At 23.8% G+C, this 121,896-nt stretch overlaps 3 protein-coding genes across 3 annotated transcripts; all 3 read left to right on the top strand.

Annotated features, from left to right (window-relative positions):
• The first annotated feature begins 23,906 nt into the window (after positions 1 to 23,906).
• LOC129610134 (protein anon-37Cs) lies at positions 23,907 to 25,533 on the top strand. Its single transcript, XM_055522521.1, has 2 exons — positions 23,907 to 24,000; positions 24,064 to 25,533. Exons 1-2 carry the CDS (start codon positions 23,963 to 23,965, stop codon positions 25,496 to 25,498), a joined length of 1,473 nt encoding a protein of 490 aa, XP_055378496.1. The 5' UTR covers positions 23,907 to 23,962; the 3' UTR covers positions 25,499 to 25,533.
• A 7,034-nt stretch (positions 25,534 to 32,567) lies between these two features.
• Positions 32,568 to 109,461, top strand: LOC129610135 (neuronal calcium sensor 2). Its single transcript, XM_055522522.1, has 4 exons — positions 32,568 to 32,681; positions 67,037 to 67,180; positions 100,237 to 100,365; positions 108,339 to 109,461. Exons 1-4 carry the CDS (start codon positions 32,571 to 32,573, stop codon positions 108,513 to 108,515), a joined length of 561 nt encoding a protein of 186 aa, XP_055378497.1. The 5' UTR covers positions 32,568 to 32,570; the 3' UTR covers positions 108,516 to 109,461.
• Positions 109,462 to 117,570: 8,109 nt separating this feature from the next.
• Positions 117,571 to 121,270, top strand: LOC129610107 (neurocalcin homolog). Its single transcript, XM_055522472.1, has 4 exons — positions 117,571 to 118,941; positions 119,037 to 119,155; positions 119,323 to 119,511; positions 119,590 to 121,270. The coding sequence occupies exons 1-4, from the start codon at positions 118,872 to 118,874 to the stop codon at positions 119,782 to 119,784; spliced, it is 573 nt and encodes a 190-aa protein (XP_055378447.1). The 5' UTR covers positions 117,571 to 118,871; the 3' UTR covers positions 119,785 to 121,270.
• Positions 121,271 to 121,896: the final 626 nt, after the last annotated feature.

Below are 121,896 nucleotides of genomic sequence, written 5' to 3' on the forward strand. Positions count from 1 at the left end.
TTTCTCCAAAAATTGTTGAGACGGGCTTGATTCTGTTTAAAAAAATATTATAAACCTTAATTTTTCTGAAAATGCCGCATAGCTTATCAAAATAATCAGTATATTCCTGTTTTGTATAGACAATAATTTGATAGAATATTAAGATTTTCAGAATATTAGACTTTTTGTTGTACCAATTAATAATATTTTCCAAAATATCCTCTTTTGTACCGATTTATTAATGCTTATTTTACGAAAATTAGTAGTTGCTATATTAAAATAATTTTAAGCTAAAAATTTACCAATTCAAAAAAAAACATAACAAATCATAGTGAACGAATAACGTGTTTCCATTAAATATAATAAAAATTATTCATTGCTTTATAATCTAGTTTGACCCCTTCAATAAAATTCAATAAAAATTTATTTGTATAAAAACTTGCGCATAAATTGTAAAAATTTTGCATAATTTCCAATTTTGAATACCTTTGAGAATTAAAAAATTTTTTTCTGAATTTTTTTCAACTGATCTTTCAGTTTGTTTTTCTCTTAGATTTTCTGATTTTGATTAAAAACTTTGATTAAGTTTTCCCTCTTTTTTTTTTTGTTTTTTTAATATCCTTGAAATTATTTTTTTATTATTTTCATATTTGTCCTAAAACACAATTTCTTGAGTTCAAGATGTAAACATGTTATTCTCGATTTGTTACACTTCTTTTTGGAAAAATATTTATGATTTTTTTTTTTATTTTTACAATAAACTTTTTTTAAATTTTTAATATTTTCTAACTACATAATTTGAATATTTTGAACGAAAATAACTTATTTTTGTTGTTTTTAGCAAGTTTTTAGCAAAATTTCGAAAAAAAATTCTTTTTGTTTGTCAGCACAACCGTCATAAATTTTCTGTGCTCTTTAAAATAAAAACTTATATGCTTGCAAATCATCTAAACGTTTAATTCAAGCACTACGTTAGTAATACTTGTTCGTCCCCTAGAGATATGCAATACACGAATAATTTCAATTAAAAACTATTTTTGAAGAAATTAAATTATTTAGGAGATATTCCCAACTGTACACACAATTGACTTGACCCAAGTTTACATTTTTGACTTCAATTACATATTCAATTTTATTTTTAGCTCCACTTTAAATTGAAATTTAATAAATACCTTAGAGCTATAAATGTCTTATGCATACATTGAAATCACCAGTCACCGGAAAATTAAATTTTCTTTTTTTTCCTTTTTGTTTTGGAACAAAAGGAATAATACACGGGGATAAACATATTAAAATGAAAGTTTCGAATAACAAATTTATCCGACTCATTGTAAGGTATTGTAAAAAATGAAATTTCATAAAAATTTGTTTATCTCAGATTTTGTGAAAAAATTGAATATTTATGAGAATTAATTATTAAACCTCATTTTATTTTCATCTTATACAGGTATAATGATTAAAAAAATTTATTCTCAAATATTCGCAACTTATAAAAATTGTAAATGATTTCGTTCCTTGCTTAACGTGGCCGTAAATTGATCGAAAAATATGAGTGACCGCGAATGCCTTATGTTTTATTCACCAATAGAAATTGTAACACATTCCACCGACTCATCTGTTCGTTGTCACCATTCTTGTTATTCAAATTCATAATATTTTATTTCTGATGCAATGCAAGTTTAAAGGACGCCACCGTATTAAGAACAAAAAAGAAATGCTGAATCTCACCACATGGCTTAGGTATTCTTGCTGTTTGCGCGGAATATAATCGATTTCAGTAAATTTTCCTTATAACGCACAACATTTATTAGATTTTGATCCGGCATTATAAATGGAATATTTTTATTTATTTTTCTTTTTTCATTTAATTTTTTAACTAATGGAAAAAAGCAGTAGTTTTTATTTAATAAAGTTTATAACAAGGAAAGCCATTTTTAAATACTTTTATATTTTATTTTACTGTTTTCAATAAAAAAAAAATAATTTTCCTAAAGATGGGACAATTTTATGTATCATGTTAAAAATAAATGTATATATAAATGTATGTATTTACAAGACATGACATAATATAATAACATTAAAGCATATATTAAGGATTTTGTAATGGAAATGCGATTTAGAAAAAACAACGACAGTTCTATTTTAAGAAAAAATTAAAAGTGGAGGGAATAAGAAGAAAATTTTTTATAACATTTTCCATACCAGATGTAATTTTTAATAATAATGATACTTCAATATACAAATATACGCATGTAGAATCGTTTCTCTTCGAATTCATTTTAAAACGGATGTGACCTGAATTGTTTGTGAGTTGATAATTTTCAATTTGAAAATAAAGGATATCGTTTCGTTAAAAAATCAAAATTATATTTTTTTCTTTCATTTACCGCTATTTTATATTTTATAACCGTATATATCTTGCCTGCAAGTGACTAATAATTTTAGTAGAAAATAATATGACGTCCTTCCAATACGTTACTCTCTGATATTCTGTATGGAATTTATTCAACAAAAGTTTTTTAATTTTCATTAGAAAATTTGAAATATTTTTAATATTTTTCGGTTTTTCAATTTTCAAAATATATCATTCAATTCCTTTAAATTACATCTGATCATAGACCGAAATAAAACCTAGTTAAAAATAGACTCTTACCTAATTAAAAATAAATTATTTAAAAATTTCTAAATTAACACTTATTTCTTTGGAATTTCCATACAAATGTGTATAAAGGGATTGCAATAAGTGAAAATATTGCATTTTTTAGTCCATTGAAGTTATTTTTAAAGGAATTTCCCCTAGAAATATGCAATATTTTAAAAAAACTGTTTTTATTTTTATATAATCGAAAAATGTTTCAAAAAATCAATTCGGATTAAACCAATGCTTTGTAAATTAGCACATTTCATTTCTAAAATCTAAAATAAGTTTTCATGAGAAAAAAAAATACGCACTATCTAGTTATCTTTTAATTTAATAAAATGCATTTATTTGCATATATTTAGGGGCAAAATACAAAAAAAGAATTAAGATAACTATAATCAAATTTTGTTCAATTTTAATATAGCAAATTTTAATATGCACTAAAAACAGCTTACCAAATAAGCATTTCAATTTGATTTTTTCATCTTATTTTTCTTTTTTGCAAGAGATTTAAACTTAACCTGTTCATTAAATACATAATTTTAGATTTTCTAAAATTTTTCCGGATTTCTGAACTCTTTTTTTTCATTGTATTCAAAATTTAATTATTTAAAACTCTAAAAACTACTTGAAAACGAAACATACAATATTTCTTTTGAAAAAGTTATGAGTACATGATTATTAAAACTGCTCAGCTACCTACCATACTTTATCTAAATTAAAAGGATGAAGTGGTTAAGGTCAATTATCTAGAAATATTAATTTCTTCTTAATATGCTTGAATGTGCACTATTTTACATAATTGTCCAAACAAATCTCTCTCCAGTACTTTTACAGTATAACAGTATAAAATAAATAAAACCATTTTAAACCAAACATTTTAATTGCTAAACCATAAAACTTTAAAAACCTTTAAAAAGAAAAAATTTTTTTTTTCTTTTTTGGCTTTTATTATTAAATTTATGGTCATATAATCTAAAGTCTCAATGGCACGAGTCTAAGTGTCTGCCATTTCCATTAAGTATAACAGTGGTATATAAAGAGAGAAAAGTATTCACATGTTATGTATGGCGTAAAGAGTGTAATCCCAACTGAGAGAATGTTGTAATCATACAATAAAAAAAAAAATTTTTTTTCCATTTAAGTTCCGGGAGGAAAATTTGGTTTGTCCTTTCTGTGTTAAACGAAATTTTTTTTTTTTTTAAATATAAAATTGAACAGATAAGGACATTTTATTTATTTATTTTTTTTATTTTCGTCTATTTTACCCTTTTGTTAACTTTTGGTCGGTATACAAGGTTCTTATATTGGTTCTAAAAAGTATTTTTAAGGTTTTGTTCAAGGACTTGCAATTTTAAATGGATTCCAATGTTGGCTGAAATTTTTTTTTAATGTTTTTGCATTGAATTTGTTTTTTTTGCCAAAAAAAAAATTTCTTTTAATTTTTGGTATTTGTAAAATAATTACAAAGTCAAATGGAAAAAAAGAAATTTCAGAGTAGATAAACGATTTTTAATGTTCAAAAAATTAATTATTGATTCATACATACCAACTGTGCGATATACCAGTGTACATATGTGTATATATATATCTATACATATATATTGTCTTACAACAGAAATATCCCATATCTCACTATGAACTTATTTTCTTGGCTTAACTCCAAAATATAAAATTAAGAAACTAAAAATAGTTGGAAAATACTTGACTTTTTTTTTGCTTTTACAAAGGATTTTTAATATAAGGATGTAATTCTCATAGGAATAAGAAACTCTAATGACGTCTACTTAAGATAAGTCTATATAAAAATATTCTCAATGCCTTTTTAGGATGAGAAAAAACTATTTTTTGTTAATTTGTTGTTCTTGACTTTTGTAGACTCTAAAGAAGTAGATTCTTCAATTATTTATAAAAATAAAACACAAAAAAAAAATAAATATGAAAATACAACTCGGAAACTTTTTGAAATAACAAAAAAAAGAAACATTGAGAACTCAAGTTTCTTATCTATTCAAAGAAATTTAAAAATTTACAGGTCAATAGTTGCCATATGCATTACTCTTTATCTGTAATGTTTTTTTAATGATAATTTGAGTTTTTAATATTCAAAGTGTCTCTATTAAATTTATGAACTCCATTTCTTTAGGAAATATTAAGTAACCATCGGTTTAGCAGTTTAATTTTAACAACATCTTGTTCTTGTTATTGTGTGAACACGATTACTATTAATTTAAATTTCTTATACCCTATTCAGATTAAAGGAAAATAACATTTTTTACTCTTCGATTAAAATGTTATAGAAAATTGGATTCACACTACATAAGCTGTTTTGTTGTTAATAAATAAGTTAAGTCAACACATAAGTGTTGACAGTCTACTTGTTTTGGTTGACATTTTGTTTATTTAATAATTTTGAAAAAATATTTTTGTTTTATCCATTTTAACAATGGATTTCAATTTAATTACTAAAAATTATTAGGAAAAATTAAATTTTCATTAAAAATTTCCTTTGATTTGAGAAAAAAAATCCCAAAAATCCATTCACAATATGAACATGTTTTGAGTAATGTGCAATTCTAGAAATCATGTTTTATTTTGACAGATTTTTTCCATATAAAATTGGTAGTACAACACTATGCATATTCGAGAAACATGTTATTCGTTGTAATGTGAACAGAATATTAGAATACCGGAAAAAAATACATTTCAAAATTTATACATACCCGCAATGTATTACGTCTGCAATAAAATAAATTTTAACGAAATTCGCATTGCTTCATTGTATTTCATTTTTGTAGCCATATTTTCGTAATATGCAAATTATTGTTTTGCACAGTGACTTTTTCTTTACAAACACAATTTAAAATTTTTTAAAAAAATTCGATGAAAATTCGTTAAAAAAATATTGAAATTAACTTAAAATTTTGGTAAAAATTCGATGAAATATTCTAAAATTAATTAAAAATTTCGATAAAATTTGCTCTGTTAAAAGTTTCGGTAAAAAAATTATTGAAAAATACTAATGTACTCAAGAAGTTTCGATAAAAATTCGCAAAAGAATACTAAGCTTAACTAAAAGATTCGATAAAAAATGCCAAATTCAACTAAACGGTCTCTAATCAAAGGTTATATTTGAAAAAAATTTAGTTGAATTATTCAGTAAAGTCTCATGGCAGTTTCTAAAATTTATTTCATAGCAATTTTAACCCAATTGTGCAATTCGTGTTATCTAGAAAAAAATTGTGACAAACCTTACCTAGTTAGTTCACGAATCTTTCGCAATGAAACTTCATGAAAATGTAGAAAATATAAAAGAAATTTAATCAACTAAAGATAAATTCCAATTGTTTCTTATCAAACTATGCAAGTACGTCTTAAAATTTCTTTAGGCTCAAAAAAACAATATTCAAATTTTCCTTTCTTCTTAAATACGAGATGATAAAAAAATCTCTTAAAAATTATTATAAAACAGCCTTTATCTACTGCAATTTTTTTTTAATATTTAAATATAAAGATTTAGTCCTATATTTTATTATAAAGAAAAAAAAAAAAAAATAATAAAGCAGAAATTTTTTTTAAGGATAAAAATATCCTTGAAAATATTTGTGTGTGTATCTTTACATAGAATGAAAATCTTAACTAAAATAATAATCTTTATTCATTCTTATTTTTTTTTTTGTGTAGCTCTTTACGAATGAAATTATTATAATTCATACATGCTTAAAAAAATATAATAAAGCCATCACTTAACAATATCAAGGACTATTCAGGGAATGTTCATAATCTATAATATAGAAAAACATATATAGAGGAGAGGAACAAAGAATGTAAGAAAAAAATTCAAGTAATATTATGAAAGCCTTCGATAAAAGTCTTAAAATTACTTAAGACATTTTTTTTTTGTTTTCTTTCTGCTCTTCACATTTAAAAGTCTTAGGGTGCCATTATTTGGGGTTTTTTTCTTTTCTTTTCTTCATTTACTATATAGTTCCATTATTTTGGTTTTGGCCTTTCATTATATATTTAATATAACATGTGTTGTATATTCCAACAAGATCCGACTTTATCTACTGTAGTCATTTATAATCCATGAAAAGAATGAGTCAAGAACAAAAAAAAAACGAGAAGCATTTATTTATTTTTATTATTTTTGTTTTTATTTTTCAATTTTTATATCTTTATAGCAGCAATATATCAACGTCACACCATGTTCTGTCAGTTTGAAATGACCTCTGAAATAATATAGACCAAAACCTATACAATATACGAACGGAAACCAAAATAATTTGGTTTTTTTTATTTTTTAATTTTCTGATTTTTCTTTTTATTTGTAGTTCTGTTAAATAAAGATGAGTGTATGTTGGAAATTTGAATTACAATGATTTGTGTATATGTACACAATGTTGACCATGCCATTTGAATTTTATTTAACATTTACCTTAATATTGTATTTTATGGGCTTGTTTCATTTTTATTTGAAAAAATATACAGGTGGATTGTTAAACAACGGAACACAACCCTAAAAAATCGTAGTAGATGTAACAATCGAACCAATAGTTGTGACCAATTGATAACGCGTGGAAAACTGAAATTTTTTTTAAGACTCCTTGCGTTGAATCGACAGGAATACGTGTAATTTAATAAAATCGTTTGAACTCAAAAAAAAGTTGTACATATTTTCAAATATTTTAGTAAAATTTGAATTTTTCCCTTACTTTAATGACAAGATACAATTTCTCAATTATTTAATTAGATTGTATTTGTCATACCTTATTGAAGTTGAAGCGCCAAACTTACACTTCCAACAAATCTTGTACAACTGTTACAAATGTTGTCAATTTCTCAAATTGAACAAATAATTTTGTGTTATTAAAATTTTTCATACAATAAAATTATTGAACTATTTCTAGCATGTAATAAATGAAGTAGAATTTTTTTTTATATTCACCCGGAAATAAAATGACATTGCTATAATTTATTTTCAACTTTTACTTCAATCATTCAATGTCACTCTATGCCATTTAAAAGTATATAAAGGGCAACGTTACAAATTAAACTTTTAAAGTATAATATTGTAGAAATACTCAGTGGTGGTTTTAAATATTAACTGCAATATATGAAATTTTAATCTTTAACATTGAAAAGAACCATGTTAGAAAGCAACATGCAGCGTTCAAAATAGTAGCTCCTCTATTGAAAATATTTTGATTTTTGATTTTAGTTCTTTTTGATTTTCTTCTTGTATTTCAAACCAAGTACACATAGTTTTTATTAAGAATTTAAATCATTAAGAAAATTTACATGCTGAGATTATTCCAAGATTACAGGATCTAAAAATAGAATAAACGATTACATTGTTTTTATGTAATTATAAAAAAAAATTATAGCTTAAGGATCTTTTTGGACGTAAATTACAACTCTAATTGGAAAAGCAATTAATAAATTTAAATATTCACTAAATGGCTTTGGTAATTTTAAATTTTTACTCGGGTGGTCTTAAATATTGGTATTTAAAGCAATTCTTTTTTTCTAATCAGTTGAATAAAATTAGTGCTTCTTTCGTTATTTGCTAATTTCATTGCATATTTTCTGGCTGATATGAAACAAATTTTTACAAATTTTCACAAATTTTTTTTCTGTGTTATGAGATGCAAGAAATTTGATAAGATGAAAGATTAATGTTAAACAAAATATCAAAGGAAAATTAGAAATTCATCTGGATTATGTAAAGGAAAAATAAATGTTTAATAAATAATGAAAATAGCGTGGAAAATTATGCGTAACAAAGAATTTAACAAATTCTTAAAGGTTAAAGATGGAAAACTTCATTTTGCATTATATTGAGATTTTATTGAAATTTTTATAATGCCCGTGGGAAATAGTATTTTGACTTATTCTTTGTTTGTGCGAAAAATTGTTCTTGACCAAATATATTGCATAATGTATGTTACGAGTAAGAATATTTTAAGGAAAATTTTACCTCTATACTCTAAGTAATAAGAAAATTTGAAAAATAATTTGTTGTTCAAGAAGTACACCTCTTAGTTTTCGGAAATGTTTTTGCTAGCATAGGTTAGCTCTAATTATATTATAAGCAAGATGCAAGGCAATTATTTCATAAAGTGCTATTAATTTAGCTATAATCAATATTTAAATGCTTACATTATATAAGAGAACCAAAACATAACTATCAAACAAAAAAATTAAGATAGATAAGAAAAATTTCTACTTAATTAATTTCAAATGAAGTGTAACGAATTTTTTTTTTAACAACTTTTCTGTATGCAATAAACTGAAAAGGAACTGAAATCATCATCCAATTTTCTTTTATTTTTTTTTTTATTTATTTATATTTACCTTCATTTTTTCTTTTCTTTGTATTTTTTTTTTTTTACTTGGGTTCATGATTCATGCCTTTTTTTTCCATTGCTTAATCTATTCCTCAAAGTAATTTGTGTGGCAAAATCATATTATTCAATTTTTTGCGTTAATTACATGGTCATTGCCTATTATTTACATTACGTAAAAAATTGGAAAAAAAAGCCATAATCACAAATCATTTTATGCTATGCAAACATCTAGCCTGTTATTTATTAGGGTATATATATGTATGTGTTTATTTTATAATAAAATTTACTGATTTGCTACACCTAGATTTATACAATATTAAGGACATTTTTGTGGTCATCAATCAATTAATGGTTTATTAGTCCCGTTTTATTATTTTCAAAAAAAATTTAATAGGAAAATTTTTTTGCTTTTATTGTCATTTAGGCAGCATGATGATAATTTATTGACTACAACAGAGTTTCTTATTTGCTAGTGGTTGGACATTTAAAAGTACTCATTTGAGAATTTTAAAAATTTTGCACTTTTTATATTATTATTGAGCAGGTGAGTCTCAGTATTTAATCCACTTACAATAAATTCTTGGGAATACCTCCATTGTGTTTTTGAAATTTTTATATTTCAAGTAAATCTAGAAATAAAATACAATTAGAATGGTAACTTTTCAGCAGCAAAGCAAGTTCTTTATACACAAGAAAATGAATTTCCACTCCTTTAATTTTATTTTATTATATTAAAAATAGTAAAAATTTTTGCTATTTTGAAAATTTTTCTGCAATTATTAAATTTAAATATTAAAAATTTGCATTCTAATTCGTGAATTCTTAAGTTATTTTTAAAAAATTGAATTATGCGGAAAGTAGCTACAAAAGTACGAACACAATTAAATAGCTACAACCAGCAACTACATATAAATTACGAGAATATTTTGTGTTGCTTAATTAAATCTCTTTTGTGAAAAGCTGAGAGGATATAAAATTAAAATGGTACTTATGTATTTTCTCTTCCGTTGTTTTTATATTTTTCGAACTTTCACTCTCTCTAATCTAATTGAACATACATTTTTGAGAAGTAAGTAAATTATATAAGTATAAAATAAAGTTGATAAATCATTTGCACAAACACTTGTTATAATAATATAGTGTTGCCGGTTTTTTTTTTATATTATTTTATTTTTTAATTTAATTTTATTTTGTATTTGTTTCTTTTTATTGTACTTTTTTTTCCGCTAATTTAATTAAGCCTTTGTAATGTTAGAAAATAATTTGTCGGGTATAAAACGAGAGTAAGATAACATGATTTCAAACATTACTGTAAAAATTTAGCATTTTATACAGAAATAAGTACTTAAAAAAATTTTTCTTTGCGCAGAAACATCAGCTCTCTAAAATAGTGCTAGAACTAGAAGAACATATTAACACAAAAGTTTTAAAATTAAATTTCCACAAATGTGCAAATTTTGAGTTATATCAGGGTTGTAATAAACGAACGATATGTACATATAACGAACTCGGCACATACTTGTGTTAGAAGGTATACCTTAAACTAATTAGTTATGCTTTTAAGTAAACATATAACAAAGTAGAAGCATTCCAAGTAATTTTTCACTTTGATATGATTAAGGAGATAACGGGAAAAACATATAAAAAGAAAATAAATAAACAAAAAGTCATTAAGATGAAAGCAGAAAAATTTTCTCTTTTACTCTCACTTATTCTTCTCTTCAAAATTTTGTTTCTTTATTTTGTTGTTTAAAATAAAAACAAATATATAATTAAAAAATAATAAAGATATTTCGGAATAATGTGTATGTATGTTGATGTGTATGTATGTATTAATTAATTCGAATACTTAATCCTAATCTACTAAGGGTTGCTCAATATAGATTTAAAAAATTCGTAAATAAATAATATTTGTGCACATGCTTACACATAAAGTTTATTACATAATTAGAATTCGTGTAATTCATCTAAAGTGTGCATATAAGAATGTGTTGTAGATTTTGTTAGCTTGAACAAAAATTCATTGCAACATTTTTAAATTTGAAAGAAATACGTTTTATAATTTAATTAAGAACGAGAAAATAAGTATAGAGTTGACTCTGTCAACTCTATGATAGCCGTGCGAATGAAGAAACAGTGAAGAGCCCTAATAATATATATTCTAGCTCCAATATTTTCTGTGATAATGTTAAATAATTTTTGAAGTTGTATAACAGTCATCTTAAGTGCCCTTGATATTTCAGCAGCTTTTATCGAAAATAGTGGCAATATTACTATACATACAGCCCCGGATTTATCATACATGCAAAGTATGCATTTGCAATGGGCGATAAAAAATAGGGGCGCCATTGAAAACTTAAAAAACCCCTAAATTTAAAAAAAAAAAATTTTCACCCAAAAAAAAGGATTCCAAGTTTTTTTTTATACATCAATTTATAGCGAAATTAACTTAATAAAATCTACCTACATGCAAACATAATATTTTGTTCCTACACATATTTTCTATTTGCACCATATAACAAAAAATGTTCATAGAATTAAAATTACTCATACATTTCTTTACTCTACACTACTCTTTCATTCTTATTTTTTATGTACTGTATATGCCTATAAACACAGAATATTATTTCACACAGCTGTATACATTCAATTGTTCATATATATAAGTGAAATCGTCTCATATAATATACATACATATATAGAAGCAATGTACGCAACAAATAAAAATATTCAAAAATACACATGTACACATAATTTATATTGTCTAATATGAATAAGATCAACCCTCATGCGTACACATATAATTATCTCATAAAGCAAAATTTTTATTTTGCTGAGATTGCTCCCTATCAACACTCGCTCGTACACATATAATTATATCACAAAGCTATGTTTTTATTATGCTTAGTGGCTACACTCGTTCGTACACATTATATTTAAATTGTTTCATACATGCAAAATTTTATTTTTGCTTAGTTGGCGCCCACTCACCAAACAAACAAACACATTATTATAATGTATTACTTTTCTGTATACTATTGCACTAGTAAACAACAAGAACAAAACAAAAAAAACACAAATTAAGAATGAGAATAGAAAGAAATTAGAAAAAGAGAATGAGAGCAATATTCTTAAATGATGGAAAGCATAGCTTGATATTGAGATTGTGTATACCAATATTTTGTTTTTGTTTAACAACAAAAAATTTTGAATGAATTTTAAAATTACATGATCGTTATGAATTTCTACTAATATGTTCTGCTTTCGTTTTTGAAAAAACTGTTATCAATCACAGAATTAAATTTTATTTGATAAAATCTACTACTTATATTGAATTGAAAAAATGTTGTTTAATAATCAAGTGAATGTTAAAATTTTTATGCTGAATTGATGTAGTGTAAGTCATCCAAAAAATAAGAGTAAAATGAAATGGCGCATAATTTGCTTCACACATTTATCTCCAAAATTAAAACAGTTAAGCAAAACGACATTCTGAAATTTCAAAACCACGAGCCTATAAATACCAGTAAATGCATTTATTTTAATAAAATCTAAAAAATATAATGAACAGTATAAAAGCTTATAGCTATGTACATGAAAAGCTTAGTTTTTAAGTCACAAATTTTAGAACGAAACTTTGATTTTCCTTAAATTTTTGAATGCAAGTCGAAACTTTTTTTATACGCTGCTTCATTTCTCAGGCGATTTGTGAAATAAAAAGCCAAATTTTACGAATAAAAATAAAAATAATTATAAAAATAAAAATAAAATTACGAATAAAAATAAAAATAATTTTTTACTTTTTTTCATATTCAAATAAGCTGTGAAAAAGTTCATTTGATATAATTTTCATAGAACCTTTTACAATAAGTTTCACTTACGTCAAAAAGTAAATTTTTTGGTTGTTAAAATCAAAAAATCAAGTTTAAGTGATTGATATAAATCTGATCATAACTTCATAAAAAAACGTACAGTTAAATAAATTACCTTGTTTTTGAATTTATAAAACAAAAAATTGAAAGTTTAGTTCCAGACTTTAATTCTATAATTCAGCACAATAAGGTTACAAGAAACTGCTTTATGATGCACAATGTGCAATGCCTATTAAATTTTGTTCACAGTAATAAAATAGGTGAAAAGGTTGAAGGGGGGGGGGGCGCACTTTTTAGGAACCGCTTAGGGCGACGAATACATCAGAACCGCGCCTGTATACATATATGGTTATACAAAATTTCAGTATTGTATCTTAAGTAGTTTCTAAGACATGACCAAATAACTATTGAAATTATATGGCAGCTACAATAAGGAGTCAAGAAATTTCAACGATTTTTATATCTTATGTCAGTCCTAAAAATATATTTGCTTGTGCGAAGTTTCGGTATTAAAGCTGCAATAATTTTTGAGATATAGCCAATTAACTTTTAAAGTTGTGTAGCATCTATCTGAACCATTACCGCGATCGTATTTAATTTAAATAAGATTTCGGCTTTAATTAGTATAAATCATTTGTGAAAATTAAGTGAGTTCAATTAGTTTTTGATCGTTGGGACGACAGACATGGTTAAATCGATTCAGACTTCAATGCCAATCAAAAATGTACATGTACGGCTATATCTCAGAGCACTTCTTTTTAATGTTACAAATGGTTAGCAAAATATATTATAATACCATTCGAATTCATCTGTACGGGTCACAAATTTGAGTTGTTTGCCAATAGCAAGTTACCGTAATTAAAACATACTATAGCACACCATTAGACCATGTTTCCAAGAGCTATTATTAACCGAAACGTTGAAAGAAATTGAAAGCGATCCATTTTTCCTGTAAGAAAATTTGCTGTTAACAAAAGTAAAAGGGGGGTGATCAAAAAATTAAAATTTAAATTATTTATACACCAAAATAGAAAAGTACTTAAAATTGTAATCCTTATTAATATTAGAAATAAAATTCTTATAATTTATAAAGTATTATAAATTCCAGACTAGCTTAAATTTCATTTTGTGCATTTACTGACAAAATGGAACAAAATACATTAAAGAAAATTAACAGAAGGAAAACTAAAATAAAATGGGGTTTTTGTAAAATGTTAATAATAAAGTGACATTCATTTTACTTTTTCTATTTTCTCTACCGTCATCCGTAAATTTTTTTGTATTAACCCTCATTCCTTTTTCTTGCTCTCTAATGGGAACTCCTTTTTATATTGGAACTTGTGACATCACAAAACAAAACCCACCTACTGTAAAATTAAAATTAACCCAAAAATTTTTAACATGATACTTAATTTACCAAATAAACCTTACTAATGTATTTTATATACCATATACCTTTTGAATACGACATTGTAGAATAATAAGAACGCGCTATAAAATAATAGAAAAGGCATTGTGATTTTGTATATTACTCACCATCATTGGCCCTGAAAATTAAAACAAACAAAAAAATGAAATAAAAAATAATGAAAAAATAAAAATTAAAATCATTGAAATGGGTCGATAACACCAGGCGATTGTGTACAATACACATTTGAAAGTTGTACTCCTAACTCAGTATAAACACAAACAAGTAAACAACAAATAAACAGCACGATAAATTCAAAATGTTAAAAAAACAAAACCATAGCTATTTTGTGTTCGTGTTTTTTGTTTTGTTCTTTTCTTCCTTTCTGTTTTTTGCAGGTACTTTTTTATTCTCCTCTTTTGTTTTTGTTGTTGTTGTGGAAGGCGTTAGCAAGCAATAATTAATTAACATTGTTAGGATATTGGATTATGGTCATAAGGGGTGGTTATTCTAATATCATGAACGTCATGCAGAGACATTTATAATAAAATTAAAAATATATATACATATATATAATAATTATACATATACGAGTACAATGTTGAAAAATTTTATTTTGGTTTGTTTGAACAGCAACTTATGTAACTAAAAAAAAAGTCCTTTTCTCTGTAAGAATTCGAAATTTTTAAACGGAAATCATAAATAAATTTTCAACTAAAAATATTTTTTAAATTTTTTTTAACGAGTCCATTTTATTTAAAAGCAATCAGGACACGAATCAGGACACGAATCCTGTATAATTTTATGATTTAATTTGTTTATTTTATGATAGGTGGCGGCGTAGTACCTATACTTATTTAATTTTCTTGAAAAATATTTATTTGACTAAATTTGTTTAATTTTAAAATTAATTTTAAATTGAAATTTTTTATTAAAAAACAATTTATTTCCAATAAACTTCTAAAAATTTATTTAAATTAAAATTTATATGGCAGCTTCCCATTTTTGCATGAAAGTTGGTTCGGATTTTTGGAATATAAATAACACACACTTGCACGAATAGTTTTAGTTTGATTTTATTGAAAATTTTAGTAATTTTCTCAATTTACTATTTCTTTCTCCGTCATTTCATGCATCCTGTGATTGCATGACCAAGAGATAAACATTTTATTAGATTCCATGTTTTTAAGACGAAGTATGTAAGATTTACATAATATATACCATAATAAAACTACTCATAATGCATAAGAACCTAGAGTATAACACGCCCAAACTACACCAACCTCTATAAGAAAATAACTGAAAGAAGTAGTTACACATATTTATTCCGATAGATGGCTTAACATAAATAAATGTTAAAAATTATAATTTAATAATTAAATTTTTAAGTTAATTTTTACTCTTTTATAAAAGAATTTTCAAACAAATTACTGGATTTTATTGGAAAATTGAACGTTTTTAAAAGGAACGCAGCCATTGAATACTGATCAAAATTTGACTTCTAAAATTAAAATAGGAATTAAATAAGAAGTAAAATAGTAGAAAAAAAGGGATTGATCTGGTGGAATAAGATTGAAGGCGAAACAAGAGAATAATTAAATGAACTGCCATTTCTTTTTTTTAAATAATTACCGTTTGGGTGTTTCATTCAGGTTTCTCTTTTTGTTTTTTTTTTCGGCTGTGAACTTTTTCTTTTTGTCATTTTGTTTTCCTCATTTCCGTAATTGTGATTTGATCATTTTTGTTTTCGTTGAAAAAAAAAAAGTAAATTTTGTCCTTTTTTGCTAAGGTTTTAAAAAAATGCGTTTTTTGTTTTGTACAGCTCGTTCGTTCTTTTGTCTTTTGATTCAATTGTATTTGATTGTTGTACAAGCTTTTGAAAGAAAAATCGAAAGAGCATTGTTGTAGTTGTTTTTGTCTTTGTTGTTATGCTATTGTAGAGTTGATTTTATGTTCTACCTACAGTATTATTATTGGTTTTTTTCTTTAATTTTCTTTTATATTTTAATTTATTTCGGATGCCTAATGGGCTGTAAGTTGATTGCTTTTAAGGATAATTTAAATGACAAGTAAGTTAAAAAAAAAAAGAGATTTAACAACCCTAATAAAGTGGGAATAGGAAATGTTAAAAAATTAAAAAAAAAATCAAGAAAATTTGAGGAATTTTTTTTTTGTTTTATTTTGTGTTTTGAATTTTCTTTTTTGATTTTTTTTTATGGGTTACCTTTATTTCGGATTTATCCATTTATATAGTTAAAAGTCTAATAATAAGAAATTTGGATTAACACTTTCAACAACAATATTACAGTGGACAACAAAATTGTAGTCTGGAGATTTATGTTACATTGTATACTAGTAGAAAATTTAATGCAAAATTTTAGGTCTTCGGAAAATAAATTAAGAATTATTGCCGATTGTCTGATAAAAAAGAAATATGGAATACCAGCAACTTTGGTCAAGATGGTGGAAAAGAAATTGATAAAATTTTTATTTTTAATTATTTACCATCATAATGTGAAAAGAGAGTACGAAGAGAAAACACATGACACTTACATCTCTTATACACTTTATTGATTTCAATTTGTTTCATGTGAAATTATTTGTGCACAAGCTGCTCAATGTTGTTCTTTCTCATATTGATTTTCTGAACATAATCGCATGTAAACGCTCTCTCTCTCTTTCTTTAATATGTATTAAGATTGTATTCTCTATTTTTGTCATTATAAACTGAGAAACAAAATGTACAAAAAATGATGAGAGCATTCATTTTTAACTAAGGGAACGACAACAGTTTTAGATAACTTTATTTCTCATTTATTCTAATTACATATTGGCATTCTGAAAAAAGTTGAAGGTTAAACCGTATTTTTTTTTAAGTCTTTAATATAAAGTTCTTTTACCCGTGGCTCCCTCTGGCCAAACAGAATGAAGAAAATTGATTTACTTGTTTATTCCTTTCTTATTTTGCTTCTCATGTTTTTTTTTGGTTTTATGTCAATTAAGTAATGTTTTTGCGGTATAACAAAATAATAAAATCATAAAAAACAACAAACATACCATAAAATAAAAAATAGAAACATTAAGGAATGTTCGTGATTCTTTTTGTCTCTTTTCTTTCTATTTGTATACAATATGAATAATTTTCTCGATCAATATAAAAGAATCACAAAAAAAAAGAAAAACAAAAAAAAAAACTGATATGGGCCATTTAACATAAAAAAGTATACTTTTTGCTTTCTTTTATACTCAATTTTAATGGGGTTTGTATAAAATACCAAAAGTAATGTATAAGGATATTAAATGAGATGTTAATTGAATTGTCAAGCTGCTATTTAAAAAGGAGTTGTAAGAATATTAGGCGTTGATTAGTTTTTAGAAATCTTTATTATTTTTTGATTTTCTTTGTATATATATATACATATATTTATATTAAAAATTTGTTTTTTTTTAGTATGCATGATGAAATTCATAATTTCTTTTTATAAAAATTAAAAAGAAAAAAAAATATGGTTTAAATTGTTTTTCTTGAAGAAAAGGTTTTACATACCTACTGTTATACATTTTTTTCTTATATTTGTATAGCATACAGTTTATACTGTTATAAAATTTAATTTAATGTTAAGGAAAAATTAAATGACTTTGAAAAACGTTAACAGTTTTACAAGTTCGTCGTCATTTTGTACACAATGATTGGAACGTTTAACTGATTATCATCCTAAGATTATGTTATTATGTAAAAAATCGGAACATATTGAATTTTTTAAATTATGCAATTAAAGTTCAGATTAAAAATTTTCAGTTGCTATGTACTTAAAATAAAAATATAAATAATATAATTGTACACGCAACTTGCACTGTACACGCAATTTTTGCACTGCTCTTCACAATTCTTATACAAAATGTATTATGCAAGAATTGTGAAAAAAATTTAAAATATAATTGAAAATATATTGGAGAAAGTACATACATAATATATACCTAATACATATATTCATATAGAAAACTAATACATACGCATACATAAATTATTAGTGTTTTTCATTTAATCAGACACGCGTCATTTAACACTTTTCAAAATATAAATTTTAATTTAATTATGTTTCCTTCATTTAAATAAAATTTTAATTCTCCATTTTCATTTATGAATATTTAATATTAAAAAATAAGAACACAAAACAAGTTAAAATCACAAATCTATTACTGTTATCAACATTATTATTATTATTATTATTATTATTATTATTATTATTATTATACTGATTATTATTAAGAGTTAAGAGTAATTTTAATTTCGTAATAGTACAGAAACTGGAACAACTCAATTTATATATGAGAACAATATAAATTGAGATAGAATAATGAGATGCAAATCACCTTGAACTATTCAAGGGATGGCAAATATAAAAGAAATTAATATTTGCTAGAAAAACTGATATATTTTCCTAAATATTGCAGAACAGTTTGAGTCCTCAAAAATTTTAACATATTTACGTTTTATTGAGTTTTATCTATATATTAGGAAAATTCAAAAACGCTGTGATGTGGGCGTCGTATCAGTTTAAAATTTAATAATATTTTAATTCATAATTTTGCTGTATTTAATGCGCAAATTTAAGCAAACTACGCATCAAGCAAAATTATGATATTTTCTAGCATCAGTCAAAATATACGGTTTAGCACATACCTACATACCAAATTTTCATCTTATTTCAATCAAAAACGAATAAAAACTGAAAATGTCAAATAAAAATTCAAAAATTGAATTAAAAAATTAATTATGATTTTTTTTTTACTCTGATTAAAATTGAATGACAAATTCAATTGCACAAAATATTTAATATTTTTTTTAAAGAATTAAAGAATAAAATTAATTTTTAAAATGGCTGAAATAAAAACACTTAATTTTTATTCACAATTTCTCTTCTGCATATTTGAAAATTTTTTTTTAAATATTTTAATATTCATTAAAAAGTTTCGTTTTTTTTCTTTATTTTTAATTAAAAAGTTATTTAACTTCGACATTTTTGTTTACATACATTTTCATTTCTATAAATTCATATACATAAATACATGTATACAAAGTTGTGAGTGAGGGTTCAAATGACAGAACTGTTAAAAATGAGAATTGAAATTATGACATAATATGATGACAGTGAAATCCCGCAATTCTTTTGGTATATGTAGCAAAATTAATTAATTTCCTTTTTATGTTTTTGTTTTCTTTGTTTTGGTATTTTTATTACATTATGTAGATTTACCTTATATACAATGTAAAAATAATAAGCAAAGCAGGGAAAAAATGAAAATTAATTTTAGAAATGTTTTATTTTTTATTATTAAATTATTAAATTTTAAAGAAATTGTTGTAATTAATTTATTAATTAATTTTCATAATATTTAAAGAGTCTTCCACATATCACACAAATTTTGCATACTTATAGGGATGAATTAAAAATAAAGCTATAGGCTTGATATCAAAAGTCAACCAAATTTAAAAAATTTTCATTTTAATTGAAATAAAATTTGGGTTATGATGAAAAATGTAATCATATTGAGGCAGTTGTACTTAAGTTCGAAAATATTCGAATAATTTCAAAAAATTTTCAAAGGACATGAACAAGAATAAGAATTTCATTAAACTGGCTATTTTTAGCTCAAGTCTTTTTAACTATTTTTCTATTGTTATATTCTTAAGTATAAATAAGAATTCATCGGGGCATGAAGCTCATCCGTAAAACAAATAAATAAATTACTGTGTGTTTTTCCTCCAAAACGTAAATTTTTAATAAAAGTTGTGCTATTAAAAGATTTTATTCTTTTATTGACATTATCCGTGATGACTATACACAATATGTCTAAATATTAAATGTAAAAATAAAAGAAAAATTTATGTTTGATTTGTTCTATTTTTAAAATATTACCCAACGATATTTTTTGGTTTTATGAATGAATTGAGTTAAACACATTGAGTTTTTTGATCGTTAAATTTACGAGTGGTCTGTGTTATGAGACTAATATCTTTATAACTATTTTAGTATACACTAGCTTTTAACTACATTTTCATTAATCATAAATGAAATTTTTACAAAATTTGGAAATAAATTCTTTATTTACCCTTAAAACTTGAAATTTTTTCATATTTATTTGTTTAAGAAATTTATATTTTTTTTTAGAGTAATTATTTAATATTTTATTAGCTATTAAAAATGATACAAAAAAAATATATATATATGTTAATTTGGAGTGAAAGAAATTAATAAATTTTCAAAAAATTTTTATTATTTTCGAATTTTCGTGCTAAAATTTACACACAGTAAACTTTTACTAATCAATTTTTTTATTACATTTAAGATAATTAAAAAATCTTAAAATAAAATTTAGTTGAAAATTTTATTTATAGAAATAATATTAATAAAATCATTTGGAAAAACAAAAGAAACGGAAACGCAAATTTTAGTTTTATCCATAAAAATGTTTCTATATTAATTTGATTCTCCATAAATACAATTTATGTGTGGTGTGTGTATATTTAATCAGCATAACCAAAAATATTTCGTTAATTTTGTGTAGTATCGATATTCCTCCAAATTATCTTCCAACAAACGTAATTACATTTATAGTAGAATAGGTTTCAAAAATGTTTGTTTTATAAAATCGAAAGAAAAGCCGGTGGAAAAATAAGAAATTTAATTGTAAATTGGATCGATAAATCAATCGCTCTACCATTTTACTTTTTAAATATATATTACAGGTTTATAATTATTAACTACGATAAAGTTTTAGACAGCCCATCGATTGCATTATCATATGTTGCTACTACACGTTTACCATTTTCTTTTTTTCAAAACTGCCATCTAGATAATAGATAATAAACGAGAAATTTTATAAAAGAACAAAAAGCAAGTAATCTGAAAGTTTAAAATGGCAAAATCTCGACGGATTATTCCATGGTCCAATATATGAAATTCATTCCTGCATACGTTCTTAATTAATAATTTTTAAATAATAAAAATTCTTAAAAAGTTGTTCGTCACTTGTCATTTTCACCACAATTTCTCGGACAAATGAAATGAAATCAATTTGAAGTTGATGGCAAATGCAATAATCAATCAGGCGCGTAATAACACAAAATAAAACAACAAACACTTGTAGATTTCATAAATATTTATAATTGCATATTAATTACAATAATCTCTTCAATCATTTCTGATAAATTCCAAAATTTATTAAATAAAATTTTAATTGTTCATACTTTTTACACTAATTATATTGTTTCATACATACATATGTATATGTAATGTACGTAAATGTTCTTATGTATATGTGATTTAATTAATTTTATTAATTCCAGGAAATTAAAATTGTAATTTCTTCAAAATAATAAAATATAAAATTTAATATGATTAAAAATTTTATGAAATTTATTCAGACACTATTTTAATGATACTTATGTGACATTGATATATATAAAGGGTGATTCAGTAAAGAGTACAATATTATGTACAATTGTTTAGTGCATCAAAAATGGGTAAAAGTGGAACTAGTCGTCAAACATCAACGGTTTCCGAGATACAGGGATTTTAACAAATTTTCACGAAATTTTTATTTGCCCAAGCTTTTTTGCTTATAATTTCCCTTCTGAAAGAGGAAGAAGCCTCAAGTTAACAGTTTCTGAAAGACCAACTAAAGGGCTTGAAAAAAGCATATTTTTTATTTTACATACTTTCGGAATACCAAGCATTTGAACTTTGGAAAAACACCAATTTTTTTCCATTTTTTTCATCCCCACAATTTTGTATGAAAGTTTCAGAAACTTTAAATTTTTTGTTACAGAATTTCGGCCCAGGAGATGTAGCATAAAAACCATTTCTATGTCAAGATTTTATGGACCCTAATAAAAAATAAAGTAAAAATTCAAAAAATGCTCGCTATTTTTTATTTTTATTGATTTTAAGTGCTGTAATAATCAACTATTAGTAATTTTTGATAACAGTAGTCACTCTGAAAAACAGCTGACGTTTTTATAAACCATTATTCTGGGAAATAAATAAAATTTGTACTTATAGTTACAAATTATCACCTGTGTATGTTAATTAAAATTACAATATTTTTATGGAATTTGTAAAACAAATTTTTATAAAATTCCATGTCGGGGTTTTAACAAAATTAATTGTTAATTGCTTGAAAATTGTTCATTTTATAATTTAAGGAGAAAAACGAACCATTTTGCCATGCAAATCTTGATAATACTTTTCTCATTGAATTCCAGAGATAGACCATAGAAGCTCAGTAAAATGAAGACTCAATATTGTCATGAAAAAAAATTTAGATTGTCTCGCTATTTAATAACTGAAGTGAAGTAAAAATTCACCACCATTCAATGTAGATTTTTGTTGCCAAGCTTTAATATTGCCAATAAATTAAAATACTGTAGAATTTCTCTTTTGTATTATGACATGTATAGAAAATATAACATTTAATTCTAAAATACCAAAATTTTTAAAAACTAATTAATTATGAATAGTTTAAAACTAATTGTGTTCATATTAGTGAAAACTAAATGTATTTGCAATTTAAAACAAAAATAAATCAGATTGTTTAATTCTTAAGTATGCCTGATTGAACTTAACTTCCTAAAGAACGATAGATATCCGGTTATGGCATTATATTCTTACATATATATACACAAAGTTCATATTTACTGATATATACTCTTTTGAGTTTGCATTTTATTTATAAAAGTGAAAAATTTTTAATTGAGTTTTCGCTTTAATTATTATTAAATTATCTTTTATTCAATAAAACAAGAAAAAATAATGGAATTATTTTAACGATTGCGGGTACAATTATATATATATATACCTGACCAATGATTAAACACGATTTTTGATAGAAGTTTCATAAATGATTAACGTGAAAAATTAAATTGTCGGTCGATAGCTTCATTACATTCATCAATATTACACCCTTTCAGATGGAAAACCGAATAAATAGATTTTTACTAAAATTGATTTATGTTAAAGAAAAGTCTTACCTATTTCTTCTTTTCCTCACTTCTTTCAGCTTCCAAATAAACGTCTTTCAAAACTCGTAATATTTGAATTTTCAGTGCATTATATTGCCGAAACTGCAAGCTTCGCTAAATTTCTAAAATTAAAAAGTAAACGATAAATGCCAGCCTTACAAAACACAGGAAGCACTACGGGAATGAACGAGAGATAGGCACTTAAATATTACATTGTCTATGCAAAGGATTTTTTCGAAATTATTCATTCGAATTTATATTTCAGTTAAAATTACAAACTTATTCAATATTAATTTGTGCACATGTTCAAAAGAACATTGCATATCATACATATGTGCACATGTATGTATATATGCAAAATAGTTTTATTCTTTCTTCATGAAAAATCACAACTAAAAATAACTAAACTAAAACATGAAAAGTGTTTCGTTCATTTAATGAACATTTGCCAATAATTTTCTTTGTTCAAAAATTCAGACACACGTTTTTGATCATTGTATTTTTAGATTTTTTATCAGAGACAGCAAATTTGTCAAAATTATTGAAATTATTCATTTAAAATACTTTTAATTGTTTATTTAAATTCAAAAAATTTCTAAAAAATATTTCAAAATTATTTACATTAATTTTTCAAAATTTTTAATATGTTTTTGTAAAAAATAAAAAATAACAAGAAAAAAACAAAAAATGTTTTACAACTTTCCACACCTGATGAAGCACTTACGGTAAGAAATTTTCACAAAATTCGTAATTACGTAATTTTAAATATAATTTTTGATTATGTGTAGCTCATCAAACCTAAGAGTTACATATTGGACAGCAAAAGCATATCGAACATCACTGCCGGGATCGAATTCCAATGAAGCAAATATTTTCATAATTGGAGCCGGTTTAGCTGGTTTAACTGCAGCCAAATATTTAAGAAAGAATAATTTTAAAAATATAAGAATTTTAGAAGCATCTAATCGTTATGGTGGACGTATAAGAACTACAAAATTTGGTGAAATATCAGTTGAATTGGGTAATAATAGAATTTCAATAACCCGTGAAACACTTTCGTTCTTAGACGAAATTTTAAATATTGATTCACTTAAAAGACTAGATATTGAACCAATATTCATTAAAAGTGATGGAGAATTTATTCCATTTGATTTGAAACAAAATGTGATCAAAACCTTCAATTACATTCTTAATGAAATTGAAGAGAAATTCAATTCAGTAAATAGTAAAAAAATTAAAAATGGAAAACAATATTTAGAAAATAAAATTAAAGAAAAATCAAAAATTCTCTATGGCAATGACAGTCAAATTGCAAGTTTAGTTTATCAGGCTTTAATGAGTGATTTACAATCGTTCTATGGATGTGATATGTCTTATGTTCATATTGAAAATTTAAGAAATTTATTGAACATATATACAAATTCAAGTTTATTAGGTCACGAAATGATAGCTACTTTACAACCATTAATTAAAGACCTTCAGGATATTATTCATTATAATAAACCAGTGGTGAAAATTAATTCATATACGGGTGAAATAAATTGTATTGATGGTACAAAATATATTGCCGATCATATTATTTCAACAATACCATTGGGACACTTGAAAGCCTATCAATCATTTCTATTTGAACCAGAATTATCAGATATGAAATTGAAATCAATTAATAAATTGGGTATTGGTACACCTGAAAATGTTTTCATTAAATATAATGGAAATTTAGATGATTTATTACCAGATAAACATATTATTTATCCAGTTTGGAATTCAAATGAAAATTTATATTCTAATGATATTTATAAGAATATTACAGCAATATATCGTTTGCCAGAAAGTCGAAATATTTTACAAATACATTGTAAAGACAATGAATTTCATCGGAATGAAGAAATCATATTACATAATCTTGATAAATTTTTAAAATGTTTCACTAGAAAATCATTACAATTAAATTTAATTGAAATTTTAAAATCTGATTGGTCAACTGATCCAAAATTTCTTGGTGGTATACCATATTTAATGGATGCTAATAGTAAACGTTATGTTAATGCTTTAGCTTCACCAATTTATTGGAGAATGCCAGATAATGAAATAATACCGGTATTAATGTTTGCTGGTGATGCAACTGTTTTAAATGGTTTTGGTACATTAGAAGGTGCTGCAAAAAGTGGTTTACGTGAAGGAAAAAGATTAGTAGAATATTATTTACAGAAACACAATTAATATAATTAAGTAAAAATTCTGATAATAAAGTGTGATACCATTAGAATTTTGATTTTAATTTTATTGTTTGGTAGGAAAAATAAAAATTTTGTTTAATTTTAAATGGTGTTATTCAGCAAATTTTTTCTATTACATTTGTTACGGAGTTTGGAGTTACCCTCTAGAACAAATGTTCTTAGCTTCTTTTGAATTCGGTTCCATCTCCTGCTTGTATTTTCTTATTGAATGTCTTGTTCCTCTTAATTTTATGCAATAAGAGAAAAATTCAAATAAATTCAAAAATTGTAGCAACTTAAATTGTAAAGGGAAATCCATTCCTTTAACCTCAATCAAGATCCGTTTCAATAAATTCAATTATTATCAACATGCTTTCTTTTATTTGAAAATATAATTACATGAAAAATAAACAAATTCCCATAATTTTCATCTTATCAAAAGCAAAAATCAAAAAAATATAACCGCCTTAACGACCTTCAAATATACTATTATTAATCTACAACCTTCAGATATTTTTCAAATAACATTTTAATGTTTTGTGTAATAAAAAACACACACTATACACTCTTATCTGTGAATATTCTTTTAATCTGGATCTACAATTTTTTTTCAACATAATATCTTAATTATTTCATGAGCACTACAAATAACAAAAGTAACAAAAAAAAAAGTGATTATTAACACGTCCTCACTTAAAAGGAAACAAAAAAAAAATAGCACATGTGTCAGTCAAACAGTTAAATAATAATAACCATTGAAATCTTATAAATATTTGCGATAGGCATATGCTGATTGAAATCTATAAGAAAGAAAGGATTAAAATAGCAAAATTCACATTGTATACATTATTTATTTTGCTTTTTGAACACGAAAACCATGTAAACTTGTTGTTGTGATCGAGTATTGAAAAAAATGAGAAAATTAAATGAAGAACAGGATCCAAAATCAATCAAAAAATTCAGAATAACAAACCAGAATATTCCTTAAACAGTACATAACCGACTGAATTATACTTTTTCCAAATTGTATTTTGAATAATATTTTGAGGGTAACACTCCATATAACTATAAAATTGCAACAATTTACCTTCATACGTGCTCCCTAAAAGGTCCATAAAAAATATGATCTAGTTCGGTGTTTTTTTGTGCTCTCCCTAAACAAAACTGATCTACGTAACTTCAAGTAAATTTAAACTGTCTTTAAGAAGCGGCTAGACACGTAGACATAGTTTATTTAAATTTTTTCAATTAAATCAATATTTTGTCGTATTCGTATATCAATTGAAGATTGCGCTTATGTTTGTTTGTTAGTGATTGTCGTATGTCAATTAACGAGACACAATTGCTCTAGATTTTATCCAGTTTTATTATTATGGAGTAACTAACCTTATTAGTTAATTGAAAATTTATCGCAGATTTAACAATGGCAATTAATACTTTGTCGTAAGGTGATATAATTTTGTCGTAAGTCCATAAACACGAATTCGTACTTTTTAAAAACAAACTCGTGAATCGAAACAAATATGTATTATATATGGCATATCAATTTTAAAAATTGTCGGTAGAGAAGAAATATTGCCAACTTTATAGTTTTGAACTGCATATTTCCTTACAAATGCGAATATAACATGTAGACGAAAGGAAAAATCAGTTAAGAACTTTTTACCATAGAGTAATTACTTTTCATTTGAAAGCACAACATATAAATTTGGAAACTATCACAACACCTTTCATATTATATGCACACTGTGGTCTATAAAAAAATAGAGAAGAAAAGGAAAACGTTTATGAATGACATGATTATTATTTGAAATGTCTAACATTTGGCAGGAGTCTATTATGGATATGCAATAAAAGAGAAAAAGTATACGTCACAAAGGCTTTCACTTATGCTTTCCTTAGCTTACTCTTCTTTCTTTACTTTTCTATGTAATAAAGATGAGATAAACTAAAGTTCATAATATAAATATTAATATGTATGTATATTATATATTAATTATATATATTGTATATATAGAAATATGAGTATATGTGTATGTATTTTCACAACTAAATAAATTTATTCTTGATTTTTTATTTTTTTCTTATCTCTTTTATTCAACCTATTCAATGGATTATATATGATAATAACGCTTAAGTTTCTTATATAATATGAAAATGTTACTCATACAATATGACACTTTCAAATATCCTTTAACATTTCTGACATTTAATACATGAACATATATACATACATACAACCTATATGTGTAAGATAACGCATTATTTTCTGTGAATAACAATAACGTACATATTATCATTTTTATCCTTATATATCGTAGACATTATTGTCTATTATATTTTCCCTTTATATATTATCTACAACATCTGATAGTCCTCCAAAATTAAATAAATACAAACATGTTCTCATTATAGATACAAACATATTTACTATAGCATTATTTTTATGATGGGTAGATTGAAAAAGATTTATTATCTGAGTTGCATAAAAATATAATAATAAACTATATATATATACATTGATCCGTCTTATATTTACGTGTATGTATATGTACTTACTTTCTACACACAAATATATGAATCAGGGATAAAGATAAATGAAATTTTCATATTATATTTTTCGAGTAATTCTTAAAAATTAATTTATAAGACGAGTAATGACGACGTTTTTGATGACATTTTCAATTTTTTCCGATGACATTTTAAAATTTTTATGAGTTTTAAATCGCATTTTAGCACATCAAAATTTAATATATACTCGTACGTAGTTCAAAAATTATGTGATAATTTTTGAATAATTGTTAAGTAAATTTTTCGGTAATTTTTGGAAAATATGTGGTATCTTGATATTAACAGTGTTCATGCTAATTGCCCTATTCCGGAATTACAAACTCTCCTGAACTAAAAAAACAATGAATGCGAAACAATTAAAGTAAAATACTATAAAATTGTAAAAAATACCAATTATCTTATATACACCTTGATTAAAATATATCAATGTACTACTGACAAATCCCTACTCTCACTTAGAAGGATAAGAGGTGTATAAAGAAGAATTTATTTTAAATTATGTATTCTGTAATATGTATATGAAGCCATAGACTCTCTGGAAACATGAAATAGCCAACTGCTAACACGAAGAATGAAAATGGAAGAACTTTAATGTACTTGGAAGATGAACTTGGAAGAATACAAAAGAACCATCCGATCGGTCACGCGATTGTTCACAAATTTAATTATATAACTCAGTGCTATGTCATACATATACCGTTCCTAAACTAAACGTTATCGTATCTACCTACTAATCCATTCTACAAATACTAATTTACAAAATTTTTCAAACACACTTATTTCCATGAATTTTCAATTTCAATTCAAATTGAAATTTAATAATTTAAACAAACAATAATTTTTTCGGATGTGTTATAAAATTTTAATTATTAGAAAAAAATTTCATTATAGTTGGGATGTAAGCTCCTTATTATTTTTAAAATCTTTAAAATCTTTAAAAAATCTTTAAAAAAAAAAAATAACATCTATTTTTAACATAATGATTTCTGCAAACTTGATCGAAATCGGAAAAACCTCATATTGTTTTCAAATTATTCATAAAAACAAAGCTAGTCTTCCTGAAGCTCTCATAAATAAATTTCATATAAAATTCCATATTTTATTTATTCATTTTTATTATATTTTTTCATTTTTCCCACATACATACTTAATATTGTATTGATTTATTATATAACATTCAACTTTTAAAAGCATACATGTATTACACATATTTTAAGTACAATATAACACTTACTAACTTATTGTAAATAGAGCTACAGAAAAAAGATATCTGGGAAATATATTTGGTGCCAATTTGATAAATGATATTCAAATTAGCTTATATTTCCCTTATACTAGTCATAAAGCAAACATACGTTGTGTGTTTGTATTTTATTATTACATGTACAGTATTAAAAAGGATCATAAAAAAATTCCAATGCTCACAATTTTGTTTCCTGTAAGTTTACTTCATATATATAAAAAAGCATATGGTATACCGTATGCATAATGTATACATATAGTTTTTATATGAATAAATTATTTATGTATATTATAGAAAATATGAAAGTGCCTTAGAGAAAAATTTAAATTATGCATAATGACTAGCTTATGTAAAGTCACATATACATATGTACATATGTACAATATATGTTAATTTCTTATATTTCAAATAAATATTATATATTTATGAAATTTTATTGTTATGAATTGTTGAAATTTTGTGATTAAATAAATTTTAATATTTGATAAATTTATGAACAATAATATTGTACATAAATATGTGTACATGTATGTAGGTTTACCATATTATAAACATATTGTATGTAAATAAATATTTAAATTATACTTTTATTTAAGGCAGAAAGATCGTATATAGTAAAATAAATGATTAAAATTTTATATAGAATGAAATAATTTGAAAAAGTTGTCGAATTTTATCCGAAAATTTTGTACTTTATAAAATATTTATAGAATTTCCTATAATAAATTTTACTAAATGAAAAAATCGGAATAGTTTAATCAACAAATCAATTCTAATATCAACGTGGGTGTCAATGTGAATGACTGGCAATATTGCATAAGAGTACTGTTGTGCAAATACCCACATTAAATTAAAATTTCGATATATTTCTTAACATTCTCAATTCATTGCACCAGATTTCGAATGTTCTGTAATGGGAATTCTTTATTGCTTAAATATAAAACTGACTGCATATTTTGTAATAAATTTTAAAGACATTATTAAAGTTTGGGGGTTTTCATTTATGTACGCTGCACTGAAAGTTCTATATTAGAACTAAAATTTCTAAGCCGCAGCGTTACGCAGTATGCGAAAACTTCAGCTAAGTTTTTTTAGTTTACGCAGTCTACAAATTCTGAAACTTTTAAATAATCAGTCCGTTCGAAAATAACAGAAATGACATTGTTTATGAATTAGTTTCGCAATACTTTTTGCCCTTCAATTCACTGCAAAATATGGAAATTTTAATAAGATTTGAAGACTTAAAGAAAACTTACTTTAATAATCCTTCAATATCTGAATCTGCAATTTTGAAATTTAAAATTTTTAAATTTGAAAAAGAAAGTTTCAGGAGGCAGCGACAAAATTTAAACTAGAAGTCTGCGCTACATTTCTTTATTACAGATTGAATTTTCGAACGCACTTTATTGCAGCGAGTAATTTTCGAACGTGCTACAAACTAGAACTATTCTAGAACTGAATAAACGGAAACCCCCTTTTTTGCTATCAGTTTTAAAGCACAAACGCAATATTTTCTTCTATATTGTTAAATTTTCAATGAAATATTTAGATTTAAAATTTTGAAATTCTCTTTTATTAAATTTTTACTATTCCACTTCATGTTACACATCTGTAAAATGGTTTAAAATCAAATAGAATGAAGCCATAAATTATGTTTTTTTCCAAAAATATTCTGTCCAAGAATACAAAAAAAACTGTTTATGTATTTTTAAAATCCTTCCATTTTTTTATTAGCCTCATATAAATCATCTAGAATTTGTTCCTTTTCTTTCTTCTTTTATCCTTCAATTGCACATAAATTTTATGTTTGTTTTTCTGTTATACGTTTATAAAATTTATTCAATTTAATTATTATGCGATTGCGATCATTTTATTTCTGCACAATAACAATATCAAATTCAAATCTCATCAATTTATTTTTTTTCTTTTTTTCTCATCAATTTATTTTCATTAATTAGAATTAAGTCAATCAAAGTAATTATGATTTTCTATAAAAATCTAATTTATATTTCATGGCCTCCTGCTCTCATAAACAATATGTATAAGATATATATACAACAGATAGTTAACTGAGAACAATATTTTCGTATTCAATTTTAATTTGGAATGTGGTTTCAAATCCATGTAACACTAACGCCACGTTCGTTTATTGCGACTTTTGCATCACCTATGTCCTTAAGTTTTTGAGAGATACTTTTCAATTGACAGATGAAATTTTACAAAAATCTCAACTATTTTTAATAAACATTTTTGAAATTTTGTTATTTGCTTAAAATTTTTTATATAACAGTTTTTAAAATCTAAGGTTAGATTTCAAATTTACATGAAAATTTTTGATATTTTCTTTCAAATTCGACTTTTATTACAAAAATACGAGATATGCATTTTTAATTGGGTAATTTATATTTAGGTATTTATAAATTCAAGTACCCACGTATGTTTTAATATCCGATTAGAGTACCCACGGAACGTTTTAAATATTTTGCAGAAATTACATACTAAAATGCTTAATTTTGCTGTATAAATTCTGGCTTTGTAACGTTACATGGCAGTGTTCCTAAATATTAAAACAACTTTACACAAATTAATATTTCCGATAACTGTCACATTTACCCCAGCAACCTATAATTTCCTATCTTGTAATTAACGATATGAACAATGTTGTTCATATCAACATTACACAGATAGCATAATCTATTCAAATCCCATAATTATATTATGCTATAAAACTGATTGATAGTTTTCGATTTTCTAAATAGATTACATAATTTTACGATTTCATTTATAATGAAAAACGAGATAAGTAATAAATTTCCTTTGTTAAATGTTTTATGAAATATAATAGCCAAGGGTATGAAAATAACGGATGAAATTATTTAGAGATTTTATAAATTATAATGTAATAGAAAAATTATTTTTATAATAATTGAACAATAATCTATAGAATATACAAATATTGTAATAATAATTGATGGTATGTCAGATATACAATATACTAAATAAGCTGTAGAAATTGGGATTATTGATGATACATTAAAGACTGTAATTATTGATCTTTAATATAAATTGTATTATATTAAATAAACGAATAAAATACATTCCTTATATCTAATAAATACTCTTCAATTTGAAAAATAATTAAAATCCATTTTAAAAGACTTGTATTTTGTTCTATTTTTTAAATAAACTATACATGCATAATAATCTAATGATTAATTAAAACATAATATTTATGCTTTCGTTTTTGTTTTAATTTCAGAAAATGGGTTGTTTAGGGAGTAAGGATCGTCTTACTAAAGAAGACATGGAATTCTTAAAGTCACACACAAGATATGATGAAGCTACAATAAAAGAATGGTATAAAGGCTTCAAGGTAAATTTTAATACTTAATATAATTGATTATAGTTTCAAATCAAATATCTGATAAGTTGATTGTGTTCAACAACATTATTCGGTTATTTGTTAATGTTACCAAACATTTATACGGGCATTTATAAAATTTATTTTCATTTCTATTGGTAAACTTTTTGTATATTTCGGCTAAAATATTATAAATTATGAGTAGAATACTGTCTTTTAAACACCTTCTGTCTTGAAGGTAACAAAATCCGTTACCTCTACGTCAATCAAGAGGTTTAAAATGTTAAAGAGGATGAAAATATTTGCTTATCGAAGGTATTCTGCAATTATTGGTTAATAGTTTTATCAGCTGTGTACTTTGATCGCTCATTGAACCAAATGGAGTGAAAAACTATATTAGCTTCGGCGGAGTATATTTTAAATAAAGTTACATAATTTTTAAATTTTAGTAAATTATTCGTTTATAATATTCTTGTAACAAATCACAAGTGAAGTACATTATGTCAAAAACAAAGAAACAGAATACCAAATGAGGAAAGAATAATTACCCTCTACCCTCTATGATAAGTGCTCATATTTGCACAAAATGAAAATAATAATAATAAACAATTTGACTTCAATATTAATTTCGTGCCAAAATACTCTGTACTTCATATATGGATGGTTGTATGTAAATATGCCTACAGATAGAAATTATACACTCATGTAATGCTAATATAAAATTATTTTCAAATATTTATTGAAGGATTTTTAATGAAATATTTTTTGTTATATGCATAATACATTTTATTAAATTACAATGTTGAATGTATCAAGAAAAAAATTTATATATATTACATAACTTTATGTGCATTACATACATACATACGTATATGTATATCAATATACACAATATTTAATTCAAATAAACATTCCCTTGATATTTCCTTTATTAAAATTCCATATCTCTATAAAACAATAAGTATATCCACATAAATATAACATGTGAGTATATTTCGAAATCTTCTGCTCGAATATGAAGCTCAAGATTCTAAACAAGAAAAAAAAAAGTAAATATATTGCATGTACATTATGTACATAAAAAAAATATTAAGATAACCTTTAAATGTAAATTTGTGCGTATGCCAAAAATCATAATCTCTATATTTCTAAACACATCCAACCTTTTACACATATGTACGCATTTGTAGATAACAACTTTAATATAAAACTGTTATACACACGTATAGAACATATGAATTTTTTTTCCACTTAAAAATGAAAAAAAAACCTTATCGTTGCCTTCTTTTGTTTTTATTTATAAAATTCACAAAGAATGTAATCCTTATCCGTGCGTTACAAAACAACAAAAAAGAAAAGGTAAATATTTTTCACCTAATTTTCCACTTGTGTATTAAAATTAATATACACAAACACACATCAACATATAACTAGATATCTACTCATATTTATCGAAATATCAATACAATGGTGCACAAGCAAAAATATTAAATTCTGTCATATGGTGACAAATCAGTGACGCTCTCACTGATTAAACCTGAAAATTTATGTTTATTGAACATTAATCGATAAGTTAACATTTGAATTGTGCGAATGTTGAATTGAAAAAATGTTCTATTCACAAACCTTTGGTCATATGTTCAGTTTCAAAATAATTTTAAAGCAACTTTATGGTTTAAAGTACAGGAAATGCATCACAATTACTAAACAATCACAAAATCAATGCAAAATTTTTCAATTTTAACATTTCCCATAAGCTTATCAAAATCACAAAATTTAAGACATTCAATTTAATTAACTAGTATTCTCAAATAGTTTCGAAATCATAATGAAATTACCGTATGCAAAGTGAAAAGAAATGTAATTTAATTCAAGTAGAAAATGTAAAAATATCATTGAAGCGGAAATCTTAAAATTTAATTAAAAAAAAAATTGAAAAATTTCTGAAAATTTTTTTGTGTCTCTTCTTCTAATAAAAGTGACTTAAATGAAGCAATATTTCTGTCAAATATTTCATCTCTGTTATACACCAAAATTTTATAAGAAAAAAAAATTGGGTTTTCAGAAAAAAAAAAAAAAAAAACAAAAATTAAAATTAAAAACAAAAAACAATGTCAAAATAAACGAAAACGTACCTTTACCTTTCCTTCACCTTCACTCAAAAATTAACTGATTTAAAGATTGAAAATAACACATTTTCGGGGAAGCAAAAATACTGTAAAAAGTCTGTAATACCTCCATATAAGAATATGTAGATTTAATAAAAAAAAAAAAAGTTTTATTATATAAGAAAATTAAAGGGAAACAACTGAAGAAGATTGAAGGCTTAAATGTGCTGGAGTATGAAAACAAAATAAATTTTTTCAAGTTTTGACTCTTTAAAAAAAAATACTCTCAAGAATAATACGTACATGTGTAAGTGTATGTGAGTTGCTTATGCGCCCGTATGTTTATTTGACATCGAAGCTACTTATCAGGTATATAACAGAATATATGGGCTATAAAATGTCAAAGTTCTCTTATATTTGAAAATATTTTTGCTCTCTGCTTTTTTTTTCCTGTACAATGTCAAAGTGTTTCCATAGCTCAAATGATTTTTTGTTTTTTATAATTATAAAACTTTTTTTGTTTTTATTTTTAATATTCCGGTAACAATTCGCCATTTTACAAACTTTTATTTTTCCTCCAAATTACTTTTTGGTTTTCGTATTTAAAAAAAAAAAATTATCTTTCAGTGTTTTTCTTAATTAATAATAAACGTGAAGTTTTTAATTAATAAAAGATTTTTGTCATTTTATTATAATTAAAAAAAAATTTCTTATATGTATAAAAGTTTTGAAAAGTTTCACAATAAAACTTTTAAATTGTTATTTACATACATTTATTCAAACGTATATGAAATGATAAAAGTTTTTCAAAAAAATTATTCGGTGCTTGCAAGTGTGAAATTTATTTTTTTTTTTCTAAAAATATTTCACGATAATTAAAGCGTTAATTTTGTTTCTAAAGTTTTTTTAAGTTGAATAATTTAACATTCACTAAGTATAAGTAAAAATCAACACCTCCTTCACCTCCTTTTGATTATTTCAAGTTATACAGCCGAGCTCACATGTAAAGAACTCGCGTAAATATAGAGCTATGAGCTTATTAAAACAAATATTAATTATTCGAAATTGCATTGACATACAGAAAAATGTGCTATTTACTGACGAATTAAACTAATGTTGGAATCATTATCTGACTGGTATTACATTTATAACCGCTGAATATTTCGATTTGCTGTAACAGTAACATTATGTAATAAAGTCTTAAACAATACAAAATCAATTTTAACACTAGAAAGACTGAAATTTTGTATATATACTTATGTTGCCCAAAAGCAGTCAAAATGACGACATTGTGTAAGAATAACTAATTTATAAAAAAATTTGTTCAAAACTCATTTTTAATATTTTTCATATTATTTACAGTTAAATAACAATTTCTTAGTAAATTTTTAGAGAGCAAATGATATAAAATAAACAACTTGTTAGGACAAGTATCACTGCATAAAGATACGAAAAACAATTATTGAGCCACTGCAACTTGTCTAGTTAGAGCACTTTCAAATCGACAATTTATCATATACTTGCATGCCATTATGTAACAGTCATCGAAATGAATGTTATTTCAATACAGAGCCGAAATGGTTATACAGGAAATTTACTCAGTTCATAAATAAATCATTTAATTATTTTTAAATTTCACTAGCAGTCAAAATGACTGCTTTTGGGCAATATAGGTATAACATATATATATACCGGAAATGAGGGAGGGGGGACACAATACAGCCAAGCCCCCGTAAAACAAATTCTCGTAAGACAAAATTCTACCTAACACAGACCGTTTTGTGTCATTTCAGAAATTCATAATAATTTTCAAGATATTGTCTCTACAACGGAAATTTCGGAATTTTCTTAAAACCAAACAAATTTTAATAATAACAAATTCGTATAGAATTTCTCAAACCCCTTATCGTGAATTCTCCCGAACACGAACTAATTTTGTTATTCGTTTTAATCCGTTTTCCCGAACACGAACTAAAATGGTCATTCGTTTTATGATGATTCGACTGTATGTGGTTTGATTTAATTTATTATATACTAAATTTATTTTATTATTGATTAATATATATTTTTGATTAATTTCAAAAATAAAAATATACTAAAAAAAAAAAATTCAATGCTAAATCAATTCAGATAAAAATTGCAAATTAAAACTTAATAGTTCAATTTGATGAACTATTAATTTCATCTTCTATTAAAAAAATCATATTCAAACTAAAATTATTTTTCACTGGAAATATGCCAAATAAAAAATTAATAATCACAAGAAAAAATAGTGATTTTCTCCACATAATTAACATTATATTTAATTCATAATAATAAACAATATTATTTATGTATGTATGTAAATCACTTACGAATGTTTATTTATGTATATATATATACACAAATGGTATACATAAATTTTCTATATATATATATATATAAATTGATTACAGCTAATTATTTAATGAAAATTTTAAATGCTTCCGCAGAGACCACAAAATAATAATAATTATATTAATTAATTACTAATAATCATTATATCGTATGATGTCGTATATAGGTAATTTTCAATTTATCATACATATATATGTATAACTACATATACATAGTACATATGCATACATATGCATACTACATATGCATAGGGTATGGCATAAAATTGAGTATTACCATAAAAACGACATGCGTGATATGAAAATTATTTATGACCAAGTTTTAGAAAATGATGTAACCAATCGAAAAAAAATAGCTAAGTTTTTTGATACAATTAATGTTTTTTGAAAAATTTCAGTTCTCTAATTCAAAACTTCATGTTTAAGTTTCGCCTCAATCACTTACATAACCGTTATGTAGGTCTAATAACCGAAGTCTAATAGCTTCGGAGCTTATGTTTGTCATACAGCTTCGAAGTCAGACAGAACTTTTTCAATCAGATTTTCTTTAATTTCCTGAAAATTACCAGTAAAAGAAATAGTATAATCCCATCACAAACAATTTCTTCCTAAAAAAGTCCAAGGAATCACCACCCGAAAACTTTAATACTTTAATAAATTCCGGATCACCATATACATGTGTTATTTATATTGCATGAACATTAGCCAAATTTTCATATTTTTCACAAAAATTATTCACTCGAATTATCGAAAAACTTGTTTGCTTTGCTTCCTTTTTGTGTTTTTGGTTTTGTTTTTACCAATAAATAAATCGTATATTTTATTTTAAATAAAAGTTACACTTATTTTCAAATTTTATTCTATTTTATTATTCATATATGTAAATAACAACATATATATATCTACATACACTTTAAGGTATTTAACATCAATATATGTAAAGAGAAAAGTAATATTAAAAATGCTTTGCTGTTCGTTGGTCGAATTTTTTTCCTATATATTGTAAAATAATCCCGAAAAGGAGAACAAAAAATTACACCCACAAGGCAAGCTTTACAATATACGCACTATGACACTGGAAATTTAATATTCCAGTCATATTTACCGACAGTAAAAAAATATAAAAAAATATTTCATTTCTAAATTTCGTTTGGATACCGCACCGCGCGTTATTACTTTTTATTTTATTTATTTTATATTTATTTCACCATTTTTATTTATTCTTTTATTTTATTATTACCAGATATTTTATATTTTATTTATTTTTCTCATTTTTTTTTCGTTTTACGTATATTATTCGTAAAAGTTTTAATGTTAATACATTCAACAAAAAAATATTTGTGTTTCATGTATGTATGTAAATAAAAAAAAAAGAAGAAAATTATTATTAAATTTTAATGAAAAAATTCCTTAAAGGTGCAAGTATTACCTAGCGATTAGGGCGTAAATAATAATTCTATAATATGTCCAATTTGAATTTGAAAATAAATTATAAAATAGATGGAATGGCGTTTTACGTCGATTCACACAATTATGCTTATTATTTATAGGAACAGTAAAACGTCAAACTTTTTTGATGAAGGCCAACAATACAATTATATTTTTTGTTATATTCGTGCAAGGAAAATGTCTAATAATATTTTTGACATATTAAAAAATTTATACAGTTTTTTGTCTCCAGAGATAAAATTTATTCGGGACCTTTAATCAATAAAGACTTAAACTCGGGATTAATCAATAAAAGTCCTTATTTAATTTTAATTTATTGAGAATTGGAACAAAATTTTGATTTCAATTCAATTTTTAATTTGTGTTCGAATCCTTAATATTTGCTCTATATAAGTCAAAGTTTTAGAGTGCTTTGACTTTGATAATTTTAGTTCTTAAAATGCTTAGTTTTGAGAAAAACAATTGAAATGCATCTAAACAATTTTAAAATTTATGATAAATTTTATTTGTAATAGAATTTTTAGCAATTTTTCAAATGAAATTTTGAAAAAGAGTGCTAATTAGTTTCATTCTGTCTAAAAGTTATAGCTTTCAAATTCCTGAAAATATCATTTTTTGACTATATATTGTATCAAAACCATAAACATTTTTTAAATTCGGCAAACGCAGAAAAGTAACAGTAAGCTTTTTCTACCGTGGCATACTTGAACTGTACAAAAAAAAAATGTCCGTTAAAATTTACCGTTATCTAAAATCTGTTGTTTCCAAATTTTTGGTATAGTTTTCCTTCTAGACCGCAAGTTGAAGGAGTCTAATATATTAGCAGCATTTCCACCTCTTTTTCCAACTCCATCCCCTTCTCAAGTTATCGCCTCCCAAAATTTATAAAATTTGAATGTTTGGAACCGTATATTTCCGAAACTCCAAGCTTTTCCAAACTTCTATAAATGCGGGAAACTAACTGTAAATGTCATGCCATTAAAAAATATAATTTAAATTTTTTTTGTTTCATTTCAAAGATTGCATACATTTAGGATGAGCACTGTATGTGAATGAAAGTAGTTTAAATAAGGTATGTAAATGGATTGGTTTTAAAAATCAGTATTTTCACTTGTTGAAGGGAAAAGTGCTACATTACAGAACATCGGTTTGACTCAGCTTTATGAATTCTCTCTTAATTAGAGTATGACAAAGTTTTAATCTGTCCTTTAACTTCCGGTCTCCTCTTTTATCACTCCTTTTTAGTTAATAATAAATTATCTGCCATGTAAAGCAATAAAATAAAATACTATAAATTTAAAACTATTTCACAAAATTTTTATGATTTTATTAAAATTTATAGCATCTACAATAAAAATTCATACAAGTTTTCCTACACATATGCGCAAAATGTAAGAACAATAAATTTTTTCTATTACAAATTTATAACATTTTCAATTCAACAATAATAATTTTTTAATGTCTTTTCAAATATGACAAAATAATATTTAGAACTTGAAATATAGAAGCAAGCACGAGCTATAAATTTTGAACATTTCATTTGAAAAATTTTTTAATTGAAAACCATAAAATTTCTTATAAACTTTCACGTATAAAATTTTTTTATTTTTGTCCAGAAACTCATGTTACGTTACACTAAAAAGCCGAATATATAAAATTTTAATTGGGTCTTGTAAACTCAACTTGTTTTTATTTGAAATTTCTCCAAATTTTAGTTCCAAGTGTTAAAACTCGAGGAAATACATTAATTACTATAGCAGATTGCTGCAGCTACAATTTCTTGTTCAACATTTTAAGTTAACATTCAAAACTATTTGAAATCCTATATTAAAAGTGTAGTAGTCAAGCGTGAGAATCTCATGTAAAATATTTTAGTTTTGTCGTATGCAGTAAAAATATATTCTAAATCTATGAAAAATCATTATTGTCTCATACAATTCTTTACAAAACAAAAATAAGAACAAAACGAAAAACATGAAAAAATCGGAGATAATTTTTCCAATATTGTTAGGGAAAACAAGAAACATTTTAATTAAATTGCTATTGTTTTATTTTTTTTTATCCTCTTAATTTCGATTCTTGAACTTGACAATGATATACCATTAACAAAATGAATAATAAACATACGCTAAAATAGTTAATAATAAAAGAACAACCTTATTATATCGTTCTATATATAGTCGGGTTTCTATTTATTGGTTTACCTTGTATTTATGCTATATAATAAATTAACTATTATTGTTGTTACATGAAACTATATTTTGTAGTATACAGGCTTTCCTCAAATAAAGCGATCTGGTTTTAAAATACTATTTTAATTTCCCATTAAAAATTATTTCAGACTATAGAACTGTTGTATGGGGTGACTAAATACAGAAAACAAGGCATAATGGAAAAAATTTCAAAGAAAGTTTACTAATACAGCTGTTCTCGAATATTTTCAAAAAATAAATTTTATAATTTACTCTAGCTTCTATTTTCTATTTGAATTGATTGATTGTTAGATTGTAGACTGTATCTGAAGGATCTATTACACTCCTCTTGTAAGTGCAAAGTGTTCCCTTAGAAATCATAGCACTTGCTCGAGGTCAATTCCCCTAATAAAGAAACTTTTCCCCTAATAAATGAAAATTGGATGAACGAGTAACTCCATTGCTGGTAGTATGTAATTTCATTTCTTTTTTTTTTTTGTGGATTGATGATTCCAGAAAATGTACTCAGATTTCGTTCCCCACTATGCAATTTTCCAGAAACTATGCAATTTTCTTCTAAACAAATTGGATAATGGAGCGACAGCGAATTTTCATCTGGCTTCTACACCATTTTCACTATTGCCCCAGAACTCGGACAACTTCCTCTCTATAAATTCCTTTCGCAATTCTGTATAAGTGGCTCAATTCTACAGAACGCGTCCTAATTGTTTAACTTATATATCGTACTACTCGGAGGATTCCTGTATGCATTTAGACTTATAATATTAAGTATGTAGTTTTTATATATAAATGTATGTATGCTTGTATATACTCATGTACTAATATTTGCTTCCTTTCGTTATATTTTTTACCGTTAGTTTTTTTTCATTTATTTACTTTTATTTTATTTTTTTTTTTGTTAGTTTTTGTTTTTGGTTATTTTAACCATTTTTATTTTTTACTATCATACCATTTATCCGTCACACACAAGAGAGAGAATATTGCTTAAGGCTAAAACAGAATAAAGAAGAAAAAAAAGGAAAATATATACTTTAAGGAACAAGGATGAAAAGAAAATAAAAAGGATGTATTTATACAAAAAAAAAGCCAAAAAAAAAAATGGAGTAAAACAAAATGTCGTTTTCAATTTTAGTTGTAACCGATGATAAAAAAAGTAGTGTATTTTCTGTTATAAATATACAAGGATCAGAAAAAAAATAACAGTAAAAAGTATTTGACATGCGATAGCAATTTATACTTGAAAATTTTACCTTCATTTCTACTCTCCTTCTCGCTCCCCCTTCATTTTATGCTGTTCAGTCATCTTTTGAAAATAAAATAAAAATAAGCAAAGAACAAAAATAAATTAAATATAAGAAAAATGCAATAAAAAAAATACTATACGAAATTACAGAAAATAAAGAAAGAAAGAAAGAAAAAAATTATTCAGACTTTACCGTTACCATTATTATTATTATTATTATTCTACGATGATACTACAGTTATTATTGTACAATATTGTATTTTAAAAATTTTTTCTCTTCGTTTTGCTTCTTGTTTTTCTCTTGATTTTTAATAACAAACCATTAAGAGAAAATAAAGAGCACGAAGGAGCTACAACAATTTTTTTTGTGTCTCAGGTTCGTTTTTATTTTGTTTTTTATTTAAAATAAAAATTGTATTATGGGAAAAAAATTTATTGGCAATTTTACATAGATTTGTACAGGTTGACATTTTTCCAATATATACATGTATATGTACATATGTATGTGTGTAGAAAGTTGCTGGTTTTTTGTTAAATAGGGAATAAATTTTAACCAATTAACTGTTTTGTGCAGTACACGTGTATAACTTAAGTTATTTTTATATTTTAACAATATTATTATGTAATACAAGTTGAAAAAGGTGTTCAAGTAGTTTGATGTATGCATTGAAAACATTTGTTTTTTAAGGAGGACAAATTGCCATTTTGTACTGAAAAATAATAATGATATTTAAAAAATTTGTATGACAGTTAATTATAAATTTGTTTTATTCTTTATTAACTGTGATTGATCGGCTTGATCTTTTGTAAATGGTATAGTTTAATGTAAATTTAAAATCAATAATTTTGCTATAATAATGTTTGAAATTGAAAATTTTGAAATCTCTTAATAGAAAACTTTCACTTAACTTCCCTCCATTTTAAAACTTAAAGTTTTTTATGTCGAAATAGCAAACATTTTTAAAATTATGCAGATGAACGGAAATATGGCAAAATTTGTCATATGTACATAAAATACAAATAGATCAAATTGTTAAGGAAAACGTGCTAACCTACAAACCATTGATCTGATCCGAGCTTAATATTATTAAAGTGTAATAATCTACGTCAATATTAAATGAACGCATTCGCTGCCGAGGGTTTTTTTTAATTTTGTCCACAGGTGCCATTTCTTAACTTTTATCTTGTATTATAAATTATGAAGTAAAATTCTAAAAAAAACTACAAAGGACATGTAGAACTTATTCTAGAATGTAATCATCATCATCATCTGAAAAATCGTTGTCACTTGATGAGTTAACAGTATCAAAAAAATCTTATAAATATTTTTCTTCTGTATCTTGATGGTTACCCATTTTTTTTATCAAAAACTCCATTAAGTGAACAGGAATAAATTTAATTTGCTTGAATAATACCTCAGTGTATACAAAATTTACAGAAAATTCCTTAAAAATAATCAAAAATAGAAATTCGAGCCTCAAACAACCTTTAATGTCGAAAAACTGAGCACTACTAATATTTATAAAATACCATTCCAAAATTGCATAAAATTTCATTCCAGAACAAAATAAATTTTCGGGACTTTCCCTTTATGCCCGAACTAAAAAAATTTTCTTTCAAGTAAAATGAACTTATTCCTGTGCCAAAGTACAAAAATAAATTAATTTAGCTGTGCCATATTGATTTTAAGTAGAAGTAACATTCCTGGTTTTAACTATGAGATATCTCATAGCTGCCAGTGAATGCGTTAAACTAAATTAGAAAATTGATCACAATCAAGGCAAACTTTAAGATAAATATTATTCAACAGAATTAATATTCATTTATGAATTAATTTAAATGTGATTGAATATTTTATCATTTTATAGAATTATTCCTTTTCTTATCTATAAAAATTATTGTTATATTATATAATAAATACAACATGTATCGAATACAACAAAATAAAAAAAAAACTTGAATAATCAAACGTTATAAGTCAAATCAACAATTGTCATGGTAATGTTCATTCAAAATTAATAACTCCCATTTCTGTAAATTTAATTACCCAACACAATATTATGGTTATATTTATAATTACATTATATTTTTTCATATTATTGTTAATTTATATTTTACAAAGCATAAAAATTTATAACCATATTTCTCAAAAGCATTAAAACATACTCGTTTACTAGTAGTAAGTACAATAGTTTCTTCCATTTATTTTATTCTTAATATATAATAGAGTTTTCTTTCACTATTATTCTTCCCCAAAGTATTAAACTTTTATTATATTATTTTACCACCCTGTAGATTATTTTTATTATTTAAAGCATTTTAAATAAAAGAAAAACAGAAAACTATAAAGAAAACCATGACTTCAATTCTTATTAACAAATTTTTGAACGCTTCCTACATCAACTTATTTTTCTTGCACATTACACCCACTATATACAAGTATAAAAATACAACTATAAACATTTTATATTATTGTTAATAATGTAAAAGAAAAGAGAAGAAAAGAAAATGAAAATAAAAAGAGAGCAAAAATAAAGCAACAAAATTCTGAACACTTTTCTATTAATATTTTTGATGTTCACTTATTTTATTTAACAATGACTCTGAGACGAATACGAGTACAAACAAAAAAAAAAGAAAAATAAAATGTAAAATAATAACAATAAAAAAAAATATTAAAGGAAAAGTATGACAGGATATAAAATTCTGTTATCCCTCCGGCTGTTCAAATTGGAATCCATAGGTTGTACGTACAAATTTTTATATGTATGTATACATAAAGTACAGTAACTGGAATATGCCTTGAACATTGTTTATATAAAACTTGATATTATTTAAAAATATGAAAGGATATTAATAACAGAGAGAAAAAAAAAACAAAACAGACATGGTAATAATGAAAAATAAAGTTTTTCTTTTGCTTAATAATTATATGTGCATTATATACATAAATTATATTCAACATGCACAGAGTGTTTAACTGTAGTGATTTCCACCACTTGAATTTTCATCACTCTTTAAAAAAATTTAACACTAAATTAGTATATATTTGTTATTTCTGCTGTTATTTCTGAAATTGACACACAAATTCTGTGAAATGTAACAAAATATTTCGGCTTTCAAAATTCATGACCCCTAATGATCATTTGACGTAAATCGGGAATTTTTAAAAATTAAAAATATAATTTTTACAACGTAACATGAGATATCGAAAATTGGCATTGGGAATTTAGATAGGATGCTCAAGAGAGCCACCTGACTTAGATAGGCCATGTAATCGTACGTTCAATGATAATCTGGTGATCATGTGATAGTGGCAACAAAACAGTACATTTGTGCTAATTAGGGTGCGGTGAACCTGCTGCATCTGCCACGTCTACCAAACAACCAACAATTTCACATTTCAGGTAACTGGAAAATTTGAAATTAATTTCGAAAGAGTCTGATCTCATTTATTACTCGCTAATCTTATAAACCGATCGAAAGCACAATAATATCGAATAATGTATTGCAAATTATGTAATAATTATAAATAACAGAGAAAAGCTCTCGAACATGAAAATATTTTAAAAATCAAATGTGTTGAGTTATGATAAGCACCCTGTATTAACTTCTATTTATTTTTTTTTTTGTAAGGATTTGCTACTTTATAAATGTTACTGTTTATTTTTTTTATGTCCTAATTTTTCTTTTCGTTTTTTTTCTATATTGTCATAGCAACTTTGCTTCATCATTTCTTTGTAATTTTGTGTTTAATTAATTTGTTAAAATATCTAACGACAGAATAAAAGCAAAAATTATTATTCAACCTTAATGATTATGTATGTATGTAATGTACACGTATTATTAAGATATTCATAAGAAAAAGTAAAACAAAAAAAAAACCAAAAACACAAAATAAAATTGTCTTAGATTTTTTTTTTAGTTTATTAGCATAATAAAGTTACAAAATATCCTGCTAAGTCATACAAGAAAGCCTTGTCATGCATATACAGTACATTTTATGAATGTCACTCACATAATAAATTTACAAAAAAAAATGATGAAAAATTATAAAAAAAAAATTTTATTTATGAAAAAAAATGATGTGTGTGTATTAGTTTACTCTTGGGAGTTAAACTGAAAAGTAGCCTCAAATGATTCCCACAATTTAAACAATTTTTTTAAATAAAAATCAAGGAAAAACTATTAAACTTCTCATCTTAAACTAAAATATGTGCAGACAGCTTTAAAAATACGAACTGGAATCTGAGTAAGTCAGTCATTTTTCACTACAGTACCTCCTGCAATCGTCTATAATTTTGAATGTCTGATGCAGAACCACCGAAAAATTTAATTGTAATATCAATTGTCCCTTATGAAAAATGTGCTTCTCTAAAATACATTGTTGTCCTTTAAACTAATTCATTTTTATAGTCGTGGTTGTATCATCCTTCATTATTAATTTACATTATGAATTTTGGGTATCTTTCACACAAAAAAAAAAAAAACTCATATAAAATCATTTTCTCCATACATTTTTTATTATGTTTTTTATTAGCTTTCATTTTTAATTAAAATGAAATAATTCAAAGTGAAAAAAATTTAAAAACCAAAAGGATCAATTTAAATAATTTTGAGTACGCTCTAATTAATGTTGCATGAATTATCCATAGTATAGGTGTGCGACTAAAAAAAAAATTAATAATCGATTCTGAAATTTAAATTTTAATTAATAAAAAACATTTACATCTCAATTTCGTAATGCCCACATAACATTTAACTTATGCTTCAATTTCGAAAACCCTTCATGAACTATTCCAAAATGCTTTCATGTTAAATTAAGTGTAGAATGCGAAGTAGAGAACAAATCGTTAATAGCTTCTTCTTATATGTAGTACAGTAGCAAAAGCGCTTATTTAAAGAACGATGGACAACTGATTTCAATTCAATTGTGGTTCAAAATTTTTTTTGTAGTTCAGTAGGAATGGTAGGCTACTGATTCGACTTCAATTTATGAACAAAATTTTGTTTTTTTTCCAAATCTGCCTTGACTTGCTTCATTTTATTACGTCCCATTTTTCATAACAATTTTTGTTGTTTACTTTAACAAAACAAATTAAAATTTCATTTAAAATATTCAAAAAAATTTTAATTATTAAAATTCTTATAAGATAAGCATACCAAAAATAACAAAAGAACGTAAAAAGCAAAACATTTTTTTACAAATTTCAAAAAATCAATAAATTTAAACAAAGGATTTTATTCATACTAAAGAAAATCTTAATACCAAAAATTATCCTTAAAATAAAATGAGAAATTTGAAACTCATTCCAAAAAATTAATTAATTATAATTCTGTTCTAGATATTGTTATTGAAAACAATGAAGTGTTAAAATTAATATTTGTATAGAAACCAAATTAAAAAAACAAAATAAAAAGAACAACAGAAATTAAAACAAAAAGACCAACTATACCATAAACTATTGGGTATTCAATGTAAATTACCATAAAAATATCGCATATTTATCACATTGTATCCTTATAATCCTTAATAATAATAACAATAATAATAATAATAGTAAGTAGTAATCATTTTTAATTTCTCTCACACTTTCCTCTCTCTAATTCATTTAAATACGTGATTTTGTTAATGTCATTTTTGTTTTTCTTGTTTTTTTGCACCAAGAAATTATAATTAATGAATTCAACCAATAAAAATAACCTTTAAATATCCTTTAGAGAGAAATTTTCTCTAAATAAAAGAAAAAAAAAAAGAAATTTGCTTTATTTTTTTCCGATTTTCTTTGGTCTTTGTTTTGCCTTCCCTTTGTTTTGCGAGGAAGTATTTTTGAACAGTTATGTTTCCTTCCGTTTCATTTGAAAAAACCATTTTTCTAATTAAAAAATGTAATTCAAAAAAAAAAAAATTTTTTTCTGATTTTCACTTCTTTACCATGTTTGTATTATTGTATTTGAATTCCTGCTTTACATGTGTATGTACAGGTATATGTTTAGAATTTAATATGTTTACGTCTGTATACGTAATGTATAACATTTATTTGATTTGTAATTTTCACATTTTAATATTTTTTTCCATTAAAGAGTAAAAAAAAATGTTCGTCTTTGGTAAAATATTAAAGTTCAGCAAAAAGAAAATATTTAGAAAGTGCTTGATCAAAATAAAAACCCTACCAAATAAACACAAGGAGAAAAAAAAAACAAGAAGAAAAAAAAGAAAACGTAAAATAAACCAGACCTGCTGTTTTACTTGAAACATAAAATTAACCGTATATTTTATACTTATATACCTTTAGACATTTTAAATTTTAGTATACAATTTTTATTGTATACCTATCTGCCTGCCATTACAACCACCGTACTTATTATAATAAATGCTGTCAATCCGAAATCTTTTTAACGTAATTTTATTACAAATAATTTCTCTTTATATACAAGTATACATACATACATTCATATTTTTCGGTATATTATGATTAAATTGAATATTTACTCACGTAAAATTTTGCCTTTACCCACAGCGCTACCAAAAGTAAAAATTTATTTTCAAAATGAAGATTTTTTGATCATTTTTAAAATTTTAAACTTAAACTACAAAAATATCTTCAAAATGAAGATTTTTTAATGCTAGTGAAATTTTTCAAAATTGGAATTTTTTACACATTTTTCCATAAATTGGCAAAGTTCACAAAAAGACCTTTTGATCAAGAAGTCAATTTCGCATACTAACGCTACCGACTTCCAAGACAGAAAATTTTTGTATTTTTTGCCGAAGTAGGCAATTCTTCCATAATTGACTTAGCAGATTAACTAAATGCGAATACAGCTTATTACATCATATGCCATTGTGTACTTCATTAGTTTTTCCTTTTGGTGTCTGATTTGGTTTGAATTGAAACTGTGATATTTTGAATTTCAACTGAAGATTTAGGAGAGCTCGAGAAGATTTTTTTTATCGAATCTTCAAAATGAAAAATTTATTTGAAAAAAAATGAATATATTCGGAAAATCTATTTGGCAGCACTGTCTGTACACTAAAGAAAAACAAAAAAAAGAAAAGCAAAGCTTAGGTAAATTTATGAAGACTTTTCATTTTTTTTCTTCCCTTTTCATATTTTTGCTTTTTTTTGCCTTCTTTTAAGTGCCGATTAGTATTCAAGGCACAAACTATATTTCTTTCTTTTTCATTCTCTATTCTCTGATACTCGTATTTCTATTTCTTTTTCTAATTCTCTTTTTATTCCTTTAATCATTCTACTTATTTTTATATTATCGTTATTGAAGTTATGTCTTTTAAAAAGGGTATAAGGTTATACTGATTCATTATTATTATGAAAAAAAAATTAATGAAAAATGAAAAAAATTATAGTTAGTCTGCCCTATATTGAGGTTTGTATACTACTTATTATTTAATTTACTGCAATTTATAGAACAAATTAAACAATTGAAATATTATGAAAATTAAAGAAACATTGCATACTTTTAGGCATCTTGTTTCTATGAATTTTAAAAAGTTTTCGGTCCTCATTACAACTAATGTGTAAATGAAATTAAACCTATTAATTCATGTAGCTGTTAAATAATTTTTTTTTAAATTTAAGTATTTAATTTTTCTTTGAATGGAGTTCGGTAATAAAATGACAAAACGTATGTCTTCATTCGACATTAATTTTGACTAAAAAAACTGATGTAGTTTTGCTTTAACTAAAATATGATTCTTATCACTCTGTAAGCAATATGAATATTTTAATATATTTTCCTTTTTTTAGAACTTTTCCAAAAAATTTTCGGAAAAAGTGTTTATTAGTTTCACTCTGCCTGTTCATTCGTCCGTCTGCGGACATGTTTAAAAAACTTCTACACTCTCAGAAATCTGAAATTACTTTATTAAATTTTTAACATCTTTTGGGCGCTAATAAATAATTCATTTCGTTAGAAAAAAATATATATCCACCTCCACCTCGTCTTAAGTTATCGCCTCTTGAAACTTAAAAAATTTGAATTTTTGATCTAATATTTCCGAAACTGTAAGCTTTTACAAATTTTTACAAATACAGAAAGTTCGCCTAATAGAAGTAAATGCCATGCAATTGGAAATATAAATATTTTTCATAACTCACGTAATTAACTCTTGAATTCGGGCATTATGTTAACGTCTCTTTCAATTTTTTTTTGGTTTATTTGAAAGACTAAGTTCATTGCTCATCTTAAAGGTATGAAGTTTTCAAAATACGTTCGTATATAAATGAAAGTCATTTTGATAATGTTGAGATTGTTTTTAAAAGCAGTATTTTCAGTTGAAAGAGAAAGTGCTACATTACAAACCACCAGTTTGACCCAACTTTATTGTAAGTCATTTCTCATATTGATGAGTTAAGAGTCCATCATAAGCAAATTTTTATATACATAACTGTGTAATCTAAATTATAATTTTTACATTATAAATGAAAAAACAAATTTAATCTACATCGTATAAAATTATATGGGTAAAAAAGGTTCGTGCTCCAATGATGTAATTATGTACCTACATGTATTCTACTTTTAAAATATAGATGAACAAAAAGGGGGAAGCACAAATTTATAATCTTTAATATTTGAAAAGCTAAATAATGCACCAAAAAAACAAAAATACACAACAAAAGAAAAAGATAAAAGAAAAGGATCTGCAGATTTTGGGGAACAAAATCCTTATACTTTTTCCCCCTTATTAAATTTTTTTTGTTATTGTTGTTTTATTTGTGCAAACATTTTCAAAACATTATAATTGGCTATCTATATCCTCTCAAGGATATTAAAAAGTATACCCTTGCAATGAAGTGTACGGATCCTTTTCATTTTGTTTGTAATTTTATTTTTTATTCTTTTGTTTTATTATTATAAAGAATATGCATATAGGGGGCACTTAATATAATTTGAAAGTGGAATACAATATACAAGATTATTACTTTAAATTTCTTTCTCATGAAATTGTTTACGATATTTACAAGAAATGCAAATAAATTCTGTTGCTTTCTTGTAATTTCAACTGTAAAACAAATTTAAATCTTTTACGATATTTGAAAATAACAGGGCTAAATGTTGACTGCCAAATTTAACAGGAATATTCTCTCTTTAATTCAAAATTAATTTTGTGAAAACTTTTATAAAAAAAAAGTTATCATAGTCAGCTCACGTCCAACAATTAAGTATTTCCTTTTGGTCTATTTATAGACCTATTATCTTTTTAATTTAAATCACTTAAAGTGCAACAATTTAAAACCCAACAAAAAAACCCGAAATTTCATTGAATAGTCAAAGTATTCATACAAAATTATTTTATAAATTAAAATTGTTAAAAAATATTTATTTTTCTTTTAGAAACCTTTGAAACAAATTTCAACCCTTTTATAGCTTAATAAAAACTTTTTAAATCTTAGCATGCTGTGAGAAAAACATAACAATTTATCATTATAGACTAAGAATCTAGAAGAATGTAAGCTAAATAAATTTGTTTTTGTTTTGAAAAAGTGAAATTCTTTAAAATTTATTATAAATTTCGTGGAAAACAATTTACTTTATTTCAAAACAAAAGAGGGATCTAAGTACATACATACACATATTCGGATAGAAAATAGTAGAGGGTAGCATTATGTACGTGGCACAAGAATAAAATGAATTCTAAATTAAATGAATGACTTTAGAATGGATTTTGGAATAAATTTTTTTCAAATATTTAAGAACAAATTTAAAAGGTTAAAATACATGCTATATGTGTGTATGTGTATGCGTAGCTAACAAATTTGAATCGGAATTAAGAGATAAAGAAGAATAATGAGTGTCATGGGAACTTTAAAATACATTAAACATTTTTCTTTTTCAAAAAGTTCAGAAACAAAAAAAGAAATGAATTGATTTAAAAAAAAAAAATCAATTTTCTTTTCTATTTAAAAATAAAATTTCTCAAGAAAGGTACATGCACTAGATTTGGTTTTTGATTTGGATTTCTAACGTTGTAATAACTCAATGCTTGTAGGGAAGCAAGCATCAAACTCAATAGTGAAATTTTTTGAACTATCTTTTTAAAAATTTCAGAGAATATAGAGCATATTTACTGCGGAACAAGGCGAAATATCCTAGTTTAGGTGCAGAATTAAGGTTACAATCTGCATTCTTCTATAAGAAGAAGAATTAACAATATTTTAGAAATAATTTTTGCACTTTTAGCAAATTTTCTGGAACAATATAATAGACAATTATTTTCAAACAAGCCTAGTGACAAAACATTCAAATTTGAAATATTGACATTGACAGCAAAAAATGAGACATGAATGCAGAAAATGAAAGAAGTTGTAAGTAGAAATTTTTAAATTTAGAAAATTTTTTGTTCCATTTTATTTTAATTAAAAAATTACCATTCCAAAAATATGAGTATATAAAAAAACATATGCATCGAAAAAATTTTGGATACACAATTTAACAAATATTTCAGTGCTAACGACGTCGCAGACACAATGTGAAATAAATTCTGAACATAACACATCCTCAAGTTTTTTTGTTTATATTTCAGATGATGATGCAATGTGTCTGATGCGTCGTAGATGTAATTCTAAATATACCCCAGCTATGCTAGGAAAAATGTTAATTATACCTTTTGATGGAGGGCAGTTCAGAACGTCAGACTTTTATTTGGGTTTTACCGGATAGTATGATATTCTTTATATCATACTATCCGGTAAAACCCATATTCATTAGAACAAATCTAAGCATTTAAAGTGAATCAACTGAATTATTTGATATTTTCTTTCAAAATTATAATTTCAATAATTTTTACAGTAAATCTCATAATTTTATAAAATTATTTGAATTTTTAAAAGTTTTTTATAACAGAAATGTTTATATTCTAATATGCGATTAAATACCAACCTTGTATACCTTCCTTAAATACCTTCCTTTTGATTTAGCGATCTCAATTTAATGCAAAATAATTGAAATTTTTAATCTCACATTATTCATAATTTTTATTAAATTTAATGAATTTTCTTCTTTAAAATCCTTTTTCCAATTTTATAACCACAAACAATTTCTTTTCCAATTTGAATTGTTACATGGTCCACTCTACTTTATAATTCAAATTTAAGTTGAATTTTTTTTTTCTGAAAAAGGATAATGATTGAAAGGTTAAAGTTTGCATAAAATAAAAAAATTATTTATGAATAAAAATTGTCTAACAAAGATTTTTACTTTCATTTAATTTTTAATTAAAAAAAAATATTTTCTAGAATTATAGAAAATTGTTTTAATAATAAACATTCTTTCAAGGCTATGCTGCAGCGTTATGCAAAATAATATTTTATAACAATTTTAATTTTTATTATGAGCCATTAATTTAGATCAGAATTATGTGATCAAAGAATAGAAACGGAAAACCAGAAGGCCCTTAAAGCGACAATAAACAATTTTCAAACTAGTTTTATAACATTTTAATTGTCATTATTTTCATAATATTTTTGTATCGTCAAGGAATCTATTTCTGGTTTTTTTTAAATGATTTTTGAAATCGTTTAGGAAAAGGTGACTTTTTTCATTAAAATGAATTTTGATAAATATTTTTGTTGCATAAATTCAAATAAACCTTGCATTAAATTTTTTCATATTATGCAGTTGAAATGTATTCGAAATAGAAGCATTTATGATTCTACACGGAAAGATTCAGATATTGCTTATGGCGAGATTAAAATAAATTAAATTGTACTAAATTTCAATATTAAAGAATTTTTGAAGAAATGAAAAGTTTCCTGTATGGAAAATAATTGATTTTAAATATCAATAAAATTATAATTAACGAGTAATTAAAATTATAATAATTACTCTAAAAGGAGACGTGATTGAAATTGAATTGCAGGTCAAATTTATATATGTATCTATTCAACTAAGATTTTTCCATCACCTTTCAAAAATAATACAAAATAATTGAAAATTGCATTAATGCCAAAAATAATTTTAAACAAAAGTTACTCCATAAGAATGTTATATAAGATCGAAAAGAAAATTAGCAATGCGCAATTCCAACAAACTTTCCGAATAATTATACAATGCAAACGTAGCGATTTTAGGAAAATTTTTCAAATTTCATTTTAAATTAAGATTGAATGCTATTTATTTTTTTAATAAATTCAGAGTTTGCATTTATAGCTGCAAAATTACATCTCCGAAATAAATCCGGTTATTTAAAGAGAAAAATTAAATAATTTTCAAAAATCGATTTTTAATTATTTTTAGTATCTGAACTAAATTTGCTATAAATTTCGCTGTGTGCTTATTAAATATCCTATATAGAAAATAGCCACCATTCCATCGCATATCTAAAAATGCTGTTATACTTAAAATAGCTAGAGTAAGCCACTTATATTTAATTAATGTTTTCAGTTTTCTAGTTCAATTCTGTTATCAATAATCAACATTGTAGGTCTATGTAGGTCTATTAACTGAGAAAACAGATCTCGACTAACGCATGCCTCTATCATTAATGTCTTCGGAGTTTTTATGAACATTTATCAGAAAGAATTTTTTTCGATCTGATTTTCTTTAGCCGGGTAAAACTAATGTTAGATTTTTCCAAAAACAAACTTCAAGATATAATCCTTCGAGGGCTTTAACAACAATTCCGATCCAGCCCTGTATAATATCCAAAATAATTTCTCTTTAGTCTTGAAAATTAAATTTTGAAATTCTTTTATTCTTCCATGAGATTTATTTGTTTTTTACATTAAAATGTTCATTTTTCATAAATTATTAAATTTCAAGGAACTTAACATTATTTTAGCCTTTATCATTGTAATAAAGTATAAAAAATAATGATTAAACCGAAAGAAATTATTTTGAGAAGAATAGTAAATTTAATTCCATAATTATTATCAGAAATATTATTATTGTGTTGTAAAGTGCGAAATTCTTAGAAACCCCTCAATAAAATTATACTCTATCCTTTAAATTAATGTAGAAATTAACAAGTTTTTATAATGAGAAGATATCCTTGGATTGAAGAACTTGAATAAAATATTCTTTGAAATTATAGAAGCATTTAAAATGATTCATTCATATATACCAAATCATTCTACTAGAATAGAAATTCTGACTAAAAATATTAACATTTTATTGAAGGACATTACAACTTTATTATACTCATTTTTACAAAAATAACAACAACAACAGCAACAATAGCAATTAAAGTAAATAGAAAAAATATTTAGTAGCTTCATACACAATGGCATTCCTTAACTATAGAAAACATTTTTTTATAATTAAAATAAAAAATAAGAAATGAGTAATAAACAATTGCGATTAAAATTTTTTTTATAAATTAACTGTACATCCGCCTAAAAAAAACAGAAAAATGAGCAAAATAAGAGCAAATACAAAAAGGGAAATTAGAATTATTTTTTCGCTGTAAAAATGTTAAATGACAAAACAACAACAAATTATAAAGAGCTTACGCACTCAATAAAAATTAAATGAAAAACTTGTTGTTGTTTTATCTTAATTTGCCGCCTCGTTGATTTGGTTAATATTACATACATACAATATGTATACAATTCAGACGACTTGAAAATTATTTATTTACTTCCACTACTTCGAAGTTAAACTCAAAATTTCTACAATTACCAAAACTGTTGTTTATAATCGAGAATAACAAAATTTATTTTATTACCAAGAAATTAACCTTAAATCTATGTGAAATATGTGAATATATAAAATTTTGAGAGAGAGTATATAGTCACCTTAATCCATTAGGGTTTGAATTTTTCTTTCCTTTAAAATTTTCATGTAAAACCAGATATCTGACTCATATTAAAAAAAAACAAAACTCAGAAATCACGAATCCGCGCATGATCGTATATTTGGGTCCAAGGTACTTAATCGATTTAATTAATTATACAAGCATTCTTATATGATCATAGTAAAATGCCATTTCACCTGTCAATGTCATATATTCACTAGAATTTTCCCTGAATATATGCTAAAACTTTACAAAAATTTTATAAAATTATAAAAAATGTTGTGGCATTTGTAAGGAAAAACTGAACAATTTAAAAAATGTGGTCCTCGTGTTGCAAAAATAACCAAATGTAATGCCCAGCTTTATTACTTTTCTGTATTTATGTTATATTTATATGGGCTAGAACCCAGCACAAGAATTATGTTTTTGTTTGTCAGAATAGCGTTTTAGCTTTCTGGCATCACTAAATGTTTAATTTGCGGCTTCCTTGGTACGAAAAAATTCAATTTAAATCTTATTTTATATTATGACTGCTTTTTTCGTCATAACAATTTTACATTAGACCCCTGATACTCCTAAAAATAATAATAAAAATTAAAATAAAAAAATATAAAAATCATTAAAAACACCCTATATTTAAATAGCACTTTATTTAATCGCAACAACAACAACAACAACAGCAATTTACTGCAGAAAATGAGTCAAATTACTGTCACATTAAATTGGTAACATTTCCTGTATACTCGTATATTCTTAACTTACATTCCATGTGAACTACTGATAATAATTACATTTTATTACTATGATTATGAGCTTAGATTTTCAATTTTCAAATAAAAATTTTTCATTTCCCCTTATTCTTATTAAATTTTAGAGTTTGAATTAAGGGTAATGTCTGATGTTTTAATAATTATGAAAATACCCGGAAATCTCGGAAGGGATTGATAATTTCATATTAAATTTTTATGTAGTTTAAGATGTGAAGTTTTAATCATTTGGTATATAAACTTTACTGAGATTGATGTAGGTTAAAGAAATTTATCTAAATCAAAAAAATATACTTGTTTTTACTCATATTTGGGATTAAGCATTTCTTTCAAAGTGACAACGTTCACAAAAAGTGTTGGCACTTAAATTTATTAGAGAACATTATTGCATGTTTCTGGATAAAGAATTGTTTTGGCATCTGAAATTAAAATTGTTCTTGTTTTTGATTAATTTTAATCCTTATTTTTTACTGTAGATTAGAAATTTCGATTAATTTAAAATTTTGCTATACTAATGGCCTATACAGGACATGTGAACAACTAATAATTTTTTTCTTATTAATTTAAAGCATTGATATCTTTTCGGAAATGCCTAAAATATTTTCTAAAAAAAATTTAAATGGTAATATTTGCTCAAAGTAAAACTAAAAATTATGTAAGAGTCCTTCAAATTTCATAAAATTAAAATAAATTTTCTACTCATACTCATATTGAGAGCCATTGCTCACAACATGTTTATTACTAATACTTAAAGTAATTAACAAGTCAATAAAAAAAAATCCTTTAAAGATTTTAGTTCTTCTGTTTTATTTGTGCAATTTCATTTTGCGTAAAGTCAACAAAAAATAAATTAATCAAAAGGATTTTAAAGGATTTTCAGTAGCATTCAGTTAAATGAATGTAAAAAAAATTGTTGAACTATAATAATTACTTAATTTTATACTTGTTTTTGAAATTTTAAATTCAATTTTCATGTTTAATCACACAAATATATTTTAAAAGCGAGAATGAAAGTTATGAATTGCGCAAAAACAAGTCAGAAATTACAAATTTTTTTATTTTAAGTAAATATAGGTATAATGTGTTGGTTCGCATTTATAATTAATAAAAAATATAATCAAGTAAGGAAATTGTAAAAATACCTTTTAAATACTTCCTTCAAATTTACTTTATGCTGTCTGAATTTCTTAAGAAGATCATCAGTTACTTCGGTAACAAACGAACTCCAATATCAAATTTAAAAAAATGATACTCGTATCATAAATCCGTAGATATTGTAAAAAATTCAAATCGGTCCCTAGTTCGGTTTCGAAATCGATAACACACACACCGACAGACCAACATCTTGTAAATTTGCAATTTTAAAACTCAATTAATTGTCTATTTACGTTTCCACCGAAAACTCGATATGTGAAATTTGCTGTGATCATATAACCAAATGCAATAAGATCGGTCAAAAATACTCATTTATAAAAAAAAGTCATGGATTATTGGACCTGGCAGAAGACCTTGTTGGATATGACAAAATACCAATAATAAAGTGGCATCCAAATTGCACCCATAAGTATGCAATATTTTTTATATTATAATATTTTTGTGTATTAAATGTATAGCTACTTAGCTTTTAGGTTTTCATTTTAATTTCTTTTTATAACTATGAAAATAAAATCTAAATGTGTAATATATTAAAATTAGAGGAATTAATTGAAACCCTAATACAATTGAAAATATTTCCTCTAAAAAAAAAATATTTAAATAAACTCCAATAAAATTTATTCGAGATTTTAATAAGAATAATATTTATAAAACCAACTCCAAGGGCCAGTTTTTTCCTAACAGGGTGCCAAATTCATTATGAAATAAATTTCCAAATCAAAAACGGAAAATTTATTGGTTTACTAAATATCACTATTCTTTGCATACGTACATATAATATAAAATTTATAAAATGACTGACAGATGAACTGACAAATGGAACACAATAGGCATAATTTTTTTCTTACAACATTTTACACTCAAGTCCTATAATTTTTATTAACATTTGATTTGCTCTCCGCTTCCAAATGTATCCAAGCATAATAAAAAATTTTGGTGTAAATTACTTTAATATTCGCCCAAAAATACAAAAAAAAAACAAAAATAAATAAATTAACGTAAGTTAATAATTTAAAATCACCTTTTTTCTTTCTTGGTGTTTTTCTTATTTTCACAAAAAAAAGCGAAAAAAAAAACATTCCAACTTATTTTATAAATTAAGCGAAAAAAAAATAAAAATTTTAAAAAGAACAGAAAACCTAAAACCAACATCATTATTTATTTTTATTTACAAGAAAAGAAACTTTAGCACATTATCAAGATAAAAATCCTCTTTAACATTTCGTATAACATCAAATTGATTTGTATCCTGTCAAAGAAAGAAAGGTTACAAACCCATTTACAAAAACCTAAAAATAAAAATAAAAAAAAATTTACTTTTTCTTTAAACTACAAAACTGATTGCATGTGGGTTTTTCGGTTCTCTCTTTTTGTTTTTTTTTGTTTTATTTTCTTTTTTATATCAAATGAGAATGAAACCATTAACGCTTATATTTACGTTTTTTTCTTTTCTTAACCATAACTCTCATGAAGGTTCTCATTTTTTATAAATCATTTTTCTGTCTTTCATATAAGAAAAAAAAATTTTATTCTCTTTTCTTTTAAAAATAAAACATAAAAAAAAGAGAAGGCAAATTTAATTGAAGAAAATAAAATATTTTATTTTTTGTTTTAATTTTCTTTGTTTGTATTTTTACTTTTTTCTTCTCTCGATAATATTTTTTCACCTTGCTTCCGAACATCCTCCACTAGTTTTGAATTGGTTTCTTAAATATCAGGGCTACCATCCATATTCCGATTAAAAATTTTAAAATTTTAATATTCTTATGAGCTGCGAAACAAAAATTTCACTCTTTTTATTTAATTTATTCTCTTCTTACTCGGTTTCAAACTTAAATGCTGCCCCATTACCTAATTGATACTACTGACAGACGTGTCATATCGTTGATATTTTCAATATTATCTTAATATTAAATGTGTGTCGACTCTATCATAATATTAAACCTTAATATATGTACTATATTTCATAGCCTAATATTGTAATTCACAATAGCAATTTGATCTATCAATTGATTTTAATCAATATTTTTTGTAAGCTTACCTTCTGAAGTTAAGGTATTTCTTACATTTTTGATTTTTCGAGAATTTTTACTTTGTCTCTTCCCATAACTATCTTAAAATTTCCAGCTCGGGCGGCATTTCTTGTTTAAAAATAAATCATTATTATTTCTTTTACTTTATTTATTTTTATACACAATTTTTTTTCTTAATTTGTAATAATTTTCACTTCAATTTTCAAACCCAAAAATTTTTCTCTTGCTTTACTTAATGTATTATTTTTTGGTTGGTATAACACCATCTCACATTGGTTTCTTTTTTGAAAATTTAAAATCTCATTGGGGTCATAATTTTACTTTTTCTTTTTTTGTTTTCTTTGCTAAACAGAACGCAATAACAAATGCCAAAAAGAAAAGAAATTCATATGGCGCCATTGTTTTCCTTTTACTTTCTAAACCGTTATTATATTTACCTTGTACTTTGTATAATATACCACCATTTTACATACAACCTATTAAATATTTTATGTGTATAGTTTTCATTATTATAAAAATTTCCATTGAATTAAGTTTTGTATTTGCGTATGCGTAATTTGTATAAAATTTGAATTTCCAAATTTTACAATTTTTAGGTATGACTTTTAGATTATTCCAATGCTATTTTAAAAAGAAAAGCTTGAATAACTTCAATCCGTTCGTCCGCTTTTTGTTTTTTTGTGAAAAGCCTATAATTTTATATAAATTCAGCTAACTCAAATTAGTAATTGGGTTATTAACAACTAACAATGAAGACGAAATTTTACCAATTTCGGAATTAAGGAGCTACAACACGATTTTAATTTTTTTTTTAATTTTATTCACTTCTAATTTAAAATTTTCATCTTACATACATCTAATAAGTTTTGTATTTCACAAATTTTCTTTATCCTAAAACTCAAACATGAATTTTCTTTCCTAAGAGAAAATGTAATTCTTTGCAACTTTTTAATCCGACCGATGCTTCATTTTTCCTTTAATTTTTCGCATATATTTATTAATATCCTACATATTAATTCATACATACATAAGTAAGATATAAGTAGGGATAATTTTAATGCGCATAGATATATATATATATATATATATATTTCGGAATATATATATATATATATATTCCGAAATATATTCTAATAATATTTAAAAGAATACAATAAACCGAGAATGAAAATCATAGAATTGGAAATAAAAATTTGGTTGATTTTCTCTTTGTTTTGCTTTTTTTTTTGAATAAATTTAGCAAAAGAAACGAGAAAGTAAGAAAGGGAAAACAAAAAAAATAAGAAAGACATTGATTGATTTTCAGAGCTTTTTTTACGCTCTGATCTTCACAACAAAAACAAAAAAAAATTTGGGAATAAAATAGAAATTACATAAATATTTTCTAAAAGAAAAGAATTTTCATCTTCTAAAATAAGAAAAACCAAAATGATTTTCCAACCAAAAAAAAAAAAGAGAAAATTGTGTAAATCGGAAAAAGATGAAAGGACGACAAAAAAAATTTATTTTTTTCTTCGCAAATACCTATAAATATGCAAATTATTTGTGTGTACCTTCATATACACATACATTTTATATATGTACATATATGTACATAGCACTATATTTAAATAAAATCGTAAAAATATTAAATTTATAAAAGACATACGAGGAAAATTTAATTGTGGCTTTGACAATATCTGTCATGTGATTTTGCAATGCATTAGAAAAGTTACTTGTTTCCAAAATTAATTTCTTTTAAATCAAGCTATAGCCGAACACGCTTAATATCACATAGAAAGTTGACAGCTGTTTCAACGGATACATTCTCAAAAAAAAAATATGAGTTCAATTCAATAGTTTGGTAAAAAACCAACAGGTGTCATAAACAAAGGGATTTACTCTTTTTGTTTAAAAAAGTAAGAATTGTTCCTCTGAATTTTTTTTCGTAATATCTTTTTTTAGCAAATTTTAATTTTATGGTTTTAACCGAGCGAATGAAATTAGTCATTTTGGTGTCAAAAGTATGTAGAAATTTTTCTTCGAATTCAAAAATATTGTGAATAAATCTAAGAAAGTTTTGTTGTACCATCTCCGTTTTATTAAAATTTGCCTCATAAATATTAAACCTGACTAACACAATTCAAATTAGGTCTCACAAGAGTATAAAGACGTATAAGTATAAAGACGTATGGGTCATTAAATTCTTTTGACCATCGCTTAATAAAACCAAGCGGTAAATTCACCTTATTTATCTTATACTGAACCACAAAAAAAAAAACTCCCAAGTCCTTAACTAAAGTAGATTTTATCAATATCTCTCCAATTATAAAGTAAATCGAAATTACGACGAATGAAGGTCATTATAGAAGACTTATCCACATTACAGGTTAGATTGTTTTTAGAACATCATACAGAAAAAGATGCAAGATTTTGCTGTAGCAAGAAAGCATTAATTTGGATTCACAATTTTTTTTAAAAACTTCATGTCATCCTCATGAATTAATAGTTTACTATATTTGATAACCGAAACAACATCGTTGTTTGAAAGAATAAAAAGAGAAGGGCTACTAAATTACTGTCCTTGGGGGACACGTGAACTAGCCATATATAGTTTGGATACTGATGATCTCTAAAAACAACTTTATAGGAGCGATTTTTTTCATTGTTTCACTTTATTTAACAAAAAATATTCAATTAATGAAATAAATACAACGCAAAAAAATTCGGTACGAAAATTTTATTGGATTCTTCGGGATTTCGAATTTGATTCGTCTGCTAAATCATGAAAAACAGAATCATGAAGATTAGTGATTTTATTCGAAAGAAGAACAACCTTATACCAATTTTAAACTCATTCGGCAAAAAAGTATAATTTACGCTATAAAAATGGTTTTAGTAATATACGTGGTATAGAACTTGATGTGCTTATTATGTTTGAAAGCACAGCTTGACAAACACTTTGATTAACATTTAAATGAAATCAGTAATGTCAGAATGCACAGAAGAATGTCGTCATTCACAATTGAAATTATTTTAAAAGTTAATAAAAATTTTTAAATTTAAAATAAGCATTAAAAATTTCAAATACTTGACCCACCAATGGACAAATTTTAAGCAAACTCATTATTAATGTTTTATTTTTTTTTTTAAGAAATTACTCATAGTCTTTGAAATTAATTAAGACATTATTTCTAACACTGCAATACTCTCATTAACGTTATAAACGCTTTCGCATAATTAGACGAACAAAATTTGAAATTCATGGAAAATTTTTTTTTTGTCATTTCTTCTGGTTACTAATTAAACTCGTGTACCGTAGACTGACAGACTATTTTTTAAGTAATATTGTTTTTTTTCTTCATAACTTAGACTAAATTTATATTTATGTGTACATTCATACATACATATACAATTATAAATAAAATAAAGATTTATTTCTCTTGGTTTCTATAAAATAAACATGCAAAAACTTTTAACTTTAACATTTTTCTGGTTCTACTCTTGTATAGTATGTATATAAGGTATAAGGTGCCTAAAATTTGTTTGCAAAATTTTACTGCCTTTCGCCGAGATTTCGTTATTATTTTTATGTTGTTTTTCGTTTTGTGGTTTGTGATTTTGTAAAAAAAAAAATAAAAGAAAAAACTTCTTCATTTACGCTTCATAATTCAATTAGGATCATTAGAAGTTTTTTTATTTTTTTTTGCAAAATTGTAAATCATGTTGTTGATTTTTTTCTCGCCGCTTGTTCTTCTGATTTTTCCCCTATATTCTTCAGTTTTAACATAAAAAAATTTTTTTTTTTTTCTGAAAAAGTTGGCTGGGAACAGAACCATTGGAAAAATAAAATTATTTTTCTTAATGAAGACTTATGTGTGCAGAGAAATTATTTTTTCTTTTAATTTTACTTCTATAACAGTTTTACAAGAACAACCACAAAAAAAAAGAAGTCGACTGTCGAATTCTTTTTTTTTTTGCCTTCTTTTCTCTTTATTTTTTTAAACTTTTTAAATAAAAGAAAAATTATAAAGTTTTTAAATTTAAGTTAAAGTGAAATGAATGTCCTTAGAATAATTTCTTGTTGTTGTTGTTGCTGTTGTTTCTAAAAATTGGCGTAGGATACAACCAACAAATTAATATTCGTATGCAAGAGGAGAGTAAAAAAAAGCAGAACACAAAAAATGAAATGTTTTATAGGTTTTAATTTTTTTTTTTTTTGAAAATTGATAGCTTTGAAAATGGAAAAAGCCTGTCAAAATATTTTATTTATGTTTGTTAAAATTTTAAATATATTATTTGAATTTTACTAATGTGGTTTTTATATGCATTACATATTTATAATGGTAATAAAGAATTTTTTTTTTAGAACACCCTTAAGGTATTTTTCAAATTGAAAAATAGAAAATTTTTGAAAATTTTTCCAATTTATTCAATCATTTGACATATTGTACATATACTGATGATCTTTCAATCCCAAAGGTGTGAAATCAATTATAAACTTCAAGATAATAAAAGCTCAACACTCATGTAAAAATTGAATGTGCCGGAATTAAGTTCAGGATTAAAATTCCTGCTTATGATTTTAAAATCTTTAGGAAAAATTTCTAATTTCAAAGTTGCATCTTTGGTTGGTACATTCACCAAGTTCGACTCCTTTTTTAGCATCTGCCGAATCTGATATGATTAAAATAATTGCTTTACAAGAATAAAATTTAGAATAGCGTAAAGGGATCCTCAAATCAACCATTTTTGTATTGAGCATTTTATTTTTTTTCTTAATTTAAATTTTTTTTTTGCATTTAATTTGAATTTTATCCTTTATATTTTTTAGGTTTTTAATTTTTTACTTTAATTTTTTTCCTAATTTTTTTTTCTGTTTCATGCTAAACGATTTCATCTTACCAATTTTCTCTACCAAATGTTGTTTCTATGTCATCCCAATAGATTATACATACATACCTACAATATATATTTGTTATATTTTACTGAATAAATAACATTAAATTAATATTAAGAAATAACACTGTGTATATGTTTGCATGTATATGTATATGTGAATTTCTATCTATATTTCTAAATATAATATTTATCTACATCCTGTCTTAATAACTAAAGATGTTATATACAAATAATATGAAAGTGATGCTTTGGAATTTTACGGATATGGTTTCAGTCAGTTTAATTCGACTTGTGTATATTTTTTCTTCTACTTTTTTTTATTCTTGTTGCCTTTACTGGTTTCACTCATTTATTTGTTACTAAATTTTCCCCATGAGATTTTAATGATGGTTCCTTTTTCTTCTCTTATTATTATTATTACATTTTCCTTTTTCTAAAATTTTCTTGTAACCAAGTTGTTTCTATTTTTTCCTTCTTTTTTTATTAAAGAAAAAAAAAACCCTTAATAATATGAAAGAGATAGAAATAATGGTTAGAATAAGTAAGTGAGGTGAAACAAAAAAAAAATATTGTGAATGAAATTTAAAAATATATAGGAAACTTTCATTCACAATAAGACAAAATGTGAAAAAAAACAGAAATCAAATGAAAACTGAAATTTTCTTCTATAAATTAAAAACAAAGAAAAAATGAAATTATTTTACTTTGAGAAAACATGTGAAGGATAACGAAGGACAAAAGTATGGCGACAAAATGAGATTAATCACCGCTTGACAAGAAATAATGATTATCTCGTATTTTGTTCAAATTTTTTTTTATTCGTCATACATTTGATATTACGATCCTAACTAAACTCTTGTTAGAGTGCTATTATCTTAAAAGACCAAAAACATGCTATCCTAAAAGATCTTTTTAACACTTTTTTTACTTTCTTAATATTTACAAGAGTCTAATGGTTTCAATTATCCTTTGAATTTAATTTCATTTATTTTTGTACAGTTCCAAAGAGGAAAAAGGCTCGTAAACGAAATTGTTTTGCCTAAAAATTGTTGAATTTTTTGTTTATCTTATCCCAAATTACTTAACTTTTGGTATACTCCAACAATTACTTAATCTGTGAAACTATAAAAATTGTAAGGACTCAAATAATCATCCTTAAATACTTCGCCGTTACAAAACGTTCCAGTTTCTTTTTCAGCCTTTAATTGTAATTTGGAATTGGAGGTTAATCAATCTAAAAGAAACATTGAGAAATAATTGACTTCCCTTTAAACTAACACAAATATTTGGTAATCTTGCGTGAAATAATTTAGTAATTATATAACAAAAAATCTGAAGAAAACACCGAAATTTAATTTCATCCCATGACCATTTTTTCTGGGGTTATAAGAGAGGCGACGTTGAACAAAACATCCTATTTGCATATTTCATTTTAAATTGAATAAAAAAAAAAAAAATTAATTATACCCAAAGAAAAAAGAGATAAAACAAAAATTATTCAAAATGTTCGTCCTTTATTGTTGTTATTAGTCAAAAATCTCCAAAACGCAAAAACAATCTCTCTGTCCTTTTTTTTTTTTTTGAAAAATGTAATATTCATCTGTCTAATTGCCATCATCTCGAACAAAAATTTTTCTTTTTAATATTATATGAAAAAAATAACCATAATTACAGTAAAATAATTTAAAAATTAAATAAAATTTAATGAATCATTTTTATTTAATGAATAAAATATGGACGATTTGATCCTTTTTTTTTTAATTTTTAAATATTTTAAAAATGTAATTTTGTGTTGTTGTTATTTTTTGTTTGAGTACACCTACATAACCTCATTTTAAATGTAATTATGAAATTTAAATTATTTATAAAAGAAAACAGAAAATTAAATTTTAAATTTTATTGAAATTTTGCAGAATCGAAAAATAAAACTGATCTTTCCCTCTCAATCTCATAATCTGCTATAAAATCTCATTTGTTTTGCACACATTCTAAATTTTATACTGAAAAATTGTAAAGTGAAACTAGTTGTTGTTTTCATTGTTTATTGTGTAAAAATTTAAACATTTACACTTGAAATGTAAAAATCTAAATCTAATTTCTATAGACACGAACAGATTGATATAGTGTCGAACAATTCGAACAAACCCAATTTTTAAGATTTACCATACACCCCCTAAATTTTGACTGTAGTTTATTCATTGGAACATCTAATTGAACCACATACGTTATGATTCTTAAGCTACAATTTATTAGATATAAAATATTTTCAGTCCACAGCACGAATAAGTTCCGAAAAAATTTTCTTTATTCGAAAATGATTAAAAAATTTTGCCAAAACCTCAAAACAAAAATTTGTTCTTTATTATTATTTTTATTTATAATTTCAGCAAGACTGTCCAAATGGTCGTTTAACACCAGCCAAATTTGTCGATATGTACAAAATGTTCTTCCCTTCTGGGAATGCAGAAGAATTTTGTGATCATGTCTTCCGAACGTTTGACATGGATAAAAATGGATATATTGACTTTAAAGTAAGTATAAAATTAAAAATTTATTTTTATAAATAAAATATTTTACAAAAACAAAGCCATAAAATGAAATTATACCCATAATATCTGGCAAAACTTTTATACCCCCTAGCTAATATTATTCTAATTCTATATACGTACGTACGTAATACAAACCTTAATAAAATTCATAAGAGTGAAAATTAAATTTAAATTTCTATTTCCAAAAAAAGAAAAAATATTTTCTAATAAAATTTAATTTAACTAATCGTAATTCAGGCAGAAACTGTCCATTATAATTTTAAACGATAAAAATTTCATAAATGATTTTTTCATTTGAAAAATTTCTTGGAATAAATCGCGTTATACAACCGAAAGAAAAAAAAAATAAGAGAAAATTAATTCCCTGAATTGTGAAATATAATTGGATTATATACACATACGTACATATATGTGTGTCAAATTGATTTGTATTTAAGTTACTCCCACACACCATGTACAATTGTACAATAATCTACTGCATATATTGAAAATCTTAAATCTTTATAAATAGGATTTTATGTCGATTAGAAAGGACACTTTATAGATTAAAATGTGTGTGTTTATTTCTAAATAGGATTTACTATTATAACTATATATATATAAGTTTTTTTTTGTTATACAATCCGATTAATATAATATTTTGTATATATATTCTCTATAAATATAGAATTAATATTTATTAGCTCAAAGAAATTTTTTTTAATTCCAAAATTTATAAGGATAAAAATTTTCTTTCACTGATTTCTTTCTTTTTCATATATTGTCTATAGCTAGATACTTAAAATGTGTGTATGTTATATAAAATTTGATACAAGTAGATGAACTCAGTTAAAAAAGAAACGTTTGTGCTAGATATATAAGACAACCATAAAAATTTGACAAGCTGTGGGCTTTAAATGTCAAAGGTAACCTTAGTAGTATAATGCCCCAATAACCAATATCTTGTTTCTTATTATAAAAATTTAAAAATATGTTAAGAAGAAATAGCTATTGCCGAAAAACATATTCGGACGAAGCAGTAGTACCTTTGAGAATGGCAGACGAAGAGTCACTTGAAGAAGAAGTCTTGATTATGTAGTTTCTTTTTGGCATCGCGCTGCGTTTCCCCTTCAATGATGAGTGGTTATAATATTCTGATAACTTATTATTCCTGCCCTTTCTCAATTTTTATGGAATTAAGGATGTTAAATTGAAAATATTTTTAAAACAGTATCCAAATAAGCCTTCAAAATTACTGATTGGTAATGAACTTTTATCCTTAACTTATGGATGTATGTGCAAAAATATTTTTCAAACAAGCTCCTATTCTTAAATTTTTAAATTAAAAATTTTTAATATTCTTAAATTTAATTTTTACAAAAATTTCAATAAAACTTTGTACTTTTCACTATAAGAATTACGTTTTAAAAAGAAGTCTTCTTATATTGTGTTCTCTTCTGAATGAGAAATGAAAAATATAAATAAGGGTTAAAGATATAACAACTTTGTTGCTATTTTTAATCAAAACACACCGAACGCACATGGTCAAATATGATTTGGGAAACTCCGAACAAGAATATATTCGGATAATTAGAAGAATATTTATCGTAAACCTGCCACAACCAAAACTAATCATATGTTCTGAATCCCCAAAATATATATATATAAATTTTTGAAGAATATTTCAAACTTAAATAATAAATTTTAATGACAGCTATAAAATTGAACACATTTAAGAAATAAAAAAGCAACAAAATAAACTCAAACTAAAAAGAGAAATTTCTTTTTTTTTTTTTGTTGTTATTGAAGTGCTAAGTTTTGATATCTCCAAGGTATTTTCTTATTTTCCATATTCATTTTTAAAAATTCTCCACTCTTACTCATATAATTCTCATTTCAACTTTTTCTCTCTTTTAAATTTTAATTTATGTATTTGAAAAATTTTTGAAAGAATTTTTTATAAGAGAAAAATAAATAAAAGTTTTTGTCGAAAGTGTAATACAAAAATAAATTATATAACAGTATTAAATTTTATTTTTTTTATTATTATATAATTTTGAATATTTTTTTTTTTACTTTTCTTTTAAAAAGTTTTTATATTTCGTATGTAGGTGTCCGTCTTATAGCTTTCATTTAATTCATACCTTTCTTTTAATTTTTCATTACAAATGCCTTACTTAAATATTAAATATTCGTAAAAATGAAAACAAAATACCTTGAAACTTATAATATCAAAAATAGTAGAACTGCTTCTATTCTTTTACGCGAAAAATGTTCATTGTTGAATAAAGATAAAATCGAATTAAGCAAATGGTTTCTAAGTAGCACATTTAGCTAGAAGAAGTAGACTTTTCTAAAAAAAATAATCCTTACTTTTCGAATTTTAATTATTTTCATAATATGCAATTGTTGTAAATATTGCATACTTTTAGGACCACGACAAAAATTGGGTAAAGAAGATAGCCAATAATAGTCGAATTATTGATGGTGAATTTTATCAGTTAAAAAAAAAATAAATACTTTTTTTTCTGTTGGCAAAACTTTTTCCGTCTTTTGCTCTTCTAGCAAAATGAATTGCTGCAAAGAAGAGCTGTTAAAATTTCAGTCTTTCAGCTTATGGTCTGAAAGAAAAACGTTATCAACTTCAAAAAACAAATTTTAACGATCAGTTTGCTGTTTTTAAGATTAACTAAACTATACCGCATAATATATATACTATACTATATCGTTACAATAAACAGTGAAACAATAGCATTTTATGACTTGGTGCTGTTAAACTTTGTTGGTGGAAGATAGATAAAAGTTATACTATTATTAGATAGGTAAATATTAATGTAGCTAACGCATAACTCTTGAACTTTCAAAGAGGAGGGGGCGGGGATAGTGTAAAAATTTTCTTTTACAGAAATAAGTTTCTAGCACAAATCTATTTATTTATAAAATATAAGCTTTCTTTCTTAAAGCGTTTAAAAGTTCTGTAAACAGACACGCGGGCTGACGGACGTACGAGCAGAGTGAAACTAATAAGCGCATTTTTTCACATTTAATCCGAAATGTGCTAAAAAAATAAAAATAATGAAAAACAGAAAATTAAAGTTTTATGGATTTTTTTTCTTTTTCTTTTTTTTTTTTTTGTAAACTCCTACCACAAAACTATATTTTTAACACCTACACTGAAAATGGAAAAATTCCTTTATATAAATCTAATTTTGTATAAATTTCTGTATGGGTATAGAGAATAAATTTATTTTTGTTAAAGTTCTCTATATGTACTTACATATGTACATACCGAATAAAACGGCTACGTTATACCGAAAAATAAATATATTTAAAAAAAAGACAAAATATCGCTATTATTCAAGTTTATTTACAACAAATTTATTTTATTTTCTTCTTTCTTATCCCAAAAAAAAAAAATAATGAAAATCAGAACAAGTAAAAAGTAAGAAAATTATTCGAAAAGTCCGTTACTCAATCCATACAAACCTCTTCTATTATCAAAATGTATAAGAACAAAAATGTGAAACTCTCTTGTTTGTTCTCGATGCCACGATCTAATTTTTACCTGTCTCTTCATTTTTAAGATGTCGTCATTGTTTGTCAACAAGATAATAAAATTTTACTTTGGAATTTTGTTTCTTTTTTTTTTTTGTTTTGCAACAAAATAATGAATAAAAATGAAAAAAAAAAATATTTTATACTTATATAGCATACACTTAGGGGAAATCTATACAATACCCGTATATTATGTACGCAAATATATGCAAGGTACAAAAAAAAATAAAGCTACAAATTTGTTTTAGTCCTTTTGTTCAACCTACTGTACACATACTTTTATTTTATTATTCTGCTGTAAAAAAAATGAGAAAAGAAAAAATCTGAAATTATTGGCGCCTAATGAAATTTCTTTTACCTTGAATTTATTGACAATAAGTGACAGTATAGAAGAAGATGAAGATGACGAAGTAGAAGTAGTAGAAGAAATACAAAAGAAGCATGAGATTTTCTTTTTAATTTTTTTGCATTTTGTCAAAGTATAAAAATAAAAAGGATTTTTTTTTTCTTTTAACGCTTTCTTTATTTACGGAAATATTTTTAAATAACTTTATTTTGGTTAAAAAAAAATTTTTTTATTATTTTTGCGCTTTTTTATTTTTTTTTCTTCTATATAGAAAATCAAAATGATACCGTATAAAAATTCATTGAACCAACTTGGTAATTTTTATTTCACAGCACGTTTCGTTTTTCAAATATTTTGATAAAATTTCAATCATTTTGTTTGAGTGTATGTGTATGAAATCTTAAAAATAGGATAGAAATGCGATATGAAAGTGCTACACTTATAAGAAAATTTATAAGAAGACGACAAAACAAAAGCGATTCTGAAAATATTTTCCGTTTAAATTGATAAAATTGAGTTATAATTGTATACATTTTATTGTAAATTTGCAAACTTTTAGGGGCTCAGAAAGAAAATTTAATTTGTTTACAATTTTAAAATCAAATTAATTTTCAATTTGCTAGAAATTAAAAATAATAGAGGATTTACCCACTAACTATTGGAATGTGCGCAAAGAATCAGTATTGAGATAATATAAAAAATCTTATGTGAATATAAGAACATAACCGATCGCAACACGTCGGTCGGTTGTGCAAGATTATGAAAATGTTTTTTAAACATTTCTTTTAAATTTTAAAAATGCTAGTTAGCTTTTAGTTAAAAGTATAAATTTGACTATTAGTAGACACTCATCTACTGTGGCATCTAAATTCTTTGAAAAGCTCGACTGTTAATTAGTTCCGTTAGTAAACAGAACTCAAATATTTAATTTCAAGAAATTTCGTGAAATAATTTCTCTAAATAAAATCGACTCTCCTTATATGCGCAAAAATGTACATTTGGAACGTAAAAAAAGTCGAAATGTAGGACAATAAGCTATAAAATGTCATTTTGACCTATAAAAAATTCCATTAGAAAAATTAGTAATAACCCAAATGTATTCATGTGTAGTACAAATATGTGTACATACAATTAATATAGCATAAAAAGAACAATTAAACATAAGTGGTATTCACATGGAAAATTGAAAAAAAATTTAATACAATATTCACTCTAGACATACCATGTTCTAAATAATAAAATAATTGCAGACCAACCTTAATATACCTTAACCTTAATTATATATACATACATTTTAAATTTATAATATAGTACATTGAAATTTTTTCTTAACAGGATAATATTTATAAATGCAGAATTTTTTCAGATACACACTTTATGTGTAAAGAAATTTTTCAGATTAAAGACTAAAACCCATTTTTCAAATCTACCAAGTTGATAGATTTAAATTACATACAAATATATGTTATATACTCTTCTTGCTTTTATTGGCTTTCCCCTGAAAATTTTATAAAATATTTTCATTTTAAATTTCTATTGCAATTTTTAATAAATTTTTAACCCTCAATTTACTCTAACAAGTCATAATAACAAAAAAATATAGAGACATAGAGAAAAAAAAATATTAAAAAAAAACTCCTTTCCTTTAAATAATAAAATAGTTTTAATTCCGAAATGGTTCTCGAACATGCACTCTTAAAGTTTTAAAACGTTTTTAGACGAGAACAAAAGATTTTATTCTAAATTACATTAGGAAACTTTTTCTTTCTGGTTTTTTTTTATTATTAATTCCACCTCTTAATAATAAGAGTGTCGTAGAAATTTATTTTACCGGATCTTACTTTGAATGCTATGTGTATAAAATCCACAAAGCAAAAAAAACTTAAAAACAATTGAGGATTGTGTTAAATTCCCACCCCGCATTTTTAAAAATCTTAAAAGCATAAATATTTTTTATTTTACTCAAGTATGTAAGTACAATTTTTTTTTTATGTTATATAAGTTTTAAATTTTTATGCAAATATGCACGAATTTATTAAAATCATACGACTAAAAATTAAAATTGGGCACCTGAAAAATCTTTTTTATTATATTTAATGTTTATATGACGTCATAGAACCGGAAAGTTAATATAAACGATATTAAAATTCTTTAGCATTAACATTTATGTATGTGCACGCAAATAACTACACATCTATAATGAAAGTATATGATTTAAGCATTTATCAAGTTATAGCTCATGAAAAAGCACTTATGAGGCTCCTTGTTGGCTTCCATCATTATTTAAATAATCATAGTTCCATCAAGCATATAAAATGAACATACATATATGTACTACTCGTATGTGTGTATACAACCAAATATAATGAGTATATAATATTTTGTACCTCAATATATGGAAATTGGATTATAGATATGTTTTTGTTTTTGGCGCCATCAATCATCATATGACCCAAACTAGTGTTCGTGAGCCCAAAAAATTTAAAAGAATAAAATATGTTTTCTTTTTTTTTTTAATTTTTGCAATTACCTTGCTTTTAATGTTGTTTAATAAATATAGGGCGCAACACAAAAAAGAAAAAAGAAAATTTTTTGCCATAAACATTAAAGTGGTAATTGCAATTTTTAGTTGATTTTTCATCCTCTCTTTAATAAAAAAGAATTGTTTCTTCCTTGAAAGAAAATTCATTAAAAAATTATGAGTAATAATTATTTTATAGCACTTGAATATTTCAAATTATGAAAAATACATAGGTATAGTAGAAAATTTTAAAAATACCCACACGGTACTCAGGTCTGTAAATGAAAAAATTATACCAATGTTGACAGTGGCACATTTCCTATTTAAATAAATTTCCAAAGTTAATAAAACTGAAATTACAATAAAAAATAGAGGTCATTAAATTTATTTGAAATTTTCTTAAAAAAATTGAAAAAGCTCTGTGAAATTAATGAAAAAATTATTGAAAAAACGTTAAAGGGTTATTTAATCAAAATTTTGAACACAACTTTTCTAGCTAGAGAGCCTAATTACAATCCATACATTTATTTAACTATTACCTAAATTATTCTGTAAATTGAAAAACTCATAAAATATTCATTTGGATATTATCAAATTTTATTTAAGAATGAAAAACAGTAATGAAATAATTTTCACAATCAAAAAATATTTTTACCAATAATCAGTCACTCATTCTTCTTATAAAATATGCCATATTTTCAGGCGAAATTTGCATAAATTTCAAAATTTTTACGGTCCGACCGTATTGTATACAATAAGGGAGGTTGGTTATATGATGGCATTAAATGGATGGATGTCGAATTTTCGGTGGAAATACACTCGTTCATGGTAGATCTCTCGGTCAATGTGTACATGCATATATCTCGGCTAAACTGATTTGTAATTCCGGCTGAACTGATTTTGATAAAATTTTGTATGTGAGTGTTTTTTGGCCGTGTTACGGATTTATCAACTTTTGGGATATAAGTCCTCGGAAACTTCACTTTTTTCCGGGCCGTCTTTACATTTTTGCGTACATAAAGAGAAATAATCAACTAATTTCTTTCATGTTTAATATTTAAATTTGGGGTACTAAAACAATGAAGCTATAAATTTTTTGGAAAGATTGGGAAACCAAACAAGGAGTCGATTTTAAATTTTTTACCATATCTGCGAAAATAATTGATGCAATTTCTTGAAATTTAATATTTGAGTTCTGTTTATTACCGAAATTATTTTTTCAGGGAAATCGCATGGCACAAAGTGAAATTCTACTAAGAGCCAAATTTAAATTTTTCTAGGTATGTTAACTAAGAGCTTACTAGTGTTGTTAAAATTGGAAAAAACACGGCTTTTCTTCAAAGCCTTCTGTAACACTTTCACTACTCTAAACAATACACTTTGCGGTCGATTATGTGCTGATCACATCAGAGTTTTTCTTAAATGACCTTGAAAACTGAACCAAAAATAATTTTTCATTCTGGATAATTAATTGAATATTTTTAAAAAAGTAATACACTAAATGATCGTTAAAATTTTTCATCCTTAAATTAATTAAAATTCAATGACAGTTAAAATGTCTTTTAATTTATTAAATTTTTTTTTTGTTTTTGTGTTTTTTATGCAACATTAATTAAATTGAATAATGATTTAATTTATCTGCAGCAACGATTATAAAATAAATGACCGGAAATATTTGTATATACACACACACACATAAATACATTGACATATCAAGATAAATTTTCAATTTGCTCACAAATTATTCTTAGAATTATTTTTATATTCCCTGATGGTTTCTCTTTTACACTCATTATCCTCAACGATATTTAAAAATTTCATTTGATATTGTTTAAAATTTTTTCATTAATGCTAACTGCTTAAGCTCATAACTAATCGCTTTTATTTAAAAAAAATCTCGCTGATTTAGATTTTTAAAATCTTTCAAATTTTTAAAGCAACGGTTTTTAAAGTAGCACATTTCTTTTAAAAATTAATTTAAAATTATATTTCTTGCGTTTACTGTGTATATCTCGGGGGAGAACGAAAACTTAGAAAAAATCCACACAATTAGTATTACTTTTTTACAGAAATTTACAGAAATCTTTTACAAAAATATAAAAGAGGTTGCAACTTCATATAAATAAAAATTGAGAATTGGAATTTTTTTAATTTAGAGAGGTGATGAATTGGAAGGGAAAGAAGATAGAAAAAAATGTTTTTCTTTCGGAATAAACCATAGATGGTAAATAATATTTTCGAGACTTTTCAATGATTATAGTTTTTATATGGGCAGAAGTGGGAAAAAATTTTACTTGTATTGAAAAAAATTTAATTGTTCGTCAATCGAATTGATATTTTGATATATAAAAGAGACAAGAGTGCAACTAATAAATAGGTACTTATTTATTTATTAAATTCTATTTATTAGTTGCACTCAATTTTGTTGGAAGTAGGTTAAAAAATTTCAATTTTGCAAAGAGTACTTAACTTTAGGAATAAAATTAAGTACTCTTTAGAGTAAACTTTAGGAATAACCTATAGAGTATGCATCTTAATCTTAATTAATATTTACAAACCAACTATCTATAGAGCGAACAGCCAATATTTGTAGATGAATATGGTCTTTCAAAGCTTAAATTTCCAATAAACAACTATTACTATGCATACATAACTTTTGAAATGCAATTCCCAAATAAAACACACCCACATTTCAAATTACATTCAAATTAAATTATTAAAAATATTATTCAAAATTAATGCAAGTATAAAATGAAATCAATACCATTTTTAAAATAAAAAGTAGAAAACAATTTTCAATTCCACTTTATTAAGGACTATGTAATGAAATACCATTTTAATAATATCGCACTTAAGAAATATTTTTATGCAAAAGAAAAAAAAATATGCAAATTTTAAAACTTCTATGAATATTCATGTGTCATGCCACTTACAATCTACGAAAAATATACACAAACACATTTTGTTGAAGTCTCTTTTGTGAGAACTTTGAATATGCTTAAAAATGAAAAAAAAAAAAAAATTTTCTTACATTGTAAATTTATTATCCTTTTTAAAAATTTTAATGTCATCCATTTAACACCTTTTCCAAGGTTGAATATCAATTAAACTCACATGTTATTTTGAAAATATTTTCAATCCTTTTATATTTCCGATTTCAATAATTTTTCACACAAATAAATTATACAATGCCCAAGTATTCGTGTATAATCCTTGTTGAAATGCAAAATAACAAAAAAATGAAACAAGTATGAGAAAAAAAAATTAAAATTTAATAAGAGCTGAATGAGTCCTTTGATTTCACTTTTTTCTTTATTCATTTTTTTTTTAATTTTTATTTAATTAATTATTGCAATATTGTGTTGAGTTTTCATTCATGCATATTCATTAATTTTAAAAAATAAATTTAATTTTTTTTTTTGTGTGCCGGAATTCCTTTTATTACACTTTAGTGCCTATACTCGTCACATTTTTAAAATTATTTTATTTTTTAATTTTGCATGCATATTGGAATTTTTGTCGCCTTTGGCTTTTTGGTTTGCTTTTTTATGTTTCGTTGTATTTTTCTTTTTTAAATGTTCATGATTAATTTACTTTGAGGATAAAATTATTTGTCAATTTAAATGAATTTCCTGTTAAAAACACAATAATAAATTAATTTTTTTTTTATTTTTCTTTGTATAATATGCACAATTGCACATATCCTGTACCCAGTTTTAAATATAATGCTTGTATGTGTAATATTTTGTGAATTCCGATATTGCAATTGTGTATAGATTAATTTTATTATTTCCAGAATTTAGTTTGATAAGTTATTTGCGATATTAATATTTAAGAGAATATCAATGATTCCAGAGAAAAATAAAATATATGAAAAATTAAATCAAATATATAGTTAAATATAATTCAATTATTTCAGAGAAAGAAAATAGCAATTTGTGGCCCTTAACAATAAAATTGAAGAAAATCTTGCTTATTATTTTTACTCGGATAGTTCGTCCGGCCATCCGTGCGTCTGCTTATTGAAATTGTTTTTTTCAGGAAATTTTAATTTAAACTTTAAGTCTTTTGCAATAATTTTTTATTGTTATCCTAAAAATATGCAATAATTATGGCATATTTGACAAATGAGTGAAAATAATTTGAATAGAAATTAATTAGTTTTTCTTAAGTGCACTTACTCGAGGGAATGTGATACTTCAGAAACTATTGATTTGATCTAAATTCAATTATTTCTATTTTAATTCAATTTTAATAACACTTCTGTTGTAACTGAAATATTCAAATTTCAAAACAATAATTAATCTTTTTAATTAAAATTGAAATACATTCAAATTGAGAATGTAATTTCAAATATTCGAGGCAACTAGCACTTTCATATACAATATAAGCTTATAAATTATATTGATTCAAAAGTATTCTTACTTGCAAATTAAAGTTAAAAAATCTCATTATCCTTTTTGTTCAATTTCAAAATTTTGTTATACGAAAGATTGAAAATCTGAAAAAACTAACTAGTTTTTGGTTCAGAAAAATTCAATCTAAGATGATGAAAACTATAAAACTCCTCGTCTATTTCCAAAATGAAATCAAAATTGAAAATTCTTTTATACATTTTCTAAAAGTATAATATATGTGAGCATAAGAATTATAAATTCAAATTTCGGTAAACAAAAAGAAAGCGGATGCAAAATACTTAAAAATATTGAAAAAACAATTGATAAAGAGAGAACCAAAGATTTCCTCTAGATTTTCTAATCAATATTCACTTCAGATTTAATTTTATTTTCGTTCTTTTATACTTGGAAAATTTACAATTTCATTTTCATAGTTTTTTTTTTTGCTACCAACAATTGTTTTGTTGGAATTGAATTTTAAATCACAATACTGATGAGAAAAGTGAAAAATAGATTTTACAAAATATGAATAGAATTTTTTTTTTGCTTTTTGCTGAAAATGTAAATGAACTTGCAACAGATGCAAACATTGATTTTCCATTCCTGTGTGACTTATAGCATTATATTGTACGTATTTGTACACTTTTCTTATTTAATATGATTTTATAGTTTTCACTTATGTATTCGTTATTGTACGTGAAATGTTTTCCAAATATATAATTTTGTTTTGAAATTTAAAATTAAATTATGAAATTTTTGAAATATGAAAATTTGACAAAAAACAAATTGTAATACAATGACAAGCAGTAGTACAATTCGGAGTCTTTACTCTGTTTTTGAGTAATGCGTCTATTTTGTTAGCCATTGTACACAAATTTCAAAGATTTCAAACTAATTTAGTTTTTTCAATTCTTTCAACAACACGAAATTTAAATCATGGTGATTCTCGTAAAAGCGGGACCCTCTATAGGCTGTAGTCAGTTCACTGAAAAATCAGGTAATACTCAATAACTCAAAAAAATTTTCACTCTAAATTGAGTGTATTATAATTGCAAAAATTCATAATTTCTTTAAATATTTTATAATACTCGTATATATTTTGTTTTGCCAATTGTAACTCTTTTATTTCTACTCTATTATGTACTAACAGTAACTTTCAACCGTTATACAGCCTCATAATAATACTTGCATGTATTTACAGTGTGTCGGCACACTCGTTTTGCTGCCATATATCAGCATTGTATTTAATTTTACATAATTATTTAAAAAAATTTATGAAAAATTTTATTCCTCCATCTCGTATTGTAAAATCAAATATGTTTAAAAACTATGTTTTAAATAATAACAAAATTATAATATGAAACGGACATCACAAAAAACGTCGCATGCGGCTACCTTAAAAATGAATGTTAGAATTATATGTGTATAAAAATAATTTTGAAAAATTCATTACTAATATTATTTTTGATCTGTGTCATTAAATTAAAGTTTTTTAATATCAATTTTTATAACTTCATTTATAAGTAGGAAAAATTATCATATACGATAATAAACGTTTATGCCGTTCATGATAAAGAGATTTGGTCTTTAGAATTCCGATATAATGGAGAGTCCCATGTAACGAATACTTCATTTTAGTGAACTATTACTTTCTTTCTTGATCGGAGTATCCTTCGGTGGTGTGTGATCCCATAGGATAATTTTATTAACGTTATCATCTCCAATCTATCTTGAATGGTGAAAAATTTTTTTCCCAAAGCTACACCTTCCAAACCAATTATTTCCTAAGCTTAATGTTCCACCAAAAAAAAAAAAACAATATTTCAAATAAGTTTGTTTATGAATTTTCTGCTACATGAAATTATTTCATATAAAAAAATTAAACTTGTTAGGTGAGGGAATGCAAATTCAATTGGATTGTGAGCCTACTTTCATAATTTATTCAAATTTATTCAATAAAATACAAGATGAATATAAAAAAAGCCATTTTCTAGTAGCACCAATCTAGTCCACCCCTTTTGTTTCTTAATAAATATTCCTTTAATTAATATGCCATAAAAAATTGTTTATTCGACTATCGAATTACTTAAGGTCAAATAAATTTATTGTAATTTAAGGCTATTAAATATGTTAAACATTTCTTTATTTTTCTGATTTTTGTATTTTTAAATTACGGTCATTATTATTATCGCCATCATCATCATCATCATCATTAATTTTATTATCATTTCAATCAATAAAATGGAAACAAAAACCATTTTCTCATTCTTCCAAGCTAAATAATTATCTTAGTTACGGATATTTACAAAAAAAAAAATTCGAAAAGATTTTCACGTTTTAAAAGATTTTTACGTTTTAAAATATTTTCGAGCTTTGAGGGCTCATTTTGCGAACACCTAAATATTGGTCGCCATTATAACCAACAGTTTCTATATACAATTACTAATAAGACTAAATAGAAATAAAATCAAATTGATTACAATTCAATTGAAAACCAAGAAATCAAAAAATGGCAGGAAAACATTTCCAATTGAAAACGATTTTTCATTATACAAAAGTGAAAATTTTTGCAAATTATTTTGGATTCTAGCCATGGAACAGTTTGTTTTAGTTACTATAATTGCACAAAAAAATTTTTTCTGTTCTGTTCGGTTCTGTTCATTATTCAATTACAAAATGGCGCTCATTCGACTTTCTTCATATTTTTACTTTATTCTATGAAAATTGCAACAAATTTTATTGACTAAAATTGATGAAACTGATTTTCTCAATTTTATTAAGATTAATGGACCAGTTTTTTTTTTGTTTCATCGATGAATTCTTAATATTAATACCATTTCGTCTATTATTTTGTAAATAACTAACAAAAAAGAAATTTACATATACACAATATGCACGTCATTCCCCTTTAGGCTTCTCAAATATAAAAACAAAATTGAAATTTTATGTAAAGGTCTAAATTCTAAGCTTATATGTTTTGATTTTTTGTTTTGTTTTTTCATTTTATTTTATTGCTGAAAGGTTTCTCTATTCATCCATTTATTTATGAGAATTTTGCTTCATAGCATTTTTCATTATTATTAGAAAAAGATAAAATTCATTGAATTTCTAAGAATTTATTTTGAAAATTTACTTGAATATTCTAAAAGGATCTATTAATATATTTATATGGGTACGTATGTATGTGCCTCCTCATAGATACAGATTATTGAATGAGTTGAAGAACCTTCACTTATTTCTTGATAGACATCTGGGCTGGTAAACAATAAACAAAAAATATTCTTTTTTTGTTTGTAGAAAAATTATTCAAAATTAATTAGAATATTTCTAGTATTTTAAAGTAAAATTTATATTTAAAATTAAAATTAAATTTAATATTTTAAATTTCATGCAAAAATATTTATTTCATATTGGTAGTTTAAGGTAGAGAAAAAAATTGTTAAATACACTTAAGGACTATGTTGCAATTAATCAAAAAAAGGACACAAAAGTTCTCACTAATTTTGTTATTCAATTTTTACATTATAATCGAATAATCAGGCACTTATACCACGTTCTTTAATTCGAGTATATAAAACCATTAACAATATGCTTAAAAATTTTATGCATAATATTAATAATTTACATATATACAAACACATTATATACCCAAAGGAAGTATTAAAGGAAAAATAAAAAGGATGTTAAATTATGATTTGATTTCCTTAAAACAATTTTTCATAAATAATTTATGCTTAAATTTACTATTAAAATCATCATAAATCAAATTTGCATATATGAAATAGAAAAAAACAAAAATATTTAAAATGCAAATTTACCTTCTATTTAAAATTAAGCAGAGCATTGAATTGAATTGCAAAAATTTTTGTCACTCTACAATTTGTAGTTATTGTGCGATGTTATGTAAATTTATTATTTTTGAAATTGTTCCTATAAAAGTAGCTCAGAATGATAATTGAGGAAATTTTTATTTAAAGCAGCTAAAAAATTAATTAATTATTTAGTTATCAATATCCAAATCAGTTTTATGTTAATCATGCTAATTATCCTAATTCATACAGATTAAGGATTTCATATTAATGGTTTTTAATTAAAAGTTCTATTCAATTTTATAAATTTTTCCTATTTAAATATTTTTGTATTTGTGTGAGTTTTCAAAATATTTTTGAAATTTTCTTTAAAAAGGCATTTAGAATGCTTTAAATATAAAATTCTTTCACTTCATTATTAAATATTCGTCTTTTCCATTGTACAACTTCTGTGTTCAGATTCTCATAAAACAGATTTGAATTGATCCTGTTAACACACAATGTATAACAACAACAAGCCGAAAAGCTTGTTTAATTTAACTCCATACATACATATGTACATGTATATGAAATAAATTCTGGTAATGTTACGCATATTTTAATTTCATCATTTTAAAAAGTTTTTCGATTGACACTTTGGTTTCATTCTAACTTCACTCTTTAAAAACCCAAAATAATAAAAGAAAATTCATTTTCATTTCACTTTTTCTATATTCAAAGTGAATGGTTTTAACTTTTTTATATTTTGTTTTTATTATTGCATGTGACAAAACGCGTTTCTGTTTTAGTTTTAATTAAACACAAAATTAATTGGTTTTTCTGTTTCATATAGGCACTATAAAGTTAAAATTTTCACTTTTAATTTGATTTTGATTTTTTGTTTATTTTATTTATTTATTTGAAAGAAAAACATGAAAGTTTCCCTAAACCAAATTGGAAATTCACTTCAAATATGGTAGTGAAAATTTAGTCATTAATTTAAAAATAATTAATCCTTGGCAACAAAAAAAAACTATGGAAACTAAAATGCAAGGTATACAGTGCCGGTTTTCAAATTTGAATATTGAATTTTCAGCAAAATCAAAAGCAATTGCTTGATAACCAGAATTTGTTTGACAACTTTCATACAAGGGCTATAAGAATGAAATAGATTGTTATTTATGAAATTTAAAACACTATATTTAAACTATATTTGGAAATTATGCCATTAGGAGCTGATAAATTTCAATTCCTGATGGTACTCTGAGGTATTTGTTTTATTTCTACAAATGCGTTTATAATAAAAACGCAAACTGAGAATTTTATTTAAGAACCAGCATGAATGTGAATTGATTTTAAACTGAGTTACAATAAAATATTTCCTTGGCTTTCTTGAACAGAACTCTTAGACTTCTAGCAATTTTTTTTATAGAAATTCAAAACAACTATTTTCCATTGAAGGTTACTTTTTTTAAGGATTTCAAATTTGTTTCCATGATATAGCAAATTATAAAGCTTTAATGCAAATAATCACAAAAATCAATACGAAATTTGTGTGTAATCAGGAAATGCTTTAACTGCCAATGTTTATAAAAATATTTTTCAATGCGAAATATTTAAAAAAAACCACAATTTTTTAACACATGCACGTATATGCAATGCGCATACTTTACATACACTTAACATATACATATGCCGCTGCCGCATTATACTAATAAATTCATTTATGCATTCATACGTTGCCAATATGGTAGTTATTCCTTTTAATAACTTATTTCAAGTTTTGATATTTTGCGTATTCGTTCAAAAATGTAATGAATTTTATTTTTTTCTTTTAAAGTTATACAAGGTTATTTGTGATTACATCTAAAGTAGACAGTTATATATGTGTATGTGTTCTATACACACTTAATAGGAAGTACTTAGCGATTTAAATAAATTCTAAATTTAAGTGCTTATAATGTAAGTATAACGAATGTACAAATGAAAATTGAAAGGGTGCTGAATTTTTAAGAGAATCGAATTAAACTATGCATACTCGTAGAGATGTAGTTTTTTGGGTGGGAATTTTTAAACTTTTAATTTAAAGTTTTACACATATATTGTAAGTAGCTGTAACTTGTAGCCACTATAATTTTAGTGTAAAAATAATGCATTTTATAAAGCCCATTTTTAATATTCTAATCTTAAATATTAAATTTAAAGAAAATAAACCTGATTACTAAATCAAATTCCTTACACGTTTGATCTGGCAGTTTTGGTACATTTATGTTTGCGAACTGTGAACTCATCAATAATCATTTGTCTGGCACTAAATGATCTCCGCCATTAATATTTTGTTAACAATTCAAACATTATAAATTTGCTACACCCTATACACAGCACTACTTCGGATATGTTTTTTATATGTATGTAATAATAAAGTAAATCAATATTTACCAAGTAAATTTGTTTACATTCGAAGAAATAAAAACCAATATGAGCTGTTTGTTAATACAATTTATAATAAATTAATGTTATATCTGATTACATTTGAAATATTTGATACCAGTAAACATTTGCGAAATATAAACTATTGGAACATATTTGCGAAAACCATTGGAATAATAAGGATACGATACTGTACTAAAAGTAATAGGTGAAAAGGATACTTTTGAATTATATTTTTATTTAATTTATTGTTTCTACCCTCAATAGAAATATTTCAAGGATGCAAAAAAAACCTCTGTGGGAACACCAAGAATCGGTAATTTTTTTATATTTTAGCCCATATATTTATATTTAATTGTAACTTGGTTTACATAAGGAACGTCTTGTTAAGCTATTAATATTTTTAAAAAAAAATTGAAAACCCCTAAAAATAGGCAATTTTATTTATTTACGTATTCCATAATATTTACTTATAGAAAAATACTTTACCATTTTTAATATAAAAACCTATATTAATTTTTTATTTTCTTATTATTTTGTGTCTTACATAAATTTGTCATGTTCCTGAATTTTAATATCAAACAATAAACAAATAGAAGAAAAAATCTAATTTTTAATTTTCAAAAGTTTCCACTTTAAAGTATTGATTTCTGAATGGCATGTGTCTACTATAATCTTTCTTGGAAATACCAAATCTCTCTAACATTTTATTTTCTTTTGAATTCTAGCAGTAAACTTTATTTTTCTGATAAAAATCGAAAAAATTTGATTGATAAAATCTAATCTTATCGAATTTAAAATGAATTTATAGCGAGAATAGAATACGTGACTAAGTATAACACTTTCGTATAAAATGAAAAGAAAAACTAAAGAAAAAAAAAATTTTTCACATATCCTTTTCTCAAGAAAATACTATAAAAAATTTTTTTTTTGTTTAATTTTAAAATTTAATCCGAACAACATAAAACTTATGGTATTATAAAAATAGTATAGAATAAAATCGATACCTTTTCCATATACAACAAAAGCTAAGTGTGTATTTTATAAGAAAAAAATTGTAAAATATTAAAATTCTTCAAGCTTCTCTCTCATGTGTCCATATGCCAATTCATATATTTTTAATCCCAAAATTCAAAAACACGAAAACCCTTCAGAAACATGTTTTTTTTTTATTTAGTTTCAAACTCAAGAAATTGAGAAATAAATACAAAGACGCAGCCACACGACAGTTTCAACCACATTGCTTTTTAAAATCCTAGTAATCGCCTATAAAAATGCAAAAGCGAGATACCAAACTAGAGCTACTCGTACAATCTTGAAAATCTTAGTATTTTGTTCCCTTATAGTCGTAAGATTTTCCTATAGACATAGGCGACATAATTCATTCTCCATCGTGTACATGCTTTTCACTCGGGCAATTAAAAGACAATAGTTAGTAAGCTTCGCAACTTTTAGTCTCAAAACCTGTGCAAACCAGATTTTCAAAAGGTAGTGTAAATTGTGCAGGAGCTTTATATATTTTTCTTTTTAGTTACCTTGTAATATGTGGTGAATTCTTTAAAAGAAATCTATTTGATAATCGACAATAAATAATTTGAAATTATAAAATACTTACACATACACGATCATATTTAACAGTCTTATCTTGAAACGAAAAAATTATTTAACCATACTTTTCTGTGAGTAAAAGAAAAATTAAAGAAAATTTAATATTTCATTTAATATTCATACACTATATGCTGTAAAAACCTATGTAAATCATTTGTGCTTAAAATGTGCACAAAATACATACTGCAGTAAAATTTATTCACTGATTTTTTAGACATTTCTAGAAAGTTTTGTGAAGATAAAGTCAAAATAAACTTTATTTTACGTGTGCAGGCATATCCTTTAATTTTTACATATCAGAACTTTGAGTAAAGCTGTATAAAATGACGTTGTTATCTGCAATAACTTTTGTTCTGTCACAAAGTTTGGGGAGTTATTTAGAATATTTTCGTTTTAATATTTGTCATGCAATACAGGAAAGTAACACGTGCATTACTTTTATATATTTTATGAGAATTATACAATTTATGAAATACATAAATAGACGTTATAGGCAAATAATTGTAACAGAACTTGGTTATTATGCTGGGTTGAATCGGTTAATATTTGTCCGGTAATGAATCACATAATTTTTTGTTCTGCATTCTAATTTGATAATGTAATTGTCGCTAATACTTATATTCGACTTAATATTTTTGCGTATACGAGTATATGAAATTTATAATTGGAGTTTGAGAAACTCATTGGCAAATCAAATTCTCTAGAAAGTAAACCTCTACTGAGAACCAAAATTACATTTTTAAAGAGACTCATAAGTAGAAGCCTTCAACATATCTAAAAAATTTTAGAGAAATATAAAAATTACAATTTTATAATCTTGGTTTTGAATTGTTAAATATTATTCAGAAAATATTAACATTTCGGTCGGCTATGTGATGACCATATCACATTTGTTCTCTATACATCGAAATATTACAATAAAATAAATAAAATATTATGTGCGTAAGCATGTTCTCATAATATATGTTCATATTTATCATATTTTTTGAATCGTATAAGCATAAAGCACTAACTCATACTTTTTCCAACATACTTTCGATATATACACGAAGCAAAAGTGTATATATCACATGGAAAATACACAATATACACAAAATACATGCCATTGTAGAAAATTTTAAGTATGCAATAAAAATAAAAGAAAACAAAACTTTCTGACAGCTTGAAACTCTCTTAAATTTTCTATTCATTTTTCCTCCTTTTTTTCATTTTTATCATTTTGTTTTTTTTTTTTCTTTTTGAAATTCTATAATTTTTCACACTTCATAAATTGTAGTAGTCAAAGTTTTCTATGAAATTTATTATCCTTTTCGGATCGTCATCGTCAAATTCTTTTTGTTTTGTTTATTTGCAATATACTTTTTATACTTTTTTGTGTACATATGCTTGTACAGTAAATTTACATTGTCTATGTAATATGAACGTAAATTCCAAACTAAGTGACAACACATAAACAAATGCAGTTACATATTTTATATCATTGTAATGGTCTCTATATATTTGATGTTAGAAAATAATATTGACAAAATAAAAATGAAAAAGAAAAACTGTTTTGCTAAACTATATTTGAATTTTATAAAAATAGAATTTCAAATGTTATCGGCATCAATTGACAGGATAACAAACACACTTAAACAAATATATTATGATGTCCAAATCGTTACCATGAATTGACAATTACATTTTATTGCAATTCGAAACTAAATATAGAAAATAAAATATTTTTCCTAAGTATGTTTAGACACTCAGTTTAGTTTTCAAGAAGTTTTACTGGACTTTAGATTTTGACAAGAATAAATTTAATAATTTTCAATTTGAAATCACAATATGCTACCAATTAATGCCAATAGTCGTGATCGTGCTTTAAACAAGGTAAATTTAATGATATAGAGAAAACTCCTAATTTACTAAAAAACACACTAATTTTTAAGTTAACTACCAAAGAGAGTTACCCGAAAAAGGCGAAAATATTATGGGCTATTATCTAAAACACTTCGTATATTACACAACAGGATATTCGCAAAAATAATCGATAACATGGGAAAGTACAAAATTTCAGGAGTATTCATCTCCTTTAGAAATCTTCAAAATATAAAATTAATCGCAATAAGCATGCAGTTTCTAGTTTCTAGCATCTGATATATATTACAAAAGTTAATCAATTCATCGCAATCACAAAGAAAACTGTAAGATATGAAATTCTTTCAATTTTCAGCTTCAAATTCCGGTTAACTTCGGTTAATATCGTAATATTTCGTTTCTATCAAATTCAATTCGCACATATTGTATGATTTGAAATCTTCTACACAGACGTGTAACACAAAATTTTGGGGGATAATTTGTGACAAAAATAATAGCAACTTTGTATGTAATTAAAACGTATCTGTTCGTTTTTATAGCACAAATTATTATTTACACATTCATACAAATGTTATGACGGACCTGCAAAAGATAAGGCAAAAACCCTTCCTTTTAAATAATTTTTTATATAGGTTTGGTTGTTTTTTTTAATGTAGTGAAAATCATTTGTAACAGTTTTATGCGTTCTTGTTTAATTTTTTTTTTACTATCAAAACCAGCTGTTGCGTTTGTTTTTTTTTTTTGTACATTTTAAAGAACTAAAATATTACATCCGGTTCTTATCCTTTTTCCTTTCATTTTTTAATTTTTTATCTGGCTTTTATGTTGTTATTTTGCTCTTATTTTAAAAAATAATGTACAAATCCATTTGAATATTGAATTTTTATAGTTGTGTGTAGTTGTGTGTTTATGCATAGTTGTATATGAAGTATGTAAATTAAAGGCAATCTGAATAATATGAGTGTGTTTACATGTGAAAGTAGAAAGGGATGATGAAAACTTTTCCCTTTTTCTATACCCTTTTTTTTTCTATTGTTTTCTTTGTGTTTTTTTTTGAAGGTTTTTTTAATGATTTTTGTTCCGCTTCATTTAAATGCTTTCCTTCGTTTTCATATTTTTTTTTTTGTTTTTGTGAAATTTTCATTTTCATCCATTTTTGTTCTCTCTGTTTGAAAGTTAATGCCTCTACATTTTATCACATTTACATTTAAATGGGTTGTTATTGTTGTTAGGATTTTTAATCTATAAAAATACTTTATAGTTTTCCTTTGGTTTTCCTTTTTTATTTTCTGCTTTTCTCTTGTGCCTTTTTTTTAAGTCAAATTTGAATTGAAAACATCCTTGATGAGAATTTTTTTGTACAAAAAACAAAAACTAAAAGGACATTTTTAAAGAATTTTATAGTCGTTTCATCTGCATTCAATTTTTTCATCATCACACAAAAATTTCATATTGTCTACTTGTTGGCATTTATTTTGTTTTTGTCTATTGAAACATCGTAAATAAGTCTTTTATGTCTTATCACCTGTGCAAAGTATTTTTTGTTTCATTTTTTTGTTTTTTTCTATTTATATGTTGAATAAGCTATCAATGATAAAAATGTATTTTTAAAAATAATTTTCAGGAGTGGAAATTCAAAATTTTTTAACTATGGAGAGTTAAAAATAAAATGGAAAATTTTTTTTCAATTTTCCTAATAATTTCGAAATTCTGTTACTGATTAGATGTAAGGTTTGAAAAGTTCGAATAGAACATTTAGGAAGTGTAAACTCTTAAAAAAGAATTCTTTCATTTTAAAAGAAATGACAATGTTAATAGTTGAGATTTACACAGTTGGATAGGAAAATAAACGCATTACGGTGCAATATTACATTTTTATATAAAATGGACTTGGGTCACCTTCAAAATATGCCATCCAGTCAAAAAATACAAGTTATTAAAAATATTATTTAACCATTGTATTAACCAATATTTATTCCCATTGTAACGATTGCACAATCACTCCCACATGTTAATAAAATCGATTGTGACCCAAGTTGAGTGTATTCCACGTCGATTATAGCCGGTCTAATAATGTTATTCTTAAGAATATTTAAAAAAAATTAAATTATTGGTAATATATACTTTCATATTGAACACAGTTACACACATTTGTAATAAATTTCAGATATCAAAATCAATTTTTATTCTATTGAGAATAATTTAACTTGAAACGGTTAGTATTTCTCATATAAGAACAGATATAGTTTTAAGAAGCTCGTACATTTGATTCCATAAAAATGTGATTGCAAAATAGCAAAGATCATAGAAAAATATAAAAAACGCTGCTCAAGTCAGTAATTGGAAAGTTTCATTTCTAGTCTTCTGATCAAAGAAGAAGAAAAGTTAAATGACTTAATGATATGATCGTGGTTATGCATTGTTCATATATTATAGTTCATATAATTCGTTTAATAAAATTTCTTATGCTTTTTTTTCACATTGAATGTCTAGTACAGTTCAAAAATTTCTTAAAATTCAATAATTACTTTGATCTCATTAACATAAAATTGAAAGGCTGAGTTTATCACCGAATTGCGAATATATTTGTGATGTCTTTGATTTACATATAATGCATACGAATTTTGCCTATTTCACATTCAAAGCAGTGCTATCATATTTTGTAATTAAGAGATTTCACTTCTTTTAATTTATTTTTAAATTTTAGAGTACTCAAAATCTAATAATTTTAAAATTGTGTTTATATGAATTAACTTATTCTATTTGTTGAGAGGAAAATATCTCTAAGAGTAAGCTGCTTACCTTACATAATCGAAATGTTGAGAAAATTCTAAGTCTTTTGAGCTTCATTGAACACAAATGTTATGGTATTTATTTTATACTTGTATTTTATATTTATGTATTTGCCCGTACCTTTTTCAACCATTTTTTTTTTTTAAATTTGTTGTTTACATTTTATGCCTTTTTTACGTGTTTTTTTTACATTCATTTTCAGAAAAAAAATGTTCACATTAAAGAATGTTTATGTAAAATTTGAATGGGTCTGGTAATAATAACCATTAAAAGTTTTTTTTTTATTTTCACTTTCAATCCCTATGGAATCATCAAAAAATTATTTGTTCGAATTTGCAACGTAATTTTCTGCCAACATTATAACTTTAAATTGCAATATGGGGGTGACTCAATACAACTTTTCTGAAGAAAAAAATAAATTTTTCATAAATAACAAAATTTTAGTTTAGAAACTTAAACACAATCAAATAAAACAAAAAAGGCGAGATTGAATTTTAGTAACAGTTAATAAGCACAATAAAAAGCATAAAAAACAGATGTAAAATTTTACACAAGGATTTTTTTTATTGTGAATCTTGAATTTCCTCTTCTACCCATTTTCAATTATGGACTAACAATCAACCCAATTCATTTTCTTTTGTCAAAATATTGCCTATGTGTTTGTGCACGAAATCGTAATAAATTTTTACTTCCCTCTTTTTTTACTCATAATTTTTTTAATGTTTACTTTTGGATTTTTTTAATATTTTTATTTTACTGTCATGTTAGTGACGTCTTGATGAATGACTTATATAATAGTCTTTTTTTTTTTAAAAAAAACACAAATTTTTTTTTTAAATTTTTTTTGTTTTTACTTTTAAAGAACAGAATATTATTGCATCCTTTTTATTAAGTATACTGTATACATTATATCACATACATACACATACATACTTTGAAAACATTTCATTTTAAAATGTCAGTCATTATTACTGTTATGGTAGTAATGAATTCTTTTTTTAAGGAAAATTTCCTGAATGTACTCAATTGTTTTTGTTTTTTTTTCTATTTGGCATTTTTCCTTTTTAAAATTTTCTGTTTTGAATTGTTTAATATGAACATTTTTTTCAGGTGAGGGCCATCTATATTTAAGATCTTTGATATTAAATTTCAAACAAAAAAAATGCATTAAAATTTAAATAAAAGTCTACAATATTTTTGCTTAATAAGCTTATAAAAACTGTGCAGAATATTGAAATGGTTTGGTATACCAGAAATGTTATGTGTTATGAGGCTTCTTTTATAAAAAACTTGGAGAATATGCAAATTAAATTAACTGCAAATATGACTCTAATAAAAATAATGGTCTGCAAGTCTTTCATATTTAAAAATAAATAAAAATGAAAGACTTGTCAAAATGTTAAGTAAAAGCAGAGCATGTAGAGAATTGACAAAATAGAAACTGATTTTTGTAAACATATGAATGTTTTTGTATTAAATGTAAGAAATTTAGGGTTTTTGAAATCTGTTGGGTTAATGCTTTTGTCTATTATAATACTCGTAGCATATCTTCTTCTCTAATTTTTATTTAATACATTTTTTATTATTTTTTAATTTGTTTTCCGAACTATTAAAATTTAAATCGATTGCGTTTTTTATAGTAACATTATTAATAAGTTTCTAAAATATTTCCTAAAACAACAAAGAAATTCGAGGAAATACAAAGGGTAGTCTTTAGAAAATCTTTGCAACAAAAATTTATTAGAAACAAATTTACGAAACAAACAACGTATAATATGTACGTTTGTGTGTATCACATTAATCGTCACATCAATGTCACATTGATATTATAACAAAATGTAGCGAAAATTAACAAACAATGCAGCGGTATAAAAACCTTTTAATTGTTCTAAAACTGAATTTGGACCGTATTTAAATCGCAATTAAACTTTTCATACTGCGTTTTTGGAAGTCACGTATTCTTACAGTACTGTTTTAGTTTTGCTAATGGTTACAGAAATTTTTATACGAATATTCAAATACCTCCTTAAAGTATTCAAATAAAGTTAAACTCTAACATTATTGAAACACAAAATTTTTCGATTAAACAGAAAATATTCCAGAATTTCTTCAAAAATATTACATTTAGACACTAAAAACAAATTAAATAAGAATTTTAATAATCAAATTACATAATAAAAAAAAAATAATTTTTTTCACAATTTCAAACACTCACTAAAAGAAAACAAAAATTTTGTACATCTAACAAAAATCCTTATTCTAAAGTAAGTAAATATAATTAAATTTTATTTGATAAATCAACAAGAAGCCCGATGGAAAGCGGCTTTTTTCTCTTTGAAATCTGATTGAATTGCAATTTATTTGAGCAATAAAATTTTTAAAATATTTTTTTCCTTTTTACCCCAAAAAAAAAAAAATTATTTTATTTAATAAATAAAATTAAAATTATATGGAAAATAAAAAAATGAAAAATACTTTTGGAAAAAAAAAATTTTCGCATTAAAAAAAATTTTTAATAAATGAAAAGAAAAGTATTAAAATAAATAAAATTATGACATTCTGAAATCTTCACGTTTCTTTTATTCTTTTTGGAAATTTTCTTGATAAAAATAACTATAAAAATTTCCAAATTCTTTGCCTGTATGGGTGTGTGTATAACAACATTTTTGGCTAAAATTTGAAAAAATAAAGTAAAAATTCAAAAGAATTACAAAAATTTTTTCTTTCAATCCTTAAAATAAATAAAAACAGGGTTTTTTTTTTATTTTATTCTTCTACTTAATTTTTTTTTTGTATTTTTGTCGTCTTCTTTAGAATCCTTGAATGAACATAAAAATATTATAAATGAGCCCCATATTAAGTTTTTTTTTTCTCTGCAAAACTACATGAGTGCGTGTAGATTGTGTTATAAACAAGGATTTTTTTTAAAAATGATTTTTTTTTGTTTTCTTTGTTTTTTTGTATATTGCGCATTTTTCACTCTTGAGATTTTTTTTTATATTTTATTATCATATCATTTGAGCTTATTATCCTTTTTTTTATGCTACATTTTATTATCAAAAAGTCGGACAACTTACGTTTTAAAAACAAAATACTGAAAAATTTTTAAAGATTTTTTTGTTTTTTTTTTTTTTGGATTTTTTTATTTACATCACTTTTTGTTGAAGATTTTATGTGATTTACATGTATGAATTTATATTTGTAAAAATATGTACATGCATGTATTTATAAATACACTGTAAAAAAAATTTTTGGTAATTTTGTGATTGAATTCTAAATATTTGGAAATTACACAAAAATCATGAAAATTATGAAAACAATCAAATATTGAAGTAAATTATGGAAGGACTCGAAGCAAGAGATTTATTTATGAATGGAATATTTCGGTTTATTTTAGATTTATACAGAAATTAAATGAAATTTATATTACTTGCTCGCATTAGTCAGATATTTTAATTTCGTTTAATTAAAATGCCACCGAAACTTAACCATTTTTATTTGATCAAATAAAATTATTATTATTTTAAATTAACTTCTGCTCAACCTCTAGTTTGATTATATTTTTGTGCCATTATTTAAAAATTTAAAATGTGTTTTCAAATTCACGTATTAGCAACGTTATCAGTTTATTTATTTGTCAGGGTTTTTGCAAAAACGTTAATTAGTTATAGTTAAAATTTCAAAATAATGAAACTCAAACTTTTTATCAGTGTAGTATTCTTTATATTGTACACTTTAGGAATGTTTATTAGGCACATTGTATTGCTTTTGTGATAACATTTTACGTAATTCTCTAACAAATATAGTGAGTAAGCAATTCAAATTAAATACAGGCATGTTTAGATACAGAAATGATTTTGCTTTGAAAATGCCAAACATTTTATATATGTAAATTTAAAAAAGCTTTTACTTTCTTTTGATGGAGACATACGTATAATTATGTTTTTATTGAAATGAAAGAAAACCTTTAAATCATTTATAAAGTCAATAATTCTTAATTATTTTTAAAATATTTTATACATAAAAAGTGCAAATTGGTAAGAAATAACCCTGTATTTTTGAATTAATAACATATAGATTTTTGAGTAAATTTGCTATATGATTGAATTAACAAAACTATCTAAAAATCACATAATTTTTCGATATAAACTTACTGTTCAATAGAAATTTAATGTTGGCAATATTTTTTCAGCATTCATTGTACAGTCATTTTTTTTAAAATTGTATACGGACTGGAATTTACCAGAATAAAAAAACTTGATGATTATCGTTTTGCTTCAAAATTCTTTAAAATAAAATCAAGTGTTTTTAAGTAACTGGCGTGTTTTGTCTTAAAGTGTAGCCCTGCAATTAGACGTTTACATAGAAAGCATGATTACTGAAAAATATATTAGATATTTGTTCTGCAGTTTTACGACAAAATTATCTCTTATAATTTTTTCATTAATGTTCTTAACAATTTTTATCTCCAAAAATTATTTTTAATGTTTTGTTTAATGTTTTTTTGTCTGAATAAAACAAAAGATAAAATATTTAAAGTTTTCTTGTTCTAAATTACATTCATTATAGTATCATAATATTATCTCTTAACTTCTTATCATATTTATTTGGTAAACTTAGAATTAGATCCATTGTGTTTATAATAAAATTGCACATAATCATGTATGAACCACATTACCGCCAAATCATCATACCCATAATCATTTACATATTAGGCATATACTATACATATACTATAGAATTTTAACACCACAATCTTTTCGAAAGTTTTCCTTATGTCACTTTCTTTTAAAAGAACAAAGCGTACATTTTTAAAATAACTTTTCATTTATAAAATTTTAAAACAAAAATTTATCTTATTGCATATAAATTTTATTTCTTTCATACAGAGTAAAATTAAAAACAAATTATTGTTAAAAGATGCAAAGTTGAAAGATTTTACATTTTTCAAATCATTTTATATATAACTAAAGATACTGGCACTCTGGGATGGGAACATTTTTAACTAAATCCCCAGGTTAATGACGGGGCATTAATCAAATTAATTACATAATTGTTTCCGCATTTTATCGAGGAATATATAAAAGGTCTGGAAAGTTGATTGAACTTCCGGTTAAAAGTGTTGATAAGTCGTTGTTGAAAGAAAGCATGTTATTTCAAACCTTCATACTCTCTACTATAACATAAATTCAATATAATTAAAAAAATCACACAAAAACTATAAAACATTAATATTATTTATACATACATTTACATATTGATAATTAATGTAAATTTAAGCAAAAATTATCCAATACATAAATATTTCGATTAAAATTTCATATTGGCATGATGAGTCGCAAATTGCATATCTACAGGGGTTCTTTATGTTTTTTTTTCTATTAAATTAATTTAAAACGAACCCTAGATTTTAATTTAATAAAACAATTAATAATTAATTTAGTATATATATTATATATGTAATGCATTATTTCATCATACTGAAAATATCCCACTGATATTGGATGATATTAATTTTGAAAATTTAATTTAAATAGCAATTGTTATAAAGAGTATACAATATTTAAACGCATCTCGGATAACAATTTCCTCCCCTTACTCAATATATTACTGCTTAGTTTAATTTTTTGAATATGCTTTTTGAATATGCTTAATTATACATGCATATTTAATTTTTACATTATTTTATTTAAATACACTAATATAATGCGTAAAATTAATTTAGAAAATATTATTGATGTTATCATAATGCGCACAGCAAAAATGTGAGTTTGCATACTGTCAAACGAAGGTTATATATGAAATTTCAAGAAAATCTGTAGAATATTTTCTTAAAAATGCCCAGAACGCCAGAATCTGAGCCCACATCTGACATTTAATCAGTAATCCGAAATACTCGTATAATGAATCCCTGCCAAATCCAAAGTAAACTCATATAAAAATTTTCAATAAAATCTATTCTTGCTAAGCTAAACTTGAGATGCACGCCAAAATCGACATCTCGCCAATAGTTTATTTAGGCTCCTTCGAACGCTTCCATCGAAAAGTCAAATTATGCGAAATTTAGTACCATTCATAACCTTCCTTATAATATGTAATGTGACCATTAGATATTAATTTTAGCCAAAACAAATTGTACGATAATGGAAAATTTATAAAATTTTATTGAATTCGATTTGGGTATTTTTTTGTAATTAAAAAGATTCAATAAAAATAAACACATTAATCAATGTAAAACAAAAAACTTGATAATATCTAAAAAAAATATTTAATTATATTTAATCATCAGCCATAAAATCAGTATGATATTAAATTACTTCATCTTTTTTTTTCTAGTTTAGTTTTTTTTAATAAATAAAAATAAATTGAAATTCAATGCTTATATGCTCCTATAATGATTAATCACTTCGTTTTGTTTTTAAATTATTTTATTTTATTTTATTTTTAATTAAAATTCATTAACTTTTATATTATACTTACTCATCCTTTAAAATGAAATTCATGAATTTTCATTTTTGGTTTTTTCATTCATTCATTTGCAATATATCTACATGAGTATATGAGTTCATATGTAAATAATTACGAGCATGTATGTAAATGAAAAAAAAAAGGAAATTCTACAAAAACTAAAAACTCAAATGAAAATCAATAGTCAAAATCTATATGTACACAATTTCATACTGATTCTATACATTCATATTTTACCTCTAAAGAATCCTATATTGTAATCTTTGATATTTTGCAAATAAAATTTCCATACATATGCATATACATATATACAAATTTATACTGTGCCTAAAATAAAAAAAAAAAGCAAATTATTCCTATTCAGTGAATAAAATGCAAATAATATTAAATTCAAACCGCTTTACAATGAAATAACAGGCTCGTTCTAATAGTATTCATCAAAAATTATTTGCGCCGGTAGTGCACTTTAGAGCTTTGGATATAATAAAAAATAAAAATAAGTTCCGTATAAAGAAGAAATCCATATTATACGTGTTTGAAAATGGTATTAAAATAAAAACAAAAAAAATTAAAGACTTTTATCATCTAAATCCCCCAGAATCCACAAAAAGTACACATAATAATCTTCCAAAACAAAATTTAAAGATTAAATATAAAATTAGTTTTTGCTTTTTAACTAAATTTTTGTGTTATACATAATATTTTGTATAAATGTTTTTTCATATGTTTTTTCATTGTGCCTAAAATATAAATTTTACAATTAATTACGAAAAATTTCGATCCATATTGCCTATACAAAATAAACAAGTCCATTATTGGTGTTTGTTAATTATACAAGTACAAATCACTTGTATTTTAGATTTTATTTTCATTTTATATTAACAAGTCTCTATACTAATGTCAAATTTGTTTTTCTCATTTTAATATTGTCATTAAATTGCCAAATTTGCTTTTGATTACAGGTAATTTCAGATCGTCTAATTTAACATACTATTTGGATTTTATTCGTTACAGATAAAACTAGTTTACTTTTGTTCTGAAACCTAGCCACAGAAATCGAACCCTTGCCTGAAGTGTTGGATTTTACATATTCAATAGATTTCTTTGAGAATTAATAATCAACTAATTTTTTTCATAAATTTTCACATACATCTATAGTTGTCATTGTTCTTTTAAAATTTCAATGTCAATGTCAATGTCAATGTCAATATTACAACACAACTAATACAAATTTAAAATATATCTAAATGACATTTTTATAAATTCTCTTAAAACTCATTTGAATATTTGCATAATTATACTTTCTCACTATTTCAATGAAAGTATAAAAATAATATTTGCATATTTTTAGGAATTATTTCATTGGAGCTTTATTAAATCAAAATATTTTAACTAAAAAAATTCAAGAATATTAAAACCGAATAATAAACGTAATTTTTTTTTCAGGTATATGTAGGTGTATAAACGTTTATTTAATATATACATATACGAATATTTATACATACTTATATATACTTATCGAAAATTTTTACCTTTTTTTTATTATTATATAAAGATAAAAGTAAAATCCAAAATAAGGCAGCAAAAATTCAATATTATTTTTCTTAACTGAAAAATTTTTGCTTATTTTTATATTAAATGTACCATAACATTCAGAGTGAAAATGAAAGAAAATTTGTTATTCAAATATTTGCAAATTAAAATTCCATTTTTTTCTTTTTTTTTTTTTTTATATAAGCATCAGAAATTGAAATGAATTTTATTTCATTTCCACCATTTTTTCTTTAGAAGAATCCTTTTTTATTTTCTCCTTTTTTTTTCTTTATGATTATTTGAATTTTCTTTCATATTGAAGATGATTTAAATGATTATAATGATAATACCAGTTTGATGATGATCCGGAAGTTGTACAGGAAACTCGTATATATATATATGTATAAGTATTTATTACTTTTATTTTCTCTTCTTCCATTTCTTGAATGCTTGTTTGCTTCGTTTCGCATCAGAGTTACAAAAATCAGTAATCATTAAATTTATTCTATATATGCATAATGTATTTAATTGAAATTATCTAAATGGGAATTGTGCGTATATACATAGGCACATAATATAATAATATTATGTATTTTTGTGTATGTAATGGCTAGTATAGATTACATAATACATATGTTCTCTATAAATATAAAAACTCTTCATTATTAAATTCAAATAGTCCAAAAAAATTTAATAAAATCATAATTTTATTGTATAAAATTTAATAAATTCACAATGAGAATAAAATTGTTAAGAAAATTAAATAAAATATGAATAAAATAAAAATATAGTTTCTATAAGAATATTACGCAAACAAAAATTTCTATTAAAGATAAATATCTAGAAAATAGAATGTTTGTAGTCTTATGTAATATTTAAGAAAAACTGGGTTTCTTTTATATGAGCCTTTGATTTAATAAATAAAAAATTTGATTAAAATAATATAATATTTTTAATTTTTAATCCCCATGAAAACTAATTCTCTGTAATGCACGTTTCGTCAACCAGTAAATATCGTTCAATAAGCGGACACAACATCCGAAAGGTCCAAATGTTCGCAAAAGAATTCACGGAAAGTAGTCTGTGATTTCCTCAGCGCATGGAAGTATTTGTTCACTAGACCGTGTTCCATCAGAAAGTTCGTTAATAAACGACTGTTCCTTCCCTTGCGTAATATAGAGTATAGAAGTAAGAACAATTTGACTAGTAAGCAAACCAGTATTGGTTGCATTCCGACTCCATTCAATCTCTTATCTTTACCTAGATGTTAGTCATATAGACAATTAACACTAACTCTGTTGCGACCTGGCAGTCAAATGTGTGTTAACCTCCGTGGAATTTCCAACTCGTTCAAAACAGCAAGGCTATTCCACAATAATTTGCAATCCACTTTGTTATCCCGTAGCGCTAATAAATTTACCAGTCCATCTCGTGAATGCATATTCTTAATTTCCTGTAGGTGATGCTTCTAAACACAACTTAATTGTATGTACTTGAGGCAGGAATACAAAACATCAACTATATAGACTGTTTGTCCTGAATCTATCCGTATGCTATATCAACGATCCAGATCATAGTCGAATTACATTTCTTTTGCAGCCTTCACGATTTGGTACCATTATACCTTTTAGGGCTTGAAAAACTCCACAATTCTACATATTTGAAATTTTATATTGTAGACTTTTCAAACTAAAAAATTTTTTATAAATATTTTTATTAAATAAATTTGTACTAAATTATTCTTTTATTTTATATTACAGGAATTCCTTTTGGCTATTGATGTGACGTCAAGTGGAACTCCAGAAGAAAAATTAAAATGGGCTTTTAGAATGTATGACGTTGATGGTAATGGCGTTATAGATATTCAAGAAATGACAAAAATAGTTCAGGTTTGTAATTCTTTTTTTAATATTCAAAAAAAAAATTTGATAATAATATCATTAATGACATTCATTTACTGTCATGTTTATAACAAGCTGTTGTGTTTTATAAAAAACTGCCAAAGAAATTCATTGGATTAAGTACAATCTAAATTTCATAAAAATTTCTAAAATTTCATTCTGTTTGAGATTATGAATTCAGAAGAAAATTTATAATCTCTCTCAGTTCCAGTTGATTAATCTTTTAAAGTTATTTAAAAATTCACTGTCATTTACAAAAAATTTTTCAATTACAACACTTCCCTTCCATTCCAATTTCATAGAATAAGAATTTCAAATTAAAAAATTATGTACCAAAGAATTTTTTAATTTAATTACCAAATTAGTTTCATAGTCAACTTACTTATAACAAATTTTTAAATTTAATTTTATGTTCCAACAATATAAGTGAAGAAACTAAAAAGAAAAAATTTTTTTTGTGTTTTTAACTTTTCCATAAACATGTTAACAAGTTTTCTTTGTTTATGTGTTCAACTTAGTTATAAAAAAGTTGAAATTTTTCTTTAAATATTTGACAAGAAATTTCAATAGATTCAAAAATAACCTTAAATAAACTTTAAAATAAATTTTTGGAAAAGTTTCCTGATTGCTTTTCTATGCTTTTTTTTGTTTTTAAAAATTGGATTTTTATGTTTCTCGAAGATTTATTTGTTTTTTTTTTTATTCTTATGGTTTTCTTGATTTCTTAATCATAAACTGTAGCTTTTCTCAGAATCTTTTCAATTTATTTTTTTTCCTTGTATAAGTGTTCCACCTGATTTTTAAGTATAAGGATGTAATTAAATTTCATTTATACTCGTAGAATGGAAATTGGAGTTAAGTTCAATGGAATTGATTTAAAACATTAATTTTCAATTATAGCTAAAAAGTTAAACAGGTTTGACTAAAACTAAAAAAAATAAATTAAGAACAAATGTAATTCGAAAATTTATAAAACCACACGATCTATATATTATATATATATATATGTAATTATGCTTAATTCGTCCTTGAATGTTAATGAATTCGTGTGATTTATTAATTTTTTCTATCTTATAATTTTACAATAAAATAGAAAAAATCCTATTCCTCGTCAATTTTTATGGCCGTACGAACGCATGTTTGAAGGGTATACTAAATTTGCGTTATCATTTGTAACACTAAGAAATAACGGTCTGAGATATAGACTTAAGTGTATGTTTTTGATCAGCGTCGAATTCTCAGTCAATTCAGCTTTGTCGGTCTGTCCGTCTGTTCCAGCGATAATTCAAAAAATAATTGAGCTGAAGTTCATCAAATTTTCACAAATGATTTATAAGTGCCAGAACCCTATTATTTAAATTGGACATGATCAGAGTACTGGTTCGGGTAGCTGCCATACAATTTCAAAAATTATTTGGCTATATTTTGGAAACTATAAAAGGTGTGATATTGAAATTTCACACAAGCAAATATATCAGTAGGGCTAATGTGTTTGATAAAAGTCGTTGAAATTGCTTGGCTCCTTCTGCTACCTGTCATACAACATAAAGAAAATATTGAAAACACAGTACTGAAATTTTGCATATATTAATATGGTAATACGGCAACTTAAAGTGATAGTCTGTTCCATAGGCAGGTATGACATATTCGAATATAGGATAACAATTCGTACGGGTATCACAAAGTTGACACGGTCAACTCTATTTTTTCTTGTTTTCCCTTAATTTTATACCTTGTTTGTTTGTGTGGTATTTATGCGCGAATATTGCCTTTCCTTTTTGACTTTGGTAAAAGAGAAAAATGTTAATTCAATTTTTATAAAATAACAAAATTGATAAAGCCTATAGGATTTCGTGCTATTAAATCCCTCCAAAAAAAAAAAGATTAAAAAATAAAAAGTTTAAAAAGAATTAAAAAAGTTTGTCTTATATAATAATTTTATTTTTTTTTTTGCATAATACCAAAATATCAAATGAGAAGTGAAACAAAGGACATGGCACACAAAACTGTTTAATGTATAAACGTGCAATTTATAAAAAACAATGAAAGGCCAAATAGCGACTTGACCGTATATTTAATTTTTTTCAAAATTTAAGTACGTACACAATTTAGTACTAATATAACCTTAAATATAAACAGCTTGATGAATGATTTCAGAATATGATTTAAAAGAAAATTTTGTATTCTTAATTTTTGGCAATGAGAAAGCTTAACAGGGGGTGTACTTGTGAAGTGTATAAAAGAACAAATTTAGTTATTTCTATTTGTTTGCTGTCGATTACATATGTATGTATACAATTGAACAAAATTTTTGAAGCGTGCGTCATAAACTGCAATTCTTCACTTTTTTACCAAATTTCGTAAAATTACCTCAATTAGTTTTTTAAATGCTTATGCTTAGCTTTTAGGATGGACTTAGCTAGCTTACATTACATAAATTTCTAAATATATCTAGGCTATGGTCGGACCGCCAAATTTCAAGCAGGTGACTTCTTATTTTTTGAAACACTTATTTAAAACAATCTTTTTGAGTTGTCGATTAAGGTTCAAACTGGAACCCGTTTTTGGAATTGATGCCCAATTTCAATAGTAGCCGCTCTTAGCGGTAAAGAAACTATTGCCAAAAGTTTGATAGTGTTTGCTTTTCCGTTTTTAGATTGTCTTGTAAGTATAATTTGATTTTTTTTCGCAATGAAGTGAAGAACGGCAAAAAAATTATTGAATTACACTCAAACGAGTTTTCGATTTCTGGAAATGTAGTTAAAATTTTGACATCCCTGATATGTTTGTAAAATTCTACATGTAAAATAATAAAAATATAGTCGTCCTATATAAGATGTTAAGAAAATTTCAATTATAAAAGTTTTATTTTGGAACCTTGAAATTTCTTGAAATAATTAAAATTCTTAAAAAATTTTTTACAAAAAATTTTTTTTACAAAAATTATTACCTATCTTTACAGAAAATATTAATTACCCAAAGTACACTTCATTTAAAAAGAAAAGTCTTCAGTTAAAAAAAGATTCGCTTGAAAGATTAGAAAAAAATCTTTAATATCAAATTATAATTATTTTAGACCAGACTTGTTGTTAAAATAACTACGGTATAGAAAAAGTTGTTAAACACTTTTCATCATTTTTAATAGAGAGTCCTTGCTTTCGAAGCAGAATAAATTAATCATCACGAGGATAGTTTTCTTACCAAATTTAGGGTATGCTTGTCCTCTTATTACTGATAAAGCTAATACTGATATATACAAAAACTGCAAGTAGCTCAAAGTAAATTACTTAAATAAATACTCAACCTCCTTTTTAGCACTTTTCCAAAAATTTTTTTGAAAAAAGTGCTTATTAGTTTCACTCTGTCCGTCCGTCCGTCCGTCCGTGGACACTTTTTTTGTTTACAAAACTTCTACACCTTTGAAGATAGAAAGCTGAAATTTAATACGTACATAGATCTTCACTAGAAACTTATTTCCGTAGAACAAAATTTTTACCTATCTCCCCCCCTCTAGAAGTTATACCCCCCCAAAACCCTAGAAATGGCCTTTTTTAAATATTTGTTGCAATGAAACCATAAGCATTTTTGAAATTTTGCAAACGCAGAAAGGCAGTGGCTTGCTTCCCCTTACGCGGTATGCTATAGTTAAACTTTAGAAAAACAAAATGGCCGTTCAAATTTACCGTTATCTAAAGTCCTTTTTTTCCAAATGTAGAAGCTTGAAATTTTAGGAGCTTTTAGATATTAACAAATAGTTTATTTTGTTAATATCTAAAAAAATTAAGAAAATTTTTTTCCATCTCCACCCCCTCTCAAGTTATCACCTCTTGAAATTCGTAAAATTTGAATTTTTGACACCTTATATTTCCGAAACCGCAAGCTTTTCGAAATTTTTATAAACGCAAAAAGCTAACGGTAAATTCCATGAAATTAAAAAATATAATTATTTTTCTTAACTCACACAACTAACCCTTAAAATCGAGCATTGTGTTAACCCCTTTTTATATGAATTTTTGCTTTATTTCAAAGACTGCATATATGCGTCATCCTAAATATATGCAATCCTAGAAATAGTTTTGTATATGAATGAAAATAATTTTAATAGTGTGATAGGTATACATAGACTGTATTTAAAAGCAGAATTTTCACTTGTTGAAGGGAAAAGTGCTACAATACAAACCATTGGTTTGACCCAACTTTATTTATAATTCAACACGCAAACTTCATACTCAGGCATATTTTGAACTACTACCAATAAAAATTAATAATATAAAAGAAAAAGTACTAGAAAAATGCTTAATGTCGGAAAATATTCTTGTTAGAAATCTCAGTAATATTTCAGCATAATTACTTGTATTAAAAGTTTCCCTTCTTTCAATAATAAAGATATTAAGATAAAAAAAATACCAAAGGTAAGGTTATCTCGTTTGCCTTACGAAACCGCTTTTCTTATATTCTTAAACCTTAATTTGTACTCAATTGTTGTTATGCAAGTATTTCAGTTATGTAAATCTAAGTGATTTCTTCTCTACAAGGATATAAATAGGAATGTAAGCACATAATAAATATTATTGATAATTAATAAAAAAATAAATAAAATTTAGAACGAATATAACCTCAAAAAAAAACCTGCCAACATGTGAAATTTGCGTTAAATATTTTTCTATAATCTTTTCTTGATTAATCATTGAGTCTTGCTACATAGCATTTATATCGATGTATTATAATTTTGCAAAGTTAAAATTGCAATTATTCGGCCAACATATACTTAATATGTATTTTCTTGAATAGCAGAGTTGTTATTGCTTATTATCGCCCATCTCACAATACGCTTTCATCTAAAATTTCAAATTTAATTAAAGTATAGTGGAGTGTATAGAGGTCTATTAATTTGAATTAATTTATAACATATACATATGTATGCACATAAATTAATTAAACCGAATTCGGACATGTTTTCAAATTATATCTCCAGATTTAAGAACGTACAAAATAATGTAAACTAGAAAATAATAAACTATACGCATAAATCTGCTGGTCAGTTTAAAAAAAAACTATTAATTTATTTTTATTCTTGTTTTACTTAAATTTTTCTAACTCAAAAATTTTCAAATTCAACATATGTATTAAAAATGTGTACATATAATTAGTCCTTCATTTTTTATTCTTCTACAAATATTACATTTCTAAATTTAGATAAAAAAAAAAGAAAAGCCACACACACACATACAGAAAAAACAAATAAATAATTTTTTTTTATTTTAGTTTACGTAATTAAAAGTCTACCAATATAAAACAGTTGAGTTCTAATTTGAACTTGAATACCTGTACCATTCCAATTCTTAAATTTTTTTCATTTTTAGCACTTTTCGAAAAAAATTCGAAAAAAATTGCTCATTAGTTTCATTCGGTCCACTGACATTTTTACAAAATCTTTACGCCCTTGAAGATAAAAGTCTTAAATTTCATATGTACATTGATCTTCATCAGAAACTTATTTCCGTAAAAGAAAATTTTTACCTATCACCCCTCCTTTAAAAATCATAAACCAACAAATCCCTAAAAATGTCATTTAATTATTTATTACAGCAAAACCATAAGCATATTTTAAATTATGCAAACGCAGAAAAGTAGTGGCGGGTTCTTCTACCTCAACACATATTTGAACTTTAAATAAACAAAATGGCCGTTAAAATGTACCGTTATCTAAAACCCGTTTTTCCCAAAATTTTGATATTTCTTTTAGTTCGCATGTTAGGCCGAGTCTGAAATATTAGCAGCTTTTAGACAATAATGAATAGTTCATTTCGTTAGAAGAAATTTTTTTTGCACCCCCACTTCTTCTCAAGTTATCGCCTTTACAAGAAATTTGTACAATTCAATTTTTCGGCACTTTATATTACCGAAACTGCAAACTTTTTCGAACTTTTATAATGGTAAATGCCACGCCATTAAAAAAACATTTATTTTTCTTAACTCACGCAATAAATCCTTAAATTCGAACATTATGTTAACGGCTCTTTAATTTTTTTTCGTCTCACCCTAAATGTATGCAATCTTTGAAATATATTCATACATGAGTAAAAGTAATTTTAGTAATATGATACGTTGATTATTTTTAAAAGCAGTATTTTCATTTGGTAAGGGGAAAAGTGCTACATTACAATCCATTGGTTTCACCCAACTTCACTTTCTGTTATAGCTAGGTGAGGAGATTGTAGGCAATTAAGAATATTTTTTTTCATTACATTTACTTTTTATTTCATTTTCAACTTTTAAGGTTTTATGTGTGTATATTTTATTTATTTTTGTATGTTATTAACTTTACACACACAGAACAAAAAAAATAAATAAATAAATAGAAAACATAGTGTGTACAGAAAAAAGCAAGATATATAAATAATGTAGTAATAAAAGTAATAAAGGATTTTTTTTTGTAAATTATTAGACTGAAACCATAACAGCTTTATTAGTAGTTGAAAGGCATGAACAGCAGGTGCATATTAAATTTTGTAAAAAACGAAAATAAAAAAAAAAAGTTAAAAATAAAAATGAATAACTAGAAAAGGAGAACCTTTTTTTTCTATTATTTTTCTTTTTTGTATTTTCATTTTTATCAGAGTGTTTATTTTTTTAATCAAAGTAAGGGATTTATAAGGGATTTGGTAGAAATTTATAAATTTCTTACTTTTTTCTAATTTAAATCACGAAAGATCTAATTGAAATGACTTAGAAGCGAAATATCATTGTAAAATGTAAAAAACTAGAATTACAAATATTCAGACAAGAAGGATATAAATTTTCAAAACTAACATGTTGTTTTCAACATGCTATTTCATTTTACTATTAAATGGCGGTGGTCGCTCGTTTTCCGATCAGTTTTAGAATAAAAAATCTGATACAGAGCATACCCGATGTATTGCCCAGTTTAGCGAAGGTTGCACAAGATTATTTTAGAAAGCATACCTGGAAAAATATAAATTTAACTCTTTGCAGAAGCTCATTTTACGCCATCCCAATTCCGCGAAAAGTTATTCATATGTTCCTGTAGCAAACAGTACTTAAATATTAAATTTCAAGAAAATCGACAAACAGATTTTAATCTATTGAATATTTTCTTAAAAATTATTTTCTCAAAAATGTAAAATCATGAAACTGATATACAAATTTTCATGAAAATCGGAGACCGAAAGGCCGAAAACTTTCTTAGTAGTTTATTTATACTTCCCTACAATGAAGGGCGTGAAATTTGATGCCATCATATAACCTCGATTATTGTATGCAATGCGATCGGTAAAAATATAAGTTAATGGAGACACTTAAGAGTAGCGCATGAACTGATGTTTTCCTTGCATAAGTCAAATTTTAGGAATCAATTTTCGTTTAAATACTCGCCAAATATTTTCAAATAAAAACAGATACATATATTATATTAATATTTGTATCGGTAAAAATAATGTTTGTTCGTTAATAACATTGAAAAGTAATGGCATCATCTGCAAACCTTGCATTATAATTGTGATTCGTCGTAAAAACTCAAACTTTCCAAAATTTATACTAGTTTCCATTTCGATGTTATTGTGTCGTGTGATATAAAATATAGTAATCGCTGTATCTCGAAATAGAAAAGTGTTGAAATATGAAAAAATTAATTCTACATTTATTTATACATTTATTTTATGCTAAATTTCCAGAAAAAATTGAGAAAACAAAATGTTCATATGTCCTCAAAAAATTCTTACTTTAAAAAGTTTACCTAACCCACATGGATAGAAAAGTCATGGGCCTCTCCGAAAATCATAAAGATTATTTTGATACCTAATCCGTTTACTTATAGATAACTTTTATAGATTTTTTCAAATCCAATTTCAATTCATCACATAAAATTGTTATATAATTATTATTTACGAAAAAAAAATATTTTTTAAAATTTATAAAAATTTTTTTTATCTTATTTTTAGGCAATTTACGATATGTTAGGTGCATGTTCGTCGAATCGTCCAGCTGATTCAGCCGAAGAAAGAGCAAAAAATATATTTGCCAAAATGGATGAAAATAATGATGGTCAATTAACACAAGATGAGTTTTTGAAAGGTTGTCTGCAAGATGAAGAATTATCAAAAATGTTGGCGCCATAAATACATTAAAAATTAATTCTTTTTTTTTTAATTTAAAACAAAACATAAATTTAGAAAATAATTGAAAAAAAAAACAAGAAAAAAATTTTTTTTTTTTAATTATTACAATATTTATTAATTATAGCAAAGAAAACAAAATAAAAAAAAAATAAAATGAATTAAATTTAAGAACATTTTACATACATACATACATTCACAATATTAAGAGAAAAATTATTTCTATTTTACCGTCTTTCCAATTCTTTTTTATCTATACTACAAATCAAAAGAAAAAAAAAAAGCAACATAATAAAACAAAAAACAAAAAAATTTAAATTTTATCTTAAAAACTACATAGTTTTCTAAGTTTTTGTAAAATTTGATATTACATAAAAATATTCACACAAACATAGAATTAAAATAAAAAGAAAAACCAACACACTAACCAATAAACAAAAATATTAAAAATTTTTGTATTAGAAAATTTTCAAAATAATTTTCATTTTATAAAATATTAGTTTAATTTTTTTAAATAAATTATTTAACCACAATTGAAATTTAATATTGTAATTAAATTCTCTATTGCAAAAGTGTAAATCATCATTTTTTAAGCTTAAAAAAATTTCTCATTAATTCAAATGAACAAATTAAATTTACTTTACTGTGCGATAAGCAAAGAAAAATTCAGAAATATCATGGAATTATTTTCAAAAATGCATTTTTAATTCTCAAAATCAGTCAGAATAGTTAAATATTATTGAAAGATGGTATTAATTACCTTTCTAAGATAGCTTTCCTCCATACCAATTAAATTTAATGACAAACAAACATATTTAAGCGAATTTTTGTTTTATTGCATTATCAAATGAACTCTTATTAATTGAATAATTATTTACCATAAATATTATTTTTTCTTTGCTCATTTTTAATATAAAAATTAACTTTTAATTTCTTGTGTAGCTCATTTGAGAATTAGAAAAAAAACTGCCATAATGTTTCTTTATAGATAGAATTTTAATTCAGTAATGAAGATGCAATATATATATATATATATCAATACAAAGCAAACAATATTTTACAATTTTCCTATGAATAATTCCATAACATTAAATTGTTATGTACACATGTACCCATGTATTATTAATTTGGAAAAACTACATAATTTTTCTTAAATAATTAGTTATTTTTAAATTTTGATGGATTTATAATTTTTATATTAAACAATGTAAAAATATTTTATAGAATCGAATGATGAACATTTAAAAGATTAATGAATTTTTTAATCGTAAATTTTTATTAGTTTAACATAATAATTCTGTTAATGTTTTCATTAATTATTATTTCTTTTCTCCTTTCAATTGATATTATACAACCATCTGTAATTGAGCCTTATTATTTGATTAAATTTGAAGATACAATTAAGTTTTTCATTGCAATTATATTTTTCACAATAATTTCTATTCTAGTCGATATCAAATACAAAATAGCATAATATACGGAATTAAAAAAATATATTGGCAGTAAAATTAAGTCCTGTAATAAATTTTTAATAATTTACTAATTTGCATTTAAAATTTCAAAATGAAAAAATTAAAAAATTAAAATCTAAAATGAAATAAAACATATGATATCCTGAAGTTATGCAATATATTTTATCACCTATTTAATTTTTGCTTTCTACTTTTCTTATTTTCCTTCAACTACATACTTGTAGTAATAAATTTTTTACTTTTAAATTTTCCGATACGAAAAACAGAACTTAAAAGTACCGCATAAAAATAATATCGAAAACGCAAATTATAACATAGACACTTAAAAGAATAAATTTATAAATAAAATATTATATAAAAAAAAAAGAAAAAAAATATGCGTTATAGGTTCTTCAATAGTGTAAATAGATGTTCAAAGAAAAAAACAAAAATATAACATACACACATTTATGAATTTATACGTTCACTTATAATATGTATAAAAAAAACATACATACATACATATGAAATGGGAAAAAAATATAAAAATTTAACTATAAAATATAATCTAGAAAATATTGTACTTGAAATGAAAATGAAACTTGTATAAGTATAAAAATAAGAAAATCTTAAAAATAAATTACAATTTTTAATCGGTTTTACATTTTTGCATATACATATACATACATACATACTTCAAAATTATCTCTTTGATAATATTAACATAAGTATAGTCACATACATATTACATACACACATAATATCCACATCATAAATATTCGAAATAGAAAACAGAAAAAGAAATGGGTTCGAAACCCACCAAGGCAAAATAAAATAATAAAAATTTAAACAAAAAAAAAACAAATTTTAACAAAACAATTATGTAAGTTTTTATTTTTTAAAACAGAACCAAAAATAAATAAAAAAAAAATCAAACGTACCACAATTTATTAAATTTATTCGAAATAATTAAAATTCGTATATATGTATGTAATTAACATAATAATTAATAATTATTATATTACCCAATTATAAAATATATTAAAGGGAACGATAATAATTATTATTGAAATACAAAAAGAAAATTAAAATTGAATAAAAAAATTGTCGATTTAAAAAAAAAATAACGAAAAAATAGAAATATTAATAAAAGAAATGTAATTTTTATTAAAAAAAAATATAAGAAAAAATAAACAATTTTTAAAAATGCGTCTTATGTACATCAATATTTTTTATTTTAAAATTTTAATTAATATTTAAAATTATAAAAACAAAAAACCAAAATACAAAATACTAAATTAATGATGAAGAACAATCAATAAAATTTAATAAAAAAAAAAAAAGAAAATATTACTTTAGTTACATGTAAAAATTATATTTATAAATGTATGTACATTTAATACAAAAATTAAATTTAAAATTTAATGTATGAAATAAATAAAAATGCTTCATAGAAAAACACAAATCCAAAAGCTATCTTAAGAACTTGAATAGAATTAAAACTAAAAAGAGAAACTCTAGAATTTAAAAATTAATAATAAAAAAAATTTTTTCATTCATATGCATTCAAAAATCAATGTGTAAATTAAAAATATTTATGTAAATGTTTTAAATATATTTAAAAAAAAATGTTTTTTTTTTCATAATTTTGATAAAAATAATTTTAATTTTAACAACAATTTATTTTAAAAATATATAAAACTGTTTAATTATCCTTCAATTACCACTATTCAATTGCAATACAAAGCCATTGTGGGAAAAAAAATTAAAAAATTAAAAAACTTTAATCTCGATGTGCATTTACGCAATTGTTTACAAAATTTCCCTCCTTCAATGTGCTTGTTGTTATTTCATTTTCCGATTATCTTTATAAATTTATGAAAAAATTTTAATATAATATTTTAAATATACAAAATATAAAAAATTTTCATTTATTTCTTTTTTTCTTATAAAATAATTTATATTCTTTTTGAAGTCTCTTCCTCTCAAAACATATTTTTGAAAAAATTTTCTAAGAAGCTCATTCAAATCGTAATTTCAAATCATGAGCTTTGTGTTTATATTTGTATAAAACTCAAATTGTATATTAATTCAATAATTTCCGACTATATACTTCTATTCAATAATTAATTCTGAATGATAGTTTCATACTAAATAGAAAACTAATTACAACTTTGTATACTCAAAAATTTCGAAAAGGATATTAAAAGAATTTGTAATTTTTATATAAAATTCAATAATACAAATTAAAAACAGTAAAAGTATCTTATTTCTAATTTACTAAAATAATTATAATTATGTTCTGATCTATAATATTATGATTTAATTCAGTTTATTTAATTTAATTAAAATTCTGTAAAAGATTATTTAGCTATATTTTAAATTTGTGTATATAAATTTCTATTTCATATTATATTAGCTTAACAAGACTCAAAAAAAAATTTACAAAAATTATTTTTTTTTGTTTGTAACTAGTAAATTAATTTTAGAACAGATTCAGCTTATTAAAGTTATTTGAACATATGAACTAGGTAACGAATAACTAAGCATCTTATTAAGATTTTTCCTTTCATATTTTATTAAATTACATTTTTAAAAGATGGAACACATGAAAAAAATCGCATTAAAAATCCAAATAAAACATTTTAAAATTCAAAAAATCTACTTGAAGTAGGTGACAATTCCAAAAATTTCATAAAGTTTATAACAGATCAGAATTTACTTAATCTAATATTTCATTCCAATTGTTATAAAAAGTAATATGAAACTGTAATTTTTTTGAATTCATTTTCAATTTCAAGTTTATTTAATCTATTTTCATATAATTTTAATAAAATATTCTTTTTTGTATATCAATTTAATAAAATTTATTAATAATGCTATAGAAACTATTTTTTAAATAAACTATTAACGCTATTATATTTAATTTGAAGAAAACACAAAATATAAACGTAAAATTAACGTAAAATATTTATTAATCGATAAAATTCTATTTTTCTATAAATAACGCCTTTATTACTATATATTTAATAAACTAAAAAAAAACACAAAAACATGCAAACTATAACTAGAATGTTGTATGTTCTATATATTTTACATACACAATTACTATTTATAATACTTTAAAATATATATACATAAATATATATATTTTCTAGCCATTTTATTTTTCATTTTTTTTTAATAATTCAAGTTTAATAACGTGATTTCAAGAAAAAAAAAAAAAGAAACTAAAACCTTATACCAATTACTAAAACATCTATTTACTAAAATATACTTAAAATATAATTAAATTTAAAAACACAGATTATAATAATTAATAAATATATGTATATGTATAAAACATATTTATATAATTATAAAAGCTAATACATTTCCATGACAATTATATTTCAAAAATTTTATTTTTGTTAAATTTCTATTTTATAAATTTTAATACAAATTCTTGTTTTTTAATTAAATAACTAGTCTATAACATAATTAATTTTCTGTACATAGCTATATTTTGTAAAATTAAATATTTAAATTAAAATTTTAATTCTTGTGTTCTTTTCATAAAAACACCCAAATATTTTTTTTATTAATTACTATTCATTATTTGTTTTAAGTATACACTTAATTTAAGTTAATTATTTTTTTTTAAATTATTAATATTAATTTCCAGATGATCAATTTTTTTTTGTATTATTATATTTAAGATGATATCTGAAGGTGATGATCACTTTAAATTTAAATTACAAAATTAATTGGAAATTTTTTTTCTATAAAGCTTTTTTTTCTTGTAGCTATTCCAATATTCCGACATTCTGTTATACTGAACCAAACAATAACTTTTGCAAACAATCTATGTTTCATTAGTATTGCTTAAAATTAAAGTAGAAATTTAATTCAACAAAAAATTTGAAAACTGTATGAAATTGGGAAATAAAAACGCTAGAAATTTTAATAAGCAACCTCTTTTAACAAATTCGTACACAATTTCTAATATCTCTAAGAATCAAATCTATAAAATCACTTAAAAATTAAACTCATTTTAATTGAATGTAAGACGAAAAAATGTGTAATTAATTTTATATTAATTGCAAAACCTAATCCTAATCAAAATAAATTAATTTAAATATTTCAAATAATTATTTTAAATACTTTTTTATTTTATTAACTTTTTTTTTGTGTTTTAGTAATTAAACCAAATTATTAGTTTTTGTATTTATTATAATTTTTTTATTCGCGCAAACCTAGTGTAAAATTTAAAGCAATTTTCAAATATAAAATTTATCTTTATAAGAACACAGATAAAAAAAATAAAAAAAAATACCAAAAAAATAAAAAATAATCAAAAAATTAATAAATATTAAAAAAATTTATTGTAAAAATATAATATATGGGTTTCATACAGCTATCGCTATCCCAAAAAAAAAAGAAAAAAAAACATGATACTAAAAAACATACAAAATTGTTCAATTGAAAATGAAATACAATAAAAATATTTAATTTTCAATTGAACAATTATCAAAATATAGATTTTGATATTATGACCACTATTAAGGATTCATTGTTAAACAAATATAAATTAAAAATTAAAAAAGAAAAAATTATAATGTTTTGAGCCCTAAAAATGACTAAAAATTCTTCATTTGCACTCATCAAACCTGCGATTATATTTATAAATTTCTCTCGTAAATTTTAGGCCTAAAAATATAAAAATTTTAAATTATTTTATTCTTCATTCTTAAATCTATTAAGTTTCTTACCAATCTCGTTATTCTTAAATTAAAGTCTAAAACAAATTCTTTTTTATTAAAGGAATTAAATTATATTTCTAAGAAATTTGAATATTAATTTAAATTTATTATATTCTGTTAGAATTATAATTTGATCCATTCTAATTAGTTATCGATGCTCTTTATACATGTTAATATTATTGTGAACGATAGGTATGATCATACAATATTTTTAAGTATTTGTAATAATATACAGTTATTATTTTATATGGATTTGCTTCACAATTGCTTTACTCTTTTGATAATGTTAATTTAGTCTCTTAGAAAACTTTGTACTATAAAGAACATAATAAACTGTAACATATTCTTATTAAAAGAAAATTATATCTAAAAATTTTTTGTAAAGTAAGAACACTTAGTTCTTATTTTAAGACTTAATTAAAATTTAGTTTTAATCTGTATTAAACCATTAAACTACTTCATTTAATTTTAATCTTTAAAATTTTCATTTTTAAAAATTTAAAAATTATTTTTTAATTTAATTTTTAATTGATATAATTGATAATTGATAATAGTTCCTTTCTATCAAATTTTACATTATCTCGCTGTTCATATAATTTAATGCCCCCTTGTTTACTTTAAATCAAACCGTATTTGATTTCATTCAACATTCATTCAACATTCAAATTAAATATAATTTTTCTTTTATTAGAAGAACAAATCCATGTTTAAAGAAATTTCAAAATATAAATTAAAAATTTCAAAAATTTTCTATAAATTTAGGCCTAGCTACATCTTTCCTTTCTAATTATAAAATATTCATTGGCGCTATAAAATATTTGTAAATACTACGTAATTAAACTAATATTTTAGTTTCTAGCACTTTTAGAATCTAAAACAATTTAAAAATTTATTATTTAAAAAAAAAATAAAGTAAACCTTCCAAACTGAACACATTCAAAATTTAATAGAACCTAAATGGTCAAAAAAGAAAAAAAATTTAAAAAAAAAAAAAAAACAATCTACAAAATATTTGATATCGCTGTTATTTAAAAATAATATACTAACTTTAATTTTAAAAAAACTAAAAATTACAAAACCGAACAAAAAAAAACACAAATTTCATATTAAAATAATTAGCAAATAAGAAACAAAAAAACAAAAGAAAAATCACGACAAAAGAGTAAAATTAAAAAATAAGGATAAGAAAAAAAAATTAAAAAACATAAAAAATTTTCATCTAAACAACAAACTCCTTTGCTATTCAACTGCACATAATTTTAGTAGATAATTGTAAATTTATCTAAAATATAAAATAACAAAAAAAAAAAGCAAATTTAAATTATAAAAAATATTAAATTGATCATTATTTAATATGGAAAGCATTTCAAAAATCATCGATAGTATAAAATTCACCGAAATTTTGAAAAAAAAAATTAAAAAGCAAAAAAAAATTTATTTGTTTTTAACCAAAAGGAAGATAGAAAAACGCTCAAAAGTATGCAAAATTTCAAAAATTTAAAAATTCTTTTTATAATTGGACTAGTTTTTCTATAAAATATAAAAAAAGAAAAATATTGTAATATTTTCTTAATATTTTAAAATTTAATTAATTTTTTCAAAAAAAATGTAAGCTATACAAAAAATGTTATTTATTTATTTGTTTTAGAGAAATTTAAACTTAAAAAAAACTAATAATTCTAATATACAAAAAAAAAATTCTCAATTTTGTTAGAATCTGATTTTCTTATTTTATATCATTTTTATATCATTAAATTAAGAGTGCCTTGGTGGTACAATTTTGAAAAATTCTCAATTTTAATACATAATGAGATTAAAACATTTATAATTGGATTCGAATCCCATTAGGGCAAATTTTAAACTACATAACATAAAAATATTTAAAATAAAATTCAAAAATAATATGGCATTAAACATATTTAAAAAAAAAATGCTATTGCTATATGAAATAACCGATTCGAATCCTTTAAATGAAATGCACAAAATTATAATATTGTGGTTATTTCAAAAAAAATAAAAAAACAACCCTTAAATCGCACATTTTGTGATCATAGGGCACAAAATACATACATTTATATTTAAAATTCATATAAAACATATTTAATTTTACAAAACAAAAAAAAAATAAAAAAGAAAACAGTAATATTTGGAATTAAGGAAAAATTAAGAATAATAAAAACCAAAAAAAAAAATACAAGACAAAATTATGAACAAAATCAATACTTTTGAAAAAAAAAAAACAAAAAAAAACAATTAAAGAATAAAAATTATTTAAAATAATAAATTATAAATTTAAAAATTTAATATTTCAAAGCCAAGAAAACATTTAAAAAATGATAAAAAATAAAATTTTTTTTTTGAAAATTCAAAAAAAAAAAAATACAAATCAAGCTATTCTTATGTATATTGACATGAAAACCAAAAACAACAAAAAAAAGTGAAGAAATATATAAAAAAGATATAACATAACCTAAAAATTTTTAATTTTAATATTTTAGAAAAATTCTTCTAAAATCCCCTAAATATTTTAATTTTCTCATTGTTTTTAGATTTTATTCTTAGTTCTAACATGTTTACAGGAATATTTCACATACATAATATTCACAGTAATTCAAATGTAGTAATTGCAGGACGCCATCATCTAAAATCAAAATTAAATAATTCAATAATTATTCTTATGAGTCTTTTCCAATATACAATTGATTAAAGCCTTTAAAAAGAATAGCTCATAAAAATTTAATTTAATCCATTAATCTAATAGAAAAATAATATTCAGAATTTTCGTATTAAAATAAAAAATTTTTAGAACATATGTACATATGAAATTCATAGGGAAATTAAATTTACAAAATCCAACTCGAAAATTGCAAGTCAAAATTTGAGCGACTATTAAAAATTTTTTCAATTTCAAAATGGAAAATTAAAGACATTACAAAATTTTAATATTAATTGTTAACGCAAATTGAATTAAGATTGCATTTTTTCCGGACATAAAAATTATCACCTTCTTAGAGGTACAAGAATTACTAACTTCACAATTTACATAGATAGTAAAATTCTTTTACCGTAACAACAATTAGATACTATTGCAATCTTTTCAAATTGAATATCTAAATTAGTTAGATCAAGCCGGTATTCAGATTAGTATCCACCAAAAATGCACTAAATACAGTGAACTTTTTGGTAACAATTGATACACACAATAATGTTTCACACGCTTTTACTTGTAAAATTTTTAAAAATTTTTAGAATTTTATTTTTTATTGAATAAAACACATTTGTATTACGAATAATTAAAATTTTATTAATATTTTTCAGCAAACGTCAAGAAGTTCATGAAAATTCTCAACAAAATAACAGTAAATATAAACAGGTACAAGTAATTTCTTCTATCTTTGTTATCAACAACTAAAAAGAAATCAACAACCTTCTTGTACGCAGCAACGTACTTTTGTCAAGTAAAAAAAAAAAAAATGCAATAAAAGAACAACATAACTTATAAATAATTACGTTCGATTTATCGTCCAAATTAGTAAAGATATCGTCTTAATTAAAAAGTAGATAAAATTTAGTTTTTATTAATGAAAAAGAAAAATATTCGAAATTATAAAAATTAAAAGAAAAACATTTTAATAAGCAACAATATTTTAAGAATAAAGTCACGTCAAATTATAAATATAAATATTTAAATTATTATTCAAAAAAAATTATTTTAATGTCGAAGAATTTTTAAGATTAAATCAGATATTGTTAAGCACAAAATTTTTTAATTTCAATAAGAATTTTAGAAGAGAAAACTTTCTTCCATAATATTTACTTGATTATAATTTTTTATTTTTTTTTCCATTTTTATTTAATATTTCTCCGGATATTTAATTGAAATATCGCATATGTTTACTAACATAAAATAATATCGTTCAAGAACAATATCCTCAGTTTCCAGCATAAAAACTAAATATAATTGGAATTAAATTAATTACATAAGTAAACATTAAAGTAATTAACACATGAATTAAGATTGAAATTACATAAATATTGTTTTTTGAAGAAGAAATTTATTACTGAAAAGGAAGCCATCTTTTATAAATACAAAATATTTTAAAGTCATCAAAATTTAATAAAATTGTTTGTACTATAATAAAATATATAAAGATATTTTTTTTAAAATGGGCAAACAAAATAGTAAGCTGAAACCAGAGGTTTTAGAAGATTTAAAACAAAATACAGAATTTACAGGTAAAAATAATAAATTTTTAGTAATCAATATTGATAATCGAAATTTTTAAATTTAATATTACATATAAGTATTTTTTATAAATTCAATTTTGTAGATGCTGAAATTCAAGAATGGTATAAAGGATTTTTAAAAGATTGTCCAAGTGGTCATTTATCGGTAGAAGAATTTAAGAAAATTTATGGAAATTTCTTCCCTTATGGTGATGCTAGCAAGGTAATTAATATTGTATTTCTTCGGAAATCTGTGAACATAGTAGGAGTTTGGAGTTCCAATGCAGTTTCCAATACAATTAAAACGGTTTTAAATTAGTTTTATTTCTTACTTACCTAAAAGTATTCACAAATATTGAAATTACATTAATTATTCTCTTTTAAATGTAGTTTGCTGAACATGTATTCCGAACATTTGATGCTAATGGTGATGGTACTATAGATTTTCGGGAATTTTTGTGTGCTCTTAGTGTAACTTCACGTGGTAAATTAGAACAAAAGTTGAAATGGGCTTTTTCAATGTATGATTTAGATGGGAATGGTTATATATCAAGGCAAGAAATGTTAGAAATTGTAACTGTAAGTATTTTCGAATTTCAATTTGAAATTGATACTAAAATAAATAACCTTACATGAAATTGAAAATTTTATTTTTAGGCAATTTATAAAATGGTTGGATCCGTTATGAAAATGCCAGAAGATGAAAGTACGCCAGAAAAACGAACTGATAAAATATTTCGACAAATGGATCGCAACAAAGATGGTAAATTAAGTTTGGAAGAATTTATTGAAGGTGCTAAGAGTGATCCATCAATTGTACGATTATTACAATGCGATCCGCAGGCGCAGTGAATAATTAATTTAATAATAATTAAATTTAAAACCATAAGAACTATTAAATTTCTACAAAAATTTTTTATTTGAAATAAATACATGATTTAATTTTTAATGCTAATTAATTTTTTTTTTTAATTTCTTTATGTAATTTTGTTTTATTTTATGAAAACTTATTGTTTTTCAATAATAATTTAGAATGTGTAAAATGTTTATACAAAACACAATACTTATTTACTTTTTGAATTATTAATGCTAAAAATTAAATTAAATTTTTATTTTTTTTTAAATAATTCTTTTTTATTTTTTAATTATAAAATTAAATTGTAATAGTAAAGACAGTAAATTGTTCTTATAAATATTTTTATTTCACAATAAATATTTATTATTGAATAAAAATTTTTTTTGTATTATCGCTATTTATTTGTAATAAGTCCGAAAAACAAAATATTTATGTTTAATATTTTTAAAAACTAAAATTATTGGTTTGATATATTATATCCATTGAATGTTATAGTAATTGTAATAAAGAAAATATTTCATTAAATTACTCTTACTTTTTTGAAAGCAAAGTCCTAAATTAAATTTAAATTATCTTTTGTAATAGAATTTAAAGTTAATTTTAAAAGCAAATCCGCAATTTTTTTTTAATTTTTTATTAAATCTCTATTGAAAAACTATATAGATATTTTCAATATATGAAATTTAATGAAAAATTCCTAAAAATTAAAAACTGGAAATTAATTAAAATTATTTTGAATTAAAATGTCATTTCTTGTAAATGCAATCAAATGAAATTATTCGAATTTTATTGAATTTCAATTTCTGTTTTATAATTGGAATGAGTGATACTAAAGGACATGCTGTCTTCACTAAAATAATGCACGTACTTAATCGGTTATAACGAAAATAAAAAGAAATAACTATGTATTATATATCAAATTAATCTTTTTGTTTAAATTTTTATGCGTTTGAGTTCCATAATTAAATAAATTAATGAAGCACAGCATAAATATTATAATTAAAAAAAAAACAAACTAATTACTTCTATATTACAATAAATTACATTATATAATAAATAAAGTATAAAGTTAACACATACATTAATTATACAATACATACAATAATAATGCAAAAAAATAACACACATTTTTAATAAAAAAAAATATAATATGCTATATATAAAAGATAATTAATAAAATTTTTATAAACTATTATTTCTATTTTATGTAAATGCATTTTATTACGATTTGTCACATAAAATCCGCAGTAGTTAGCAATAAAATTGCATTTTGTTAAGTTTTTTTTTTTTCATCATTTAATTTTTAATTATTTTTATTATTGCATAATTTTTTTTTTAATATGTATAGTTATGATAGTCTTTTATGTAAAGACAGTTTTCGGACTAAGAAATTTTATATTGTTTTGAAACGATTAGGAAATTATCTTCACCTAATCTTATTTTACTATAAAAATTTTTATTAGAATTTTTATGAAACAATTAACAACAATTAAAATCATAAATAATCATTTTATTTCAGATCAATATACTAAATTGTATGAGTTATAAAGATTTAGATCCTTAAAGCTTTCAATTACCGTAATTTTAATTAAAAATTTATTCAAATTAATTTAAAACAATTGAAAGATTTTCAAAACTCTCTCAATTTGATCTAATATTAGATTATATTTTTCAATTAGGTTCTCTAAATTGCATAATATCATAACTGCATATTAAAAATAATCTTCAAATTATGATTTTTTTAACTTTTGCTGTTTTTATTCTCTTCCAATACTAAATTTAATATTAAATAAAAAAGTAAAAATTAAAAATAAATTCACATTATAAAAATTATTTATAATTTATATTGAATCTCAAACTTTAAAAATAATAATATTTTGTAAATTTTTTGAAAAAAGTTTATTATTACAATAACTTTTAATAAATATATTTAATATTATATGTAATATTATAAATATTAGTTAATTTTCTAATAAATATACATAAATATTTGCGTTAAATTTTTAATTAAAATTTAAGCACCCTTAATTTAGTATATAAGTTCATTTTTAATAGGAAAAAAAAAAAGGATAAATTTTGATTGTTAACTTAATTGAATAAAAAAAAAA

This window comes from Condylostylus longicornis, unplaced genomic scaffold (genome assembly GCF_029603195.1).
Source record: "Condylostylus longicornis isolate FDR11 unplaced genomic scaffold, ASM2960319v2 ptg000044l, whole genome shotgun sequence".
Taxonomy (NCBI): Eukaryota; Metazoa; Arthropoda; class Insecta; order Diptera; family Dolichopodidae; genus Condylostylus; species Condylostylus longicornis.

Bases quoted from the DNA above. Each gene is read 5' to 3' on its own strand.
- LOC129610134 (XM_055522521.1), top strand. From the start codon at position 23,963: ATGTTTTACAACTTTCCACACCTGATGAAGCACTTACG. The intron at 24,001-24,063 runs GTAAGAAATTTT...GATTATGTGTAG, and splicing joins CACCTGATGAAGCACTTACG to CTCATCAAACCTAAGAGTTA.
- LOC129610135 (XM_055522522.1), top strand. From the start codon at position 32,571: ATGGGTTGTTTAGGGAGTAAGGATCGTCTTACTAAAGAAGACATGGAA. The intron at 32,682-67,036 runs GTAAATTTTAAT...TTATAATTTCAG, and splicing joins AATGGTATAAAGGCTTCAAG to CAAGACTGTCCAAATGGTCG. The intron at 67,181-100,236 runs GTAAGTATAAAA...TTTATATTACAG, and splicing joins ATGGATATATTGACTTTAAA to GAATTCCTTTTGGCTATTGA.
- LOC129610107 (XM_055522472.1), top strand. From the start codon at position 118,872: ATGGGCAAACAAAATAGTAAGCTGAAACCAGAGGTTTTAGAAGATTTA. The intron at 118,942-119,036 runs GTAAAAATAATA...TCAATTTTGTAG, and splicing joins ACAAAATACAGAATTTACAG to ATGCTGAAATTCAAGAATGG. The intron at 119,156-119,322 runs GTAATTAATATT...TTTTAAATGTAG, and splicing joins CTTATGGTGATGCTAGCAAG to TTTGCTGAACATGTATTCCG.